A 144,179-nucleotide genomic window follows, 5' to 3' on the forward strand; every position below is an offset into this window, starting at 1 on the left:
CGTTCAGCCACATTTTCAGCCATGAGGTCAGCGGCGCTAGGTTTAATAGATCCGAGAGGTAGGGTAAGCCCACCTCCTGATGTATTGAGTAAGTTGGGGCTGACTGTGGTAGGGAGAGGAGAGATCTAATAAATTTATTCTCCGCTCTCTGAATAGGCTCTAGGTTAACATAACCCCATAACGGAGATCCATAAAGAGCTATCGCCACAGACTTGCACCTATAGATCTTTAAAAGGGCTTCCATTGGCCTTGCCCCCAGCTTACCCGCAAAACCAAGGATCGCTAAGGAAGACCTGTTTACCGCCAATCTTTTAGCTGTTACCTGCGGCCCCCATGTTCCCTTATTATCAAACAAGACTCCCAAGTAGGGGAACATAGTGACTTTTGAGACGGGGACCCCATTACAAAAGAATGATTTATGACGTTTTTTTGTACACTCCCTCCCCATGACCATCGTGTGAGATTTAGACACATTCACTTTCAAGTCCAAATTGTCCATAAAGGAGCCGAAGGCGTCCAATAGGTGCTGCAATCCGACGCCAGTACGAGCGATCAGCACCGCGTCGTCCGCATACAGGAGTGCCGGTATTTGCACATCTCCTGCGCGCGGAACGTCCGCGTCCTGACCACGCAAATGTTCTCCTAGGCCATTAATGTACAGGGTGAAAAGTGTTGGGGCCAGGATGCACCCTTGCCTTACCCCCTTTAAAGATTTGAACATGGGGGTGCACCTGCCGTTGGTTGAGACACGCACTGCGGCAAATAGTTCCCGGTGCAATGCGGCCATGAATGAAACCAAAGCTTTATCAATACCCAACTCCAATAAAATTGCCCACAGTTTTGATCTATTTACAAGATCAAACGCCGACGAGAGATCCATGAAGGCGAGGAATACGGGGCCCTCCTTGGCGACTGTGTACTTGGAGATGAGTAGGTGCAGGTTGCAACATTGCTCAATAGTCCCTTTCCTCTCCCTGAAACCGTATTGTAATTCAGACAGCCCCCCGCAGGCCTCAACATTCTCCCTCAATCTTGCTAGAAGTACTCGGCCCAAGATTTTTACAGTTGAATCCAGGAGGGATATTGGCCTGTAAAATGCTGGGTCGTCCCGCCGTCCTTTGTTTTTAAAAATGGGGACGATGATGGATTGAGCCCATGAGGTGGGGGCTAAATTTCCGTTCACCGCGTTAAATACGTTTGTCAGGACCTCAGCCCAGAGTTTAGGTGAGAACAAGAAGAAATCTGCAGGTACCCCGTCTGGCCCAGGAGCCTTATTTTTTGTGGTTGCCAGCAGCGCTTTTTCCACTTCTTGGGGGTTGAAGGTGATATGGTGACCATCGCTGTACGACAGTGTGTCTTTCTTTGTTCCTTCGTCCTCACCCCCATATACTTTTTCAAAGAAGGACAACCAAGACTCATCAGTGATCACGCAGTCCATGGGGTCGTTGGTATCGTCAAGGAATAAAGGCTGTTTGATTATTTCCCAAAATCTCCTACTGTCTTTCAAAACAGCTGCCGATAGGAGATTCTCCCATGTTTCGTGTTTGATATTATCTTTGCGGTACTTTATGGCCGCTTTGTAGGCTTTCCTTAAGCACACAATGTCCTCTTTGACCCTAGGCACAGATTTAAGGGCCGCCAATAATTCCCTGTGAGCTTTGGAACATGCATGGTCGAACCAGCGCTTGTGTCCATCAATACCCTGGATTGGTTTAACAAGTAAGTCCTTCGAGACCTGATCACAAATTGCCTCGTAAGCTGCAATGATTTTGTGCCTTTGGGGACCCGGATCTCTGCACTGCTCCACGTGTGCTTTTATTTTAGGATAACACTTTTCATAAAAGTTTTCCGGGATGACTTTAGCCCACTTGATGCGTCTGGCTTGGTCAGTAGACCTCAGGGGATGGGTAGGTTTGTGCTTTGCTGGTGATGGTCCCAAATGAGCTCCCCATGCCACTTCGAGCAGGACTGGATTGTGATCACTATGAATTGAAGGGACTGTGTGATAGGCCATAAACCGCTGCAAGATGCCTGGTGAAACAAAAATGTAATCAATCACTGTTCCCTGATGAGCTCCGTTAAAGGTTGGATTTCTCTGCCCACAGTCCGGTTCGTGTAAATCGAAAAAGGCCAAGAGCTCCTCGAGCTCCTGCCCCTCGGCGGAATGTTCGAAATGGGGTCCACGTGTGGCTGCCTCATCGGCCTCGTCAACTTCTCTACCCTTACAGGCAGAACCACATGGATGAATGTTAAAATCGCCTAAGAGAATTAACTCAAAAGAAAAATCGATATCTTGTGAGACTGAATTTAAAATATTTTCCAAAGTAGCAATGTTGCGGCCGCTGTAGTCACTATTCCCGGAATTGTAAAAATTAACAAACAGTGTCCTGCATTCTTTGTTTATCACCCTCTCGACTATCAGGATGTTGTCAGATTCAGAATTAATCTGCCTGTAGGTACCTTTTAAGGCTAATGAAAATAGAAGCGCCAATCCGCCTTTGGCTCTACCCGCTCTGCTGGGACTTGCAGGTTTAACGAAACTAGAGAACCCATCCAGCCAAAAGCTGTTTGAAGTGTCCCACGTTTCTTGAAAGGCGATGATATGATGTTCTGAGACAAAGCTCAACCAGGCTTTGTCCTGACGTTTTGCATTTGTCCCTGCTACGTTCCAGCTTATGATCTTGCATGTAGTGGGCGATGATGGTTTTTGAATAATTGGGACTGCCGGGACTATTCCGACTGGGTGTTGTAAAGCCAAAGCATCACTTACTGGTGGTGACTTATTTGGTGCCTCCCTGGTTTGCCTAAAATCGGTATCAAGTCAATCACATATGTTAAGATCCGATAAAGGGGCAAACCTATTACCTGTGCTGACACCCCAGTCAAACGGAGTAGCTGCCTGGCCCTGGCCATGTTGTAGTGGGTTCCATGTAAGTAGAGGAGTGTTGGGGTAATGTGGTAACTGAGCGTTTCTCTGCCACTGATGAGCTTGCCTAAAGCCCCATGTGTTGCGAACCTCGCCCGGCAAGCCCCCATCCCAAACACTACCTCTTGGGTCACGCCCCAGGGCAGACCTGGTGTTCAGGTCTGTTGGGCGTAAAAAATTTCCAAAGTCCTGATAAGCTGTGGGCTGGAGCCAATCGTTCGGGAGTCGGGGTCTAGCGGCGTCTCTCCAATTATTCCTAGTGGTGTATCTATTGTAGCCATTAGGGTTAGGTAAGGTACGAAATTTTGTCTTATCATAAAAGAATTTGAGGGTGAGAGGCACTATGGATCCTCTGCGTCGTTGGGGCGGGAAGACATTATTCAGAACATCTGGAAGGACCTCCGCGTTAGCGAAGTTTAGAATGACACAATCCCCTGTGAACTTTTTGGGCTTACTTCCTATCCAGGATACCCTCCTGGACATAACGATATCTCCTGCCAACTTTTCGTAACCTTGGGCTGACATATGCATATTATTAGTGAGCCAATACAGCGCCTTGTCTTTTAAATCCAGATTGGACTCTGTTTTGCCATCAGCTAACGGAGGGACATTTGCCAAAACCAGGACGACCGGTGAGGCTTCCAGGAAAAATTCGGCAGAAATATCCTCCTGCTGGATCCCCCTGGGGGCTGGGGATGTACTGGTGCCGGGGTCTACTGCAACTGCGGCTTGCCCAATAGCGGGCAGTGAGGTTGGGAATGAGGAGGGTGGGAGCAAAGAGCCCTGATGAGTAGATAATGGGTTGCTTGCATTAGAGATGTTCTCCTCGTTAATAGGTATCAAGTTTGAGACGAGAGAAGACAAGTTTTCCATCTCTTCCGCCAATTTGCTATGGGCAGTACCCAGTTTTTTGACCTCAGATGTTAATTTATCCAGCTTCCCTATCAGGGGTTTAATTATGGTCTTGATTTTAATGTCCATCATTTCCTGGATTCTATTAAAGAGATCATCATCATTGTTGCTTCCAGAGTCAATCGCGATGTCAAAGTCGGCCTGTTTCCCTAGCCGCTTTGGAGGTGGGGTGGAGGCCTTTTTCCTGCCAGGATGTTTCCCCCCCCGTTTAGATGTGGATTTGCGGCAGGCTCTGACCGCCCGTGTTGCTGGCCGCGGTGATTGAGGTTCTACTTCCGTGCTAGATGATTGGTGATTTGGATCGTTAATGATGTTTAATGATAGATCTACTGGGTCTTCTCTGACAGTTTGAAGATTATCATCGGCGTTATTAATGTCCTCACAACCATTAGAGTGAATGGTCAGGTCTGTGAGTTGTATTGCGGGGTTCACTTGCAGTATGTCAGATGCCCCAGCGCTAAGTACACTTGTGGATGGGCTTTCAGGAGGCATAATGGGTGACTGACTAAGTCCAAGGGATTGCCTTCGCTTATTGTTGATGTCATTTACCACTTGTACCATGTATGAGTCTATAGTGTTCACTGTCACCGCCTGTGCTGGTAACCGTTTTTTCCCCATTGGCTTTTCGGGATGTATAACAACTTACCAACGACTCGTCTTCAACCGAAATTAGCCTAAACAAGAGCCGAGGTGACTAAACGACGATATCTGTATTGATACAGGCCTTGTGTGTCACAGCATGAAATGGCACAAAAATGTTACAAAGGATTAGCACAGTACCTTGATGCAGATGAAAGGGAGAGGCCTCGCCTGGCCCCCTCGTGCCTCTGAGGGCCTCAGAGGGCCCGCCCTTTGCCCGGGCTTCGCCTGGGCGTCCCGCTCGCGTCCCGCGACGCGGATGGCTTGCTTCCTTTGAAGCCCCTCCTGTCGCGTTGAGCGCGTCAGGGAACGCGCCGCCGCAAAGGCTCACGGGAACTGTAGTCCCGGAGCGGCGGCGCGACTGGCGGCAGAGAAGTGCTGCTGGCGCTGGACCAAGGATGTTGGGCTGGGACTGGTCTCCTCGTGGCTCTCTCTCCTGTGTCCCCACAAAAGGTAATCCTCTCACTGCTCCGATACTCGTCTGGTCAGGTCAGGACCCCCTGCTCCGCCGAGGGCTTGCTTCCTTTGAAGCCCCTCCTGTCGCGTTGAGCGCGTCAGGGAACGCGCCGCCGCAAAGGCTCACGGGAACTGTAGTCCCGGAGCGGCGGCGCGACTGGCGGCAGAGAAGTGCTGCTGGCGCTGGACCAAGGATGTTGGGCTGGGACTGGTCTCCTCGTGGCTCTCTCTCCTGTGTCCCCACAAAAGGTAATCCTCTCACTGCTCCGATACTCGTCTGGTCAGGTCAGGACCCCCTGCTCCGCCGAGGGCTTGCTTCCTTTGAAGCCCCTCCTGTCGCGTTGAGCGCGTCAGGGAACGCGCCGCCGCAAAGGCTCACGGGAACTGTAGTCCCGGAGCGGCGGCGCGACTGGCGGCAGAGAAGTGCTGCTGGCGCTGGACCAAGGATGTTGGGCTGGGACTGGTCTCCTCGTGGCTCTCTCTCCTGTGTCCCCACAAAAGGTAATCCTCTCACTGCTCCGATACTCGTCTGGTCAGGTCAGGACCCCCTGCTCCGCCGAGGGCTTGCTTCCTTTGAAGCCCCTCCTGTCGCGTTGAGCGCGTCAGGGAACGCGCCGCCGCAAAGGCTCACGGGAACTGTAGTCCCGGAGCGGCGGCGCGACTGGCGGCAGAGAAGTGCTGCTGGCGCTGGACCAAGGATGTTGGGCTGGGACTGGTCTCCTCGTGGCTCTCTCTCCTGTGTCCCCACAAAAGGTAATCCTCTCACTGCTCCGATACTCGTCTGGTCAGGTCAGGACCCCCTGCTCCGCCGAGGGCTTGCTTCCTTTGAAGCCCCTCCTGTCGCGTTGAGCGCGTCAGGGAACGCGCCGCCGCAAAGGCTCACGGGAACTGTAGTCCCGGAGCGGCGGCGCGACTGGCGGCAGAGAAGTGCTGCTGGCGCTGGACCAAGGATGTTGGGCTGGGACTGGTCTCCTCGTGGCTCTCTCTCCTGTGTCCCCACAAAAGGTAATCCTCTCACTGCTCCGATACTCGTCTGGTCAGGTCAGGACCCCCTGCTCCGCCGAGGGCTTGCTTCCTTTGAAGCCCCTCCTGTCGCGTTGAGCGCGTCAGGGAACGCGCCGCCGCAAAGGCTCACGGGAACTGTAGTCCCGGAGCGGCGGCGCGACTGGCGGCAGAGAAGTGCTGCTGGCGCTGGACCAAGGATGTTGGGCTGGGACTGGTCTCCTCGTGGCTCTCTCTCCTGTGTCCCCACAAAAGGTAATCCTCTCACTGCTCCGATACTCGTCTGGTCAGGTCAGGACCCCCTGCTCCGCCGAGGGCTTGCTTCCTTTGAAGCCCCTCCTGTCGCGTTGAGCGCGTCAGGGAACGCGCCGCCGCAAAGGCTCACGGGAACTGTAGTCCCGGAGCGGCGGCGCGACTGGCGGCAGAGAAGTGCTGCTGGCGCTGGACCAAGGATGTTGGGCTGGGACTGGTCTCCTCGTGGCTCTCTCTCCTGTGTCCCCACAAAAGGTAATCCTCTCACTGCTCCGATACTCGTCTGGTCAGGTCAGGACTTGTGTCATTCGTCGTAGTCCGTTTCCGTCCCTGCTGTAGTTTTGTCGAATTACAATATGGTTTGCCACAGTCAACTCTTATGCTTGGGATACTTCTTCATTTGTTGTCTGCTTAGGATACTCTCCCATGCAAAGTATAAACATACAACATTTTTTGTGTATCCTTAGTGTCTACCTTATCAGCAGGCACTAGTATAGAGAACCCTGTTTAAAGATCAGTTTCTTGACGATCTAACATATACATTTAGTGATTATGCTGGTTGTTTATAATCTGTTCCAGCTATCTGGTGCTATAGCTCTATGACAAAAGAGCTTGTGTCGAGTGTCTTTTTAATTCTTACTCAGGAGATCATGACCCTGCACTCGAAATATAGGCATGTAGTATTGTTTATTCGTGCCTCGAAGTTTGATCGTTCTTGCAGTCACGAGCAATCATTACTAATAAAGTTATTCATAGTTTGCCTGCACGGTGTGTTTACACATTACAGCAGGCTCACTGGCAAACATGATGTTCTGATGGGATATTGATCTTACTTTTTCGACCAATCAAGAGGTAGCTCACATCGCGGTCATGTTGAATCGTCATGTGAGCCTTGTAGACCAATCAGATTGGGCAATATAACCGGTCCCATACCTTCCGTCGGTACCTCCCCGATCGGCTTGGATGCCGATGCTGTAGTACCGACGGATAGGTAAGAAAGATTTATTGGGGCTCAGCATGTTTTGTAGAATGCCTTTTCTTGGTTAGTGTAAAGGACGTGCCTAATGGGGAAACAATACGTGTGTGTGTGGCATTTACTAACTATGTACCACGAACCCAATGGGCTTTAACAAAGCTATTGTTCGAAATGGTTTACGGGGTTATGTTACGGCCTCGCATGCTTCTCTCCTGCTCGAATAGGCATGACCCGCAGGAGTGGGGAGATATTATGTGGGCCATTGATAGTACACGGACTTCGTGCCATACGAGACTCGGACAAATTGATTGACTACGGTTTTTTCTAACTACGAAGCATAAACCTGTGTCTTGATAAAACAGAAATTTAGATCGAGTGTGTGGTTCATTGACTCTAATCTCTTCGAGATTGGGAAATAACAATATGAATAGAGCTTTTTCCACTTAAGCAGCATTTTCTTATGTGGTGTCACACTTTGAATCGTCTATACATATATATGTTGCCATGTACAATTTTGAGAGTGAGCTATCTCCTGGTCTAACCTGCGCTGCTTTGACCGTTGGAGTACACTGGTAGCCTGAATGTATTAATGTGTGCATGTTTACATCTTTTTCTACTTCAGAGCGGTGCTTCTCCTCTTTCCTGAGCCGTAGCCAGGTGGGGTGAGGTCTATACCTCTTACAGACATGGTAAGATGGGGTTATATTTCTTCATTGGCAGCTAACATATCAGGCCCAATGATTATATGCGCTTCATTACTTAGAGGCATCCAGCAAACTATGTTGTTACTCATTACTAAACATAACTATGTATGTAATGCCAAACTGTTTCTCTAACAGAACACCCTTAACTACAGTCTTCAAACCTTTTCTGTTTTCTCTTTCTCCAGAAATCATGTTAAGAGGGAACAGAACACCTAGTGATATCAGGTGATCTCTGTATCTTATTTTGATTTTGAGCACTTACCGTATTCACTATCACTTATCTTGCAGTAGCTATTATTAATATGGTCCTGAAGAAAGCAATGACAAACACGTCTATTATTTGCTGAAACATGTCGACCACGCTTTACATCTAGACGGTCTTTATATTTTTTCTGACTGTCACTTAACTACTACTTTTTAACACTTGAAGGTAGGGTAACACCAGAATAAAGTTATAAGTACCCCCCTATCCTATTTTACATTCACTAGTTTTTTTCATTTTTTCACACCTTTTGAGCACTGCAACATCAGTCCCCAGGGTTTGATATTTTCATCCTCATAACTTGAGAAGCAAGACCCTAGTTAGACCCTACTGCCCGGCGGTGGAGCTCCTCTCAACATCAGGACCCCCGACCGTGATAGTTGATGGGCTATCCCAGCAATGGCCTTGGTGGAATCCCAAATGATGAAGGGCGGTTCCGTGTGGTGACTGATGGGCATCCCTCCTTGATCATTGTGGGGATGACTCTTTTGTCTCTGATACAATTGGTTTGAAGTTGTTTTTGGGTACACTGTGAGAATACATTGTGTGCTAGACCCTCCGATATATTTGTAGTGATATGTGTAGAGGGAACATGTTGGAGCACGGTCTTTGAAATTCCCCTTGGTCCTAATTAACTGTGTTTTGTTTGTAATCATATACTACGCCATAACCAGGTAGCTGAATGCTCCTACTACTTCTGGATCCAGCATCACCATCGCAAACAGATTTTCCTGCCTATCTGAGACTTCATCTCACAGGGCTAGTTCAGACACTGCAGAGTTCTGGACAACAATGGCATCTAAAGCACCATTACCTTCGACTACCTTTAAGAGGCTAAAGCAAGATCCTCCATCACTACCTAAGTCTGTTTTGCCGGTTTCCTTAAACATGGTTCTGGAAGACATTCGTGCTCTCCAACCTTTTATTGAGGAAACTAAAGGCCATCTACAAGCAATGGACAATAAATGGGCCTCCATGGAATCCTGCATAGCTGTGGTGGAACAACAGCTCAGCGTTGTACAGGATTCATCTTCTAAAATCTCTCTTATGGAGAAGAAAGTCTCGCAGCTTAGACAAGCGACTGAGGATTTCAAAAATAGAAATCGTCGTAAAAACATGCACATTTATGATCTCCCTGAGGGCCTTGAAGGTGACAGTCCTGTCACTTCTGTCACCTCTTTTTTGCCACAGTTTCTGGGTTTCCCTTCTACTACTAAGCTCAATCTACAAATGGCGCATAGACTGGGTCCTCGTCTTACGTCCTCATCTGCGCCAACTAATCCTCGTGGAATGTTTATTTTATTTTTACAATTCAATGACCTTCTCCTAGTACTGAATGACGCTAAATCCAAAAAGACTCTATGTTGGCATGGCACCAAAGTTTTTGTTTCACAGGATGTGTCTTCAACAACTGCTAAATGAGGTAAAGATTTTCTGGATCTCTGTCCGCCTCTCTGCTCCTTGGGTGCCAGATATGGCTTGTTTCATCCCTGCATCTTTAAAGTCACTTTCCCCAACAAGACCTCCACCTTTGAAGATCCAGCTGACTTCAGAAGATTTATTCACGCTCATTCTGCTACTTCGATGGAGACTGCTCCTCCCTCTGGATCCTGACTCTTGTGCTCCCTCTCTGCCATTATTGCATTGAAGTTATTGTGATAGTTTATATTTGTTGATCTATGTTGTTTTTCTTTTCTTTTTTCTAGCCATATTTTGCATAACTCTTGTTTCCTTTTACAGGCTCCTTGCGGTTATATTCCTCCTCTTCATGTTCCTGTTTCTGCTGCTGTTATTACTTGATGTTCTGTTGTGGTACATTCCCCCTTGTCAGGTGTGCTGTTTTTGTTGTTTAGTGCCACCTCATCCTTTCCTTTGTTCCCCGTAAGGTACGTATTATAGTTGTGATTTGACGTGTACTGTCTCCTCTTGTCTCTACTCTCTCTCCTCTCCTTCTCTTCCCCTTTTCCGCAATTTTTTCCTCTATTCTTCTAATTGACTTCCCTTTTTCCTTCCCTTGTTTTCTTTCCCTTATTCACATTTGTTTCTTGTTTCACTCTTTTACTACTGCATATTTTGTTATTTATGTATCTTTAATGGTTTTACATTCAAAGTTATCTACTGAAATGTGAAAGGTTTTGTTAACCCAATTAAAAGACAGAGAATACTTTCCCATCTTGCCTCTCATAACCATGATTTGGTTCTCTTACAAGAGACCCACCTTACAGAAATTGAGGCCTTAAAATTAAAAAGAGGCTGGGTGGTTTCAGTTTTATTCTCGCCTTCTACCAATAAGAAAAATGGTGTTATAATCTTATGCCACAAGAAATCGAACTGTAAAGTTATATCACAAGAAATTGACACAGAAGGTAGATGGTTGTTAGCTAAGTTGTTCATTAATAATGTTTCTTTAACTGTTTTTAATATTTATGGACCTACACATCCTGATTGTTCCCTTTGGCCTCTGATTACGCAGAAATGTATTCAATTTAGGAATGATCTCTTTATATTAGGAGGCGATTGCAATCAAGTTGTAGGCCCATTTCTCGACCGACAATCTCAACTTCGCTTCATTTCTCACAAGACTTAGAAACATTTTCTCAACACTATCTCTCAAACACACCTTGTAGACTCTTGGAGACTTTCCCACCTCAATGCTCTTGACTTATCTTTCTTCTCTCCTCCACACGCCTCCCTATCCCGCCTAGATAATACCCTTCTCTCTCAGTTTTTATCTCAAAATCTACTATCCTCCTCTATTGAGCCTATCTTCATCCATGACCATGTCCCAATTGTAACAAATCTTGATTTGCTCCCTCCGCATCCCAGGTCCTCCCGCTGGCGTCTTGATAATTCTCTTCATCTGGACCCTCTTTTGTTTTTTTCTTTTTGCACTTTTGCTAAGGAATTTTTTTACCTTAACAGTGACCCCAATTTCTCTACCCATATCTTATGGGATTCCTTTAGAGCTACTGCGAGAGGCTTTATTATAGACTTTGTCTCCAAAAAAAAAAGAAACGTTCCCTTCAACAAAGGAAAGCTGCTTGGCACATATTAAGACTTTTAGAACATAAATGTTATACTTCTTCGATGGACTCGGTCTCACCAGAATTGATACGTATTAAATTAGCATTTAATAAAACTGCTACTGATAATGCATCCTCAATACTCCTCTGTAGTAGCGCTCGATACTATGGTGGTTGTAATGAAGCAGGTAAGGTGTTAGCGAATTATGTCAAAACACGTAAAGACCGTACTCTAATTGATTCTATTTATTCTCCAAATGTCTCTCTCTTGCACAAAGATCAAGATATTCTCAATGAATGTAAACTGTTTTATAAGGATCTTTATACCCCAGAATCTCCTCTTTCCTCTTCTCTTATCTAAATGTATCTCAATAAACTTCCAACTCCTTTCAATTCTCATCTTAATCTTTCTGATCTTGAAACAGATCTATCCCTTAACGAATTATCCACTGCCTTAAATACCTTAATGAAAGGAAAAACTCCCGGCCCGGATGGTTTTTCTGTTGAATTTTATCTGCATTTTTCTAATTTACTACTCCCTAAACTCTTAAATCTTTCCATTCATTTTTTCTAGCAGGTAAGACAGAAGGTACCTTTCAGGAAGCCACAATTTGCCTCATACATAAAGAAGGTTGAGACCCCATATTTTGTAAGAATTATCGCCCGATCTCTCTGGTCAATGTTGATTACAGACTATTTGCTAAAACACTTGCTTTATGCCTAGACCCTCCTATGCCTCACTTGATTGGTAAGGAGCAATGTGGTTTTATCAAGAGTAGGCTTACTTCAGATAATTCTCGTCTTTTTCTTAATGTTTTAAACAAAATCCCCTCCCTTTTTCACATCATTAGCGGCCATTTCCGTTGATGCTGAAAAAGCTTTCGACAGAGTTCATTGGTCCTTCTTATTTGCTTAGTTGGAATGACACAGTTTGGGTCCCAAATAATTTCACTTATCTCTTTATTGTACTCTGCCCCCGGAGCCTCGGTATTAGTTAATGGCTGCACCTCACCTTATTTTCTTCTTCAATGCAGAGTTTGCCAAGGCTGGCCTCTTTCCCCTCTTCTCTTTATATTAGCTCTTGAACCCTTCCTATCCTCTATTCACATTGATGACTCCATTTCTGGGTTTTCTTATCGTGATCATCATTTAAAACTTTCCGCTTATGTGGATGATATCCTACACTTTATTTCTGCGCCCAAAACTTCTATTCCCCCTTTATTACATACATTTGCTTCCTTCTCCTTTGTTTCTGGTTATAAAATCAATTCAGACAAAACAGAAATTCTTCCCCTCACTACATTTTGTTTTCCCCATTCTTTTTCTTCTACTGGCTTTGCCTGGAATAGTTAAAAAATCAGATATTTAGGTATGTGGTTTTCCAAATCCATCGCTTCCTCTATTAAATTAAATATGCCTGTAGCCTTATCCCAAATTTAAAAACTATTTTCCTCTTGGAATCCCATTTTTCTTTCTTGATGGGGCTGGTTAGACTCAATCAAAAAGATGATTACCCCTATTTTCATTTATATATTTTCATTGCTCCCCTTTCATTTTCTTGCCTATTATTTTAAGGGTATTTACTCTTGCCTCTCTAAGTTTCTTTGAAAGATTAAGAAAGCCAGGATCCCCTTACCTTCTCTTTGCAAGAAAAAGTCTAATGAAGGTGTGAACTTTCCTGACTTTCGTCTCTATCATAAGTCATTTTCCCTTTGCCAGGCCTCAAAATGGCTCCTTTCCGAACCTTCCCCCTACACTCCCTTTTGGCTATCCATTGAACAAACTTTATTATCGACCTTCTCTTTTAAGGAAGTTATGGGTTTCTCTGCCAAAACCCCTTATTCCTCTCTTTCCTTATTTAAGCACACTTGTTCTCTTTTGAAACCTTTGTTGCAACCTACTCCCATTTCTAGAGAATCCTTTTGAGAATCTCCAATTTGGCGTAATTCCCTTATTCTCATTAATAACAGAACCATCTTTTGGAAAGCTTGCAGGTTAAAGAGCATCATTTGGGTCAAAAATATTTTTGATGGATTTTCTCCATGTTCCTTTCCCCAATTTCAAGCCTTATTCCACTATCCCCGGTCCTTTTTGCAGAAATTCACTACTCTTATGGCGGTTATCCTCGATACTTACTACTCTCGTCCCACTTCGCCTCTTCCTGTTGTCCAAAATTCTCTGCTTAGGTACTTCTTTCTCTAACCAAAGATTCTCTCATCTATAAATACTTCTCAGCTCCTCATCCAGAACATGCAAAATCCAAATTGGAACTCTATTGGGAATCTGACCCGGGATGTGAATGGACTATCATCTTCTGGGATAAACTTTGGTCCTGTTCTCTAAAAATTTCTCGCTCTGCTTCTCTTACCCAATCTATGTTTTTCCTTTACCATAAACTTTATCTCACCCCTGCTTCTATAGCTCGATTTTCCCACTCTACTGACTCTAATTGTTGGACCTGTGGTTCTTTAATGCTAATCTTATACATCTTCTCTTCCTTTGCCCTTTGGTTTCTAACTTTTGGGGGAAAGTCTGGTCCTATATTTCTCGCCTGTTTAATATTTCTATTTCTTATTCCATTCCTCTTCTTTTCTCTGGAAGTCTTTCTGATTCTTTAGATCTGTCCTCCCATAGGCATGTTCTCTTTGACCTTATGCTTGCTTTAGCTTTCCAACATTCTCTCTCAATTAGAAAACTCTCACAAAACTCTCCATACAACACTGGTGGAATAGTCTCTGCAATTTTCATCGACTTGACATTGCTTACGCCTCCTCCTATATCCAATGGTTAATAGAGATCTATTTTGGTTACCCCTTACTACTTATTAAGATCAGCTAGTCTTAACAGATAAATCTCGTTTAAATTCTGAAATCTTTAAACCTCCTTGAATGTTTGCTTTCTCTGTGCTTCGCTTTTTCATCTCGATTGGATTATTGTGAATATTTATTAATTAAGAGTTCATTCACATTACTCTGAAATATGCATTATTCAATTATACCAATGTGTAAGAAATGTTTCCTTCCCACCTCCCCTTCTCTCCCCCCTCCCTATCTTTCTTCCTTATTCGCTATAACATTTAAAATAGCTTCCATTTTTCTCAATAGTACTAGCCAATTCTTCCGTTATACTTCTATTTTAATATACTGTATTTTGTATTGCTGGTCTTTTGTATATCTTGTAATTTTTCAAATAAAGCTTTTCAAACTGAAAAAATAGGAGCTCAGTTACCCTTCTTTGCTTTGCACCCAGAAACCAATCCCCACACCCTAATAATGATGCAAGTGAAACTCAGGCTGGGAGGAAGGTATGGAAATTTTGCCCAAACTGTGAAAGGAGAGAGTGAGAGTCAAGTCAGGCCACGTGGTTAGTGGTGGTAATGTTCAAACTGACCTAAGCTGTGCGGAGGGTGTGGCCAAGGCTAGAGTGGAATTAAGGCTCAGGCTGTGATGGTAAGATACACAGAAGCTGTGAGAGAGAGTTATGCTCAGTTAGGGCCATGAGGTGAGTGTTAACCAAGCTCGGAGAAGGAGTCAGTCTGTGAAGGAAGGTGAGCTCAGATTGTAAGGAGGCCATACACAGCTAGTCAGAGGAATTAGGGCAAGCTTGCATAAGGAATCAAGGTCCGCTGTCACACCAAGGCCGTGAGCAGAAGTGCCAGGGACTTAGGACTAGCCAGTCAAGGGAGGCAGGCCCAGGGTGAGAGGAAGGTTAGGCCTTTACTATAAAGGATGTGAGTCCCAGGCTGTAAGAGGGAGTCAGAGTGTGAGTGAGTGTTGGGTCGAGGCTGTGAATGACATTCAGGTGTCAGCCCTGTTCTATCAGCAACAACTTTAACCAACATCAGCAGAAGCACTTGCTTATGTGACCTGGTAGTACATTTGGCAACAAAAAAGAAATATGTGGTAAAAACAATAGGAACTGTGTTAAATTGTTGCTTGTACAAATTCCAAACACTCCATAGGTCTTCTCAAGGTGCTTTAATTAGAGAATAAAATATAGACCACCAGCCTGTTTAAGCAGCAAGGTTCAACTGACAATATTTCAACCTTAATACTGATGATGGTGCACACAGCATTATGTGGTCATCCCTCACCTAGATAAGGTTCTGCTTGCCTAGGTTAAGAGTGACCTAATACAATTCTAAATTGCCAGGCATAGCATCACTAAGCCACAACAAACTGTTTGCCCATTTCCTTACAATGCATTGACATACATTTTACGAATCACAGTATACAAATGTACCACATTTATGTGAAAAATATTAGTCTAACCTCTTAAAAGGAAGAGTTGGCTTAAGCTGCAAGTGACCGAGGCAAGAGAGGTACATAGTATGAGGTTAGGTAGGCCTCAGGGGTCTAATATGCTGGTCTGTTTGCCATATGAACGAGCAAACTCTTGGCAAGGTGCACTTGTGGCTGTAGCAGCTTTGCCTACCTCTTAGTTCCACCTCAAAACCCCAGTGTACCTGTATTGAAAACCAACATTTTAAGTGATATTGGTTTACATGCTATTGCTTCTCTGCTTTTTCTTGCACCACCCTCACCTGCTGTGACCCTCCTGACAGTATCTACTGCAGCCCTTCCTTCCATCCCTACTTTTGGTCCTGCCCGGCTCTCCCTGGAAGCATGTGTTTGCCATTTTCTTCACATTCAACTTACTCTCTTGCTTTGTTCCTAGAGCCGGCTTCCAGGCCCTACTTAAACCCTGCTCACAGGGCACATGCACCACAATTAAGGGTGACTGTCTTTGTGAACTTTCCTGTTTCCATTTGTTATGGCCTTGTTATAGTCCCCTATTTCTTCTCCTCTCAACCTGACCTACCCTTACTGGAACTCAACCTCTTCTGTTTGGCAAAAGAGGGCTATATTCCAGGGATTGCACCTTCTAGGTTGAGCTCTTCAACTCCGTTAACCTCTGTTGATCCTTAGGAAGCTGTGTCTCATGAACCATAAATACTCTCTTATCGCTCTGGTAGTTTTTAGGAAACAACGTCTTCCCGAGTTTGTACCCACATCAATTGCAAATGGACATCATAGACTGTGTTCATATTGTACTGGATTTTAAGAAGCTGCATCTCTGACAGGTTGCAGCTGTTTTGTGACCCAACGACTCTCAGTACCAATGATGGTCTTAAGGAAGATATGTATTCCTTGCTTTGCAACTCTTTCACTCCTTGTTTAAGCCCATATATTCTGTTTAGACTCTTTTGGCTTTTGCAAAACTGCATCCTCCATGGGTTAGACCTCTAGCATGGGCCCCATTCACCTCTTGGCTCTAACTTTAGGGAACTGCAATCTTCATAGGTTGCACCTCCTGGGAAGCATCTGGTGATAAAGTCCTATTGAACCTCCAAGGTGAACCACACTGACTTTGCTAAACCTATGTAGATTTTACGAACTGCCTCTTCCATGGATTCACCTTAGGGATGAAGCTTATACTCTGCTAAGTTCTAATAGTTAGTAGTAACATCTTCAACAGGTTTCCAACACCACAATATGTCAATGAGAACTTGGAAGCTCTGCATACCTTCACAAAGACCATTAAATGTGATTACATTTCACCAAAATATCTGATCCCTTTGATTAATTCTCTCACTATCTCTACGGCTTTAAGGTTCCTCTTCAAAACTTCCAACCAGAGTCCTCTCCTCTCATCCCAAACTGGGCAACTGTTTTATTACAGAGGTATAATACTGAAGAAATCGCTGGTATTGACTTTTGTGTATTTCTTTTAGTCTAATGCGTATGCTTTTTGCATGATGTTCATTTAGGAGGGACTTGATTAGAGCAGAAAAAGCAAGTGTGGAAATTATGAAACTGGATCATGTGCTGCAGCTACAAGTGCTCCACTGGAACCATTTATGTTTAGAACCTGGCATGCTTAGAAACTGTATGGACAACACAATCAGTTGGCATCTCAAGAGCCTTTTGCATGCAAGATCAGATCCTTTGTACCATTACTTATGTAAATGATTGCCTAAGCAACATTTATGTAATAACTGAACTTCACCAGGAGAATTATACATATTATGCATTGATAAATCTTCACAATTTTTCCCACCTTCCTCTAATCCCTCTGCTTCCTTAACTACCCTGTCAGATCTCTTCTCAGCCTCCTTGAGCTTGACAGTTACCACTCCTCATCCAACACAAGGTCAACTCCCTCAGGGTAGAAGCCTAAGACCACCATTAACCAGGCACACACTTCTTAGCTTGATATGTTATTTCAGGGGACAAACTACAGCATTTAGTAGTTTTATAACAGTTTGCCCAAAGGACATGATCGGAAAAGCCCCCAGCCACCTCTGTAAAGGAAAAGAGGGGAAACTAGCCAACTAGCCAAAACTTTCTTATAAATTGTTTAGTTCCATTGGACAAAACTTGATAGATTGTAGACTGGTGTTATTTGAGTTAATCTAACTTTTAACAATCCATATCTGTTCTACCACAAGCAGTAATGTTGCAGCCAGTGCTTTAAATGGAAATATAAAAGTGCAGGTGCTCACTGTTAAGAGTACCTGTTTGCCAGTGAGAATTGATGACAATTGCCATTAAATATATTGTAGCAGAGAAGTGCAGGTACTCTCCTTTTTAAATTAGAGAAGTGCAGGCACTCAGTACCAGACAGTACCTGCCCATTTAAAGCACTGGTTGTAGCGTATATAATAGCAAGTCCCGTATCATGATTACACAGCTTTTTATATAGAGCATAAAGCAGTGTCCTTGACCTGTGGTCCAGGGACCTCAGGGGTCCTGTGACGCCTACTTAGGGGGTCCATGCCTGATCAGGAAATTAAATAACACAAACAGATTAATAAGGTGTATATAAATAAAGAAGCAAAATGGAAAATTGATTATTTTAAAATGTTCGGTAAATGTAAAAAAAGTTGAAATTGGAGGCAAAAAAATTAAGTTGGTATGCTCAGATTAATTAATGGAAGCATGGCAAGTGCATCAAACTGAATATAATATGGCTGATGGGTGACCTCAATTGAATTTAGAATGTTCAAATCTTTCCATTAAAATAACAATTTAGATTTGTTTTATGTTTCTTCGTGAATTAAATAAAATGCTTCATCATTTGTATATTTGTTTGTTGAATATGTGTTTTTGTATTTTTCAGTATTATTATGTGGTTCACATCATTGAAATTGCTTAGGCTGTGGTCCCCAGCTTCCAGTAATGACTCAGTCGGGTTTCACAGAAGTCAAAAGGTTAGGAACCACCGATATAAGGCATACCTATTGAGCACCATAGCTCAAATAAAATTGTGTTAAGATGGGTCTAATCACTTTTTATTTTCATATTGCTCAATCTAGTAGATTAAACCAGCACTGGCAAAGCCAACAGGTCTGTCTTTAAGGTGCTAACATACCGTGAGCATAATTTGTGCAGGCCTGAATTTTCATATTTTAGCTCATTTACGCCAGACATATTGCCTTTTGCAGACCTTCTTATGTGAAAATAACATGGGTAAAAACAATAGATAAGATACAGATTGACAAAGGAAGAAGGACATTCATACTGACAAAAAAACAACGGGAAATAAACATACATAGAATGCAAAGACACAGAGGGGAAACAATAACGGGAAAGACACACAAGAAAAAGCACTCACAGTACACTAACTAAAACGTTATAAAATATGTCCTCTGCGGTAAAAAAACAAAAAAACAAAAAGGACTTTTGTCTGTATACAATGCAAACAAAACAAAAGAGATTGCTTTCTGTATTCTATGTTTGTGTGAATAAAAAAAATTAATGTATGATGATTCAGGGTACTTTGATATGCAAAACAATGATCCAAACATGTTCTCCATGCAGTATGCATTATAGCCTGCGTGGCTAACAGGTCCACCACTCCAGTCCCTGGCTTAGCACCATATCACAGCACTCAGACCAATAGAATGCTGCATTGCAGCATTGTGATTGACTGCAGGGAGTCTGGAAATCCTAAGATCACTTAGAGGTGACTCAAGAGGTTGATGGTGGGGGTTAAGGTTTGGCTTCATCAAAATCAAAATAAACTCCACCTCCATTCCCTGTAGGATACGGGGCTCAGGAATGGGGAAATGTTGTTAGAGTTGGATGGAGGAGCCTGACCCACTCGTGCACCCAACCCATCTGGGAAATGCCAATGGAAGCGAAAGGGAGAGTGCAAGGAAGGGATTCAGGCAGCATGATTCCTGCTACGATTGTGCTGCGAAATGTTGCGTTTTCAAAGTCAGACACAGAGTGAACACTGAATTATTTTGCCAACTCACCTGACTGCCTCAAAGTATTTCCAGATTATTAACAGTGCTTATGCCTAACAGAAATCAACAATAAGGCAACAACACCTATGGACTTTCAGTTCATGCACAAAGGACTATCTGCAATGCACTGTGGGACATGAAGTATGGTAATTTTAGGCACGTGATTCACTTCTTTTTAAAGCACGCCCGAGCACACCTGAGCTTTTGCACTTCCTTCTGTGAGCATGGCGAACATGCCAAAAATTTAGATATGGAAGCAGACGCTGCTGAAACTTTGAAAATGAAACCTCTATATCTCGTGAACAAGGTCAAAGTAATTGACCGAAACATGTAGGGCATGGCAAAAGGAAAATAACCTTGCCTGGAAAATCTTCCTGAAAACAAGTGAGTGCGTCTTTACTGCACCACGAGGTGCGTTGTTGGAACATATATATATATATATATATGTATATATATATATATATTAACTGAAGAAAACAAAGGTTTCAGACATGTTATAGTTATGAATTATCATTTAAAAAACCTTGCCTGGAAAATCTTCCTGAAAACGAGTGAGTGCGTCTTTATTGCGCCGCGAGGTGCGTTGTTGGAACACACACATATATATATATATATATATATTCCAAAAAGTCGCAGTTTACCATCTGCTTCCCGCAGAACAACGAAAAGAGCGAGACCACCACACAAGTGCAGTTTCTTCAGTGATTTATTCGTGCCAAAATTCTAGCCTGCAATCCACCATGACGCGTTTCGCCTCCAACAGTGAGGCTTGATCACATAGCGTGTCATGGACACAAACAAAGGTATTTAAAGTGCAAATGCTCAAATGGATTCAGCTGTGTCAGTAACCAACATAAACAGTGAGAAAATACTACACGGTTCCGACAAAATATAAAGGGCATAGTGCCCTTGAGGTTCAATTGATTAATATACATCAAACAAATCATGGGTTGTACTAAATTATAAAATGCATATGATTAAATTCATATATTTACACTTCAGTTAAAATTTCCAACCCAATTAGAAAATTCATGTATGTACATTATTTTACATATAGGTATCTACACTATATACAAAAGAAGTTACAATAATATATGGTATACGAACCCAAAAGTAACATTTTCATTCATTTGAGGAACCAGTCATAGATCTCACTGTTATAAGTATTTAACCCATGTGGGTATAAAGAAAGTAATCACATCCAACACAGACTCAAAGATCCAATTCATTGGTGCGCCTATAATATACCCTCTTTAGGATACTGCAGATCAATCAAATTAATTAAGTGAAAGTGCGAGTGATAACATTAAAAACATACTACAGATCATAACAAGCTGCATGTTCTGGTTTATATATATATATATATATATATATATATATATATATATATATATATATATATATATATATATTTATATATATATTTTTATATATCTATATATATCTATATCTATATATATATATATATATATATATATATATATATATATATATATATATATATATATATTTTCAAAGTTCGCAGCAAGCGTTCCCTGTTACTGGAGCTCATGACCCTACAGGGCGGCCTCATGAAGGAGCACAGGGTGGCCCCTTAGATACCATCACGGCAGAAACAACGAAGTGAGGCCCAATGCAGGAAACGTTCTTTATTTCAATTCTGATTGCAAAGCGCCTGCTCCCATGAGTCAACGTTTCGGCGTCATGCCTTTTTCCCAGACTGGAATACAAGCGCCCAGGTGTGTGTAAGCAGAATTAAATAGGTCCATCACGTGACTGCATATCACGAACTACTGGTCCCAGTGTGCATTGTGCAAGGTTGTAATCCATGGCAAAGTTCCGTTTTTTTGCACAAGCACGTTGGAAATGGGGGTTTTCATTTCAGGGCAGTCAGGTGAGTGAAAATACCACTGCTCTCTGTAGGCTGTTGTATACCCTCAGAATGCCGTTTCAATCTGCAAGATCGTGCCAGGAAATAATCCTGGCCGAATCCCTTCCCTGCGCCAATGTCTTTAGCTCAAGTGGCATTCCTCAGTAGGATGAACGGCGCAGGTGGGCCAGTCTCCTCAATAACAATTTCAAAGTTTGCAGCAAGCGTTCCCTGTTACTGGAGCTCATGACCCTACAGGGCGGCCTCATGAAGGAGCACAGGGTGGCCCCTTAGATACCATCACGGCAGAAACAACGAAGTGAGGCCCAATGCAGGAAACGTTCTTTATTTCAATTCTGATTGCAAAGCGCCTGCTCCCATATATATATATATATATATATATATATATATATATATATATATATATATATATATATATATATATATATATATATATATATATATATATATATATATATATATTCAATGAAAAAACCATAGGTTTCACACCAGTTATAGTTGGAATTAGCATTTAAAAAACCTATTAAATTCACTGAAAAAACCATAGGTTTCACACCAGTTATAGTTACCTGGAAATTTTACTGACATAAAACCATTGAAATTCCCACGTTATAGTTAGTTGGACTCACTATAACTTGCGCGCCTGCAATGCACTGCAGGCGCCGCGGCTAGGGTGACTGATTCCGGAATCTGGGGATCACGGTTCGATCCCCGGTGCCGGCGTCAGATTAGCCCAGCACCATGTGACTCTGGGCAATAGCTTGCTTAATCTTCCCCCAGCGCCTAGAGACCCTTACGGGTGAATGTGGATTATTATTATTATTATTATGATGTCACATATTACATCACTCATGACATGGTCAGTGACATCACTCATGACATGGTCAGTGACATCACTCATGACATCACTGATGACACCATCCAGTGAATGTGTGTCTTTCTGAAAAATAAATATGTTTTATATTTGTATATGTAAAGGTCGATGGAAGAATAAATGTTTAAATAAGTGTTTCAATGGATGTTTTTAAAAAAATGATTGATTAACTGGCTTATTAAGTGTATCTTAGTGAATACATATATTAGCGAGTAATGTTTAAATATTTAAAGGTTTGTATCAGTGTTTCACTTTGTGTATAAGTGGCTGCATGGGTTAGTGAGTAGCTACATGTGTGTGTATATGAGTTATTAGATGTTTTTTTAGTATCAGTAAGAGTGTCTGTATGGTTTGGTGGAGGTATTACTTAGCACATAGATGCATCAATGACTGACTCACTGTTTGTATGTGTTTTGAAGACAGCTTATGTGCAGGACTGTATGGGTGGATGAGTGTGTATATGTGTGTGTTAGTGAGTGAATGACTGTCTCACTAGTGTCTTTATCAGTAACTACATATGTTTTAATCTAGTATATGGAGTATTGATGTATATAAGTGAGTAAATGTGAGAGTGAGAGATTGTAAGAGTTCCTGTTTAAATAAGTATGTGTTTCTATAAGTGATTGTTTAAGAGAGTAAGTATGTGTAAGTTTCCTTAGAAGTAAGGTGGTAGTGGGTGTATAGCTGTATATGCAAATAAATGAATGTTCAATAGTTTATTTGCATGTGTGAGTATGTGTGTGAGTAACGTGTGGATGACTGTCGGTGTGTAACAGGATGTATAGGTGTATCACTACATACGATGAGTGAGTAAATGTATGAGTGACTATATAGAACTGTTGGTGAATGAGTGGATGTGTATATAGATGGCGGAATTACTGAATTGGTTGTTGTAACTGGTAGGGAAATCTCTATGTTTTTGAAAATGTTAGTTTCTATTTTTGAATATGTGTTTCAAGGGTTACATTACACTGAAAGGAGGTCTGTCACTCTGTCACAAGGATGGTGTCATCAGTGATGTCACGAGTGATGTCACTGACCATGTCATGAGTGAAGTAATATGTGACATCATCAGCAGTGCATTGCAGGCGCACAAGTTATAGTGAGTCCAACTAACTATAACGTGGGAATTTCAATGGTTTTATGTCAGTAAAATTTCCAGGTAACTATAACTGGTGTGAAACCTATGGTTTTTTCAGTGAATTTAATAGGTTTTTTAAATGCTAATTCCTAACTATAACTGATGTGAAACCTATGGTTTTTTCAGTGAATTTCATAGGTTTTTTAAATACTAATTCCTTTCTATATCGAGTTTGTAACCTACGATTTTTTTTAATTTGCTGTTTTGTGTGACTATTAATTAGTATTATTTTTTTATAATAATATTTAATTTTTTTTTTATTTTTTACTAGTTTTTCTTGGGGCGCTCTGGATCCGAGCACCGGTAAGCTCTCCGGAGAGCGCACCCAGAGCACTACTTGCGTTCATGTAAAAAACATATGAATGAAAAGTAAATAATAACGCAAGACATTTAGTACCATACATAAAAAAGCGGTTTTTTTGAATAAGGAAATGAAAATAATTTTGCATTTCCGTGAAACTATCAAAACGTCACTTCGGCACGCCGCGTAAGCGCCCCCGGAAGCGCCTACGTTCGCGCCGCGTATGCGCCCCCGGTAGCGCTCCGGTGCACGCAGCGTTCAGCGCCTCAAGTCATGTGACCTTAAAATAACACTTTTCATTGGTTGGTAACAGTTTTTTTTACAAAGAATGAAATCCCCACCCATTTCCTTCACTTCTTCTTTCACGTTTGTGACTGAAAGACCTGCCTTTTTTCTCTTCGATCTTGCTTGGTTAATCATGGCTGCAGGACCATCCAGCAGTGAAGATGAGCCTGAATTCATTGATGAAGAGCCTCCTCAGCCAAAGGTGAAAGAGCATTTCATCTGGAATTTTTTTTCCATACCAGATGACCAGAAAAAGGTGAATGCTCCAAAAGGGAGTGCAGGATCTGCCATACAGTCCTTTCACGGGGTGACCCCACTAAGAAATATTCATTTGGGAACTCCACAATGCTTCGCCATGTGGAGAGGAGGCACCCCCAGAATTTTGCCCGGGAAAGTGTCAGGGCTCTGGCACAAGAGGTTCCCAGTGATGGGGCCTCTACATCCACCGGAGGAGCAACTACTTCTGTGAGGGGGCGATCGCAGGAGCTGGTTCCGAACATTCAGCCTGCATTCAACAAAGGTGTCCTGAAATGCAGATACTGCGATCAACTACTTACCTTTGGGGAGCAAAGTATCCTGCTCATGGTTCGAGCATTGGAGAACCATCGCTGCCGTTCCCAGCCCTAATTTTTTTTTTTTGCTCCTGTTGAGCAGTTTCCATTCCCTGTTTTGTTTCTGTTCTAAAAAAAGAAAAAATAAGAAAAAAAAATAAGTTCTTTTCAGAACTACCTCCAATTCTCATCAAAGAGCTATAGTCTTAAAAAAATGAAAAAGAGTAAGTGAAGTGGAGTGCATTGATAATGGAAAGAAATTGAGTAAGAAAGAACAGAAAGGTATGAGAGAAGAAAGGAAGTGAAGTAGGGGGACTGAAAGAAGGTGAGTGTTGGGAAGGAAAGTAAGGAGAAGGAGAGTGAACATGGGGAATGTGGATATTCAAAGAAAATGTTGAAAAGGAACGGGGGTGTGGGAGGGTAAGAAAAGATGCATTGCTGGAGTTGCATCATTTTTGTGACACACTCCAGCGATGCATCACTTTTGCGCTTACAGATACGTCTGAAATACTGACGTATCTGTAAGTACGTTCGACATAATATGTCATACATTTAATATGACGCATGACTAGAAGACTGAAGGCCTCATTTATGAGGCCATGCGTCACTTTAACGCCACCGGTGCGTCACTTTTTGTGACGCACCAGTGCTGTAAATAATGCACCTTATTCAGTCATATTTACAAAGTGACGCATCTAGGTAGATGTATCACTTTGTAAGCCCCTGCGCCACATTAAACCTACGTCAAGTGTAATGTATGCAAAAGGGACGTATTGACGCAAGAAAGGGTCGTAGAGGTGACGCAGTGAAATCTATGAGATATCACTGCGTCACTTTTATGACGCTGTTGCGTCCAAATCTTACGCCTGTTTCACAGCAGGCGTGCAGGCCCTTTCACATGGGGCCTGGCCCCATGTGAAAGGATGCATTGCTGGAGTTGCATCATTTTTGTGACACACTCCAGCAATGCATCACTTTTGCGCTTACAGATACATCTGAAATACTGACGTATCTGTAAGTACTTCCGACATAATACGTCATATATTTAATATGACGCATGACTAGAAGACTGAAGGCCTCATTTTTGAGGCCATGCGTCACTTTAACGCCACCGGTGCGTCACTTTTGTGACGCACCAGTGCTGTAAAAAATGCACCTAATTCAGTCATATTTACAAAGTGATGCATCTAGGTAGATGCGTCACTTTGTAAGCCCCTGCGCCACATTATACCTCAGGTGTAATGTATGCAAAAGGGATGTATTGACGCAAGAAAGGGTCGTAGAGGTGACGCAGTGAAATCTATGAGATATCACTGCGTCACTTTTATGAAGCTATTGCGTCCAAATCTTGTGCCTGTATCACAACAGGCGTAAGACTGATGCAAGCCCTTTCACATGGGGCCTGGCCCCATGTGAAAGGATGCATTGCTGGAGTTGCATCATTTTTGTGACACACTCCAGCAATGCATCACCTTTGCGCTTACAGATATGTCTGAAATACTGACGTATCTGTAAGTACTTCCGACATAATATGTCATATATTTAATATGACGCATGACTAGAAGACTGAAGGCCTCATTTATGAGGACATGCGTCACTTTAACGCCACCGGTGCGTCACTTTTTGTGACGCACCAGTGCTGTAAATAGTGCACCTTATTCAGTCATATTTACAAAGTGACACATCTAGGTAGATGTGTCACTTTGTAAGCCCCTGCGCCACATTATACCTACGTCAGGTGTAATGTATGCAAAAGGGACGTATTGACGCAAGAAAGGGTCGTAGAGGTGACGCAGTGAAATCTATGAGATATCACTGCGTCACTTTTATGACGCTGTTGCGTCCAAATCTTACGCCTGTTTCACAGCAGGCGTGCAGGCCCTTTCACATGGGGCCTGGCCCCATGTGAAAGGATGCATTGCTGGAGTTGCATCATTTTTGTGACACACTCCAGCAATACATCACTTTTGCGCTTACAGATACGTCTGAAATACTGACGTATCTGTAAGTACTTCCGACATAATACGTCATATATTTAATATGACGCATGACTAGAAGACTGAAGGCCTCATTTTTGAGGCCATGCTTCACTTTAACGCCACCGGTGCGTCACTTTTGTGACGCACCAGTGCTGTAAAAAATGCACCTAATTCAGTCATATTTACAAAGTGATGCATCTAGGTAGATGCGTCACTTTGTAAGCCCCTGCGCCACATTATACCTACGTCAGGTGTAATGTATGCAAAAGGGACGTATTGACGCAAGAAAGGGTCGTAGAGGTGACGCAGTGAAATCTATGAGATATCACTGCATCACTTTTATGACACTCTTGCGTCCAAATCTTGTGCCTGTATCACAACAGGCGTAAGACTGATGCAAGCCCTTTCACATGGGGCCTGGCCCCATGTGAAAGGATGCATTGCTGGAGTTGCATCATTTTTGTGACTCACTCCAGCAATGCATCACTTTTGCGCTTACAGATACGTCTGAAATACTGACGAATCTGTAAGTACTTCCGACATAATATGTCATATATTTAATATGATGCATGACTAGAAGACTGAAGGCCTCATTTATGAGGCCTTGCGCCATTTTAACGCCACCGGTGCGTCACTTTTTGTGACGCACCAGTGCTGTAAAAAATGCACCTTATTCAGTCATATTTACAAAGTGACGCATCTAGGTAGATGCGTCACTTTGTAAGCCCCTGCACCACATTATACCTACGTCAGGTGTAATGTATGCAAAAGTGACGTATTGACGCAAGAAAGGGTCGTAGAGGTGACGCAGTGATATCTATGAGATATCACTGCATCACTTTTATGACACTGTTGCGTCCAAATCTTGTGCCTGTATCACAACAGGCGTAAGACTGATGCGTCCAAATCTTACGCCTGTTTCACAGCAGGCGTGCAGGCCCTTTCACATGGGGCCTGGCCCCATGTGAAAGGATGCATTGCTGGAGTTGCATCATTTTTGTGACACACTCCAGCAATGCATCACTTTTGCCCTTACAGATACGTCTGAAATACTGACGTATCTGTAAGTACTTCCGACATAATACGTCATATATTTAATATGACGCAGGACTAGAAGACTGAAGGCCTCATTTATGAGGCCATGCGTCACTTTAACGCCACCGGTGCGTCACTTTATGTGACGCACCAGTACTGTAAAAAATGCACCTTATTCAGTCATATTTACAAAGTGACGCATCTAGGTAGATGTGTCACTTTGTAAGCCCCTGCGCCACATTATACCTCCAATATGGCGACATAATACGCCATATATTTAATATGACGCATGACTACAAGACTGAAGGCCTCATTTATGAGGCCATGCGTCTCTTTAACACCACCGGTGCGTCACTTTTTGTGACGCACCAGTGCTGTAAAAAATGCACCTTATTCAGTCATATTTACAAAGTGACGCATCTAGGTAGATGCGTCACTTTGTAAGCCCCTGCACCACATTATACCTACGTCAGGTGTAATGTATGCAAAAGGGACGTATTGACGCAAGAAAGGGTCGTAGAGGTGACACAGTGAATAAACTGGGTTTTCCCCATGCTACGCTCCCCTGTCCGCTCCCCGGAGCGCGTACCGGGCGCCCCCCCGCGCAAATCGAAAAATTTGTTGTTTGTTTTGCCCCGCAGGACCCTATTATAGCCCCCACATCAAACCTAGGGGGTCAGGGGGGGTCTACCCTGCCCCCTTATTGTCATTTCCCCCTTTTTTTTGCCACCTCTTGTGTCTCGATCCTACCGAGACACAAAATGGCAGCCGCTCCGGACTGTTTCGAATGTTTACAGACACCCGTGAGCCAATCAGCTTTCCGTGCGCAAGTCGCGTTACACGCCTGTTGCGCTCTCCGGTGCGCGTACCGGGGCGCGCCTATAGATATATATATTTTTTTTAACTTAAATTACTCAAAATCCACTGGAGCACATATCTTAAGACATAGCAAAGGCACATCGGGCTACCAGTCCCTACAATTTTGCCAAGTTTGGTGGAACTCCATTCAGCCGTTCGGACTAAAAGTGAGTTCGATCGCCCTATGGAAATTAACATGGGGAAAACACGTTTTGGCACCCCCCTTTTATCTCGGCCCCCGCTTGACGAATCCCCCCCAAACTTTCAGGGAAGGACCGGAGCTCCACGAGGCAAATTTGAGGAAATTTTCAGGCAGATTCGTCAACCGGCGTCATAGTTATTCACAATAGAATTTTGAGATTTTGCATTAAAAAAATCCTAACTATAACTACCTACTGGCGACCGCCAGTAGGTAATATATATATATATATATATATATATATATATATATATATATATATATATATATATATATATATATATATGTATGTATGTATATATATATATATATATATATATATATATATATATATATATATATATATATATATATATATATATATATATATATATATATATATTCACTGAAGAAAACAAAGGTTTCAGACATGTTATAGTTAGTGATTATCATTTGAAAAACCTTTGAAATTCACAGAAAAAATCTTAGGTTTTAAGGGTGTTACAGTTAGCTGGACATTTCACTCGTACAGAACCATTAAAATTCCTCCGTTATAGTTAGTTGTACTAACTATAACTCACGCGCCCTCAATCCACTGCTGATGATGTCACATATTACATCATTCATGACATGGTCAATGACATCACTGATGACATCACTGATGACATCTCAAATGACATCACTGATGACATCACTGATGACATCATCCAGTGAATGTTGTTTGGTTCGATATTTAAATAAGTATTATATATATAACAATGTGCATTGAAGAATGAGGGAATGTATAAGGGTTTCAATGGTACATTTAGTAGCACGGTTATTGACTGTCTGAGTGAGTAATTTAAAGTGTCTCACTAAATATATGGGATAGTGATTCAATTGTGTGGATCTCTGTTTCACTTTATCTGTTGTTGAGTAAACTACTACATAAGTTGATTACTAGGTGTGTGAAAGTTTATATTAGTATTCATTAGTTCAGTAAGTATTTGTATGGGATAGTGAATGTGAGTATGTGGTTGAGTGGGAGGCGTGTGATTGTCCCAAGATGTGTAATTAGTTGATTTAGTAGGTATATGAGGTTAAGCCTGCACGTAAAAACACTTATTTGGGTTACTGAATCTCTTTATGGTTGTGGTGATGAGTAAATATATTTCTCAATAACTATCTAACAAAGTAGAAATATAAAAGGTACTGTATGTGACAGTTGTTGTTTATAAATAAGTATACATAAGACTCAGTGATTGTATCAGTGACTGTAATGAAAAGGGTATACATGTAATAGTGATTTTATAACACACTAAGTATGAGTTACTATTTATGTCAATAAATAAAGTGGTGTTTGGATAAGTGTGTAGCTGAGTAAAAGTAAGTATTTTCAATTGTTTGTATAAGTGAGTAGGATGACTGCATAAGAGAATAGGATGTGTGCTGGTGTGTAATGTCGATGTAGGTGTATAAGTATATTTAATAGTTTTATATTGCTCTATGTCAGCATGTATGATTGAATCTACAGGTAAGTGTTTAGATGTGTGAGTAGATGTAGGAATCACTCAGTACATTTTTAGAGACTTGTATTGGTGTGTCAATGATTTGAAATATGGTATTCCATATTTTATAACTAGTGTTGACAGGTTATACTAGTGTATGATGAGTTGTATCAGATTGTCACGTGGATGATGTCATCAGTGATGTCACTTGAGATGTCATCAGTGATGCCATTGGTGATGTCACTGACCATGTCATGAATGATGTAATATGTGACATCATCAGCAGTGGATTGCGGGCGCACAAGTTATAGTTAGTACAACTAACTATAACGGAGGAATTTCAATGGTTTTGTACGAGTGAAATGTCCAGCTAACTATAACACCACTAAAACTTATGGTTTTTTCAGTGAATTTCAAAGGTTTTTTTAAATGATAAATCCTAACTATAACATGTGTGAAACCTTTGGTATTTTCAGTGAATTCACGGTTTTTTAAATGATAATTTCTGACTATGAACTGTCTGAAACCTATGTTTTTTCAATGAATTTCAAAGGTTTTTTCAATGAAAATTTTTAAATTTATTAATTGTTAATTTTTTTCATATTTTTTACCACATCTTTTGAAATCTATTTCTTCTTAGATATCTTATTTTTTAAAATACATTAGACATATTTAATAAAAAAAAATATTTGTAACAATTTAAATAGTTAAAAAAAATTATTTTATGTTCTTTTAAATATATTTATATTATTTTTTTCTATTTTTTTTTTGGAGCCCCGCACCCAAAGCGCACCCTTCTCGTTCAGTGCACGGAACGCATCCGCCATTTGTGGGATTCACGTACGGTGTGCGACGAGTATGATTTCCCCAACATGGACGCTATTTGACTAGTACGCGACTTATAGCGCATACACAACATGTACTTAGTACGCGTAGTGACGGTCGTGCGGTTGCGCGTAACATCATACACACATCGGACGCGGTGTGTGCGCGACCCCCGTGAAATGTTTTAATGTTCAAAAACGTATATATATATATTTAATATAAATATTAAGACAAGACATTATCTGAACTAATCATAAAAATAATATTCTTTAACTTTCAAAAAAGTTACATTACTTTTAAATGCAATTTCGCGAAGTCTCGCTGGGTGCGAGTTGGGTGCAAGCTGCGTACGCGCACCCTACGCGTACCCCATGTGACCAGAAAAAAAGAGATTTGATTGGTTCATTACACTACCTATTGTAAGTATTGAAGGAACTCAATCACTCTTCTTGGACCTTCCTTAGGAGAAGACTTCTGCTTAGAAGAACTGCTGTTTTTCGTGATTGCAGACCTGGTTGTCCTGATAATTTTGAAAATGGCTACAAACCAACCTTCTTCTCCACATTCAGAACATTCTACCACTGAGGAATTTGTTACAGAACCTCCCCCTCCAGAGAGATATACTTCTATTGTCTAGAAGATTTTTACTTTCCCACCTGGGCAAAAAAAGGTGAATGCAGCAAAGGTCACATGTAAAATCGGCAAGGTGTTCCTCTCCAGAGGAGACCCAAATAAAAAATACTCATGTGGAACAGGTAGCATGAGGAAGCACTTGCACGCCATCCTGTCAACTTTCCACGAGAGAAGATGAGAAGGTTAAAAGAAAATGCTCCTGCACCACCAGCTGTTCCAAGCACATCTGGGACAACACCGTCTACTTCAACTTCACCACCAGATATACATCCCCAAATTGGGACAGTGAGGATGAATTGCGTACAATGCAATTGTCTAATTGCTTATGGAGAACAATCAGTGGACCTTGTTTGTGGTGCTATCGACAACCACCGTTGCTAGTTTCTTTTTTTTTTCTCCTCATAGTTTTTGGTTCTGTTTGTACTGTTTACATTTTTTCCCTGTTTAAACCCCCCCAAAAATCATTCAAAAAAACAAACAAAAAAATACAAAAACTACAAAACAAAAAAAAGAGTTCTTTTTAGAACTACCTACTCTGATTAAAAAAAGAGCGAAACTTGTATGCTAGTGTGTGAAAGTTTAGATGAATGTATGCGTAGTGCATAATTGACTGAAAGAATGCATTTGTGATGTGTGGTGAAGGCATAAGTGCAGAACTATAAGGAAGTGCTGCAGCATGACACTGTAAACTGTTTAGCTACATGATGCTGTGGTAGCACAGGGGTGCAACATATGTACATACATTTGTAGAAAGTCTGTGCTTCCCTCTGCACAGCTGCTTAAACTGCAGGCATGTGGTGACACAGGCACCCTTGCACCATGGTGCAAGGATATCCGTGTCATGCGGAGATTGTTTTTGTGCAGGAAGGGGCACCTTTCTGCCCAAAAACAATCAGTAAAGGCATTTTTCTCCTTCAATATATGCTGTGCATTTTAGCATATATTGAAAGAGATAAAATGAGGAGAAATCAAAACAATTCTCCTTGTTGTGCTTTGCTACACCAATTGGAGGATGGTGCAGCATTCACAAACATGACCAGATTTATGACTTTTGATAACGCTGGACATATGCCTTGTTCTATGAGTGTTCTGTGCAAACACGCACAGCAAAACCTATAGAACACCTTTTCAAAGCAAAGTGGTGTGTATGATGAGATTATATTTACATGGAAAACAAAAGGTCTACAGAATGCCTTTTCATCACCTTGTAAATAAGAAAGAGAGTTAATGGGTAGGCACATTCTTATTATAGGTGTAAATTTCTGTACTGCTAACAAAGAACAAGCTACATTTATAAGTACTTATGTTTTAGGAAACTTATAGCACATATTTATATATGACTGAAGAGAAGGGATGGGGCCTACTGTGACATGTTCAAAAACACTCAGTGATTTGCTCTAAGTTAAATAGTTTTATTTCTTAGAATTCTAAAATTACCAGGACCTAGAAGACCACTATATGACTCTATTGTGTACTATACCATGTATCTTACAGACTGGTGCTCTGAAGCTGTCTCCTATTTGATACCTGTCTGCAATGGAATTCTCTGGCACAAATCTAATCCATCTATCTTTCTTTTTTCAACTCTGTGCAAACATAGTCCATTGTGCATTTTACAACTTACCTTAGCAGTAATACATCTAAAGAATGCTACACATTTTATTCAGCAGTTTGTTTGTAAAGTAATATATAGTAAATGCCATACTTTAAAATTAGGATCTGTAAAAGAAAATAAAAATTAGTTATAACATTTAATAATACATTTTTAACAGCACAGCACAATTTTAACATTTTACAAAGTAATTTATTTGCCTTTTTTGCTGTTCTCAGAATATATTGAATTGCACTAGAAACAGTGATTTCAATCGTACTAAAAAAAACAATCAATTAAATTGTTTAAAAAAACAACAATCCATCCTCAGTAAAATACTGGATAATACAAATCACACATATATAAAATGGTTACTGCTAAGAAAATGTTATAACTTAAATTGTTAAACACTGTAAATGTTGTCAGTTAAAAGTATACACCGAGACAAAGTGCAATAAAAAGTCCATAATTCAAACATATACCTTTCCTTGAGGCCAAATTGTATTTTTGCACTCCTTTTTATGTAAATTGTCCAATGGTAATCCTATGAAATCATAATAATAAATTCCTCAGAGGTTCCATTATCTTCCTAAAACTTTGGCTTTAAAAATATTAAGTAGGAATTTGGTAATTCGCTAGGCAAACGTTGTTTAAAAACCAACTGAGCAACATCACATGGTGTCCAGCCTTTGTCACATTTTAGATAGGCAGTGTAATGTCCTGATGTTGTGGAAGGACTATCATGAAAAATTATTGCTACTGCTACAAAAGTCCTTCCTGATATTGATAGTTGATTAGCTACAATTTTTTTTATTAAAGTGTCCAATTTTCGTCCGTCAGCTGTACAATGTTGCATTATTAAAATTATATATTGTCCATATCTTTGTAAAAATAATGTTGATAACATTTCTGATTTGCATTGGCTACACTCCATGTTTTGATTTGCAGCTTTAACTAACTTATTGGCAGACACTGATTTACAGTCCGGTAATGCCAAATATAGAAATCTTTCAGTGTCTACATTAGTGCTACATGTATACATACAATGTTCACAATAATGTTCCCATTTATAACAAAGGCCAATAATATTTTCTATTTCTACATCTTCATTTTCCAATACAGTAAGCATATACATTAGAAATTCCTGAGCATCTTGTTGGATATTTTGCAGAAAATTGTGTAGAACCAGAACATACATCCAAAACATTACGAACATCAGAAACGGTTTGTATTTTACTTGTATCAGTTTTCAATTTTTCACAAACAGAATGTAACAAGGAACAAACAGCCTGATTCATGAAAGACCCGTTTTGCGAGTCTCTAATAGCGATTCATAAGGAATCGCTATTACAGGCTCGCAAAATGGGATTCATGTAGGAATAGCCAAAAAAAAGCGATTCCTACTTATTCCTTATTTGCGATTAGCAAATTGCTAATCGCAAATAAGGAATAACTCCCCATTCATTCCTATGGGCCAAAAGGCCCATAGGAATGAATGGGGAGTATTCCTTATTTGCGATTAGCAATTAGCTGATCGCAAATAAGATAGCCATTTAAAGGGTGCCAGGGGTGTCCAGAGGACACCCTGTAGCACCCCTTAAATGCTAATATAAATAGGGGTTGCACACACACATGTCCAAAGGACATGTGTGTGTGCAACATGCAACTCAGAAAAATGCTTTTAAAAGCATTTTTCTGAGTTTTCGCTATTTACCAGGAGGTTTGACCTCGCGGTAAATAGCGGCCCGAAATTGCGATTTCGCAATTTGAAAATGGATGATGAATTGCATTTAAGGAATCTCAAATAGAGATTCATTAAATGTAATTCATCGCAAATTTGCGATATCGCTATTACCGATTTTTGCATTTGGGATGATAAATCCCAAATGCAAAAATCGCACTCGCAAAGGGCCAGATTCTCAGAATCTGGCCCTTTGCGAGCGCTATTCAGCTTGATGAATCAGGCTGAACATCTTTTTTCCTAATTCTCCATAATTTGCTCTTGCAAACCTTCAAGAAAAAAAACAACATTGACCACTACATTAGCATAGAACAGTTGACACCTGAACTATTTTCAAACTGATAACCAACAATCTCTTCAAACAGTGTATTTTTTCTTTTTGCTTTCAATCACAATATTATCTTGTTTTTTTCCCTTTTCTACACTTTCAGTACAGATATTCTCATACCTTCTTTTTCGACCAACCACACGCTTTTCAAATCTATACTACTATTATAAAGAGAGAACTGTGTCCTTTGAGCCAGGTAAACTCGAAAAGTACACCACCAATCCAAACACCCAAGACATCTTTGAAAACCTCATGGCAAGCAGAAGGACATAGGCTATTAAAAATAAAAAATATACGTTGTTTAAAAAATTTAGAAATAAAAATAAAGTAGTCCCTTGCAAGTAGCGCCGGCCGCGACGTCTGCGTGATGACATCATTTGCGCTCCCTGGCAACACTTCCTGAAATGGCGGCGAATCGTGCTGCCCGGGGTGTCCGAGGCTGTGCATCTCTGCGGATTATGCCCATTGACGGACGATCGCGACCTGCTGGGAGGACCGCCGCGGCCCTGCTTGCTGCTGGGCAAAGTGGCGGCCTGTGCCGGTGGCGCGCCTGGAGCGGGACCGGACAATCCCTTAGAGCGCGGACGGTAGTGAGTCCTGGAGTGACTGGCGCTGCTTCATGTGCGGGGAGCGGGAGGTAGCAAACGGTGAATTACAGGAGGAAAAGCGCCTGGAGCGGGACCGGCGGCTGAGGTAAGGCTCAGGCTCTCCGGGACATGGGCGGGAGGGGGCCGGGGCCGGGGCGGGAGGTTGGCCCTGAACAACGGTGGCTGAGGTAAGGCTCAGGCTCCGGGACACAGACAATGTCGTGGTGGGCGGGGGCCGGGGCGGGAGTGCAGGCAAGCCTGAAATGCTGCCCCCAGCCCCCTTCTGCCCCAGGCAACGCTGGGGCGGGCTGCTAGTATAGGATATTTACCTAAATTGAGAGCATATGTTCTTCTTAACCTATTATACTCTTTGACACAGTTTGCATCTGCAGTAACCTTTGTGTCATCAAAATGAATCAAAAACAAACCAGATAATGTTCTGACTCGCGACAAAGCAACATATGCGATGCCCTCTTTAAACATAGTATTTCCAATGTTCACCAAACCACTGTCAACACTTAAATCTTGAGATTTATGAATAGTCACTGTATATGCCAGAGAAACTGGAAACGGTTTTCTACGGACATATACATCTTTAACAAGCAAAAAATGAACGGAACAACAACAAATTTGTTTAACTTCTTCAATCTGATCAAATTTAATTTTTAAGAATTCAATACCATCTTTATTTTGATAATTAACAAAATCCACAACTTTGCCTATTGCTCCATTAACTAAACCTTTTTCTACATCCAAATTACGCCTTAAAATGACTTGACAGTTTCTACATGCATATAGATTCTTTTCTAAACCAGCAGTTTTAGATATTGATTTTTCTAAAGAATCCAATGTTGTCTTCTATTTTTCTGTCAAAATAATAGTGATTCCTTCATGCTCTATTTTATCGATGGCTTCCATTTTTATTATTTCTTTCTTCATTTTCCAGTTTCAAAAGTTGTTAATTGAATATAGAACACTCACGCAGTGTTGGCATTAAGCAGATTACAGATTTGTTTTCTGCAATTTTCACGTATATTTTCTCAGGAACTACATTCTCATTTGGAAATAAATTGGAAAGTAACCGACCCTGCAAAGCTTGTTTGCCATATTCAGTCAGTAGTCCAATTCTTATATCTTGGAGAATAGTTCCATAATCAACATCATTTGCCTGTCGCATATTTGTAATTAGTTCTTTGTATTCAAAATATGACCAAATGTTCACGTTTCCAACACTACCCAGATACTTTCTGGTGTCTTCATGCGCTCATGTTTTAAATACTGGTTGTCCTTTTTCATGAGTCAGCTGCAGTGTTATCCTCCAAATAACACGTCGTACTCTGTTTTAAGAATTCGCTGCGTTCTTTAATGCACAAAGGCTAGCATTAAGTTTGATACCATGCTTACCTTATCAAGAATGAGATGTTTCATTTTCTTCAAGACTCTTGAAACTTCACAACAAGCTTCTCCAGATAGCTTGTGGTATTCCAATTTGTTTTCATGCTCTACTGGTAGCATTAGTAAACGATGTAAAGTAATTCCTTTAATGTTGTGTGCTGCCAACCCAGTTGGAGCAGTGACAACACAAGACAAATGTGACTCAGTTGTTTTCTGTAGATAACTTATAATTACTTTAATTAAAAAACGTTTTCCTGTTCCAGCTTGTCCACTCACGTACAATTGGATAGGTTGAAATGACGTGCTTGAGCACTCTTTCTTTTCTTGAAGTAATCCATGGTCAATCTGTTGTCTCACTTGCTGATATATTTGTTTCTGTTCAACATTTAGTTGTTCTCCCAAGTTTGCTAAGATTGTTACATCTTCTTGAGCTTTATGCATTGCTGTTTCCACCTCATTCTTGGCGATTGCTGCTTCATTTTCAACAATTGGTTGTCCTAGTGGATCTTGACTCAGCGCAGCAGAACTTTGACTGTCTTGAGAAATGTCTCTAGCAATCTCAGCTGCAATTGTAGCTTCTTGATCAATTTCATCGTTCAACATTTTCACATAATTTGCAAAAGCACTGTATTGTATGCTATCTTTACAAGCATGAAAGGAATCTTCATAGCTCTGGAAATCTCCAAGTAATTCCAGTTCTGAACGCCATGGTTTGAACAGTTGTAAAAGGGCTAAATAGTAAAATTCAAATTATCAGCAGGGTCGCAGCTCAGCTTTCTGTGAATAATCAAATTTCCTTTTGTTTGTTTCACCAAACATCCTTCGGAACCAATGACTCCATATTTTCCATCATTGATGTTCTCTATAGTATTCAGTTTAAAAGTGTACTTTTGCAGCCCTTCATAAAGACACATGTTCTCAAGATGATGACTTCTGTTTGGGTAATATGTGTCCAACATATTCGTTTTCAAAATATCTGTACTTTCTGGATCTTTTTCTGCTAAATATTCAATTTCTTGCACAGATTTTAGTACTCGATTCCGCATTGCTGCAAGACCTTGACTCACCCAAATGATTCTTCTAGATTTGGAGTATAGACTTGCAGATGATAACTGATCTGAGCATTCACATGCTCCGATATCTCGATGGGATAACATATTCAAACTGAAACTGTATAATTTCTTTCTTAAAGTATTCTTGTGAGAAATCTCTTCCCACATTTCTTTCAATTCTGTCTTTTCTGATTTTGTAATATAGGACATTACATATCGAGCAACAGCAATGGAATTGTCAAACATACTGCAACATACTGAATATCCATGTTAAAATTCCACATGGACAAAATAACTGGGTTGTAGTCATTTATGTATTTTGACTCTTCAATTCTTCTTATAAGTTATAGGTATTTTTTGGAGACTTTCTTGTGATGGTATGTCGCAAAGATGATATAAAACTGTTCACTCTTCCTTTGGATATTACAGGACGTGGAAATGCAAAACGACATTTGGTGTAGAACTTATCCTTAGATTTGTACTTTTGACGACAGTATTTTCTACATCGGTGGCTTTGGAATCGTAAGACTTGTGCTCTTGAGTTGTTTTCTTCTTTGCTTTTGGGTACAGCACATGTTGCATATTGTTCAATAAAAGTCAAGACAGTATCATCCGCATATGTTCCAAATTTGGGGGCGTCTATAATCCATAACAGCATATGGATATGAGGAGCACCTCTTGCTTGATACTCATTTCTCTAAAAGAAATCCACAACTTCTCCAAGAGGAGGATTTTTTTTATTGCAGATAAAAGACATCATAGCTTCAAATCTATGATTGAAATACCTGCATACATTAACAGGATCCAAAGCACAATTCCCCTGGTGTCTTGTATTCAATATTTTTTTAAATTGCAATTTGCCTCTCTAAGACATTCAAGTAAATCATCCCAAGCATACTCAGCACAGCTTAGTGTAAGGAACCATGTAGGAGTCCTACGTTCCATAGCATACATTTCAGTTCTCCATGACGACTGTACCAATATTCATTAGTTCCACGCTGACATGCCATCAGATTAATGAGCTCAGATTCTAAATGATCATCTCTATGGTGCACTTTATCCATAAAATCTTTTGCAGCTACATTTTGCAGTTGTATTCCAGTTTTTACATTTTGATTGACTGCATCTGAAAGTCCAGACAACTCACTCTCAAACAAAAGATGAAATATATGTGGGATACATTGTCGAAATCTTGGATCTTCTGCATATAATCTTGTTTACCAATATTCAGATGCTGGAATCTGCACAGGACGTTCATCATATCGTCCTCCTTTTCCAGTTGGGAATAACTGCGGAAAACAACGAGCTTCCAAGCTCCCTTCCCATACACTTATAGGACTTCCTTTTGCTTTTTTCATTTGGAACAACTCAATAGTGTCCCCCATCACTTCTTTTGAATGAAGTGGATGCACACTCTAATGTTCATAGATTTCTTCACATCTTAACATGTCCACTTTTTCAATTTGTCCACTTGACGTTTAAGTATCTTCTGCTAAAACTATTTCTTCTTCTCCCACATTTCTATAGTACTCATTGGGCCTTATTTATGAAGGACTTGCGCCGCCGGTGCGTCACTTTTTCCCATGTTAAAAGTGACACACCGGCGGCGCAAGTCCTTCATAAATAAGGCCCATTGTTTTTTATCAGATACAATGTAGCTTTTTACACTTTCCTAACATCCACTAACTCCTGCCAGATTTTCTTATTCTTAGTTGGCACACTATTAACAAGAATAACTAGTGGTTCACTTTCTACACTGTCTAGACCAATAGTTTCAATATTTTTCTTGAAATCTAACGGTAAATACACAACTCTTCCTTTTAATCCGCTTTGTAAATCTGAAGGAGGCAATTTACCTGTTTTAGGCTCCATACGAACAATAGCCTGAAACGGGTGCGCACATTGTATGAGAATAGACTCATAGGTGCTTAAATCTATCAATTCTGGAGGAATAGCAACTAACTCTAAATTATTATGCACAGCTCTAGCGTGCATTTTATTCTCATCTAATTTGTTATAACAATATTTACAAATACGCTGATCAGGACCCAAATCAAAACAATTCTCTACCAACAAATAAGTAGCAAATTCCTTCCACTTATCATTATTTTTTTTTTCACTTTTTAAATACATATCAACACTCGTAGTCTGATTTTTATAGTGAGCTCACCGACAACAAATACAAGAAAAATTTGGCCTTTCACCTGAAATCACCTCAAACTTTGTAAATTCACTTTCAACATTTTTTGTACAACTATGTTAAACATTCTCTACAACATTTTTTTCTATTAATGTCTGAATTTCTTCACTCTTTTGTTCAGGACCAAAGTCACAAAACTCAATATCATAACTAACCTTTTTCACATCTGATAGTGACCCACGCAAAAGAGCACTGTCCAACTCATTTAACTTTAGTGCTGGACTTTTTGCATAATGCAATCTTCAAATATTTTGGATAAAACTTTGAATCTGTAAATACTTAAAGAAGTCACGTGAAGATAACTGAAATTTATCCCTTATTTCACTATATGATAGAACAACACCATCCTCGGCAATATCACCAAACCCATAGATACCTTTGTTTTGCCATCTGTACATAACGTAATCCTGGAAGATGCTGGGAAATATTCGGGTAGCTTTAAAAGGCGTATATAAATTCATATTTGGGATAGTTAATTTCCTCCTAATCTTTTGCCAGATGGTATATGCTGCTAACAACACCTTAAAACGGGTTCTCTTATAGTAGCTAGGTTCAAGGACTTCAAGTAGAATACCTTTTGCAGCTGAACCAAGCCCAATCTCATAAATAGTGGAAGTGTTACATATTGGTATGCTCACTTTATCCCCACATAACAACACTCCCATTCCCTGCAGCATTGCAGCCCAATAATACATAACAAGATTTGGAACCGCCCAGCCCCCTCGATCTCTGGGAAGGCACATCCATTTAGCTGCCCTACCTGAGCGTCTATACGCCCACAAAAAAATATAACAAACTCTATCTGCCTTTACCAAGCTTGTTTCAGAAAACAAAAGAGGAATGGTCCTAAACAGATATAAAAGCTTAGGTAATATTAGCATTTTAATGACACTGCATCATCCATATAAGGAAAGATGCAGGCTATCTAGTCTTTCCAGTTTTTTATTGGCTTCATCTATAACCGGTAGGATGTTTAAATCAGGTATACTATCTATTGCAGAGGTTATACGCACCCCTAAATACATGGCATCGGGAACCACTGGGGCATCTGAAATGGGCATACCAGGTGTCTGAACCACCTGCGTCTTTGAGACATTGAGCTTGTAGCCCGACACTGCCCCAAAATGTCCTGCCAATTGCTTAAGTTCACTAAAAGCAGACAAGACTTCAGAAGTTATAACCACTATATCATCTGCATACGCTAGCAAACTGTAAGACATATTGCTAACTCTTATAGGTTTTATACGCTGATTAGCCATAATCTTAGAGAGGAAGGGGTCTATATAAAGAGCAAACAACAGGGGAGAACAAGGACACCACTGTTGCGTGCCCCTAGTGATAGGAAAAGGACGAGTCTGCTGGCCGGAAATACGGAGTTGCACCCTTGGAGAGATATACATGGCACAGATTGCCTCTATAAATTCTTTTGGAAATCTCTTCCACTTCAGGACATCCCACATGAACCCCCAGGAGACCCTGTCGAACGCCTTCTCGGCGTCCAACAGGATCAACCCGAGAGGCGAATTAGTGACCTGAGTCCAATCTAATAATGCTATGGAGCGTCTAACATGGTCGGCAGTATCTCGGCCAGGTATAAATCCATGCTGAAACACCGAAACCAGAGGGGTAATCACCTGTGCAAGTCGACCGGCCATTATTTTTGAATATATTTTAGAATCCCTATTGATTAGAGAAATAGGCCGAAATGATGATGGTAATAGCTCAGGTTTGCCTTTTTTTTAAAACAAAACTATGGTTGTATTTTGCCATGATTCTGGTACTATACCCCTTATAGAACTCCAATGGCACTGCATCTGGTCCACAGGCCTTGCCATTAGCCAACAATTTTACTGCAGTCTCGACCTCCTCCCATTGAATGGGGGTGGCCAGATGCTCAGCCTGTTCAGGAGAAATAATGACAGTCTCAAGATCTGCTAGGAAAGCTTCGGCAGCTCTCTCAGTGTTAAGCCGAGTGGTATCTTCACTATATAAAGAGGAATAAAATCTTAAGAAGACATCGGTAACCTTTTCCTGTGATTCATGTACCACTCCATGTTCATCTTGAATTTTCACCACCTGGCTCTGAATGCTCCGCTGGCGGGAGTCTCTTAGCCAGAACCCTGCCAGAGTTCTCCCCAAACTCAAACATTTCTGTGCGATATTGTAAAAATTTTAACGCGAGATCCTGCCCAAGAGGCTCCAACAGAGCAGCCCTGAGAATCGCTACCTTTTGTAAACAAGGGGCTATATCGTTGCCGCCTTTAATATTTAAAGTCATTGCTATTTCTGCATCCCGAAGCTCTCTAACGCCATTACGCATCCGTTCTTGCTCTAATTTCCACCTGTAAGAAGAGAAACTTTTAGTCTCACCACGTAACCCAGCTTTCATTGTGTCCCAGACCACTTGGACGTACCCATGGACCCTTCACCTGCCACTCCTGCAAGTTCGCCTGCATCAAGACCCACACCAAATCCATTAACTCCAAACACAGCTCCGACCCTAACCTCCTGAAGTGCATCCTGCTGAACACCCGCTCGGTCCACAGACACGCCATCGAACTCTGGGACCTACTCGTCACTGCCTCACCGGACATCGCCTTCCTTACAGAAACCTGGATGAACGCATCACCAGCGCCCGACATCGCCATAGCCATCCCGGATGCTTACAAGATCATATGAAAAGACTGCACCAACCAAACAGGAGGAGGCATCGCCATCATCCATAAGAACACCATCAAAATCACGACCAGCTTCGACAACAACCTTGCAACCGCCGAACACCTCCACTGCCAGATCCACACCGACCCAGGACCACACTTAGAGGCACCCTCATCTATAGACCACGAGGAACCCATAAACAATTCTGCGAAGACATCACTGACTTCATCAGCCCACATGCCCTCACCTCCGAGAACTACATTCTACTGGGAGACCTCAACTTCCACCTGGAAAAGAAAACCAACAACAATACCACAACCCTTCTAGACAACCTGACCAACCTCGGACTCAAACAACTTGTTAACACCCCCACCCATGTAGCCGGACATACGCTCGACCCAATCTTCACCTCCAGCAAGCGCATCTCCTTCGATCACACAACAGCTCTCCTTTGGACGGACCACAGCTGTGTCCACTTCAGCTACAAAACTACCTCGACCCACAACCCCCCACAACCGATTCCGCGAAGAAACTGGAACAAAATCACCACCGACCAACTCTTAACATCGCTCAAACAAAACCCTCCCGCCCTCTCATCGGACCCAAACCAAGCTGCCACCAAACTCAAACAATGGATCACTCACACTGTTGAAGAACTAGCTCCCTTGAAAAACCACCAAACCAAATAGGGCAGCAAAAAGGCCTCCTGGTTCAACGATGACCTTAAGAAATCCAAGAAACTATGCCGCACTCTCGAGAAAACATGGAGAAAAAACCCAACCACTGACAACCTGATCACACCACAGCTCTCCATTGGACGGACCACAGCTGTGTCCACTTCAGCTACAAAACTACCTCGACCCACAACCCCCCACAACCGATTCCGCGAAGACACTGGAACAAAATCACCACCGACCAACTCTTAACATCGCTCAAACAAAACCCTCCCGCCCTCTCATCGGACCCAAACCAAGCTGCCACCAAACTCAAACAATGGATCACTCACACTGTTGAAGAACTAGCTCCCTTGAAAAACCACCAAACCAAACAGGGCAGCAAAAAGGCCTCCTGGTTCAACGATGACCTTAAGAAATCCAAGAAACTATGCCGCACTCTCGAGAAAACATGGAGAAAAAACCCAACCACTGACAACCTGACCACCTTCAAGATCGCCACCCGCAAACACCACCAATTGATCCGATCCACCAAGAAATCAGCACTCAAGGATCGACTCGACAACAATGCCCAAAACAGCAAGGAACTATTCAACATCGTCAAAGAATTTACCAACCCCACCGCAGCCTCATACGATATTACTCCCTCCCAAGATCTCTGCCACTTGCTATCCTCTTTCTTCTACAACAAAATCGCCGACATACATAACAGCTTTGAGAACACTTCCAAAGTACACTCCACTCCACCCACCTCCGAGCCTAAAACGCCCTCTAACAACCTTAGCACCTGGAACCCAATCACCACTGAAGACACCATCCGCCTAATGAACTCCATCCATTCAGGTTCGCCAACCGACCCCTGTCCCCACCACATCTTCAACAAAGCAGACTCCATCATCGCACCCCATCTCCGTGATGTCATCAACTGCTCCTTCAATTCCGCTTCCTTCCCAGAAAGCTGGAAACACGCCGAACTCAACGCCCTCCTGAAGAAACCGACAGCGGACCCCTCTGAACTTAAAAAATACTGCCCCATCTCCCTCCTCCCATTCCCTGCCAAAGTCATTGAGAAAGCCGTCAATAGCCAGCTTGCCGCCTTCCTCGAATCCAACAATTCCCTCGACCCCTCACAATCCCGATTTTCGAGCCAAACACAGCACCGAAACCGCCCTCATTGCAGCAACAGACGACATCCGAGTACTACTGGACAACGGAGAAACAGTTGCCCTCATCCTGCTCGACCTCTCTGCCGCCTTTCACACAGTATGTCATAGCACCCTCATACAACGCCTCAGCAACATCGGCATGCAAGGAAAAGCCTTGGACTGGATCATCTCGTTCCTCGCCGGGAGAACCCAGAGAGTCCGACTCCCCCCATTCAAATCAGAGGCCACCAAAGTCATCTGTGGAGTTCCACAAGGATCATCACTCAGTCCCACCCTCTTCAACATCTACATGAGTCCCCTCGCATCCATCGCGCGACAACACAACCTTAACATCATCTCTTACGCTGACGACACCCAGTTGAACCTTTCCCTCACCAAAGACCCTAACACCGCCAAAACCAATCTCCACGAAGGCATGAAAGAAGTAGCCGAATGGATGAAAAACAGCCGCCTAAAACTTAATTCAGACAAAACGGAAGTCCTCATCTTAGGATCATCCCCCTCTGCCTGGGACGACTCTTGGTGGCCATTGGCCCTGGGCACGGCACCCATACCCACAGACCACGCACGTAACCTAGGCTCCTCCCTCTCGATGACCAGACAAGTCAACGCCGTATCTTCCTCTTGCTTCAACGTACTTCGTATGCTCAAAAAAATCTTTCGCTGGATCCCCACCGAAACAAGAAAGACTGTCACCCACGCACTGGTCACTAGCCGACTGGACTATGGAAACACCCTCTTCGCCGGAACCACAGCCAAACTACAGAAAAAACTCCAATGTATTCAAAACGCCTCAGCCAGACTCATATTAGACATCCCACGCCAAGCTCACATCACCAGCCACCTAAAAGACCTCCACTGGCTTCCCGTCAACAAGAGAATAACGTTCCGTCTCCTCACCCACGCACACAAAGCCCTCTACAAAATAGGACCCGAATGTCTCAACACACGACTGTCCTTCTACACACCCACCCAACAACTAAGATCCTCCAATCAAGCCCTCGTTCCGTGCATCCACAGATCCACCATGGGAGGAAGATCCTTCTCCTACTTGGCAGCCATGACCTGGAATTCTCTCCCCACTCACCTCCGCCTTACACAGAACCACATTTCCTTCAGAAAGGAACTTAAAACCTGGCTATTCGATAAATAATGCGCCCCCTCCCAAAGCTCCTTGAGACCCTCTGGGTGAGTAGTGCACTATACAAATTCCTGAACTTGAACTTGAACTTGATCTGTGGTAGATCCTCTTTTAATATTCAGAAATTGGACTACCCATTTTTTAATATGTGAGCGATACCCCTCATCAAATAAGAGTTTCTTATCAAAGGTCCAATCTCTAGGTGGTTTTCTAGCTCGAGGCCAAGGACATTCAGCAATCAGTGGATTATGATCTGAGAGAAGTCGTGGTAAACAAAAAATATTGCTAACAGCTGCTAGCTGTTTAGACAGAAAAACAAAATCTAACCTGACGTTTTTCTTATGAGGTATGGAGTGAAACGTAAAACCATCTTCTGTTCTCTTATGCAGATACCATAAGTCTGTAAGTCCATGCTCCTGAAGAAGAGCCTGAAGGGCTTTAAAAACTTTTGGGGGCATATTATCAAGGGGGTTTATCTCCGCTTTTTTGGCTTTAAAAGCCAAGAAAGCGGAGATAAAATTATCTCCCTATTACCAAGCTGTCGCTAACACCAGTTAGTGACAGCTAATAGGAGATAGCGACCATCTTGGGCCTTGCTTTGCATGTCAGTGATATTTATCACTAATGACATGCAAAGTGGGCGTGCCAAGATGTTAGCGACTGGAAACAGTCCCTAACATCGCTATCTCCTATTACCAACTTTTGGAGATATTCGCGCTAAGCGCGAATATCTCCAAAAGCTAACACCTGCCCTGAGCAGTTCTTAGCCATGTTATCCAATGGGAGGTGGATAACATGGCTAAGAGCATTTGCTCGATAATGCATGGATATCGCTGACTTCTCAGCGATATTCATGCATTTCGGCCGTTTTTTATCGCATTTGCGATAAACCTTGTTAATAGCAAGGTTTATCTGCGATAAAAATCGCCGATGTGCGGCGATAATTTCTGTCTCTAAACAAGTTAGAGACAAAAATTATCGCTAGTTGTTGGTAATATGCCCCTTGGTTTCCTCCCCACATAATTACTAATATTCGTAAAGTCCACATCGCTTGGCATATTAATGTTCATATCTCCACAAATGAGTAGTGGATTAGGCCATGCTGCCAACTCAACATCTAGATATTCAAACACTTCAGGATCATCTAAATTCGATCCATACACGTTGCAGATTGTTAACAATTTCCCACCAATGCACAATTCCACTATAGCCCACCTACCCATTTTATCGGCCAATGTCCTTTTACATTTACACAAGCCGCCCCTTGCATATATAGCGACCCCTCTGATCATGAATGTCTGTTTAGAACAGACTACCAACTGAAACCCAGGAAACTTCAAACAGTCCCGCTGCCCCCATGGAATATGTGTCTCCTGTATACAAAGTATATCTACATGCATGAAATCAACAATTTTACGAAAAAGAGCCCGCTTTTTAGCGTCATTGAGGCCACAGATATTCCAAGTGCCGATAACAATTTTATCCTGCCCCATCTAAACACTGAGAAAAAAAAAGAGGAAAACCCAGATGAGATTCCCTCAGCCATTATATAGGTAATTTGTACCACCAATTCTGCAAGATAAGTCTCAATTTTTTTTTGCAACCCCACCATCCCCCGCCACCCCGCGCCACCCCTTTCAACTCCCTCCCCCCTCCTCACCCCACCACCCAAAAAAGAGGCTTAAGGACATTGCATTTTGGAGAAAGTGCCTGTTATTGAGCTGATAAAAAAGGGAAGTAGAATAGGCATTCTGTATCATTATGTTTTATCAACATTTCCGGATGACTTGACTGTTCAAAATGCCAAGTGGGAAGTGAAATTGGGTATAGCAGGTATTGATTTAACTTCAGTGATAGAACTTGCAAATCAGGTTATAATATTTGGCTCGCTAAAAACTCAAAGCTATATGTCTATGCTGGACTTATGTTATACGCCTACTAAGATTGCAAAATGGGGGGCCACAAAAGGTAATACATGTCCACGATGTGGGCTGCTGGCAGCCGATGCAACACATATGTTCTATTCCTGCTTATCGCTCCATGCCTTTCTAGATGATATCGAGCACTTTAATAATGTTACACTTAAGATCCGATGTACAATAACACCGGCACTTGTGATATTTGGGGTCGATGCAGGTAATATATTAGTTGGTGGCAACACCTTTAATGAATCAGCTCTTATATTTATTGCTATGTCACAGGTTCGCCTATGCATTACTTCTCAGTGGCTCTCGCCGGAAGCCCCCACTTTTGTACAGTGGCGGGCAAGATTGTTAGCCATACATTGTTTAGAATTTTCTGCATTTTCTTGTAAAGGGGGAGACAGCGGCAACTTGCGAACCGAGTCTGGGCGCCTGTGGACGAATGGATTGGATAAGCAAATAGCGTTGTTCGGACTGTATTTTAGCACTAGTATCCTTTTCATATGTTTCCGATGTGTTTTCCTCAGCCTTAATTTATCGGAATGTATTTGTGTTATCTTTTGTCAAATTTGGCAATTTAATGTTTGTTTCATTTTGTATGAATTTTGTATAACCAATTCGGTAGCTTAATTGTAAATTGGAACTGTCTAAATGTTCGGTCTCAATAAAAATAATAATAAAAAAAAAAGCAATCTTCTCACTAACTTCCGCATTTGAGTACGATGTACTGCCAACATCCTGAAATGGTGAAAAACACTTTGACATACTTTCCTAGAAAGACATGCTGGAGAATAACCATGCAAACCAGTATTTTTTCTCACTCTGCAAGGGTCTAGGCCTTGCAACACCTTAATCTTTTGTTTAACTTTTTTACTATATGCTTGTAAGAAAGTGCGTAATTTATCAATAGATTCTTGTCGTACACTACAAATACTACTGCATTCCCAAGTGTACACTGGGGCTTTAGTACGTCTGCCTAGAACTTCATCAGCTATCACTTCTTCTGAATTTCTAGGAACCATTTTATCTTTCCCAATTGGACAACCATTTCTAACCTCATAATCTCGACCACTGGTGTCAACTGCATGCAACGGTATGCAACCGTTACCACGCAACTTTTACCAACCATACTGTTACAACGCACACCATTACAACACAGGATCCTTTACAACGCATACCTTTACAACGCATGACATTACATCGCAGATACTATTACAACGCATGCCATTACAACGTAAGTATAGGTAAGTATATCATTTTATTTAACCTTTTTTTAAATTACCAAAATATTAAAAATAAATTGAATACATTAATTAAAGTAATTTTAAAGTAATTGGGTTTTGGGGTACAGGGGTATTTTTAGGGTTCAGGGCTGGGTTTGGGTTTTGGGGTACAGGGGTATTTTTAGGGTTAGGTTTGGGTTTTGGGGTACAGGGGTATTTTTAGGGTTCAGGGCTGAGTTTGGGTTTTGGGGTACAGGGGTATTTTTAGGGTTCAGGGTTGGGTTTGGGTTTTGGGGTACAGGGGTATTTTTAGGGTTTACGGTTTGGTTTGGGTTTTGGGGTACAGGGGTATTTTTAGGGTTCAGGGCTGGGTTTGGGTTTTGGGGTACAGGGGTATTTTTAGGGTTTAGGGTTGGGTTTGGGTTTTGGGGTACAGGGGTATTTTTAGGGTTCAGGGCTGGGTTTGGGTTTTGGAGTACAGGGGTATTTTTAGGGTTCAGGGCTGGGTTTGGGTTTTGGGGTACAGGGGTATTTTTAGGGTTCAGGGTTGGGTTTGGGTTTTGGGGTACAGGGGTATTTTTAGGGTTCAGGGCTGGGTTTGGGTTTTGGGGTACAGGGGTATTTTTAGGGTTCAGGGCTAGGTTTGGGTTATGGGGTACAGGGGTATTTTAAGGGTTCAGTTTTATAAAAATACTTAAATTAAATTAAATAAATTTATTTAAGTAATTTTAATATTTATTAAAAAAAGTATATATATATATAATTTTAAAATTACAATGACATTAATAACAAATGTATTTAATAAATAAAATCAATTAAATATTTATTAATTACATTTTTTATAAAAATAATATAATAATATAATAATATAAAAAAATAATATACTTACCTATACTTACGTTGTAATGGCATGCATTGTAATAGTATCTGCGATGTAATGTCATGCGTTGTAAAGGTATTCGTTGTAAAAGATCCTGCGTTGTAAATATTGCGTTGCAATGGTATGCGTGGTAAAAGTATGCATTTTAACGTCATACATCCGCATGCAACAAATCATTGATCTGAAAATAACTCTCTTCACTTAACCCCTTCCATGCTGATGACAGAACGGTTCCATCATCAGCATCGGTTGAGCTGTGCTGATGACGGAACCGTTCCGTCATGACTCCGCCCGCGCAAGGCGGAGTCAGCACAGGCGGAAAATACGCCCCGCACGGAAGGGGTTAAAAAAGGCTCAGAACTTGAACTGTTTTTCCAATCCCCTAAAAAAGAAATCACAAAAATTACTTCTGTTAATTACTCTTTTCTTCTTACTTTTGGGCTTCATTAAATGGATTGGTTTATCTAGTGATCGAATTCTGTTCAATACTAAAATGAATAGTTTCCTTTTTACTTCAAAGGCCTTTTTAACAATGGATTCGATATGCTTCTTTTTATAAAATAGTGATCTCTTTTTATATTTCTTTGTATCTTTCATCAAATTATGTTCTACTCTATTATAAAATATTTTTTTTACGGATTTATTTCTATTGATTTTCTCTTCTTTTGCTATAAGTTGTATCCTTTGTATGCATATTGCCTTTTATTCCTTTCCTTTCCTATTCTTTTTTTTTTTAAATTATTTTTATTTGCATTTTGTGTAAAACTCAACAATACAGTCATGCAATTAGCAACATTCGTCCCTCTATCCCCAGTCCCGCCTCCCCACAATCGCAGGCTGTTGGTACGCGTCACAGCACACAGTTGAGAAAGAAATCTGATCAATGAATAGGCATCACTTAACTCCCCTTCCCAGTCCCTCCCACCGCCACCCGTGTGAACTAGTAGAGTAATAAGAGGCTCAACAGTCCCCCAACCCTCCGTCGAGTCCATGATAGTGTCTCCACCTAGACAAAATCTTTCGGAATTTCCTAGGGCACCCTCTAGATTTCTAGGTCACCCTCTCAGCCACCATGTATAGGTTCAGTCCATTTCTCCACTCTTCCAAGTCCGGGGGAGTCGGAGACCCCCATCACCTCGCTATGTCCCTTTTTGCCACCACCAAGGCCAGAACCAGGAAGATTATGAGAGGGCGTGGCAGGTCCACATCATTAGATATCCCCAATAAAGCTAGCTTGGGCTCCTGCGCAAGCGGTACCTCTAGTATCTCTTGTAGTTCCAGAAAGATGCGAGACCAGTAGGTTTGAATTACTCCACATGACCACAGTATATGATAAAAATCCCCGTCAGCAATGTGGCATCGAAGACATCTGCCATTCTCTATTTTCCCCATCTTATAGAGTCGTAACCTGTCATAATAGGTTCTGTGCAACACGTTGTATTGAATGAGGCGGAGTCTGGACTTAATCGCCACCTCTCGGGGATGCATTAACACCATGTCCCAATCTAAGTCATCAAGTTCTCCCACTTCACTCTCCAAAGTACTTCAAAGCTTCGCCAGGTCTCCTAGCATATTGTTGGTTAGTGTTTTGCAAGTGAGTGAGACTGCTATCCCCTGAATCTTCTCTTGTAAAAGCCTCCCCTCCAATGGTGCATATTCTGGTAACCCTGACAGGTGTATATTTTGCGCCTTCCAAGCATGGCGAAGCTGGGTATACTTAAAAATCTGTGAACGTTGAAGTCCAAATTCGGCTCTCAGAGCCTGAAAGGATTTCAACTCCCCCTTAGCAATCACATCGCCTACAGTGGAGATTCCGATGTCGTCCCATCGTTTAAAACCCTTTAGTCTGTGTAGTTCCTGTAGCCACACGCAGTGCCAGAGTGGCGTCTGTCGGGTGGGGGTCTTGTCCCAGCCTGTGCGTTTTGTGGCCTTATTCCAGGCACGCAATGTAATAGGAGTCGCCGGGAGCAGTGATCGGTGTGCGGGGCCACCATAGAGGTAGTGCAGTAGGTTGTGTGGGGACAATTTATGTCGTTCCAATGCATATGTGGGATGGTATGCCGGTACGTGTAACCATTCATTAATTGGGGTCATGTGCTCCGCCCAGTAGTAAGCTTCCAGGTTTGGGAATGAGATTCCGCCGCTATATTGGGTCTTTGAAGCGTGGTCAATGTGATTCTAGGTTGTTTTCCCAGCCAGAGAAAGGTCCGAAGATCCGAGTGGATCTTACGCAGTAGGGTCTCCGGGAGGGAATAATATTCATTTTGTAGGGCGTACAAGTACTTGGGAAGAACAATCATTTTATACATGGCCGCTCGACCTAAGAGTGTAAGTGGCAGGCGTTTCCATCTCTCCATGTCCGTGGCGGAGTTCAGCGAGACCCTTTCTATATTTTTCTGAAGCGAGAGTTTCTTATCACTGGTGATGTAAATCCCCAGGTATTGAAAACCCTCTGTAGTGGTGAATAATTGTTGTGGTAGCGTCGTCCAGTGGTTACCGCCCCCAGGATCATATAGGATTGATTTATGCCAGTTAATTGTATAACCAGAGTGTTTGCCATAGGATTCCTGCTCCAGAAAGAGCTCCGGGATAGTGGTTGTCGGGTTAGTAATGTACAGGAGGACATCGTCCGCATAGAGGGACAACTTCTCCTGGGCCATTTTCGTGTTCGTTATTCTAAATCCGCTGATTGTCGGGTTCTGTCGAACCCGGGCAGCCAGGATCTCGATGGTGAGAGTGAATAGGAGGGGTGATAGAGGGCAGCCCTGTCGAGTCCCCCTCTGGATCTGGAATTCCCGAGAGAGACTTCCATTAACCCGTACTCTGGCTCGCGGCGCCGTGTATATGAGTCGAACCAAGGCCTGAAATTTGGGGCCAAAACCAAATTTTTCCAGTACTCCCTCCAAAAATGGCCAATGAACAGCATCAAAGGCTTTCTCTGCATCAAGGGAGAGAAACCAGTGTGGTGACTCTCTGTCCCCCACTTCTTGCAGCCAGTTGTGTGTGCGTCTAAGGTTGAATTTAGTGACCCCTGCCAGGTAGGAAGCCGGTCTGATCCAAGTGTATCAGGTCAGGTATCACCGACCTCAATCGCAGTGCCAAGACTGTCGCAAGGAGTTTCACCTCGGTGTTTAGGAGGGATATGGGTCGGTAGGACGCGCAGTCCTCTCGTGGTTTGCCTTCTTTGTAAATTGGGACGATGGTCGCCGTGGAAAGGTCAGTGGGGAGCCTCCCATCCTGATACACTCCTAAGAAAAGGTTTTTCAAGTGTGGAGCCAAGATGTCCGCCGTGCACTTAAAAAATTCTGCCGGGAAACCATTTGGTCCCGGAGTCTTCCCAGAGCGCAGTGTAGCAATAGCCAAAGAGACATCCTCAACCGTGATGTCGGCCTCAAGTGTCTTAACGGCCTCAGGGTCTAACGAGGGAATCTCAGTCTGGCTCATATATTGAAGAGCCTCGTAGCAGGAACCTAAGTCTCTAGCGGTATAGAAGCGCTCATAGTGAGTAGCGAAAGCCTCAGCGATGAGTGTATCTGTGCAGGCGAGCCCGCCGTCCGCATCTCTCACGTGTTCTATCCATCGCGCTGCCCGTTCCTTCTTACTGAGCCACGCCAGGAGCCTGCCTGACTTGTCCCCCACGTCGTACAAGCGGTGGAGGGTGGCCAAGTTTGGAGTCTTAGCCTCGTCAGTCACTATCTCTCGGTAGTGGCGCTGTGCGTCCATCAATTTCCGCGAGGTAGTGGGGGATTTTGTAATCAGGTGCTCTCTCTCTAGGTCTAATATGGCGGGTTCAGCTACAGCCACCGCGCCCTGGAGCTTTTTTCTTTCCTCTCCTAGTCTATTCATTATCCTGTCTCTCATGACCGGTTTCAAGGCCTCCCAGAGGATTACCCCTGAGTCAACCGATCCCTCATTTCCGGCCATGTACACACGCACATCAGCCCGTATACCCTTCAGGACAGCCGGGTTGTTAAGGTCCCAAGCATCCAGTCCCCAGGTAGCCCCTGTCGTACCACGTTTCTGACACAAATTTACCAGCAGCGGCGAGTGGTCAGAGATTCCTCTTGCCCTATATTCTGCAGCAGTGTCTACGGTGAAGTCCTGTCTGGACATAAAAATGTAGTCCAGTCGTGAGAATACCTTATGTGAGGCTGAGTAAAAGGAGTATCAGTTGACCTGGGTGCAACCACCTCCAGACGTCAGTAAGGCATATAGTGGCAATCATCTGGGCGAATGGGGTCTGGGTATCTTTAGTGGGAGGCGCCCCTGATCGGTCCATCTTCCTATCCATAACGTCATTGAAATCTCCGCCTACCAATTATATGGTGTCAGCCGATTCGAGAAGTATGTTGGCCATTGCATTGGGTGTATTGGCCTGTAGTTCGGGGGGTGCATGTACCGATATCAGCGTGTATGTGCTTCTACGCCATGTTCCCTGGACCCCTATGTAGATCCTCTGTGGATCCACCCATGTGCGCGTGATACAAAATGGGGGAGTGTTCTTTAGAATAATGGCTACTCCCCTGGAGTCAGTAGTATATCCCGCATGTGCCAGAACTTTATAGCATTCCCTGGCTATGAAGGAGCAATTAGATCCCTTAAGGTGTGTTTCTTGTAAGAAGGTTACATCTGGTCCTATTCTTTTAAGGTAGGCATTTATTAGTCCCCTCTTAATCTTGCTACCAAGACCATTCACATTCCAGGTCAGGACATTGAGTCTGTAGTGGTCAGCAGGGTGTGTTTCTAATGCACTTGCCATTCTGAGGTGTCAACAAGATAATGCAGGTGATACCTGGTGTGTGAGTGTAAAATGTCGCACCCATGTACATGACTGTAATCAACCAACTGTTTCCCTCCCACCCCCTCCCAACAACCCCACCACCAAACTTTTTGAACTTCCCAAATCCCCACCACCCCCTCCCCACCTCCCGTCCCGTCCATCCCATATTTGTAACCAAGAAAGCACAGGACTTCCAGGTGGCAAAGGTCTGTCACCCACCCACTTACCACCCCAACTAGGTTGACACTAGGGCTACAGCCGTTGCTGCCACCGGCTTAATTGTCCAGACAACGACAAGATGGGGTTCCCTTACCCTCTGGGCCACCAAAGGTGGCAACTAAGCAATCAAACAACAATAGTGTCAGACAATACTCAAAGAGTAGTGGTTGTAACTTGCGTTTCTTCAGCAGCGGTGCACTGCTGTTACGGATATCAGTTCCACACTTCCTCACGAATGGGAATCTTGCATTTCCAGGTCGTGGTCGTCCGTTCCCCCAGTCGCTCCCTGTTCCATCTCTCGGATCGCTGCGACTAGAGGGTGCATTAAGTGGTCTGTCGAACCTTCTATGTCCGACAAATGTTAATTTTCCACGATGTCCATCTCTTTGGCAGTATGGTGGGCCAGGCTACTGAACCTGGACCCCGACCTCCGTAGACACATTTCGACTCCTTTCACCCCTGACTGGCGTGGGGCGTTCCGAATATGGCGGTGAGTGTGTGTGGCGTTTCATTCTCGGAATATGGGACCTTTGTGGTTTTGGCGGGCTCCTCCGGGTGTTGGCTGCCGCCATTTCGGAGCGGATCCTGTGGCCCTCTTCCTCTGCTCCACGGAGCAGAGGTCGTTCCTCTAACCACTGCCAGGCCTCCTCAGGGCGATTGAAGAAGTGGGATATGCCTTTGTATAGCACCTTCAGTTTCGCCGGAAAGAGCAACATGTAGTATATGTGCAGGTCTCGTAGTTTTGCTTTAACGGAGTCATAAGACCGGCGTTGTTTCTGCACATCCTGGCTATAATCCGGGAAGATCATGATATTTGTATTTTCCAATCTGAGTTCCCCTTTTTTCCTTGCCTCCCTCAAGATGAGGTCCCTGTCCGCAAAGTTAAGGAAGCGGGCAATGATCGGTCGCGGTCGTGCCCTCTCCGGAGGTTTCATGAGCAGGGCCCTGTGAGCTCTTTCTATGACAAAACAGTTTGAGAATTGGGCCTGCGGAAATGTTGATGTCAACCAGTCACGGAGGAAGGCCGCTGCGTCAGTCTTCTCAATGCCCTCTCTAAAGCCCACGAAGCGGAGGTTGTTGCGCCTCGCCCTATTTTCGGCATTGTCCACCCTCCACAGCAGCTGTTTGTGTGATGCCTGCAGCTCCGCCATATCCTTCCGGAGCGTGGTAAGAGAATCCTCTGCCTCACCAATTCTGGTCTCAGTGGCAGTCACCCTCTCCGTTAGATTTCGGAAATCCTGGCGCAGCAAGAGGACTTCTGAGCCCACATCACCTATTTTCGTCTCAATTGCCATTCTAGAGTTTTGAATGTCTGCCCTTGAGGCCTGGATCGCCTCCATAATTATGGCTATGTCCGTGCGTGTGCCGAGTGTCGCCGGGGCCGCCTCCTTCTGCGACCTCGTTGTGGCATAGCTATCTATGGTTTCCTGTCTGGCCGGCCTCGGCGCCGGGTCTCGTTTCCCCATGGCGAATCTTGTCCTGGGTAGGAGGCTCCCGGAGTGGCCAGAAAGTCAATGGAGGTGCTGGGGAGAGAGACACGCCAGTCCTGTCACCCTCCGATCAGTGGGTCCTGCTGGCGAGGCACAACCCGGGAGGCGAAGGTATGGGCGGCGGGGGGGGGGGGGAGAGGTACTCAAGATCTTGTCCACGAGTCTCAGTTTGACCAGGTGCGGGCCCCTCCTCCTCCTGGTCCCATCACCCGCGGCGGGGCTCCGTTCGTGAAGGTGGAGGCGGTTGGTGTCCCCCACGCCGCACTCCCAGGGTGGCTGGCAAGCCCCACGGCGATCCCCGTTGCCCTGAGCCGTATCCCCTGGCTCCCGTCCCTCAAAAATGGGAATGGTCAATTTAGGCCATGCCCGAGGCAGTAGGTCCAGATCCTCTCACTGTGTATTCCAGGGGCCCCCCGGATGGTCGAGGCCGTCTCCCCCCCATCGGTGACCCAGGCCGCGGGCCCTATGGGTCTCAATTCACCCTGCGCTGTAATGGTGGTGGCGTGTGGGGGGGCGGGGGGAGAGCGGGGACTCCATTCCACCCACCAGTCAGCAAGGACAACACAGCACTCGATCGTGGTCCGCTGTCAGAGCCGCCCAACGAGGATGGTCAGCTAGTTAGGCGGGGGCTCGGCCAACCATTGGCAGGGGCTCCAGCAATTTAAGTCTCAGTCCCAGGAGGGGGGGGGGCGTCCACAGCCGCAGCCCCCAGACAGAGCTGGGTCCTCTCCTCACCCGGACCGCCGGTCCCGCTGACTCCTCCGCAGCTGTTGCTCCCCAGGCTCGGTATGTCTCGCTCTCCGGCCCCGGCCGGGCGGCAGGTCCCCGTCTGGGCCTTCGACGGTCCTCGCAGGAGTCCCGGCTCTCCACCCAGCGGCCACCGGGTGGGAGAGGAGGGGGAAGGATCACTTCTCTGCCGGGTGGGCTTCGGAGGAGGTCTCGTGGGTGTAGAGGACCGGAGGGCCTCGGGTGTTGGGCCCGGGTAGAGTCTCTTTCAGGCCGAGGGAACAGGCCCGGTCACCATCTTGCTGCAGGTCCGCCGCGCCGGCCAAAGTTCCCTTCTCTGCACCGATTTCAGCCTATCTCTGGCAGGATTTCAGGCGGGTCAGGCTGGAAAGGTGTCGGAGTCTTTCAGGCTCAAGATTTTTTGATTTTTGGAAGTATGTGGTGCAGTTAGGACGTCGGATTCATGCAGGACACCGGAAGCCGAGCAGAAACACGTCCTACTCCGCCATGCCGCTGGCCACGCCCCCCTTTCCTTTCCTATTCTTTGCACTTTTTTTGTGCTTGGAACATTGTCAGTGCTTTCAACATTTCAGTTTTAGGAATATTTTTAATAAAGTTCTTTGTAGTCTTACCAGAATTTTTTCTCTTTTTAGACACATTATGTTGGTCATCTAATACTTGTGGTTGAGTTTTTTCTAAGTAAGTATCCTTTTTCTGACCTTTTCTTTTTCTTTCTTTCTCCGTCATGATAACTTTAATTTAATGATGATAAACAGCATCTGTAAAAAATAATCATAAATAAGTGTATATCAATAACTTTATAAATTATACTTTTCTATTACTATACAAACACATTTCATATGCATTCTGACTAAGAAATTGTAGGTCTGAAGCACAAGTGTGAAGGTGGTTAGGCCACTACATGCACGGTGCATAGCAGTTTGAGGCACTCCATAACCCTAAAGCGTGGCTCACTGCATGAGTACATGCATATTAACTAAATGATTACAATACTATAAGGAGAGACACCGAGTGAATTCATAATTGGTTCACTTTTACTTTAGTGAATAGATTAGTACATAGTACATAAACAGTCATTATGGTTTTGCAACAGCAGTCACAGTGTGTTTGCTGGAGTGTATGGATAGTGACTGGAGAATTGTAGGCCTGAAGAACAAGTGTGAAGGTTGTTAGACTACTATATGCATAGTGCATATCACTTTGAAGCACACCAGGCCCTAAAACCTGGCTCAGTGCCTGAGTACATGCTTACTAACCGAATGATTACAGTACTATAAGGAGAGACACTGGGTGAATTCTTAATAAGCATGGGCGGAAAATCCGTTTCGCTCGCGGATTTTGCGGATTTTCGGTAAATTCGCAATCCGCGAGATTCGCGAATCTCCCGCAAAATCCGCAAATCCGCGAGCAGCGGATTTTGCTCGCACTGCTCGCACTGTTCGCGTGAGTTCGCGGCTTCCCAGTACAACTTCGCGCCCCGCGAATAAGTGCAAAATTGCAGAAATACGATCTTAGCAAAACTGAAACTACTTACCAGGTTCAAAAGTTCAGGCTCATCATTAGTAGCCATTTCCTGTAGTGCTTCCTGAGGGGCCCCTCCAGAGTTCAGTTGCCAGTTGCAACTATTACGTGACCCTGCTCTGAACCTCAGAATAGTTACACATATGCCACAAAGGTCCTGAATTACAGCTAAGGGAGACAAGCAGGAGCCAGGCTGGAAGTTCAAATCCATTAATCAGCCCCTAATTCATTATTGTCAGTTGGGGCAGGGCAGGTGTTGTAACTAATTTTGCAACAATGAAAGCACTTAGCAAGTGCAAAAGATCACTAATCAGGAAGCACTAAGGAAGCAGGTGCCAGCTAAAAAAATATTCTGTGACACATTAATCAGCCCCAAATTAATTCAGGTCACTTGAGGCAGGGAAGGTGTGCTTGCGTTGCCACAATAATGTACACTGACTGGACAACCAGAGGGTGCTGTGATGAAACAGAGGGTGGCATGGGTGGGCCAGAGGGTGGCATGAGTAGTCAGAGAGTGGCAGTGGTGACAGAGAGTGGCAGTGATGAAGAAGAGTGTCCCAAACAGGCTGGACACGTAGAAACAACAAGTTCGCGAAACTTGCGACCCGACAGGTAAGCTCGCAATTTGCGAAATTGTACAAAACCCTCGCGAACTGGCAGAAACCCGCGCAAACACACAAAAAAAAAATCCGCAAATTCGCGAGAATTCGCGGATTTTGCGGATTGCGAGTTCGCAAATCCGCAAAATTCGCGAACGCGAGATTCGCAAAATTCGCCCATGCTTAATTCTTAATTGGTTGAACTTTACTTTAGTGAATGGATTACTACATGGTACTGAAAGTGTCCCTATGACATTGCAACAGCAGTCCCACTGTGTTTGCTGGAGTGTATCAATAGTGAGTGGGGAATTGTGGTCCTGAAACACAAGTGTGAAGGTGGTTAGACTACTACATGCAAAGTGCATAGGAGTTTCAAGAACTTCGTGCTCTAAAGCCTGGCTCACTACAACAGTACATGTACTTATATGTCTGCAAACACATCAACCAGCCAAATCATTCTCTCTCAATTTTCCCAAATGGACACTGATTCACAGTGTGATTCTAGACAAATAACAGTATTTCTTATAAATGGAGTGTATAGATACTGACTGGGGAAATGTTGGCCTGAAACACAAGTGTGAAGGTGGTTAGACCAGTACATACATAGAACATAGGACTTTGAAGCACTGTGTGCCCTAAAGCCTGGCTCACTGCATGAGTACATGTACCTATGTGTCTGCAAACACATCAAGCATCCATTCCACATATTTCATTACTGCATTTTACTATTAAAGCTAAACTCATTTTGCAAACACATAACCAATGACTTTTTTCTAATTCTACCAAAATGTGAGAACACAATAGGTTTTTATTCAATTAAATGTCAGCAAACACATGAAGTACCAAAGTGCTTCTCTCAGAGTGATTCCTAAATGCACAAAGACTCACTGTGTGATTCTAGACAAGCAGCACTTTCCCTTGCATTTTACCAAAACACATTTACTAGTCTACAAGACACAAGGTGACTGGACACATTCATAAAATGTTCTACTACACATTAGTGTAGAGTGCTTCTGTCAAAATGATTCCTAAATGCACCCAGGACTCACTGTGTGATTCTAGACAAACAACACTAGCCCTTGCATTTTTTCCACATGCGGAGATGCTAACATGCAGCTCCCCGTATGGAAAAGCAATATGGTTTCGATTTTGAAAGAGAGAGCAGGTTTCCAGAGCAGTGGATATTCTGGCCCCAGCCAAACAGCACTACTCTGCCAGAAAGAGACCTTCGGCACCCTGGTTTTCCGACTCGCTCAGGCTGCTAAGGCAGGGCTGTAGAAAACAGGAGAGGCTCTGGTGGTCCCATCTCGATCCCAAGGAGAAAGAAATACATAAACGTCTCCTTAAAGAATACAAATTGGCAATAATTGAGGAAAAGAAGGCTCATTTTGTTAACCTGACAGCCTCCCTCAATTCTCCCAGGGACTTGTTTAAGATCGTAGACTCCCTCTCTATCCCTCAGTCGCTGGACCCCATAGTGGGATCTCAGGAGCTGTGCGACAAGATCTCTACTTTCTTTCACACTAAAATAGTAGATATTTATAATGCTCTTGAATCACTCAACCTTGATTTGGGCATTCCTTCTTTCTCTGCTCCTCCCACACCTGAACTCCACCCAAGCTTCCTTAACTTTCCTTTTCTTACCTCTGAAAGGATCAACCTGCTCCTGGATAAAACTAAATCTGGATCCCCTCTGGATCCCTGCCCTCTTAAGATACTCAAGGATTGTAGGGAGGTGGTTATGCCTCCCCTTTTAGAGGTGATGAACCTAGCAATTACTGAAGGAACTTTCCCTCTTTCCTGGAAAATGGATTCTGTTAAACCTCTCCTGAAAAAGGCCACATTGGACCCTAGGGTCTTGAAGAACTTCTGCCCAATATCTTTATTACCTGCACCTGCAAAAGTACTTGAGGCACATCTTAAACATCACTTAAGCGCCTTCTTGGATGACTCTAGCCTGCTGGACTCATCTCAACACGGCTTTCGAAGAGCTCACAGTACCGAGTCCGCCCTTACGGTGGTCATCAACAACATTCACTCGAAGGTCGACATGGGCCAGACCACGCTTCTGGTCCTGCTCGACCTTACGGCAGCCTTCGATACCCTGTCTCCCTCTGTCTTGGTCATGCGCCTCAGGGAGATGGGATTTGGAGGCCCAGCCTTAAACCTCCTGACCTCTTTTCTTAATCAAAGAGAACAGAGGATGAAGCTGGGCGAATTCCTCTCCCCCTCCAAACCTGTGCAGTGTGGGGTCCCCCAGGGATCGCCTCTAAGCCCCACACTTTTTAACATCTATGTGGCCCCACTTGCCAGGTTAGTAAGATCTTTTGGGTTAGAGGTGTTGTCATATGCTGACGACACCCAAATCATGGTCTCCCTCTCTCAATCGGTGAGTATCTCCGCTCTTAATTTCAGGAACTGCATGGATGCAGTTTCTCAATGGATGATTCAGAACTCCCTGAAGTTAAACGCAGAGAAGACTGAGGTTTTGATCTTCGAGGGCAACCAGGACATCTGGTCGAGTGACTGGTGGCCTCCGTCCCTGGGGGTGTGTCCCCTTCCCTCTCAATCTGCCAGGAATCTGGGTGTGCTGATAGATACCACGTTCTCCTTCGACCGTCAGGTCAGTAGGACTGTTTTCACCTGCTGTGGTATCATCAGGATCCTGAGAAGGATCACACACTACCTCTCTCCTGAAGCCCGGAAGCAGGTCACTGTGGCACTTGTCTCTTCTAGACTAGATTACTGTAATGCGCTTTACTCAGGCATCAATAAGAATCTTATTCAGCGCTTACAGATAGTGCAAAATGCGGCAGCCAGGTTGGTTCTTAACCTTCACAGACTCTCTTCAGCCTCCTTGGCCAGGAAGAACCTGCATTGACTGCCCATCCAGTCTAGTATCTCGTTTAAGATCCTTTGTCTTGCCCATGGGGCCCTGTATGGCTCAGGTTCAGAGGGCATCAGGTCCCTCTTACACCCTTAGTCTCCCAGTAGAGCCCGCCGCTCTTCTAATAAAATCTTCTGTCGGTCCCTCGGTTCCTCAAAGTTAGGTGGGGAGGGAGGGCCTTCTCCTCCCTGGCCCCTAGGCTGTGGAACACTCTTCCCCCTGAATTGACAGGACAATCCTCTATCATGCTCTTTCGTAAACCATTAAAAACGTGGCTCTTTGTAGAGGCCTGTCCATAGTCTTGCATTTGAAGAATTACAAGCTGTACGATCTTTAGGCGCCTTGATGCCCTTGGGCTAAGTCGCGCGTTACAAGACTCCATTCATTCATTCATTCATTCATTCATTCATACTCAAAGCTTTCAAGATGGGGTGAAAATAAAGTGGGGTGTAGAGACAAAATGCACTTGCTCCTACCCTACAATATTTATAATGCCTTCCCTTACACCATCCCTAAGAGTGAACAAATCCTAATAAAAGCCCTAAAGTCAGCCTTATTTAACTCTAATGTTTATCCTTCTCCCAGCAACAATTTTTTTCTACTATTGGTAAGAAAATAAATTAGCGCGGTTTGGTTTATAGTGGGTAGAGTATGTGCAGGACTACTGTTATTTTGCAGCAATGGACGAACTAATTATCTGACAGGGTGGACTTAAATGACAGGAAAGGCAAATTACACACCATAATGCAGCACATTCTATGGCAGTACAGTGTCACAGTTTTCCAATGTATTAATTTCATGCTGTCTGGGCAAATGCTTCAACGCAGACAACACTTTACCTTTTGCAAAGTGCCTACTGCTGTGCAGCATCACATGTGGTGATTTATTTGATTAACTTTTGACATAGAAGGATTAAAAAAACAAATTGTGGATGGTGGTGGATTAGGTCAAGTGTGGTAATTATATAATTATTCGGTAAACACCATGTACCTAAAGTTACTTAATCTCAGTGGCACTGGGTTGAATTTTCAATGTGGGTGACTTTGCTTTCTACAGAGAGCAATACAAATCAAATCCTTTTGTGTTCTCTCCTTAGGACCCCGCAGCTGCCAAAGGCCAGTAGCATGTATCCACCGGACAGTGCTAGGCCGAGCTGGCGATAGCCACACAGTAGTGGTTTGAAAAGATGGCCCAAGAAGTGCTGCTGGACAACATTTTAGAAATACTAGAAAACCACAGCTGCTCACCTGATGAGCATTAAACAAAGACTTTCAGTTTTTGAAACTATTTATTTTAGTTTGAAATGACAAACTACTTTTTTTTTACTTATTCTTGAGGGAGGGTCTGTGGGAGGGTTGGTGTCTTGTGAATAGTGTGGCTGGGATGTGTTGGACAAGGGTGTTATAAGTGTGCGCTTTGTTGGGTTTAGGAGGGAGTTAGTATGCTGTGGAAGAGATATTTTGTGGAACTTATTTTAAATAAATATATTGTTTTGTATATATAATTTTCTATATTTGTGTTAGTTATTTGCTTAAAGATACTGTTTGTTAAGCAGTGGCATCCAGGGAGGACTAGGAAAAGTCCACCTAGGGACAACATCCTTTCACAAAAGTGGTTTCAACATCTTCAACTCTCTACAAGAGCTCTTATCCCTAGCTACCTCCACCCTACTTCCAACCAGTAAAGGAATACAAGTATTCCAATGTCCCAAACTCCCATTCCCCTATTAACCCCTAACATCTAACTCACTGCTATGTATGTGAAAGCATGATCACTATTATCTGTCTACTGGTAGCAATCTCATCCCCTCTCAAGTACCCTTAATTACCCATAGACAAGATAACACATTTTCTTACACTGCTGACTCCAAATCCCACCTACTCCTCACCTGAGGTTCCACCGCAGTTTACTCTGCTATTACCTGTATCTGTTTGTATCTGCATGCTTTGATCTCAGAAAGTACATGTGTGGTCAAGTTAAAAGTAGACCTGGACTGGTGTAGAGAAACATTGAGGAGAATTTGATGTAGCATAGAACAGCTAATAGATTAGTTAAGAGATTAGTCCACATCTGATTGGTGTGGAATGGACTTTAACATTTTAGTCTCAAAAGAGTTGAACCTGGTGAATAAGAAGATACAGATTTGCCAGTCTTGATAAAAGGGTCTGAGAAGAAACAAAGAAATGTAAGACTAAGGAGCATTCACTGTCTTATAGTGCACTTAAGGCCAAGCAGGTACCACTCTTAGACGAGTAGAAGAATGTTCCCTAAATGATCGCCCTAAGCTGTATGTCACTCTTTTTTCACGATCACAACACACCTAAACAGTGCATTGCTCTGAATCATTGATGATAGCAAGTGTGCAAATTCAAGGGTAGGAAAGGGTGGTACCTCAAGCATCTAGTTCTAAAAGAAAATGGCAGCAACGATTCCAGTGGCCATTATTCACAGCAAATTCTGTGGTTGACCTGAATGTTGAGTTAGTTGTGTTTTTTGTATTGCATGCCAAACGAGTGCTTGATCATCATTTGTCTGTGCCTTCAACACTGAGCTTACAGGTCCAATTCTATTAACATATTTGCACATCCTTTAACACAATACGTTCTGCTTAGTTTAAGTATTATTTTTTCTCTTCAGATCATTGTAATTTTCTATGTTTGAGGAGCCAGATAGGACATTCAGATGGGGATTTTTAGGTCTCGGCTAAAAGACGCGCGTAAGCGCGTCTCCGCCGAGATCTTATGTCAGCGAGTAGCAGTCCCAGGAGAAAGTCCTGGCCACGCGCAACCTTCCAGGCGATTTGTAACTGGAACGCGCGCTGTGGCCAGGCGCTGTCTCCTGGGAAGCGCAAGCACCACACACGCATGCGCATACACACACACAAGCGCGCATACACACACACAAGCGCCCATGCACGCACGCACATACATACATACAGAGACACCACCCCTGACTCATACACACACGCGCGCACACACACAAGTGCACCGAGGCCCCCCTCCCCCTCCCCCGCCGTCACCGTCGCACACATACATACACACACGCACACACGAGCATACACACACACAAGTGCACCAATCGCGCTCCAGAACTTACCTTACCTCAGCACGCGGCGCCCAACCTCCTGCTGGCGCGGCCCCGGGGCTCTACACCGCTCACAGGAGCCCCGGGCCGCGAGACGCTACGACTCCGCCTGCCTCCTCTTCCGGTGTGAACGTGGCCCCGCCCCCATCACAGGCGACCGTGCCTGACTTCCGGGGCGGCCGCGAAATGAGTAGGCTTGTTTTATATTAAGACCGCGCATGAGCCGGGGTTTCCTCTGCGCAGCAGCCGTGGGCAGAGCGCACATTGGTTTCTGTTCTGGTGTGATCAGAGCAAAGACACATTATCAGCTGCCTGGCGCGAACACATCATAACTTCTGTTTTTAACCCAATATTTTTCTGCAGCTGCTTTGATACTTAGTTCGAACCTGACTCTGTTTCACGCTGCGGGTGATAATACATTGTCCTGCAGTGGGTGGACGAGGCATGTTGTGACCTAAAGGGGAGGATGGGCAGAGTGTGATAGGGCAAGCCTGGAGAAAAATGAACACGGTCAATGAGGTAGCACAGGAATTAGGATAACTATTATTGTCATAGTTACACAATTACTAATGATCAATAATCACCTCGAAGCCAATCGAGCTGCTATTATATTCCTACTTTAACCACCAGGACGTGGCCTGCTTCTTTACAACTTACTCTCATTCAGCTATCTATAGCTTCATTCTGTGCAAATATATTTTTGGGTTAAAACTAAGCTATTAAGCACCTCCCAACCGCCCCACCGCTCGGTAGAACTCACATCAATACATATATCTCTTTACTGGAAAGTATTTGACAATCTCGGCTCTAAGACACCCCACTTAACTCGCTCATGTTTTGAAACCAAGATCTACACCCACTTTGTCGTACTTTGTATTGTACGCCACTTACATAGGATGCTATTTCATCTTGAAGGCTTTTTTGTTTATTAGGAGATAATGTGACTATTTTGGCGTCAATTATAGTGCATGCTTAACACGATGGTGAGTGCAGAGTGGTGAGTGCAGAGTGCAGAGTGGTGAGTGCAGAGTGGTGAGTGCAGAGTGGTAAGTGCAGAGTGGTGAGTGCAGAGTGGTGAGTGCAGAGTGGTGAGTGCAGAGTGGTGAGTGCAGAGTGCAGAGTTAGTGCAGAGTGGTGAGTGCAAAGTGGTGAGTGCAGAGTGGTGAGTGGTGAGTGCAGAGTGGTGAGTGCAGAGTGGTGAGTGCAGAGTGGTGAGTGCAGAGTGGTGAGTGCAGAGTGGTGAGTGGTGAGTGCAGAGTGGTGAGTGCAGAGTGCAGAGTGGTGAGTGCAGAGTGGTGAGTGCAGAGTGGTGAGTGCAGAGTGGTGAGTGCAGAGTGGTGAGTGCAGAGTGGTGAGTGCAGAGTGCAGAGTGGTGAGTGCAGAGTGATGAGTGCAGAGTGGTGAGTGCAGAGTGGTGAGTGCAGAGTGGTGAGTGCAGAGTGGTGAGTGCAGAGTGCAGAGTGGTGAGTGCAGAGTGCAGAGTGGTGAGTGCAGAGTGGTGAGTGCAGAGTGGTGAGTGCAGAGTGGTGAGTGCAGAGTGGTGAGTGCAGAGTGGTGAGTGCAGAGTGCAGAGTGGTGAGTGCAGAGTGGTGAGTGCAGAGTGCAGAGTGGTGAGTGCAGAGTGCAGAGTGGTGAGTGCAGAGTGGTGAGTGCAGAGTGGTGAGTGCAGAGTGGTGAGTGCAGAGTGCAGGGTGGTGAGTGCAGAGTGGTGAGTGCAGAGTGGTGAGTGCAGAGTGCAGAGTTAGTGCAGAGTGGTGAGTGCAGAGTGGTGAGTGCAGAGTGGTGAGTGCAGAGTGGTGAGTGCAGAGTGGTGAGTGCAGAGTGGTGGTGAGTGCAGAGTGGTGAGTGCAGAGTGGTGAGGGCAGAGTTTTATTTTTGATTTAAAGAAAAAAAATGTCATGAGCAATGCCAATAGCTCTACCTTTAATGATGCCGAGACCATTGCATTGCAAATGCTTGTTTTTTTCAGCTGCAGTAAAGCGCACTCAGTGGATACACTGGCTGCAATGGTTGATAGATCTTTTGTTGTTGGTCTGTTGAGTTCTGACAACTGTTCTATTGTCCCTTTGGCTATATATCAATGGTTCAGGATCTACTGAGAATCCTTTTTTATTCATCCACCTACTCCTCCGACATCTTCTTTATTGTAATACCTAAAAATTGTTGCTTGACTTTCAGGCATCTTTGTGCTTGCTATAAGTCCAACCCAACACAGAAGATATTTCTACTGATCCTATTGCTGTTTATTTCTTTTTCAGAGTGTGGGAACTTTTAAAGGGGATGTTGCCATAGGTAAGCACTGTTGCAGCATTCTGGAGCCCCCACAGTGCTCTGCAGACGCTGGTGAAGATAGTATTTTAGTTCTTCTTTGCCCTAAGTCTTGTCATGTTACTTATTCAAGTTAAGATATTTTCTTCATAATTCAGCTCTTAAAAATAAAAACATTAACCACTCAATAGGAAATACAAGTAGATAACCCATTTTTGTACCACAGTTCCAGTATAATGGCACAGCTGTACTCTTCGAAGGATCATAAGCATGTTATTCGTCTCTTGACGAAGTGTAAACTGTTACTTACAGCTTCCTCATTATCAGGCTTAAGTGTTTGTTTTATCTCACACAAGTAGGTTCACAGCAAATGCAACAACGTGATGGCTTAGCCCATGGCAGAGTCTTCAAAACATTATAGGGTCCAAGCCCTCAATTGTCAGCATCCAATGACACAACGTTGGCAGCTGATTTTTCTTTCATTTGCACTACATAGCTATTTATATACCGCAGGATTTGCAGCATGGCAGTGTTACAACGGATCAGAGCCTTCTGTAAGACGGCTTTTACAGGCACATTATTTGCTTACTGAATGAACGCCTAGTTTTCCAAACTGTTAAAGAATGGCTAACTGTGCAACTCCTGCAAGCGATAATTTATGTTATCCTTTTTGAGGAAATACTGCACAATCAGGTTGATGCTGTAATATAAAGTATTCAAAAGCATCCACCACCCGCAATGGCTTTAACAATGCTACTGCTATTTTCAGGGGCAGTAAATCTAATCCTAAAACACCTGATTTCAAGCCATTTGTATGCCTTACAATTGATTTTTTTTAGAATCTTGACATCTGTGTGTGCTTCCTCCTCTGAGAACTTAGAAACAGTTGCATGCAGATGAATATCATTAAAAGCAATGTTGGTGACACTGGCAGACAGCTGTAATTGTTCCCCTTGAAGGCTACCCAATGTTCTCTGACATACATAGAGTTTATAGTTCAAATATTGCTCCATTTGTCTTTTGTGTGATGGATAGTTTGTATAATGCACTTGTTCAGTTCTTCAGCAACCATTTCCCCCACTTCTCAGTTGTTTGAACCTTCCATTTTGCAGAAAAGGCTCTTTGCAACTCAAAAACTGACCTATTTGCACTGAGACTCTGCCAACCGCGATGACGCCAGCATGAAACTCCGGTGAACCTGACTCCTTGTGACGATGGCCAACATGAGATCTGCACTTCACGTTACAGCAACGACATGCTGTGATGACCGCCAACATGAAGCTCCATCAACAAATGCCTAAAATGGCCAACCGGATCTGTCAACGATGAGGTCTATGACATCAGGCCTGATCTTTGTGCTAAAGCGATGGCCCTCTAAAATGTTCTCCCTCCTCCTCATGGACTCTTCCATCGGAAACAGAACTCTTCCCGCTGGACTTTGAGAAGGTAACTTTTTCAGTGGGACTAATCTGGTCTCTATAGCTGGCCCATGCTCCATCGCGGTCAGCCTGAATTTGTAACTTTCCCTGGGTCTAGCATGACCAGATGACTGATTGGTGCTTTGTGCTTTTACACACTATAACTACCCGAAACTTTTAAATTGCATAGCTGTGGTTCTACTGTTCAGAGTTTTGTCTTTCTTGTATCATTTGGTTTATGAAATGTTACTCCATTTTCCTAAATTGGTTTGAGATCTTTCTTGTGCCATGTTTTCACTTCATTACTGTTTGAGTGCCACAACAATTATTTACATATTGCCTCTATGTTTAACCTGACTGCCTTTCCGCCTGGCTACCAGAGGTTTAAGCACAGGTTTATTTGGTGACATTTGTGGTTCACCCTGACATGGCTTGTATTTGTTTTTTGAGTAGGATTTTCACCCCCTCAACCAATACCCCACTGTCTTACAAAATGCATTGAAATAATCATGTGAGGAGAAAGCCCTGTGCCTAAAAAGCATTTGAACTTTCTTGTATTTACTTCAGTTGGATATTTATTTGAGAGTGGCACTATTTTACCTTATTATGCTGAATTCTACCTATACAATGTTGAGTTGTTTTGTATGGGCAGCATGGATGTAAAACTTCTATCTCCTTTTTCAGTGCTTATTTGGGCTTGCCTTTAGCCTAGCTTCAAGTCCACTTGGCCGTACTCCTACTGAATATTTCAGTTTCCTCCAGGTGGCCTCTTCAGGGTAAGCATAATCCAAAGACAAATAGAGAAGATGGTAGAAGACTTTGTCTTGGAGGTTGGATCACCTGTTTGATACAAACATTAGCTTGTGTTGTTCCCGTGATGCCTTGTCTAAGACGACTTAGACTTCCACCTACTGCAATCATTATACTTGGATTTTCCTCCAATGTATTTCTCAGTCTCTTATGGGGTACCTGCAGAAAAAGCAGCATTCAGTGTTTGGAGGAATAACTGCTGGCAATTCTAGAGGAAGTATTTTATCATTAATGTGTTTCCTCTCGAGCATTGAATTGCATAAAAGTGCCACAGGTGACAGATTTATAATGGGCTATTATACTTAACAAATTCAACCACGTAGATGAAAAATAGTGCTAGCATGAACCATGAAGTCGCGTCCAAATAATTATTTGGAAGTCAGAGAACATTCATTTGGTAGAGATGGAGTCACAAGCAGAGCTTAAATATCTCAAAATGTTGGGAAAAGCTTTGGTTCTCTTAGCCTCTGGTAGAACTGAATAATGCGAAGGTGTACATACCACTTTTTAGCATGGTAAGCACATTGTGGAGCTATTTCCTTCCTGTCTATCTATACTATTTACAAAAATGATAAGTTCCCTCATTATGTTTGATAGACTTTTTTCTGTTGCGGATGAAGATGACCCTTCTACCAAGGGATCTCATAAAGACATTGATGCAAGGTGGCTCACAATCAACATGGGTAGGATGTGAATGGTTCAGGTATAGTAGAGGTCCCTCTTTCCATAATTAGTGGCCCACAATATGTAACACTCTAGATATGCAGGCCGATGATTTTGAAAGCATCATTCTCATTATCTTAAGAAACAATGCCATATACCAGAGTGTTGTTTTGCAGAAACAATCCCTATCATACGGTTTGAAGGACAGGAAAAATGTTCTCGTTGTCACAAATGAAAGATATGCGATCTTAGCAGGCTTTTGAGATGGCATACTGCTATATTGTAAATGCCTAATCGACTGACTTGAATTTTCTTTAATTTCTGGTCCTTTGGATTTTTTAATTTTGTCACATTCATAAGAGATACTTGAATGGGCTATGCCTAAAGTTATGCAGGGAAACACCTCATTTCAGAACCATACAACTCGTTACTATAACCGAGCTTTGACCTGTATTCTAGTGAACAAGGGCTCACTTCTTTGGAAAATGTGATATTGGTCCATCACACTTAGACTGTTACTGCAAAATGAAAAGGAAAAACTCTACTTCCTCAGCAAGGCCAGCATTTCTGGAAAAGAAGGCAGTCTACCACCAGAGCCATCAGTGTCAGAGCATAACATCCTTCTCACAGTGCTATGAAATAATATGCTGGTGGTTCACCTGAATTCTATAGACTACAGAGGTCAACACTGAAATGCATTACCACAATAAAATAAGGATTTGTCTTTACTGGTACACGCCATCAAGAAATTGGGCCCCTCTAATGGTGAGGTTCAAAGAGGTCAGTCATGTGAAAAACTCTAAAATCTAGATCTAAACTAGAGACTTCTTGTATGAAGGAATCCTTGGGATGTGTTTAAAACCCAGATCCTGGCCTCTCAACTGTTTTGGTCATATATCTAAAACATACTCCTCACGTACTAACTCCTAGATACTATATACTCCCTAAATCCAGTTAGCACAAGGCCAATTTTTGATGACGCCACAGAATGCTTCAGTGCTGGCTGGTACAAGAACATTCTCTGCATTATAGCACTCACACACTCAACTCTCATACAGAAGGCAGATGGAAACCTTAATTAAATGTACTTCTGAAAATTATAGTGAAATGTTGTTCTGACATAATACTGAAACTAAGTAAAGTCATAATGACACTGTACCCAATGTTACCATCAAGCAGTTCACATATGCAGACACTTGGAACACACACCTCAAAAGGATCCCAATATATCATGCGATGTTATGCTGTGCCATGCTGTGTCCTGTTATGTTATGTGTCATGACAAGTGACAGCTCGGCAAGCATTGTTTGCTTCGAGCTACTCTCGTAATTTTGAGGGGGGCTCACACGCTGCCTCCAACATGTGCCATTAGCTGCTGTTCTCCGCCATTAGCATGGTTGAGCATGGAACTGGAGGACTAATGCTGGTCAGCATTGAGAATGGTTGTTTTCCTGGCGTTCTCCCTGAGGTTGACTCTTCAGAAATAAACGTACCTATTTCTAGCCTGCTGCATTGTGTGGACCTTCTACTCACAGCATTTTGGCAATGATTATGTCAACCTCTGGCCTGGAACCCACTCAGATTGTCTCCTGTATGGCTCTGCCTTTTCATCTGTAAGAAACACTTCCTCTGTCGTTCTTCTGGTGAGTCACACCAAAACACAACAGGACAGGTACAGCCTACAAAGGTTTGTGCTTTACTGTACAAGGTACTGTAATTACACTTTATTTTGCAAAGATTGGAGCAAAAGGGTGATGTGCACACCTGCATCTATTTAATCCATCGTTTTCCGAATATTTCATTATTTCTCACCTATTACAACATTTGCACATTGAATTTGTCTTTGTGCATTCATTTACAGTGTTGTTCCTGAGACTTTCCCTGAGCCGTGGGTCTAGTAGTAATATCACTATTCTCTTCGGATTGTTATTTCTTTTTCTTTTCATGTATTGCCCATCATGTAAGAAGTGCATCATCTTCCTCCTTTTTGAAGTTGCTAGGTGAACCTGCTATTGTATGGAAACATTGGTACAGGTTGTTTAATATCTAATAAGTTTTTTAGCGGAAAGGAAAAAATGAATTGAGGAGCACAGAGAGGGAAGTCCACAGATTTTTCAATGTTTAGCTGCATGTGCTCCACCTCCAGGAGAAGACCATGATACATTTCAAAAAGCTGTCCAAGGATTAGAGAAGATATTTGATACTCAGAAGAGTATTGTTGTCAGAAGTTTCAAGTTCTTTTCAAGAGAATGCAGCCATTATGAGTCAGTGCAATCTTATGTTACAGCATTAAGAATTTTAGCAGCGAACTGTAAATTTGAAAACTTTGCTGAACACCTCATACAAGACCAGTTGGTGGTCAGATGTCATAACAAAGCCTTCCAGGATACGTTCCAGTCTTCTAAAAGATTATCTATTTATGAAGCAATTGATGCTGCTTCTATGATAGAGTCTTCACAGGCAGAAGTGATGAATGAGTTCTGATTGCTAAATGTTAACTGCAAGAGGTCAAATCTTTGACTTTCAGGGCAAATTCAAATGAAGTCAATGCATCTAACACCACATTTCATGCATATTTTCATCCTGCAGTTAAGAAGATGTGCAATCTATGCTGCTCCATTGGTTATTTTGCAAAAGTGTGCATGAAAAAGAAACTTAAGTGAATTAAGTAGAAGACTCATCGGAGGAGAATGAATTACAGACTAGTTTGAAAGATTTATGGCTGAATGTAAGCTTGATGGATTTAGGATCTTGTGAGAACCCCACTGCTGACACAGTCATTGGGGATAGATTTGCTGAATTGTTAATGGATTCAGGAGCCAGGGTGACTATCATCGCCCATGATACCTTTGAGCAGTTTTGGAAAGTTTAACTGATTGAAGATCCTGACATTAGAAAATAATCTTTTCAAGTGTCAAACATTGATCCAGTTGGATATTTTGTATTTACAATTAGTTATCAAAATGCATGTTTCATTGGTAAAGTCTACGTTACTTTCAGAGGAAAGAGCATATTAGGGTGGGTTCATCAAGCTATGTTAGATAGTGTAGTCCTACTTGGCAAAAGCAAGAAAAGTAAATGTCTTTTTCTGAACTCTGAAAATTTACAGCAGCACAAAATGAGTTGAATATCCGAATCCACAACCTGCATTAATCCCATGCATGATATCGCTAATTGTTGATTTTATTTTACAGATTTTACAATTAGCTAACAAATTTAACATGTTGTTTGAAAATCAGTTAGCTTTGTTAAAAAAATTGAATTGTATGTCAAACTTAAGGAAGATGCCATACATGAAAAACACAAATTGTAGAGTGTTCCTATAAGTGTAAGAGATCCAAAGCTTTCAAAGAGGTACAAAAACAAGCTATTATTGAACCAGTTGATACCTCACTGTGGCTTTCATCCACTGCTATAGCTAGGAAGAACATTTAGGTCGTTAAAAATACATATGGGTTGATGCTCACCCTCCTACCTAAGAATAAAGAATTGTTGGAAAAGCTTAATGGTGCAAACAAATTCACCAAACCAGATTTAAAGTCTGTTTATCATCTAATTGCTCTTTCTGAGTCTTCCAAGTATTTCACAGCTTTTTCCTCACCAGATGGAGTATTCCTGTTCAGAAGTATGCCATTTGATTTGGTGTCTGCTGCTTCATTTATTCATGGATGAGATGTTGGGTGATATGGAAAGTGTAGTCTTTTTTTAGATGATGTGCTAGTAATATTGATCATGCAGTTGGTTTTGCTCCTACAGTTTTGGAGGATGCAGAAAAATGTTATTCTGTGATCGGAAAAGAAATGCTACCCTGTGCTAGGGCTGAACAAAAATTAAGACATCTGTTATGGGGAACACATTTCAAACTAAGAACTGAGCATAAGCCTTTGGTATACATATTGCACATTAAGCTCATCATTTTGAAAAATTAACTGGAGTGCTTACTAGGCTTTCAAAAAAACTGCTAGAATACAACTTTTCAGTAGTTCATATGCCAGGTTTCTGTAACAAAAGAGCCGATTTTCTTTCTCGTTTTCCCATCTTGGATGAAGATTTGAATGGTGGAAATTATATTAAACAGTGTATTATTGCTCCCGATGAGTTTGAATATCAGTCATGCATTTCCAAAACTGATTGGATTTCAGCACTGTTATCTGACTCTAAGTTGCGTAAGGTTTCCACATTTATCATTTATAGTTGGCCTAAAGAAAGAAATCTTACAGGTGAATTGAAGACTTTTTCTAAAATTTCTCCAGAACTTTCACTTAATGATGCTATTGTTTACAGAGGAGAAAAATTAGATTCCCTGTTGTTCTATAAGAAGCACGTTATTTGATTAAATTCAAGTAGGGCATTTAGGAATGACTTTGAACAAAAAATGGCTACTTGAAACTTACTGGTGGCCAAAAATGGATTTTGATATTAAGCAAAAAGTAAAGATTTGTGAAACATGTTACAGAACAGATAAGCATTTATCTAGTAGAACTTCACCCATGGTAGCTGTAGATTTGCCAGAGAATGCCTGGGACAATGTGCCACTGGATTTTCAAGGTCTGTTTTCATGTTGCAGAGATACATATTGCCCTGGTTCTCATTGATTATAGGTCTAAATGGATTGAAGTTGAGTTTGTAAGAGCACCTAACACACTCGCTGTGATCAGTTTTCTCAAAAAGATATTTTCACGTGAATGTATTCTGAAAGTTTTAGGTACAAATAATTGAGTACAATTTACATCTTAAACCATGGTTAAGTTTCTTAAAGAAACAGCAATGAGCATTAACAAACTAGTCTGTATTCTCCTCAAGGTAATGAATGGCCTTGTATGGTATGAAAATAGACTTATTGGTAACACCATTAGATACGTCTTATTCAGCAATCTACACCCTACAGTGGTTGGTCAAGACATGTAAAATTCCTATAATGCAACACCTCATTTCACAACAGGGATTTCACCTTTTTAAGCACTAACTGGACCTACACCTTTCACTTTGGTGGAACTGCATTGGGTCAAGAAAAATAGTATTTCTTACACTTGTCAATCATGTAAGGCACACTTTAATGATCTGATAAAGTGGAAACAACTGTAAATGTGTTCAAGGTACAACTATTTAAAAAGGGCTAATTTTAATGATTATCAAATAGTTGATCCTGTAAGAATTAAGATACCAAGGTTAATCAGGAATGGTCATTTGAAATTCAGCAATCCTAAGAGGTTCATTGCTGATTCCAAATCTGAAATTTGTGCATAAGGGGGGGTGGGGGTTAGTGGAACAAATCTTCAGTTCCTCCAGTTAACAGTAATGGTGTTGGTGATTCTGGAAAGAAAAGAGACATCAATAATAAAACATCTGAAGGGTTTTGGTAATAACCTTATTACTTAAACATTTTAATCTGATTTTTTCTTTCAATAATCTTGTGGTCTCTCTTGGGTCAGTTTGTCTAGTTTCTTTTGTCATAAGCTGGTATTTGATGTTTGCAATGTACATTTTTTGGTTGCAAAGTATAATTTTATTCCATATTGCATTTTAAAATGTGGTACAAGGTTTGTTATGCATTTATTTCTTTTGTTAAAAAAGAGGAAGATGTGTCATGAAGTGTGGCAACTTGGCAGGTGTTGCTTGTCTCAAGCTGCTTGCGTGATTGTGCTGGTGGATTGCGCACTACCCAAAGCTTGTGCCGTTGGATGGTATTCTTGGCTGTTAGCAATGAGCTGGAGGATGGACCCTGGGCTGTGGTTGTTTTCCTGCTTCTCTAACCGAGGTTGTATCTTCAGGAATAAACTTACCTGTTCCAAGCTTGCTTCATTGTGTGAACCTTCTATTCTTTGCATTATGCTATCTTATCTTATCCTATTGCCATTTGTTTAGCACATATTCTGCCATTAACATGGTCCTAGTTGCTAAATCCAAGTAACACTGTCAGTGCAGAACTTGTGCTGTTCAATTTTGCATTTGAAAAGAAATGTTCATGCCAGGGGCAGTTCTCAAGGGACACAGCAAGAGAAGTACAGTGCTACATCTGGTAAATGGGAGTATAACAAATGTCATTTTACATAGAGGTGCAAGAAATATCACTTCAAGTCACTTTCGTAGAAGTTCAAATGAACACCTACTTTGCAAAATTCAAGCAGTGCCTCTTTGTTGGGCTGTTGAACATGTTGTGACATTTGAGATGAGATTAAAAATTCCATCAGCATCAAACAGCTTTCTATACAATAATCTTTAGAGGAGGAGACACCCTCACATTTAGGATTATCTTCTACAAAGTTCTTACGCCGTCAGTACCAAGACCTTCTTACCATTTAAAAAAACACGAGGATTGTCTTCATACAACATTTCCAAGTGGGACATTTTATAGTTGATTTTGGAATTCTAGTGGAATTTCTGATATCTAAAGGAGGAGAGACATGCAGTAAAATTGCACAATAGTTTTCACCAGATCGTTTACTATTGCCTCTATCTTGGATAATACATGAAAAAATATGTTTTAGGAAAACAGTCAGAAGTATGCTTTTTGAGGATACAACTTATTTGTACTGTGGCTTTGTAGGTGTGAAATGCATTTAAATGCATTTAAAATATTAGGTTTTTGATATTTGCTGTAGTGCTTGAAATGTGTGGTGTTGGTGATGGGTGTGGTGTGTTTACGGTGTGAGTGATATTTGTGTATAATAATTGGCATGCATGGTGTATGCATGAGAATTTGTGCTTGCTCTGTGTTTGACTTTTGTGATTTACTCTTAGAGGTATTGTCTTTGTGTTATATTTAGTGTGTTAGTCTAGATGTATTTGCACATTTGGAGCATTTGTCTAAGCCAGTAAATATTTATATTGCTGGTTGTTAATTCTCTGGAGAGGGAAGTTCAAGCCTGCCCCCTCAATACGGTTGAATCCTTAGCACACCAAAGCATGGTGCTTTTCACAGTACAGAAACACCACCCTCAAGAGCTATCCTTCTCTAGCGAAGTAAAAATCCTTTTCCCACAGTTCCAGTCAGAAGCTATTGAACCAGAGCCATAGTCTACAGTGACTGACATGAATTACTATGTTATGTTACCTGTTCATTTTTGGTAGTTGTTAGACCTGTCATCCTTGGTGTGGTCTGTCCCAAACGTTTTTTCCTTCACCTCTCCTGTTTTCTGAATTTTGTTTGTGATGGCATTTGGACTGCACACTTTACCACTGCTAACCAGTGCTTAAGTGTTTGTGCTCTCTCCTAAAACATGGAATAATTGACAAATACTACATGTACCCAGGGGCTGTACATTACATGCTACTAGCGGGCCAGCAGCACTCATTGTGCCACCCACTTAAGTAGCCCTTTAAAACATGCATTGGGCCAGTCATTGCAGCCTATGGTGCAATTTCAAAACTGCCAATTTGATCTGGCAAAATAAATATTTTGTCAGGCCTGAAACTTATTTTTTAATACATATACATCACCCCTAAGGTAGTCCCTAAAATGCCCATAGGGCAGGGTGTATAGTATTTAAAAAGTAGGACATGTATTTTTAGGTTTTACATTGCCTAGTAGTGAAAAACACCTACATTTGTTTTTCACTACTGCAAGACCTATCCCTCTCATTGGATAACATTGGATTACCCTATTGCATTTTATAGGTACTAACGTTTGATCTGGGACAGATATAGATACCAAGTTTGCACTCAAGTGAATTGTAATTTAAAATACTCTTTAATGCTAAAGTTGGATTTTAAGTCATAATTCTGAAAATGGCGCTTCAGAAAGTTGGCATTTTCTTGTTCTAAACATTTGGTGGCTCTGCCTTGGATCATATGACTGTGAATAGCTTAGCTATTGATCTTTGTGTATTCCTCCCAGACACTGAGACAAAGGGGGACTAGGTGCTGGTACGATGGGCAATCCTGGCAGGATGGGGAGTTGGGAAGGAGCTGTTCCCTGTCCACTTAAAATTAAAGGGGCTCCCGCCAGCATACTCATAAAGGAACCTGACAGCAGTCTTTTGTCACACACCCTACTTGGAGCTTTGGCAAGGGAAGGGACTAACTTTCCATAACCAGATGTGGGGGTAGACTGGATGTCACCCCCAATTCAAACGTTGGCACTAGGTTTAAATATTGAACCTCTTGAACCACTTCTTCAGTACATTCCTGGACCTGTGAAATCAATCAATCAATCAGAGTACTTGTAAAGCACACTACTTACCCGTGAGGGTCCCAAGGCACTGAGGGGTGGGGGGTGGGGGGTGCTGCTACTGCTCGAAGAGCCAGGTCTTGAGGAGTCTTCTGAAGGCGAGTAGGTCTTGGGTCTGCCGTATGTGGGTAGGGAGGGTGTTCCAGGTCTTGGCAGTGAGGTAGGAGAAGGATCTGCCGATGGAGGTTGTTCGTTGTTTGCGGGGGACAGCGGCGAGGGCGAGGCTGGAGGAGCGGAGCTGGCGGGTGGGGGTGTGGAAGCTGAGTCTGCTGTTCAGGTAGGCTGGTCCGGCGTTGTGGAGTGCTTTGTGTGCATGGGTGAGGAGCTTGAAGTTGATCCTCTTGTCGACGGGGAGCCAGTGTAGAACTCTCAGGTGGGGGTGATGTGGCTGTGGCTGGGGATGTTGACGATCAGTCGGGCGGAGGCATTTTGGATGCGTTGTAGTACTTCAGCAGGACTGCCTTGCACTCCACAGGTCTCCCCTGCGGCTTGAGGCCGGCATTGTTCTTCAGAGGACTGCCCTGCTGATTGAGAGCTGCCTTCCTGCTCAAAAGAGAGAGGACCATCTCTGATTGGTACATTTGTCACCAAAAAGTGCCCTGAGAATCAACAAAATACTGGGACCTAGCTGCCAGCCAATATGCTTAAGGTGATTCGCTGGTCGAGCTACACGCCTTTGCAGGTGGCTTTAACTTGGTTGGTGCTTGATCTTTTAGTTGCTATTTTTCATTAAAAACTTTAAAATATCATAAGGCCAGACGTACTGGTTAGATGTAATTCATTTTGTTGTCATTGTATTTATTACAATGTTCTCCATTTTTCTAAGTTGGTATGGAATTTCTTTCTTGTAGTGTTTTCACTTTATCACTGTTTGAGCGATGCATAAATACTTAACACAGTGCCTCTAACTTAAGCCTGATTGCTTTTGTGCCAAGCTATCATATGGTTAAACACAGGTTTATTTAGTGGCTTTTGGGGTTCACTCTGATAAGGATTGCGGTTGTTGATTTAGTAGGGTTTACAACACCCTCAACCAACAACCCAATTTCTTACAGAAGTGCACTTCTGCCATTATCTTAGCTTTGCAATGCCAAAGGTGGTCGTAGACGTTCATGAAGGGGGTCATGGATGTTCCTGCCAGCCGTGGCGGCTCCTCCGCTATTTTAGCGGAGCAGTGTAAAAAAAATGAAATGATAATAACAGAAATTATTTCTGTTATTATCCTATTTTGTTCGGACAGGTTTGGTGGCGCTGGGACTCCCGTGACATCCGGAAGGAAGAGTAGTTGCTTCACACAAAAGTGCCCATGACTGCTTGGCCGGCCTTCTGGGGCCGGTCAAGCAGTCATGTGCACTTTGCAGTTGCGCTCAGACCAATGATTGGGTTAGGGGAAGGAGCCTGTGATCTTCCTGGGTCCGGCGGACAGGAGACGGCGGAGTAGAGACAGCTTAGGACTCGAGACTCAGTGAGGAAGTAAGTGTTTTATTATTTATTTTGTAATTCCTCCCCCTCACGAGTCCACCCGCCCTCCACTCCCGTTTCCTGCTAGCCGCTACTACCCGCCAGTACCAGGAATACTGACTGACAGTTGCCTCATTCAGTGTTATACAGAGTGGCTGTTTAGACGGTGCTGGAGGTGGCTGGAACATCTCTGCACGCTTTTGTCTCCGTCGAGAGACGTGGCATTTATGTAGGGTCCTGGCCATTGAGAGGCTGTGGCAGGACAATTTGGACCCGGGTATTCACTACTGTTTGGATTGGGCCCTCCAACACGGGGTGCGGTGTATTCTATAGTGGTTCGCCATCTTGAACGTGGGCTGCCCACGCCGTCTCATCTAGCGGTATCATCAGCAAACATCACCGCTTTTGTCAATTTACGCTACTCAAGGATGAATGCTATCCGGGGAAAACAGTGTGTGACATACCTCTAGAACTTCTTTACACCCTTCGGATTTTCGTAGGGAGATCTAGCAGTCTTCTATCTATTTACAATATACAGAAGGGGTTACCCCATCACGGTTCCGTACATGTCGCAATTAAAGATATCAAAAATACATGGCTACCTGATGAAGGCCTCAGCCGAAACGCGCGTAGACAGTATATATTTCTTTTTTAGACGTGAAATTTTGTGATGATATATAATGTTTGATGTAAATATATTGCAACAGATATGTTTTAAGGTTTTGTTTCTACAATAGAAGGATTTTTCGGAAGTGTGTAAGTGCACCATTGTATTTTTGGCGATCTATGAAGTCAATGAATTAAGACGCCCAATAGAAACTGACTAAATGTGTATAATGTTGAGTGTAGTCTATTGATTTTACAGACACATATGTTCATATGTTGCCATTGTGTCACATTTTTGTATTTATATCTATATATTTATAAAATACAAAAAGGAAAAGAAAATAATAATAAAAATATTTTGAATTAAAACATTATGTATTTATGTTTCCATGTCCATTTGGGTCAGTACTTTTTTGTCTAATAGAGAATGGGTCCACCTGTTGAAATGTTTCCTATAAGTTTATGTACATGTTTTGTATTTTCCCTGATATAGAACATGGTATTAGGGGCACCCCTTTTCTTTGGTACAAATTGGAACATCTCTGCATGCATACTTGGGCAACATATATTACATCATAATGTTTATTATCGCAGATGTTTATATTCTCATAATCATTAATTCATGCTTCCGAAATCACCAACATTGTTTGAATATGTAAAATAAACATGGCAAAATATAGTTTTAAAAATCTAGAATAAAACCAGTAGGCATGGCAGCTGATACATTTGGCACTTTAGTAGTGTCCTGGTCTGCTGCTCATAAGCTGACTCGCGTGCAAACCAGGCAACATGCGCAGAATGCGTGAAAACTGGTCCGTAGATAAATAAAAGAGGAAAAGCACTAGTACATTACAGTCGAAAGTGCACAGTGTATTCTGAACCTAGAACCCAAGAAAACAGCACCAGTGCCTTTAAAGATCAATTTCTGACTCAGCTTTAGAGATGCCATCATATTACATCGGTGTTAGTAATCATCATTTCACAGTACAAAAACATTCGTAGTAAAGGAGCACGCCTCGTGTCTAGGTGTAATCATATTTTCCAATAGCCATGCAGATTCCTGTTTCTCCCCACCCGGCCAGCACGAAATTAAATTAGTGGTCCGAATGAAATATAGGGGACAGTTCAAAGAGCTGTCATTTCTTAACTCTCCCCCTGGGAGTCGCAATGTTCCCAAGCCAGTTAGCCAGCGACAATGAATGGGGGGCCGAGGTTAATTTAATTTTCTCCCTCCCTGACTGAATAAAGCTACATTGTAAAGTGGAGATTTACTCCCGCCGATTGGATCTTCTTGTTTTGCCATTTGCACCATAAAGGCCCCTGAAAGAGACACCGCATTGTGGCCAACAGGCATGCATAATGCAGGGACACAGACGGGCCTGGCTGTTCACAAGGCGGAAGATGCTGCACGGAGACACCTGATTTTGCTGCACGGAGACACCTGATTTTTAACCGGCCCAAGAGCCTGCTAAGGGAATGTCATTGTCATTTCTGCGAAATGGGGACATTCGCAGAAAAGTCAGGCTAGAATGATAAAATAAACCCTTCACTAATTGTGAGTTCAAGTCTGAATCACGGGAGCACCTCTTCCATTCGCACATAGTTGTATCATATGTTAGTTGTATTTATAAAGAATATTTTCTTTTTTTTCTTTTATTTCAAAATGCTTTATTGATTTTCCAAGAACAATCAAAGAGTCAGTAACAGGGTTACATGAGGTATGTGAGGCAAGTTAATACGATTCCGCTCCTACATTGGCTGGATGGTGCCTAGTTGTGTGTGCTATAAATGTGAAAAACTTTGAAAACGAGTAAATTCTATATTCCCTGAGAAACGATAACGTGTACATGTTTTGTGTTATAGAAGACCAAAGAACAGTTGACAGCTAAAGGTAAATATGTTCATTAATAGAGGAGAAAAATAAAAAAATAAAGTGTGACATGGACTGTAGTAAAACACATCAACCTAAGAGTATTTAAAGCAGGAAACTTCTCTACAATGAGCAAGGACTCCATGCTTTTTACAATTGATGTCAGAGTGTTTGCTGTAATTTGTGTGCACTGAACTAGATATCACTAGATCATAGTTAACAGTTAACTGGATATCACCTAGATGCTCTCACCCTTTCCTAAAGAACAATTCGTGGAAATTGTAGTCTACTGGCAATTCAACAAATGCTGTTTACTGTTCATTGTTCCCAGTGATTACCTTCAGAATAAATGATATCCAGTTAGCTACCACTGCCAGGTACGTTAATTCCACTATGATTTTTAAACAACCAACCACTAATTATATATACTCGTAAATAACTAGATCCCAAGGACAGAAATAGTTCTACATTGTAGCATTAGCAAGTGTTTGCGAAGCAAATAGTTCTGCGTGGTTAGGCCAGTGTAACAATTGCATTTTTCTTTATTTTTTACTAGAAACGTGCCACAGAACAAGATGGCAAAGACAACATGCTGCTGCCTAAACGGGGCAGCCACATGCTTGCAATAGAAAAAAAAGTACACATAATTTTAATGGAACATTATGAATGCGTCCTAGTACGTTGGTGTACTTAGAACACATTTGGAAATCCTTTTTGGTTTTAAACAGAGGAAATATAATTTTTTGTGACGGAAGAAAGGGATTTGAATTACCGTAAATTGGAGACATAGTTTAATTCACACAAAGATTACTAAAAAATATACACACAGTTGCAAATCCAATAGGTCTTGCCTGTAAAAGGCTAAGCTATTGGCTTTGCCAAAACTTGTTTGCATTGTCATTAGTTATGGAAGTGTCTATCTACTCGGCTGTCCCCCAGATAGCACATAATCTTTGCTATGAGCGCAGTGGCCGGCAAAATAGTACATCATCTCTGCTGTATGGCAGGGCATAGGCACAGAAAAGATGATGTACATTTTGACTCGCAGCCGGGATTCGGTCCGAGTAATTACCAGTGGCTGAGATTAATCCAAGCATCCCATCCATCACTTTTTGTATACTTTAACAGGTCTTCCTAAGTGGGACTAGTATGCCCAGATTTGGGTCCCGTGCACACTTTGTCACTGTAACCAAGTTATACCTGGCTGATGAGCTGATATCAAGGGAAAAAATGGTTCTGGGCTGCTTGTGTTCTGGTTTTGGAAGGACTTGGTGTGGCAGCTCGGGCTGGACTGTTCCCCTTGGAGCAGGGTCGAGACTAATTTTCATATAAATGAGTCCAAAGTGAGGTAGCATGGTGTGCAAACTAACAATGGACTTGGACGCGGCACTGAGTAATTACTAGTGAGATTAATTCAAGCATTCCATCCATCACTTTTTGTATACTTTAGTATGTCATACTAAGTGGGATGGGTATGCTTAGACATGGGTCCCATGCACAATGTGTCACTGGAACCAAGCTACACCCGGATGATGCTTGTGTTCTGGGTCAGGGAGAGCCTGGCGTGGCAGTTCAGGCTAGACTGTTCCGATTGGTGCAGGTTCAAGACTGACTTGCATATAGCTGGGTCCAAACTGACGTGGCATGGTGTGCAAAATAACCATGGGCTGGGATGTGGCATGGAGCAATTGCCAGTGGCTGAGAATAATACAAGTATTCTATCCATCACTTTTTGTGTATTAATGTTTCTAAGCAGGGCTGCACTTTTATCTGTGCCCGATGACTCCTCAGGAAGACTGATGACAGCCAGGTGCTGAGATCTCATATTTCATTGTGCCCTTCTTCTGGATACTTATGCTTGGAGCCAGCACTATCGTTACTGCTGTGCAAGCCATCATCTAGCACAAAGGCTGTGTCTGAGCTAAGACGGCAAAATTATAATTGAAATAGAATCACCACAAATCAGTTTTGAAACCTCAATAGAGGATTCACATCCACTGTCATGAAAATGTGTATTAAAGTAGAACTGTGAAATGATCAATCCATAGGTCACAAAAATGGAGATAGCAAAATGTCTCACCAGGATACCCTCGCATGTGATAGTGCACTTTACAAATACACATAACATAACATTCAGTGTCTTGTTTCCTGCAATATTTGTAATAAAGGCAATGAATACAAATCTCTGTGAGTATCTTTTCTTTTGTTTCTTTTATTTCTACATGTAAATCTTATCTACTGGAAAATGTATTTATATTACAAACTCATTCAGTTCAATTAATTATTGTCCCATTCCTTTGCTTGTGGTTAATCGACTGAATACTTCCTTTGATGGCCCGACAGAGTAGAGATCATCGAAGGAAAGACTTAATACTGTCTACCCTATTTAAACTAAAACCTGGCTGTTAAGGAAAGTAAAAAAAACAATTCCGTCACCCATGGCAAAAACTCCTAGAATGTGGGACCATTAGCATTTTTGTTTTTCATAAACATACTCCCACTTTTGGAGTTTATATTTGAAAAACAAAACTTTTTTGAAAAGTTGGCTGGCTGGCCATTATGTTTGACAGTACTGTCCTTCACACGTTTCATGCCTAGACAGTACCTTCCTTGAGAACAGTTATCCACCAGGCCAGTGGACAACTCTAAACAGCTGTAGAGACCAATGGATGAAGTGGGCTCATGCAAAGCCTCTCTGTGCACATACAATTATACATTTTTATTTATGATTCTAACAGTACCCAGACCATATGATGACCATTATCTCCTGCTGGGCCGTTTGCACCCAACAATAATTGTGCCTTTACCTTTAAAGGCAAAATCTTCTCCCCCACAGGCAAGTGCCAATGTACTGAATACAGCAATGGCTGTAAATATTTACTTTCTGATGTCCTTCGTGTTTTATGATGTTTGGGGTGCTGATTATTTTAAATTTAGAGACTCCTACTACCACATCCTTACGATATCCAGAATTCTCGGGACATCATCCACCTCTTCCTCACTGTTGGGGATTCCATCCCACCCTACACTGTACTTAGGACGCACGGGGAGACCTTTAGAGTTATAACATGGAACGTCAGGGTGCTGTGGGCGGGTATCATATGTTAGAAAATCCACCCCCAACTTAGACTGACTGGGGTACATGTTGCCCTCCTGCAGAGCCATGAGACCTCACGGTGAGCTGCGCGCTATATAAGAACATTTGACATTTGAGGGTGACTGACTACACTGTCACTGGGGTGGTCAACTCTTCCACACCTCTTGCTCTTCCTTTTCTATGGGGAACAGTGATTTGGGTATGTCTAGGGTCCACTTCTTTGCAGCTGAGTTCCTTATTGACAAGGAAAGGGAATGCGTTTTTATACAGGGTGACTGGCTGGCCAACCAATAGTGATAGTAAGTTTATATGCCTCAAACCCAGACAAACACTTGATTATTTCCCCCCTTTCTTGTCTTATCGTCCAATCGGCAGGAATCCCTTGGATACTGGGGGTGACTTTAACTGCTTCTTTGCCCCAACATTGGGCAGGTCACATCCCCACTTCCCTGACACCTCAGTAACATGTAATCGGAAGGCCTTCAGAGACTGGTTACAGCACTGGTCTCTGGTGAACCTATGGAAAGCTCAACACTGTTCTGACAGAGAATACTCCTTTTTCTCCCTGCCTATTGACTCACCTGTTCGCCTCTACTGCGTAGTTAGCTCCACGACCCTCATCACACAGACTACGTGCACAACATGAGTGGGCAAGAAATTCTCTGACCACAACCGTTATATAGGATATTCATTGGGGACCACTTCCAGTGCCAATTTCCACCTGGAAATTCCATCCCTTGTGACGGGAAGATGTAGCCTTTTAGTCTGCATTAGCGGAGGTGACTACATCATACTTTACTGAAAAAATTAGATCCACATTCTCCTCTCTGGTGGAGTGAAAATCCTTCAACATGGTTTGAAGGACTTGCATCGCCACCATGGTGGAAACCCATCAGGCCAATCACAAGCAACTTTGTGATGCCGAAAATCTTTTACGGAGCTGAGAGGCTAGGTCTATGATGAATTCCACCCTCACACAGGACTTGGAGAGAGAAAGGGAGTCACATGCGACCATAATTGACCACCTTAGATGCTTAGACTGGATGTCGCACTAGGGGTGTACACACCATGAAGCAGTTAAACTGGGCAGACTCCTAGTCAAGTTGGCTTTGACATGCAACCTGGAGGCTTCAATCTTCATCATATTTATTAGAGATACAGACAGGGAACTACACAACACTCAAGGGAAAATAGATACCACTTTCCATACATAGTATGCTAGACTGTACTGAGAGGGATCCCATGACCGAGCTGACTCCAGATAAAGATCTCGGGAGGTGGTGAATTTACTCAAGATACAGCGGGATTCCAAACAGGCTCTAGAAGTCCCTAACATGAAACACAACATTAGAATGCTTCAGAGGTGCTGCTCTCACAGTTCGGATGGGCTAACCCTCAAATTCTATGCTGCATATGACACCACCCTGGTACCATGCCTGCTGACGCATAAGAATGTGGATCTCTCCTGCCCATTCTATGTGAGGCCCTTGAGTTACCCATTCTAAAACCTGGCTGGGACCTGGAACTTACATCTTCCAACTGTCCTATCTCTCCTTTATTCAGTAATTACAAAAGCCTCAGTAAGATTTTTGCAGTCCGAACCAGGCTATTTTACTGACACCAATCCATACAGACCAAAATGGGTTTATCCTGCAGAGTAATACTTCACTGAACATCCCCTGTCTTAATGAGGTCAAGGAGCTAGAGTCCAGAGGCTGGCCCAGTGCGGCCTGCCTCTCCCTAGACCTGGAACAGGTCTTTGATTCCTTAAATTGGGACTACATGTTCTGGGCGCTTCGCCAGTTTGAATTTGGGCACCAACTGATCGGGTGGATTTGGTTGTTCTATACAAAGCCCACCGCCAGGGTCTGGGCGGGCGTCACGTCTTGGAAAAATACTCAGTGACCAGAAGAACCAGACAGGGTTGCCCCCACTCCCCTCTGCTCTTGTGCTGGCCTTGGAACCAGTGGCTGCTCTCCTATGCACTAGTGAACAAGACTGAGGTATACCTATTGGACTCCAGTTGCATGTATTTTGCTATAAGTGGAAGATATGATGCTTTATCTCTGTGATCTCTACATGGACCTGGATCAATTACAATAATTTATTTATCTCTCCATTCAGCAAGAATCTCCCTGAAAAGAGTGTTCAGCAGGGGTTCGAGGCTCTGATATGGGCACCTCAGTCATTCAAATACTTGGGGATACAGGTCTACCATATGGAAGAGGGTCTCCTTCAGGGTAATCTTGGTAAGGTAATTTATTCCATGAGAACTCCCCTGGCCACATTTTGGACCACCTTGCCATTGTACGTGACGGGATGCATCTCTTTATCCAAAATTATGACCCTGCCTCCATTACTGTACTTCTTCTCCAACCTCCTGATTTTGATCCCCTTGCCTACCTTTCAGGACTTAGATCCACTATTGCTCACACTTATCTGGGGCACTGGACAACATAGGGTATTGCTGTGCACTTTGCAGCTCCCCTGGAACATGGTGGCTCCAAGCTTATACAATATTATCTTGCAGCCTAATTTCAATGGGTGGTACTCTCTTTAGCTGAACATCACACTGACGAGGTTGGGCTCCCCCAGGTGGGTATCCGACTGGCCCATCTTAACTATGTTACTCCCTTGCCACCGTCCCAGTTACTTTTGTGGAAGGCATGAGACTGAGGTAGGGGTTCCACCAGTCACCAACTATCTGACCCTGCTCCCCGCTTGTGCCACTGAGGTGGTTCCCAAGGGACGATCGAGTTCTTCCTAGCTGCACACTCGAGGTCTGGAAGACGGCTGGCATTCACACTATAGATGACCTTTTCCCTAGTGAAGCATTGTTGTCCTTTCAGGACCTCCAAGATCTTTCTGACCACCCCAATGGTGCCTTCCTGACCTATGGGGCACTCAAGGTGATACTGCACAATACTGGGGGATCTTGGGTCCAGAGCCAGCCCAAGATCCATGATTACACGCTCTGCACTCAGTGGGTCAGGGCAGAGAGCTGGTGATATGGCTCCATCAGACCTTTGCGAGAGTCGTGATGAAGACATTGGCAAACTTACGATCTGCCAGGGAAGATTAAATGGGACAAGCATTACATGATCCAGAATGGTTTAAAACCTGGGAATATGCCTTTAATTAAAAGTTGTATTCTGCACAGGGCCTATTTGACCCCCACTGTTGACACCGGATCTATCCTCTAGTCCTAGATAAATGTCCTGCTGTACAACAAGGTCAGCAAATGCGATGCACACATTTTGGATGTGTAGAGTACTGGGGAATTATTGGAATGTAGTACTGTCAGATATATCCCAGAAAACAGGAAGGGATTGACTGGACAACGTGCATCAATGCCTCCTCGGTTTGTTCTCATGGCCCACAACTAAGAAGACAACAATTTGCTTTATGAACCTCACCCTATCCCTAGCAAAATGAACAGTGGTGATGAGGTGAAAGTCAAAATAACTCCATCGATACCACTATGGATGGCAGAGGCAACTAAACAGGTACAAACGTAGAGCACTGCTCTCCGTAGAGAGGAGAGGCGTACATCTATGGAAATACCCCCTTGCCTCCCAATGGGATGTGATCCTCCACGATTTCAAACCCCACCCTGACAATGACATCAGACCACCCTAAACACCCTCAGACAATACCAACGTCTGCCCACAGTGATCTGGGCAGACTCATTATGTCAAAATATCTGACACAACCCTGACGATCCTTCATCATTCAGGACTATGCATGCCTGATAAAGTAAGCAACCCTCTCTGCATGATGACCTTCTGAGGGACATCCCCTTTTTCTCAGTGGTCAGTTTATTGGGGGGAAGGGGAAGGTTATAGATCAGTTAAGCAACAGTTTCTCTTTTTTGGCACAACCATAGACAAGACGATCTTGGAGAACATCTCAAAACACGAACTCAGCTCATCAAGCTCTGAGATGGTTTGGAAGAACCTTCTGTAGATTTCCTATACATAGTATTGTTGAATTATTAGATACTAAATGTGTCGCTCTATATCTTTCTCCATTTGTTTTAAAGCCTTGAGAAAATGTCAAGACATGTTTTTTTTAAAACTTAGAGACAATGTGCAAAGTATTTATGCAGCACACAAACAGTAATTAAGTAAAGTACGACACACAAAATACCATACCAATTTAGAAAAATAGAGTATACTTATTAAATAAAATGGCACAAAAACAAATGAAATCCAGTAAGTAGAACCGTAGTTATGAACTTTTAAAGCTTTTAGGGAAAAATAGCACCTCAAAGATAAAAGTGCCAATGACTCTTGGCTTACCTTCGGACTTAGATGAATTTCATAAACATGTCTGGAGAAGGTAGGGTATCATAGGGGAAAGACGCCAGCCTGTATCCAGAAATGAATCATCAACGATGGGTGGCCACTGTACAAGTTCTCAGTAAAGTCATCAATGAGGGCGGAAAAAGCTCTAAGCGGGAGGAGCTGAATTCTCAGGTCGAGGAGTTTGACATCGTCTAAGAGGTGCTGGTCTTTGTCGAGGCCGGTGAAGATTTCTACTTTCAGACTTAGAAGTTTTTCTTGAGCTTGGATTCACCCAGCTGGATGAGGCTGCAGGCTCTAGCCAAAGAGGGCTCCCTGAGGACGGATACCCTTTCCTGGAAGTCCTGATGAAGAGGATTTGCTACTGTGGAGAACAATGTAGCAGGAGCTGTGGTGAAGTCAATCCCAAGGGCAATGCACCTTTGTCTGATTGGCTTGCAGGTAGGTTGCGGTCTACTGTGGGGTCACAGAGCAGTTTTTGCTGAAAATGTTTTTAAGTCCCATGTTTTGGATTTTGGTAGGAGGAGTTCACATTACACCACACCAGGGTTCCAGGATCTGGGGGGCACCACTTGGGAGCTAAGTCTCACTCCAGCAGGAACTTGCAGCAGCAGGCATGTAAGTTGCATGGTCTCTGGAGCTTGTTGTGTTCCTGTAGTTTACATAGGAGGCCAGCCACCTAGCCATTGGAGTCATTCTGCTGGTCATGGTTTCAAGAAGCAGGCCCATTCTTCCTTCCTCAAGCTCAAGTAGCAGGACAGTCCTTCCAGCAGCAGTGCTGCACAGCAGTTCTTCTTCTGAATCTTCTACAGGTCCAGAAATTATATGAACATTGGGTCTGAAGGGCCAATATTTATACCTGGGGCCAGTTTGCTTGTGTGTTGGGCACTCCCTGCCCACCTCTGGTTCGGTTTTCCCTGCTCCTGTCAAGGCTGCGAAAGACAAAAGGCTGGCGTCAGGTTCCTTTGTGTGTGCTAGAGGCAAAGCCCTTTGAAGTGCGAGTGCGGCAGGCTACAGCTCTGTCCCCAGCCATCCTGACAGAATGCTCCATCCTGCCTACATCTAGTACCCTTTGTGTCACTGTCGGGGAGGAATACGTAAACCCCAACATTAGAACCCACTCACAGTCATGTGACCCAGGAAACTGTCAGAAGGCACAAATTGTTGGGACATGAAAATGGCAACTTTCTAAAAGTGGTATCTTCAGATTGGTGACGTAAAATCTGACTTTACCGGTCAAGAGGATTTTGAATTACAATTAATTTCAACTCAAATAGCATATCCCTATCTGCTCCCAACCCAAAGGTAATACTTATTAAATGTAATAAGGTAACTCAGTGTTAGTCAATGAGAGAGCCTTACTAGAGTGAAAAGTAGCTGTAGGGGGTTTTCACTGACAGTTGAACCTAAGTACATGTGTCCTTATTTTTAAATAACATGCACCCTGACCTAAGAGCCGTTCGGGCCCACATTAAGAGTACTTATACATTTTAAAATGGAAGGTTTAGGCCTGGCAAAAGGCTTATTAAACTAAAATGTATTTTGCCAGGTTGAAATGGCAGTTTAAAACTACACTACAGGATTCAGTGGCAGGCCTGAGAGATAATTTAAAGTTCTACTTCAGTCAGTGGCAGAATGAGTCCTGCAGGCCCACTAGTATCATTTAGTTTACACGACCTGGGTACATATAGTACAATTTGCCACGGACGAACACGTAAATTAAATTTGCCAATTAGGTCTAGGCCAATTGTACAATTTTTTAAAGAGAGGGCATTAGTACTTTAGCAGTGGTAAAGTGCACTGGATCCTCAGCCCAACAAAAAAGAATTCAGCAATATAGGAGAAAGAAGACTATAGGGTGTTCATGGCCAAATTGTGGAAATCAGTATTTGATGATGACTGGGAATGATGGCTATTTCAATATATTCTCAGGTCTCACAGTTATTTGAGAATAATGAATGGATATATGGTTCTAGATCAGGCTAGACAAATAAAACAGTATTGTGGGATTTTGGGAGCGCTGTTTCCAGTTCACCTTTTTTATATAGAAGCAAATACCTGTACACATGTCTCCAGCCAAACCAATTTAATTAAAGTGTGGCATAAATCTTTAGAGGGCACCCTGGTGTGAGATTAACAAGAGAAACTTCTCTGTGGGTAGCAACATTCCTTGCAAAGCTTTTTTTTTGCTTAATTGCACACTACTGTAATGTCAATACTTAAAGATGGGATATGTCAGGCAACGTTGCGGTTTATGAAGGATCTGAAACAAAAATCTAAGTAGAAGCCAGTTTTCTCTATCAGCAACCTTTCAAAATGCAATAAATAGAACTCTTAAAACATGTAGAAACAGAACTTTCCAATCCATCCGCAAATACTCTTCCCCTTCCATTATCTTCCGCCTTTTATTGCTGCTCCTCAACAGCTAAGTACTTTTCACTTTGCTGCTGTTACAAGATTTGAAAAATTGAAGAGTAGTTTGAGAAGTGGTTTGTGTCACTATCTGTAATGAGATTGGTCTACCTGTTGATATGGAAGGGAATCTATTGGATGAGTTGGACAAAGTATATATGATGAATGCAAAAAAGTTTAGATTAAATATTTTTTAAGTTTTCTGTTCGGTAAAAGGAAAAAAAATAAACAAACTTTACTGGTTGGTGAGCGGACGTAGGTGTTGCATGATCCATAGTTTAGTATGGATCTTTTATGGAATTCTGCGGATTTCATACATGAATGTAAGTTCAGTGGCTCCAATAGACTTTAACTTTCTCCCTGATGATGACCCTGGAAAATTAAAGTGGGGTTGAATCGCCATCAGTACTTTGGGTTAATAAGGACTAAAAACCTTGACAAACAATGTATGCTACTGGATTACGACAATTTCTCTACTTGCCATTTTCTTCCATCAGTCCATCAACCTCTTTGTATATACACACACCTTTAATGCACTTTATGTAACATTGAGGTAATTTGAGCACTGGGCATCTTTATCACATTCATAAATGTTAGGGTTGTAGGGTTTATTTATCATGTTAATTGATATCTAGCTTCATCATGTGTATTAATGTATGTATTTATTTTTACATTTAGCAGTGGAATATTTATTTTTCTAGATTGGTTTTACTTCCTGACAAGGCAAACAGGCCTTATACTTTAAATCTGATTTGATTGAATGGATTGTCTGCTTTTGTTATTTTTATAGATAGAGTTCAAGGATCACTTGATAAAGGGAACTATTGCTAGTAAAGTCTATTATTTGATGGATGGTTGGAAGAAATTTGAAAGCAGCAGATTGGTCAAAACATGGGAATATTTGCAAAGATGCCTTCTTGCAATTCCATTGCTTCAAAATATTAGATTCAGTTGACAGATATATATTGTAATTAATGACCCTACTTTTGAATCCATTCTGCCATCCTGGAAAAGCCTGAAACTGGAATCCAGCTTCTATACATGTCAAATGGCAAATATATTGTTGTTTGTGTGATGATGTACAGTAGCGCCGTTCCTTACATGCCTCTAAGATTTCATCCAACGAGCTGAAACTGTATGTACACTTTCATATGTAACATTATGCACCATCCCACTGGGATCATTCATTTGAGGGCAATAAAGTGGTATTCATCTGTGAACAGTTCCCCTTTACCACAACAATCTCTGCATGTTATGTGATGTGAAATGCACACCATTGTCAATTGCTATGAACAATGGTCAATCATATCTTAATAGGATATTGCATACAAAATTGTCAGTGGTCGGAGTGTTTAAAATGTACTCCTGACTAAGTTAGAGAACCTTTCAATCAAATCAATAAACATTACTAAGGTGGTGATGAACATTTGTAAAGCAAAAACAAAAACCCCAGGCCTGAAGTGAAGAGCAGTTAGTATGCGGAGCAGGACACGCTTTCCTCTGTGAACTGGTCCTGAATGATGTGCTGCTCTAAATCTCCTAAACCTATCTGTCTTCAGAACAAGAAGAGGATGGTGAGTTGACCCCATTGTGGGCTCCACCTGGACAGAGCCTAACATCTCATAGGGAGGTGCTATGCTAAACACCTGAATAAAGCTGAGAAGGACTAAATGTCCTATGGAGTTACATGAGTCTCACAGATGGTGTGAGGCATTTTAAACACTTAGATTTTAAATTCCTCATGGATCATAGGCAATCATTATACGGAATTGCTTTAGCCAAACATTGTTGTTTAGATTTTTGAATCCTCGTAACCAATTACTTTGAGAACTTGAAGAACTACAAATTGCAATTAGTAAAGTATTCTGGCACCATACTCGTATAAGGATATAGACTTACACTTGTTATATTTCTAAGAGTTGTCCATTACAATTATGAGCTTGTATTGGAACTTATTAGGTTCTCACTAAAAGTCTCCCACCAGGATTTTAAGCTCATATTTTGTGCTTTGCTAGATTTTATAAGTATTCTTTCATCAGAATTATTAGCTTGTACTTTGAACTTTGCTAGTCTTCAAAAGGAGTATATAAGTCATTTTTGAATGTTACTAGTTTTCATAACATGCCATCCATCAGGATTAGTAACTCTATTTCACACTTGTTTATTCCACAAGTAGACATCCATCAGAGTTGAAAATTCAGTTTTAATTTACATTGCTTTTACAGGAGAAGAAGCCAGTGAGATCACATCTGACATAAACTATTTATTGCTCTTAAAACAAGTATAATATTATGGTATTGATTTCAATAAGCATATTATTGTGGAGTTTGTAAAGGTGAGCCACATGATACTACCACACGATACTAACAAATGATTTGCTTATTACAGTTCTCAACCATTACATTGGATATACTCAGGAACCACAGGAGGCTAATGCATACTGTTGAAGTTAGCTCTTTGAGCAAATAATATATATTATCATAATAGAATTTTTTTTATTCACCAGATCCAGTTTAAATATATTATAGGTCAGGAGAAGTATTAAGTTTCACTTCAGAACAGAAAGTAGGAAATAGTGCCAGAATATATATCTGATATATTATCAGAAGGTAGTTTTCAATTTAAATACAACAGTCACACTAAAAGTCTTCTCTCGTCTTTAGATTTTAACACTCCTGCAGTAATAATCAAGCCTGTGCAACCAGGCAGTGTGACTTTATCAGTGTCACTATTTGTCTCTCTTGTCCCAATCCACTTTCCCCTGATCTACTCCTAATGTGCAAACTGTTAGCATAATGTTAACTGTGGACTTGAAAAAGTTTGAAAGCTCACATAGCCCCCACTGAATCCGGATTACCTGATTACTGCCGTTAGACAGGACCGATTCTAGAGATTTTTAAAATAATATTTTTGGACTATTAACATTTTAGAGACAATGGTTCCACAGTTCAGAAGTAGCATAGGAAAAGGGGCAATTTTTGGATACAGTTACTGCCAGGAAATTAACAAAAGAAGAACATACCAACATACAAAGCAAACAGGTGGCAATTGAGTTATAAGTGTTCCAGGGTTGAGGAAAAGAAATGAGACATGGAAGCAGGTGCTAGAACTGAACCTCCCCTCCTGCACTTAACTGCACTGGTCCTCCGACCGGTGTTGGGGCCCCAGGTAAATCTGATTCTCACAAAGCTCCTGCCTCTAAACTGTGCCAGCTTGCTCCGCTCTGATCACTTCTGCTGTTGCACTTTTTCTTCACCTATACCTGTACTTTTCTGTTTTATGCTTATGTGTTTATCTTTTCTGCTCTTCTGTTTTTGTGTTTTTCTGCTTTTCTATTTTTGTGCCTTCTGCTCTTCTGTTCTTGTTCTCTATTTTTTCTGTTCTCTTTCTCTCAAACTATGCCTTCCACTCTCACTCTCCCGTGCTCTCTATTTTTCTCTGGGTACTCTCTCAACCCGTCTGCTCTCACCAGGGCCCTGTCACACTTTCACTTTCCTCCTTCTCTGAAATCTCCCCTTGCACCCCTTGCTCCAGCTTTTATCACCCTCTTAACTAGTCGCCACCTGCTCCCACTTGTTGCTTCCTGCCTTTTTCCTGATGCATTTCCTGAACCCTCACCCTGTGCTCCTCCCCCTCCCCACCTCCCAGGACCTATTTAATGCTGGCCACAAAGGCAAGTCCGTCAGTGCCCGTTCTGAACCCAGTGCCAGAACACTGGTCCTACCCTGTCAGGCAGCTACACTGCCTCACTCCTTACGAACTCAACCCTGACTACCGCTCATCATACTGCCACCACACCACAGCAAACTACACAGAAGGAGCAGTCACCTGCTCTGCATGCAATCACACTTGCACCACCGCACCAAACACAGAAACACCAACCACCCCTCTCAAGTCTAGCCAACTCTCACACCCACCGGACACATCTATCTCATGCTTCCTACACAACACTCGCCCACTCAGCAGACATGCTACAGCCATCTGGGACCTGCTTGAGAACTCCTCACCTGGCCTACTATTCCTGAAGGAAACATTTATAACTGCAGCTTTAGCCTTGGATATCGTTGCAGCCATCCCCAATAACTTCAGGATTATCATCATAAACCTATAGGAGAGATTGCCTTCATCTACAAAGACTCCTTCACTTGCACAGCCTCCTCTGAGGCCGAGATGAGCTATATGGAACATCTCACCTTCTAGCTACAGATCACGGCCAACTTCACAATCCATGGCACCCTGATCTTTCGGTCGCCACAACCTCAGTCCAGCTTTTCCAACAACCTCCTGGATTTTATTGCACCAGTCCTGGTCAAATCAAACAACTTCATCCTCCTAGGGGATCTAAACAACCACCTGGACAACCTCAACCTCAGTTTGTGTGTTAAATGACCAATGGACACCACCGTTCACACACTGGACCGCATTTTCACAAACTACGCCGACTACACAGTGGACACATCCACTGTGAACGCACTTGGCTGGGCCACGCCTTTGTGAACTTTAATATCAGAGCACCGCGTCCCAAGAATAATGGCACATCATGCACATCAGGCGTCAATGGAGGAATGTCAGAGAGGAAAACTGGGAGACTGCCCATTCAGAAAACACACCAGCTTAGATAGGCTCCCGACTGAAAGACATCACAAATTTTAATAATTGGATCACCACCTGTGCAGACACACTGGCACCCATCAGACAGAAGCAATCAACAAGTTCACAAACCGAAGCTTGCTGGTACACAGAAGAACTCAGGATGTCTAAAGTTTATCTGCAAGCAGCTGGAAATAAAATGGACGATCAACGAAACACTATGAAAAGAAAATACCACAAGCAAATCAGGAAGAAGTACCTGGCAGATCATATACACTCTAACACCTACAAATGCTAGGAAATCCTCACTCTGGTAAGAGAACTTACAGCGCCAACAGCCATCACCAACAACATCACTCACTCTCACTGTCATGTGCTTCTTATATGGCCCATTGTTGTTTTCCCGATGTTAGCCTAATCACCATGTTGTAGGCTGCTTTGGTTGTGCACATGTTACTGAATATCACACTTGCCTTTGTGCATACTTATATTTTGACACAGAACCAGCACATATTTTTGAATTTTATTCTTTTCCTGGGATTTATTTTGAACAGCCTTGGCAAGGTCAAACAACATTGCCCCTTTGTATTCTCTCTGGTTGGACACTAGCACCTAGACATAAGAAAGGAATGAAGCTGCTGTTTTTGAATGCACATATTTTGTCATATAACTGAGGAAAGGAATTCTGAAAAAACACACTCAGATCAAAGGTCCTGAGACGAGTGTGCAGAGTCAGCTGGGATGTAGAACATCTTACTAAGCAAGCTAAGTTACGGGGTCCGCCACTAAACCCAGAGATCCATTATATATAATCAACTTGCATCAAAAGTACGCGAGGGGCTCGACAGATCTGTTAGATAACATGACAGGGCTTTTCATGGTATACAGTTTATTAACCATGCTGATGATATTATAGACATGTGTTTGTTTTCTAATTGTGGCGCAATTACTGCATCTTTAAGCACGATTGTTTAAATAAATATTGTACACTTCCATCGTGTCACATTATCTTATTGTGGACAAGTACAAGCGACAGAGCAAAAGGATGTGTCCTGTTACCTGGATCTCTGAGAGGGTCGAGAGGGTTGTGTTCTGATGTGCCAAATCACTTCTCTCTCTGGAAAGTCTAGGAGGGCAAGTGAGGCACTCTAGCTAGTCGAACTCGGGCACATATGTACTGATGTGCTATGGTGACTCAGTCCCTTACATACTGATGTTTTATGGTCCTAAGCATAGCTCTGTTCCTAAGCAGGATCCCTGCAACACCCCAATCTATCTATCAGCTCTCCAGATACTTTGACAGCAAATGCAAGGACATTTACTGGAGCTTAAATGACTATCCTGAAACCAGCAACAGAAAGTGAGCATGCCTTAACCACATGGAACTTCATCACCATTGCAGAAACAGCAGAACTCATGATGACCACCCACCCAGGGGCCCCGTCTGATGCCAGCTCCCACAACATCTGCAACAAAAGACTTGACCTCATCAGCAAAACACTCTCCTACATACTCAATACCTCCACCAGCACTGTTACCTTTCCAACAACATGGAAACATGCAGCTACCAACACGCTGCTGAAGAAACCTACCACAGACTCCATCAAGCTCACAAACTACCATCCCAAATCATTTGTGTTGTACCCTGCCAAAGTCATGGAGAAGTGCATTACCAGATGCCTCTCAGCTTACATCACTTATCAGCAAATCCACAACATCTCAAAATCAGGATTCTGACTCAATCAGAGCACCAAAATTGCCCTACCGCAACATCAGGCTGATCCTGGACAGGGGAGGCATGACAGCTCTCATTTTCCTTCTCCTGTATCTCTTGGTTGCTTTTAACACTGTCCTCATCCAACATCTGCATGAGTCAGGTATCAAGGACATGCCCTTAAGAGGCTCTCTAAAGGATATAAAGGATATCTGGAAAGGAAATTAAGTTAATCTGGGATGGCACTTAAAGAACCCTAATGCTAAAAATGATAGAGGTGTTGTGGAAGAACTTTCTCCAAGGAAAAATATTTAGTCCATTGAGAATACATAATGATATTGCACCAATATAATGATTAAAAAATAGTGCTATTGCCCCCAAATGATATGATATACAGATATACAATTGTGCAAGTGGGCCTGCTTTTATAAAGTGACTAATAAGATTTCACAATAGCTTTGCACTAGTATGCATTGAAACCCAAAACCGTTGAAGGTTCACAGACAAAGTTTTAAAAACCTTTGTGAATACCCTAAACTCATAAATCTGCACCATTGTAAGAGTTTAACACTTTGGGTAGAGATTTGCTATTTTCTTTTGTGTGTTGTGCAGTGTTTTCCTACCAATCTGCCTAAATGTACTATACAGTTAATTAAAGAAGACTACACTCACAGAGAGGAGTCATGAGGAGGATTGAGGTTAAGGAGATGGTCTTGCGACAGACAGAAAGGAAAGGAAAACATTTGATAGTCTTAGGTCAAGGACAATTTAGATTTTTCACAGCCTGCTGGGCAGAAAATCTGGATTTTATTAAGGACACGGAGGCTAATATTATGCAAATCTCCTTTATTACCACAGCTCAGCAGCAACAATTGAAGAACATGGAACTTCAATGAACATTCTAAAGTAGTATAAAGTCCCATGTAGACTATCTCTCATCCTTCTTTGTCCAAAAACTGCGAAGAAAGATCATCATGAAGAACATATGCGTAGAGTTTAAAACAACTGGAGAACCAAGAATTCCAATATCAACTTGCAGAAGAGAAGAAACAATTTATTCTGAAAGAAAAGAACAATATTATAACAATTGTATAAAGAGTAGGGTGGGATATCAAAGCAAGAGGAGGGATAATATTAGCCTCCGTGTCCTTAATAAAATCCAGATTTTCTGCCCAGCAGGCTGTGAAAAATCTAAATTTTATGGCACGACACGGAGGCCATATTATGCAAGTTTAAAGTGCATTAAGAACATTGTCAATCACATTGTTGATTGGTCTGAAATAACAAGCTTTAAACATAGCATCATTAGACCAATCTGCAGCTCTAAGGATATCTTGTAATCTACCACCAAGACAGAAAGCTTTAGATGCAGAGGCACCTCTAATAGAATGAGCCCCAAAAATTGAGATATCCACACCACTTTCATACATAACATTTTTAACCCATCTGGCTAAAGTTGGAGCAGAGACTCCCTTATGAGGAGATCTATAAGAGATTAGTAATTGAGGTTCGTTTGATCTTAAAACTTTGGTTCTTTTTTCATATTCTTTTAAACACTTAACTACACAAAGTCTATTATTCCCATGAAAATAGGGGTAGAAAATAGAAGAGGAAAGTGTTTTAGTTCTTCTTTTCAGGAAAAAACAAACTCCTTCAGGTTGAAAGGCTCTGGATGAGATGTCTAAGGCTTTAACATCTGAGGTTCTTCTAAAAGAAACTAAGCATAGAAGAACGGTAAGTTTAAAAGAGATACGTTTAAGGGAAAGAGAAGAATTATCTCCCCACGAAGATAAGGTTCTAAGAACTAGGTTAACGTCCCATAGGGTAGAGTATCTTCGACCAGGTGGTTTAATAACCCTCATACTTCTCATTATTTTCTTAGTCAGAAGATTCTGTCCAACAGAAATCCCATTAATTAAGGAATGACCAGCAGAGATTGCAGATCTGTAGACATTCACGGTTCTATAAGATAGACCGGAGGTAAAGAGGTCTGAAAGATAATTAACAACATTAACTAAATCAGTTGAAATGGGATCGTAACATCGTTGAATGCACCAACGTACCCATTTATTCCATGCCAATCTATATGCTTTCCTTGTTCCTGATGCCCAGGATTCAGAAATGAGTCTGAAAGCATTAGACGAAAGGCCAGGGATTCGCCATTGTCACCGGAAATCTTCCATGCCGTCAGAGGAAGAAGTCCCTGTTCTACTAGTGGATGGATATGACCCTCTGGATCCAGTAGGATTTCTTTGAAAGAGGGAATTAGGATGGGAAAATCTATGCTCATTTCCAGGATAATGGGAAACCAAGCTTGAGATCTCCAAAGAGGAGTTATTACTACCATACTTTGTTTGTAACGTCGAGCATGGAGAAGAACTCGAGGAAGCATTGCAAAAGGAGGGAAAGCATAAGGAGCTAGTCCCCTCCAATCTTGCAGGAATGCATCTACATTCAGGGCTTGAGGGTCTGGTCTCCAACTGAAGAAATTCTTCAGGTGGGTATTCATACGGTCCGCAAACAGGTCTGTTTTGAAGGGACCCCACTTGGATTGAATTGTCAGGAATATTTGTCTGTTTAGTCTCCAATTGCTGGAGTCTCGGAAATTTCTGGAGTACCAGTCTGCTACTTCGTTGTTCAGTCCAGGAATGTGTTCTGTCACAACAGAAATACCTTTGTTCAAGCAAAAGTCCCACAGACTCTTGGCTAGGTCTGTTAAGTCTTTCGAGTGAGGACCCCCCAGTTTCGAGACGTATCGAACCGCTGACACATTGTCCATGCGAAGGGTTACACAACATTTCATTGAGTTCTGAGTAAAAGAACGAATTGCAAAGGAACCTGCTAGTAGTTCTAAGCAATTGATGTGTAACAATTTCTCTTGAGGAGTCCAACGACCCCCGGTAGTTAAGTTTCCACATCTGGCACCCCAACCTTTCAAACTCGCATCTGATTCTATTATAAGATCTGGTTCTTCCCCAAAAATGGCTTTCCCATTCCATGCCTCTAGATTCTTTAGCCACCAGATGAGTTCTGTTTTGGATTCCTGATCTAGAGAGATTAGTTGAGAATATGATTGGTTCAATCTCAGGAAATGTGTTTTGAGTCTTTGTAGAGCTCGGTAATGAAGTGGGCCTGGGAATATGGCTTGTATTGTTGAGGAAAGAAGTCCTAATAATTTGGCTAGAAGTCTCAGGGGAAATCTCTTTAGTTTCAGGACTTTTCTGATTTCCTTCCTTACTTTTCTTACTTTGTCGCTTGGTAAGCGAAGTTCTGCCTTTACGGTGTCTACTAGAAAACCCAAGAATTGAGTTTGTTGGGATGGAATTGTGCATGACTTTTTTAAGTTTATCACAAAGCCTAGATGTTGTAAGAGGTTGATTGTAAGGTCTGTGTGAAGGGTAACGGTGTTTGACGACTGGGCCATTATGAGTATGTCGTCCAGATATATTATCAGTCTCACTCCCTTTTGTCTTAGCCACGAGGCGACGGGGCGGAGGACCTTGGTGAAGCACCATGGGGAGGAAGACAGACCGAAGGGAAGGCTTGAAAATTGGTATAGATGGCCTTGCCAAGTGAATTGGAGATACTTTTGGTGGTGTATCCAAATTGGTATTGTTAGATAGGCGTCTTTCAGATCTAGTCTTGTCAGCCAGTCCCCTTTTCTTAGGATGTCTCGTAGGAGGTGAATTCCCTCCATTTTGAAATGTTGATAAACTACCCATTGGTTTAATTCTTTCAGATTTATGACAGGTCTTTGTTCCTTGTTTTTCTTTTCTACAAGGAATATATTGCTCAAGAAGCCGGTTTGAGTAGCCTCTATAATTGCACCTTTTTTTAAAAGTTCCTGAACTTCTTGAGACACCAAAGCCTTGTCTTTCCCTGAGAAAACTATTTCTCGTGGGGGTTTGGATTGATAAGGGGTAGCTATGAAGTCTATTTTGTAGCCCCTGACAGTGTTGAGAACCCAGGGGTCTTTTGTTATTAGATTCCAATTCCCAGCAAATTGGCGTAGTCTCCCCCCTACTTTTGGAAAGGTATCTAAAGGGTCTGGTAAGGTTCTTACCTGAAGAAAATGAACGTTGTCTTCGTTCTCCTCTAAAGTTGCGCCCGCGGTTTCTTTGCCTCTGCGGGTAGAATTGACTGAAGTTTGAATTGCTAGTGTATCTTCCTCCTCCACGGGAAATGAAGGGTCTTGTGTTTGAATTTCCACGGCCGGGGAAACGACCCCGTATTCTCCCGGCCCGAGTAAAAACACGATCTTGAAAGACTTTTTTGATGTCTTTTTGTGACTTTTGAATAGAGCTGAAGGCTCCGACATATCTGGCCATGTCTTTAATGAATTCGTCTCCAAAAAGGAAACCTTGTGTATTTTCCCCTGTATTGGTTTTCGCTAATTCAATTAATTTTGGATCAATTTTAAAAAGGATCCCCTTTTTTCTCTCAATAGACAATGCAGTGTTGGCATTACCAATTAAACAAATGGCCCTTTGAACCCATTCTCTAAGTTCTTTAGGGTCTACTTGGCGCTCTTCCAGATAGGCAGATTCCGCCATCTCAAAATTTTTTGTGATAGGACCCACTGTATCAAGTAGGCGATCTTGGCAAGATCTCAAGCCTTTGTCGATGCCTTTTCTTGGATCCCTAGAGTTTTTTGAAATAAAGGCAATAACCTTTGGGTCAAGTTCTGGGGTAGCCATAATTTTGTTTGGTAGTGAAGGTCTAGGGCATTCGGAGCGCAATCGGGCTCTTACATCTTGTGGGATTTCTTTTTTAAGCCAGAATGTAAGGTAATCTCCCACATGTTGGGAAGGGGTCCAGTCTGGTGATAACGGGTGTTTGATTAAGAGGGGATCAAACATCGGATTACCCAGAGGGTCCAGGAGACCCATGTTATTGTCTTGGGCCTTTAGTGCCAATTGTGAGCTCCCTGTTCCCCTTTCTTGCGCCTCTTCCTCGTCAGAATTAAATTCAGAAGAACAAGAGAGATCTATCTCAGCTTCTGAGTTGTCACTAGTTTCAATAATAGTGGGGGGCTCCGGGCCTTCACTTTGCCCAAATGGGGTGCCCAAGGCACCATTAGTGTCACCACCCCGAGGGTGTGAGGGGAGGGAGGATACTTTAGGTCTTTTGGGGTCTTTACCCTTACCTCCTCCAAATCTCCGCTTTTGTGGAGCCTTTGATGCTCCTTCTTGTTGGCTACTAGTGGAAGGGCGTTGGGGTATTAAAGACTCAAGTTTTGTATCGATGGTCTCATCAATTGATCCAATTACCTTCTCAAAGGCTATATTGATGAGTCTTTCTAGATGTCCCTCGATGTTTGACAGGGGTTCAGACATCTTGTATAAATAATTTTAAATAATTAATTAGTTGTATTAAATATCAATCAGAATATTAAATCTTGAAACACTGTCAAGAACTGGGTTGAAACGCTGTATTTTCGCCGGTGAATTGTGTACAATAGACCTATAAATGTCGTTATAACTGTCACTAGTACGTTTTTATCCCAATTTAGTAAAATGCCCGTCTAATGTTATTGTTTTAGGCATTCCCAATGTTTCAAAATGGCCGGCACGCACGTTAGGACGTGCGTCGCCGGCGCTAGGGTGCATTCCTCTAATCCGCCCCTTCGTTGTTATTATCGGAGGGGGCGGACGAGTGCAGGCACGGAGACAGAGCGAAGATCAGTAAAGCGGGGGAAGTACGAACGACTCGTAGTTTGGAGGCATGAGCGGGCACTAGCGAGGTTAGTCCGGTGTTGCGCCTTGCGCGTTGGGAAGTCAAAGGTAAACACGCGGGGAGAGTCAGTCTCGCGCCGCAAGCATTTCAAAGGTAAACACACGCGCCGTAGGCCTAAATAAAGTCAAACTAAGTCTAATCCGGTCTGAAATAAGACCGGAGGGGGAAAAAAGGTTGTGTTAGGGAGAGTGACTCTATTAATCAATCGATTAGGGTAAAAGTAACGCGTTTTATAAAACGATTATATAAAAGTAGGTAACAGCATTACAGAAAACGTATGAAAACGATGAAATACAGTTTACATCCATAAGGTATAATATAACAATCATAATAGATGTTAATAAGAACAAGATATATAAGGTTAGAAATGGATGTTAAAGAGAGATACTTATCTTTCTGAGCAGCAGCAACAAAGAAGGATGAGAGATAGTCTACATGGGACTTTATACTACTTTAGAATGTTCATTGAAGTTCCATGTTCTTCAATTGTTGCTGCTGAGCTGTGGTAATAAAGGAGATTTGCATAATATGGCCTCCGTGTCGTGCCATAAAATTTTCATGTAGGGTATTAGGAACATAGTTGTGAGAAGTGTTGTGAGACCGCATTCAATCTAAGGATGTAAAACCACTGAAAGAAACAACATCATCGAGAGATTGTGTATTGTATTGTAGCATTTGTATAGAACTTAGTACCCCTATGTGGGGCGCTGAAGTGCTTAGCTACAGGAATAGGATGCTCCAACATGTAGATGTGTGATTGGAAGTGTGTTTTCTTTGCTTTGAGTCTATGTGGTAGGGTTTTTCCTGTCATTCCATGTTGGGTTTTATGACCACGGAGGTGTGGCTATTGTGTTATGGGAGGGAGGAGCTGGACACAGCCTCACACTTACACCTGAATAGGCTGTGTCCTGTCCACACACAAAGGGCTGCACAGTAGTAGTCTGGAGTCTGTAGTGATTCTAGAGTCTGTAGTGTGTTTGGAGCCAGGCCAGGAAGGGAGGACCACTGTGCACTTCAAGGCTTTCTTTAAAGTCTCCTCCACTTCAAAGGCACAACTGGGTATAAGTACTGGACATCTGACACCCTGACTTTAGTATACTTCTGAACCTGTAAAGACTCTGTTGGGAAGAAGTACTGCTGTGCTTCTGAAAGGGCTGCAACTCTGCTGGACTGCTGCTTTGCTGGACTCTTGCCTAGCAGAACTGCCTTGATGCCAGCTGTTCTTCTGCCTGGGTGAGAAGGAATGGACCTGCATCACTTGAACCCAGAGTGACTCCAAGGGCTTGCTGGCTTGCCTCCTGTTCTAAGTCTCAGGGAAATGAAAGACTTCAACTCATCCTGCTAAAGCACCTAGACTTTGCTTGCTGCAAGTCTTGCCTTGTCAAGAGGTGCCAACCCAGTCCTCGGCCCATGGAAGTGGGTATAAAGTGCTGCCTCAACCAGAATCCATGCATCCTCATCAGAACCATTGCATCTTCACCTTTGCGTTAATTGAAACCAAAACACATCCTCATCATTACATGGAGCGCACCCGGTGCATCACCTTCGGAACCAGTGCATGGCCTTCAGAATCGACACATCACACTTCGAAACAAAACATTGCCACAGTTGCATGGACAAAATCGACTCATCTTGTCTACTGCATGGCTGGATACCAATGCATCGCTTCAGCTGCACCTTGCATCTTCAGCGATGACGAAGCATACTGGATAAAGGTAGTTTGGATCAGAGGGCCCAAGTGCACCCTTGTATGCTGCCCGCGCTCCAGTCAGCCTGAACTTTTGACTTTGCCCCGGTCCACCACAGCCAGATAACCTATTTAAACGCATTTGGCTTCTAAAAGCTACTTAACATTTATTCTTTAGAAATTCATATCTAAATTACTAGTTGTTGGATTTTTGTTGTTTTGCCTGCATTTTATTTATAAAAGTATTCTGTATATTTCTAACCTAGTATGGAGTCTTTTTGTGGTGGTTTCACTGTGTTACTGTTTGAAGTGTTGCACAAATGATTTACACATTGCCACTTAAGTTAAGCCTGACTGCTCTGTGCCAAGCTACCAGAGGGTGAGCACAGAATAATTTAGGTTGTGCTGTAAGTTACCCTGACAAGGATGGTGGTTCCTGTTTGGACAGGCTGCATACCTCTGCCAACCAGGAACCCAATTGTTAACATTGGTGATCAGCTGTGAGGATTGGACTTGTGTTTTTGCAGTGCCATACAGTAGCTAGGTGTAAACCACCCATTCACATCCAGGCCCATTTCGGATTTTTCCAATTTTTCTTTGTTTTGCAATTGTTTGTTTTTCCTCTACATCATGTCTATGCCTACGGGTCCTACACTGGAGCCATAGAATTTGAGCTTGCCAACTTGAAACATACACAATGGCCCAGCTTAAGGACATTTGTAAAGAGATGGGAGTTCCTGCTAAGGGTGCCACCAAGAAGGTGAAATTTCAAAAGATGCTGAGGGCCCGGTATAAGCTTGCTCCAAGGAGAGTAATGGCATTGGGGGCCCTGAGAATGGCTCTTCTGAGGAACCACCCGCAACAATTGATAGAGACACCACTGCACTTGAACTCTCTGTGAGAGCAGGAAGCAGTGTCTCTTCCTGTGGCCTATCTCCAAAGGAGCTGAGGGAAAGGAGGGATTAGAGAGAATTCAAGCTACAGATGACCAAATTAAGAGATTTAGATTAAAGAGAAAAATGCTGACAGAGAGTCACAACAGGGTGAGAGGGCTTGGGAGGAAACAAAGGCTGAAAAGGGCCTTGGAGGAGGAAAGGTTGTTGTTAGCTCATGAAAGGAGCTTAAAAGATCTGGATATCCAAGCCAGACAGATGGAGTCCAGCAGTAATGGTGGCAGCATACATGCAGTACCTGATGGAGAAAAGAGGGTTCGCATACCCATTGGTTTGGTGCCCAGTTATATGGTGGGAGATTACATTGATAAGTGGTTTTATGCTTACGAGGTTGACATGAAGGTTCACATGGTCCCTGAGGAGCACGGGTGTGGTCTGTGGAAACACATGCCAACACTTGGGAGGGACACACTGTAGCAGGAATTCCGTTCTCTTACAGAACTGTGCATAGAGACCTGGAACCTTGGTGAATTAGGATGGCCCAAAACTCACCTCAGTACCCAAAATCCCCTTACCGAGCTAGCTACAGTGTCTCATTGGTCATAACAAACTCCCAATGCTTAGACAGACCAGAATATGAACTTAGATTACCTCAGGTATCGTGGAACACAGGAACACTCTTTCGCTAAATAATCATTTCAAACCAGAACGTGGAGTAAATGAGGACACGTGCATATTTGAAATATTTATTTACTAATGCAGGGTTCTCAAACGCAGTATCTTATATAATACAAGCAAACATATTATAAGCAACAACGTTATCAGCATAGTTACTAGTCCATAAAAGGCGAATGGTGACAGCATACTAAGATGCTGAAATGAATAGGAATTAACAATACCTAATTCTCCCCCTCCCTATTTAGCATAGTATTTTATAGCTATGAAGGTCTCATTTGGGTTTTAGCAGGGCGGACCCATACCTCAAAATCTCAGTGGCAGAGGATCACATCATCTTCCACCAGCTCTCTGCATGCGAAGCACCATCAAGTGTGTTACGTGTGTGTTCAGCACAACAATATAAAACCCGCCTAGAGCCAGATTTTGGCAGCAGCATGTGTGTTATGTCTATGGAGGTGCGAAGATCAGACCTCACAACAACACTGTGTCAGTTATCCTTGGAGCCTTCAGCACTCACTGTGCAGACAGTGTACCGAGCAAAACTGATATCAGAGCAATAACATATTATTTCTCAAGTAAATCACGAAGCTCTTCTGGGTTGAAAGCTAAAACTAAAATTATGTGTTGTGTGCAAAATGAAGCAAAAACGAAAAAATGCCGTTTAACCATTTAATAAGCTCATGCTAACTTAACACAGCATATAGAAAGGAATTAGCTATATGACAACACTTCTGGCATTGGTGGTTGGGGACCAAACAAAGTATACCCCTATGATGCCATTTTCATTGCCAAATGTTGCCTAACTTCCAAAAAGCATCTTCAAAGGTTCTGGGACAGTCAGAAGTTCCCCCAAAACCCTGGGAAGATTATGTTGATTACTTCAGTAAGGCACTGAATGGCTGGGTGAGGGGCAGCAAAGTTAGTCATTTTAAAGGCTTGTACCATTTGGTCATGAGAGAGCACATGCTCAGGGCTGTTTAACTGAGATGCACCAGCACCCAGTTGACAGTAAGCTGACTGACTCCAGGAAGTTTGCTGAGGAGGTATTCCTCAGGGCTAGCACCAGAGTGTCCAAAAAGGTACCTGAGGGGGACACCCACAAAGGTGGCCTGGGTTTCTAACAGACGAAAGAGGGGCAAATAACTTAAAAACTATTAATTCCCAACAGCCCCCCTAAAATAATTCCCAAGGGAGTAGTGGTAACCAGCCCCGGTCTGGTCCTAAGAAGAAAGGGTTCTTTGATCATAAGACAGGGAGGTTTGTACTCCAATGTGGATAGTGATAAAGATATGGGTACAACAAGGGTGACTACAAATCTCCCAAGAGGGCACAGCCCCCTCCAGTGGGCAGACACCAGGGTAGGCATTTGCAGCGCTCGGGGAGGCGGTAGTCCCAGTTAGTTTTGGGGAACAGATAGGTGACCCTATTTTTTCTGTGGGATTCAGAAATGGTGCAAAAAGCCCACATGCCTTCAAATACTTCAAACTAAATGGCAGTGGATCGACATTGATGGGCAATGGGTGGAGGCTCTGAGAGACACAGGAACTAGCATGACAAATATCAAGTGTCAGCTAGTGCCTGCAGAGCAGGTCCTACTGAAGACATTCCACCAAGTCATATTTGCCGACTATTGCGATAACCATCTACCGATGGCTCTGCTTCCCTTTGAGCGGGAGGGGGGAATCTCAGGTTCTCTGCAAGTTGCTGTGCACCCTGCAGTGGCTGTTGATTGCTTGCTAGGCAACAACTTGGAGCACACTACCCAGTGAGAGGTAGAGCTCCAGTCTCACTTAGAGATGTTGGGTTTGCCTGAGTGGGTCTATATGACCACACAAGCCTTGTCTTCCTGGAAAAAGAGTCCAGGATGTCTGGAACCTGGAACAATGGCCCAGACTGCTGTCAAGGAGAGGGCCACAGGGCATGGAAAACTGGTCCTTGAAGTTCCTGCAGTGGAGGTTGAAGGTGTCTTTGAGGAGGAGGCCCCCAAACCAACAGAGGAAGATATTGCCACCCTAGATGACCTACTGGACAAATGGATCACCTTCAAGCTCCTCACCCACACGCACAAAGCACTACACAACACCGGACCAGCCTACCTGAACAGCAGACTCAGCTTCCACACCCCCACCCGCCAGCTCCGCTCTGCCAGCCTCGCCCTCGCCACAGTCCCCCGCATCCAACGTGTGACATACAGCAGCAGATCCTTCTCCTACCTCGCAGCCAAGACCTGGAACACCCTCCCCATCCACCTACAGCAGACCCAAGACCCACTCGCCTTCAGAAGACTCCTCAAGACCTGACTCTTCGAACAATAGCAGCACCCCCCCTCCCCTCAGTGCCTTGAGACCCTCACGGGTAAGGAACGCGCTTTACAAATACCATGATTGATTGATTGATTGACTGAGCTTGCGAGCTGGCAGTTTGAGGGTGGCCTACTATGTAGCAATTCTGCCAAGAGCAGAAAGAGTTTTCCACTTGTGAGAACTTGAGGTGCCAGGCCTCAACCCATGCAGCAAGCGAAGCCTCTGGGGATCACCTAATCTACTGGGAAAACAATCTCCTTTATAGTGAGCCTAAGGTTCCTGGGACAGCCTGTGTGCTGCTGGTTCCCCAGTGATCTTCCTACTGGGTCCGGCTCACAATATACCCCTGGCAGTGCATTTGGGGCAAGAAAAAAAACCATCACCTGACTTGTCTTCCCCTGCTATTGGTGCCAAATAAAGACAGCCTCATATGCATTCTGCAGGTCCTGTCCTACCTGCCAGGCCATTGGTCAAAATCAGGGAAAGAACACAAAGCTCCCCTGATCCCATTACCAGTCATTGGCACCTTTGTAAGGTTGGGCATCAACATCATTGGACCCGTGGATCCCAGACAGCCCTAGGCAACAGGTTTGTCCTGGTCTTGGAGGACCATGCCACCTGCTACCACCCAGGGGCCATCCCTCTGAGGTCAGTAGCTGCACCTATGGTGGCTAGAGCTCTGATGGGGATCTTTACCCATGTTGGGTTCCACAAGGAGTTAGTGTCTGACAGAGGAACTAACTTCATATCTGCGTAAATGAAGTCCATGTGGGATGAGTCTGGTGTATCTTACAAGTTCATCACACCCTATCCCCCTAAACCAATGGTCTTGTGGAGAGATTCAGCAAGACTTTGAAGGGCATGATTTTATGCCTGCCTGAACCCATGTGGCGGGGGGCATCCTCTTGCCATGCCTTTTCTTCACCAACAGGGAGGTTCCACAGAACGGAGTAGAGTTCAACCCCTTCAAACGCCTCTATGGACAACCTGCTAGGGGGCATCTAAGCCTTCTCATGGAGGGGTCGGTGTAAGCTCCCAGAACTCCCCCCCACCAAGGATGTGGTCAGCTACATGCTGGGCTTCCACAACCAAATGCATCGCTTCTGGAAAAAGGCAAAAAGTAATCTAGAATCCAGCCAAGAATTCATGAAACTATGGTACGATCAGAAGACCACAGTGGTGGAGTTTCATCCTGGCCAGAAAGTATGGGTCATGGAATCAGTAGAGCCAACGTTGTCCAGGACCACTGGACTGATCCTGATCCATAGGAGATCAAGGAGTGGAAGGCAAGGTACAGAAGGGTAAGGCCACCTACCTGTTGGACCTCCAGACCCCTAGGACGCCCTAAGGGTGCTCCATGAAAACCAACTCCAGCCTCACTTTAAGAGGTCCCAAGTGAGCATGCTCCTTGTGGCAGATGAGGAAATTGAAGAGGAGAGTGAACCACTCCCTGACCTCCTCTCTACACATTACCACGATGGGTCAGTGGAGGGTGTCAACCTCTCTACCACACTGACCCCAGAACAGCAATTTGACTGTTACCAGTTGCTGGGACAGATTGCCTCCCTGTTCTCACTCACCCCTGGACTCACACATCTGTGCATCCATAATGTTGACATGGGAGACATTCCCCTTGTAAAGAACACAATTTGCAAGTTGTCAGGCAGGATGAGAGCCAGGATCAAGGAGGAAGTTTCCAAGATGTTAGCCTTAGGGGTGATTGAGCCCTATAATAGTCCCTGGTTCAGCCCAGTGGTGTTGGTACCAAAAATCTGCCCCACCGGGAGCCACACCAGAACTCTGGTTATGCGTGGACTACCAAGGACTCAATTTCATCACCAGGACTGATACACCACATCCTTAAAGCTGCTGAGGTCTTTGATAGGTTAGTTGCTGCCACATTCCTTAGTGCCTTTGACTTCACATCAGGGTACAGGCAGATCACTCTGATTGAGGGGGCCAAAGAGAGGTCAGCATTTTCAACCCCGGTGGGTCATTACCAATTCCGGGTGATGCCCTTTGGATTGAAAAGTACCCCCGCTACATTCCAACGGTTGGTTAACAGGGTACTGGCTGGTAATGAGGCTTTCTCTGCCACCTACTGAGACAACATTGCTGTCAACAAGCCCAGCTGGGATGAACACCGGCATCAGCTCCACAAGGTGTTTCAGGCCCTGCAACAGGCAGGCCTGACCATCAAGGCCATTAAGTGCCATATTGGGCAGGGTTCTGTAGTGTATTTAGGACACCTGGTAGGTGGAGGCAAAGTGCAGCCCCAACAGGAAAAGTTTGAAACCATCAAGGCCTGGCAACCACCTAAAACGCAAACAGAAGTGAGAGTCTTTCTAGTCCTCACTGGCTATTACAGAAGATTTGTTAAGGGCTATGCTTCATTACTGCCCCCTTAACCAAGCTGACTTCTAAGAAGTAGCTCAAATGATCTGGACAGAGGCGTGTCAGAAAGCCTTTGACTCTCTCACGGAAGCCATGTGCACAACACCTGAACTCAGGGCCCCTGACTTCTCTGAGGAATTAATTGTGCGAACGGTCACTTCAGAGAATGGCATAGGGGCAGTCTTAGCTTTGCAGAATGAGGAGTTCCTAGACCAACCAGTAGCCTTCATTAGTAGGAGGATAATTCCATGGCATCAGAAGTAGAGTGCCATTGAAAGAGACGCTTTTGCTGTGGTCTGGGCACTGAAGAAGTTGAGACCCTACCTATTTGAGTCTTCCTTCCTGGTTCAGACAGACCACAGGCCCCTCAAATGGCTCATGCAGATGAGGGGTGGAAATCCCAAACAGTTGAGGTGATCCAGCTCCCTACAGGGAATTATAAAATGTAGAGTCTTCCACAAGAATAAAGGATGAAAGTTGAAGGTATCTTTCAGGAGCAATTTATTCGCCTCATCCACAAACAGCCAACGTGTACAACTGCTGAGAATTCACATTACATTCTCCATTCTAAGAATAGTCACAAGGAAGAGATCTAAATTCTATAAGGAAGCAAGCGCTTGTATGCAAAGTAAGACATTACAGGAATTAACTTTATGGTAGAGTATCACCCGGGGACAGACCATGCCAGTGCTGATGTTTTTTCCAGATTTTTCTGCCTCAGTTATGAGAACTCCCAAGGTTTGGGTAGCTCTCCCCACTTACATCTGGGGGGGATACATGTTAGACCTGACAGCATTAGGGTGGTCTGCCCCAATGTTTTGTCTGCCTTCCTCCAATTTTCTGTCCTCATTTTGCTGATTTTTTGACTGTGTGCACTTTACCACTGCTAAGGAATGCTAAAGTGCTTGCACTCTCTCCCCTGAACATGGTAATATTGGCTTAACCCCAATTGGCATATTTACTTTACTTATAAGACCCTAGTAAAGTGCACTACATGTGCCCAAGGCATGTAAATTAAATGCTACTAGTAGGTATGCAGCACTTATTGTGCACCCACTTAAGTATCTCTCGGTCCATAGCACAGGCCTACCATTGCAGAGCCTGCATGTGTAGTTTTACACTGCCACTTCTATGTGGCAATGTAAACCTCTTGCCAGGCCTACACCGTCTGTTTTTTATACTTATAAGTCATCCCTTAGGTAGGCTCTGTACGACCCACAGGTCAGGGTGCAATGTATTTGAAAGGCAACTCCAACACAGTCGGTCCAAATGTTTGACTTTGCCCCAGTCCAGCGCGACTAGAATACCCATTTAATTGCTTATTGCTTCTATGCACTATTTTACATTTATTCCTTAAAAATTCATATCTTGACAACTACTTGGTGGATTTTTGTCATTTTGGTTGTATTTTATTTATTTATCTTCATTTTGATAGAATGGTGTGTAGTCTCTTTGTAGTGTTTTCACTGTGTTACTGTTTGAAGTGTTGCACAAATACTTTACACATTGCCTCTTAAGTTAAGCCTGTCTGCTTTGTGCCAAGCTACCAGAGGGTGGACACAGGATCATTTAGGGTGTGTTGTGACATGCCCTGACTGGGATTGTGGTTCCTGCTTGGACAGGGTGCATGCCCCTGTCAATCAGAAACCCAATTTCTAACACCCAATTTGTTTTGAGAAATTATTCCTCATTTTCCCACCACTCCCCTTGGCTGCTTCCATGTTTACTACTAAACGTATACTTAAGTATGCAGTGTATTCCAACCATATGGCAGAGATCTCTGCACAGTAAATTTGAATAATTAGAAGCATAGATCTCCATCCCATAAGTTTGTGAACTGCTATGTGGGAAGTATTACTGCAGTGCTACTTTACATACTACAAAATGCAGTTTGCCAATCAGGCTCCAAGTATAGCTCAATTAGAACAACAAACATAGTAGAAACACTACAACCTGTAGTGACTACATAGCAGAGGGTAGTTAATAACTTGTATATATTTGTCATACTTCTGTATTGGCATAGAAGAAAAGAGTACCTTTTGCTATGTGTATATTATCGACATGCTTGGAAACTATGAACGTTCTAAAATGCCTGTTTTTCTCAGGGAGTTTTGTAGTGTGGATAATTTCAAACATGAAAGAATCTAAAGGGGGATGGCAGCACAGTGCCTCACCTCCCAGCACAGTACACCCCTTAGCATTATGGTAAAGGCAGTTCACAGTAAATGCTTACTTGAATAATAGCTGTAGTGTTTCACCAAAGTTGGTGCAGGTTAGTGCTGTAAATCTCTAGACACGTGTTTTTGGATATTATCCTTCATCAGTAGAGATAAAAAACAAATTCCATCAGGGGTTGGTGAGAAAGCAGCCACAATCCTCTGGGGTCTCAGTACCTCTCACTGGCACACGGTGCATCTCCAAAAGCTCATCAGCTCAATGGCTCAAGGGAGCCTTTTCAAAGAGAAGGGGGATGGGAGCACACTGCCTCACTTCCCACCACAGTTCGCCCTTTAGCATTATGATAAATACAGTTCACAGTAAATGCTTACTTGAATATTGGCTGTAGTGTTTCACCAAAGTTGGTGCAGGTTAGTGCTGTAAATCTCTAAACACATATGTTTCTGAATATTTTCTTTCATCAATAGCGATAAAAAAACAAATTTCATCAGGGGTTGCTGAAAAAGCAGCCACAATCCTCGCAGATCTCAGTACCTCTCACTGGTGCACAGGTGAATGAATCTGAGCTTGGGAAAGTGTAAAGAAATGCCATACTGTTCAACCTAAACAATGACCTGAATTTCTCCAGCATTCAAGTCAAATGAATAATATTAACCTGTAAATTCATGTGATTGAGATTCGTTCTGAAGGCCTTTCCTATTACAAATGTTTCCACAATGGGAGTGCAACTCCTGATCTTTTTGATGTAGCAGTGCCAATATGCATCCTGTTCTTCACTTGGCTGAATTATCAGTAATTAATCCTACTTGACAATATAGTATTAGGCATATTTGCTAAGACCCTGTGACCTTGGAGCTTTGTTATTACTTTAGCCTCCATATTTATTCAGATGAGTGACTAGTGCGAGGCATACTTTTGCCAATAAGCTTCTCAGAACAACATACATTTTTTAGATGATGCCTGCTTTTGGATTATGCAACACCTTCCTAGATTTTTGCTCTCCATCAATTCTTCCTTTATCTTTTGTGGAGCTGGACAACAAAGCTCTTCACATTAAAGCTCACTGCTCAAATACAGCTTTCAGCCACAGCCTTGCGCCTTTGGAGAATCTAGGAAACCAAAAAACAGATCAAGTCAAAAGGTCAAACCTTGTGCTGAGATAAAGCAACAAATCCATCCCTTGATGATCCAAAGGTGGTGCCTATGAATCCAGCTTTGTCCTGCTCAGACGTTTTGCTGCAACAACCAATAGATTCAGTGTGAGCTTGCCGATGACATATCTGACTTTGAGTGACCTTTGCCAGCCTCAAAATTGAATATTACCCTGTTGAAGGATTTAGACTACCATTTCAGAGACTAAATCCAAAGAATAAAACTTTGACCACAAGGACCCACTTGGTGTATTTAACTTTCACTCCATTGTGGTAGCCTTGCATTGTATCTAAGTCCAGGCCAAAGCACTTTTTACCTTTAAAACTTCACAACCCCCTCGTTCTCCTTATCCGATTTCCATGATTTGGTGTCTTTTTGCTCGTTAAATGTTTCACTTTATTTCTAATGTAGTTTGATTTTTGGCTTTAAGATTTATGGTACTAAGTACCACACAAACACAAGCATTTATAACAGGCTGCTTCTTACACCCGCACATTTACATAGGATACATACTGCTACTCCCAGTACATGCTGGACTTGTTCTCATGACACTGCTGACTTAAAACATATGTTATTCACATGCCCATATGTATTCAAGTTTTGGGAACAAGTTTGGTCTCAAATTAACATCAAACTCAACACTACAGCTCCCCTTTCCTTCATTATTATTATCTTAGGCAGTTTATCCACTGGTTGGAAGAAAAGACATTCTCACACGCAAATCATAGATCTGCTATTAGCAGTCGCTTTTCAACAGATACCAAAGAATTGGAAGGACACCTCTAAATTATAATTTCTTGCCTGGTGGTATGCTATAAGTCATAATCATAGATTGGACACGACTCTTGTACATCGACTATTGCTCGCCACAAAACCATGGCAGCTATGGTCTCCTATCACACAATTTCTAGATGATAGTGCAAACAACTCCTCTACACCCCAACCTTCACTACAAGAAGTTACTAAGCCTCTTTGACTTCCTCTATATTCTATTGACACTGCTCACTATCTCATTTCAGCAATATCTATATGATAATACATTGAAATAATATCATATCCTCTTTTTGTATTGTGTTAAATTTAATATGAACCATACTTTCTTTACCGTTCAGGTATACATGTTTTTTAATGTATTCTTTTTCTCACTTCTAATGTAACTATGCATCATCTATATCCCTTATTTCTTTCCCCTCACCTATGAAGTCTTTATTGATCGTTTGAACAAAGTTTTGTTGTTTGATTGCTATTCTTAAATAAACGTTCTCTTGAAACGATTGTTGACTGACAGCCCTCACACAAGCGGATAGCCAGGAAGTAGTGTTTGGGATTTCTACATAAATGGCCCATCTTCTACCAGTGTGGTGACTTTGGATCTCGGCCCCACTGAAGAATGATAATTCTCCGCCACCCCCCACTCCCTCCCCACCCCCAGGTCGGAGTTAGCTGTCGATGGCCTCAATGGTAGTTACACCTGAGTCTGGAACTCTCCTTTGCACATCCTACTCGATGTTTGCTTAACACAAAGTGCTTCCTCTTCCTCTCTGTCCATCCCATCCAGTTCTTCTCGTCATTGGTGTCTGCTTGCTACTGGGCTGAGACAAGAGCTTTGTGGGTTTGAGCTGCAGCCATTAGTCGCCTCACAACCTCACAATAGTATCTGCTAGGAATATGGCTGTCTCAAGGCCACAGAATCAGGTGGATGAGAGCTGAGGGAAAACGCAAGCCACACACCCAGAATCTTAGACCATGGGCTCATGACCAGCAGGCACGTGGCTCATTCTTGCTGAATTGATCCTTTATTGACATTCTATTTTCACAGTACAATAAATGCTTACTTTTTATAATGTAAAGCACCCACATACTTCACAGTTCATGAGTGATATTTAAAACTGATAAGTAAATAGATTTAAAAAAAATGATTTTATTAATAGTTTACCACCTATATAGTTTTATACAATTAAATTGTTCTGGCAATATTCCTGGAAGGGTGCACCAAAACAAAATGTGATTGAGAAATAACATTTGACAATCTAATACGTAAAAAATAAAACGTTTGCCTTATCAATGACATCACTGTAAGTGTTTTTTCGGTGAATCATTTTCTTCTGTAATTCAAAGCGGCAATCATACAGCAGCAGTTGTTCATGGCTCCTGACTTTTATCACTGTTTGCCCTGCTCGGAGGAAAATATAAAGCTGCAGCAAAAAACACTTCTATGTTTGAGATTTTAATTAGTTTCGGTCTTCCTCGGAAGCAAGTTATTGACACGGTTGTTTTACTACCTATCTTCTCCACCTGACATCATTTGGAAAAAGTTACTCGTTACAGTGGAAAACCGATACGTGAGCAACAGCACAGATTTCAGATGTTTCCATTTCAGCTTTATTTGACCAGTGCTTGCTGTACCACCGCATGCCGGCCCGACTGATGGCAGATAGCGGCAAGCATTGGTGAAAGCCCTTCTTGTTGGCATGGCGCAAACACAGAACAATGAACACACTTCCTGAATTATATGAGAAGACATTTTCAACGAAGGTGAATAAAGACACATTACTAGGAAAAATAATTACTATTTTCAAACCAAACTTTATTGATTGAGTGCCTCAAAGCGAAATGCAATAGAAAAAACGTTGCCGCATGAATAACACCTACATGGCAAACCCACCTCTTGGCCAATACACATGTACATAATTTGGTCGATAATCGGCCCCAATATTAACATCACTCACAGGTGAGTTAGAGTACTTCAATCTACGGACTCTACGGGGCAGATTTACAATAAGTGGCGCATCCCTGCAGATCATAAGGGATGCGCCACTTATTGTGCGCCATGCCTCCGCCACCATTGATGGGCAAAAACGGCACAGATGCGTGACGCATCTGTGCGGTAAAAGCGGCGCATTGCTGGAGTTGAGTTGCAAGCACGACGCAGCTCCAACAAAGCTCTGGGGGACCTATCTTGTTAATGCTGCGTCAATCCTTACGCCTTCTTCAAGCAGGCGCAGGGTTTTGACACAGCATGGGCCCCAAAGTGACTGAGTGAAATCTTGTAGATTTCACTCAGCCACTTTTAGGAGGCGTTCCTGCGCCTGAACACCCCCCCTGCGCAGGAACGCCTCCTTCTGGTGCAGGGCTTTACAACGTGACGCATCTGGGAGATGAGTCACGTTGTAAGTACCCCGCACAAAAGTGACGCAACGGCGGCGTAAAAGGGGCGCCAGGGGCTTGTAAATCTGCCCCCTACGAACTCCATATCAGACCATGTTTGCCTGGGCAGTCCCTTGCCTTATACATTACCTAGGAACCACTCTCTTTGGGTCAGTTCTGATTCAGAGCCCAATCTATGAGCTATAACTCTCTTGGCTAAATAGCCGATTTCCACCAACGAGTGTGTCGTACACCCTCTTCTTCCAGGTAGCCAAGAAGTGCCATCTTAAGGGTGAGTCTGATTGGTTTGTCAAGTGTTGTAGCTAACACTGTTTATATCTGGGACCACTATCTCTGGACTACCGGACATGTCCAAATTACATGGAAGGTGCCACCTCAGCTGAACAACTGGGGCATGTGGGGTCTGCTCTACGACTCATCTTCCAGAGTTTCTTGGGAGCGTAGTAAGGTATATGGAAATATTTCAATTGAATGAGGCAAAGGTAAACCGAAATAACTGAGACTCTTAGAGTCATCCCAGGTTCACTTTAATCATCATCATCCAATGTACCCAGGTCTACCTTCCATCTGTGTGTTAGGGCAACAAGCGGGTCAGGCGTGTTCATCCCTATTGGGTGATATAATCGTGATTTGCCCCCCATCCCCGCCATAGGTTCTAAAATGAGCTTAGCCTCTAGTCGATTATGTTATGAGATGGACTCAGTGGACAATCCCCCCAAAAATATAAGAAGCTCTTAAATTGCAGAAGCAGAGAAAACTGTAACTTGTGTAGGTTAAAGTAATTACTGAGGGGCATATTATCAAGGGGGTTTATCTCCGCTTTTTTTGGCTTTAAAAGCCAAGAAAGCGGAGATAAAATTATCTCCCTATTACCTAGCTGTCGCTAACACCAGTTAGCGACAGCTAGTAGGAGATAGCGACCATCTTGGGCCCCGCTTTGCATGTCAGTGAAATTTATCACTAATGACATGCAAAGTGGTCGTGCCAAGATGTTAGCGACTGGAAACAGTCGCTAACATCGCTATCTCCTATTACCAACTTTTGGAGATATTCGCGCTAAGCGGGAATATCTCCAAAAGCTAACACCTGCCCCTGAGCAGTTCTTAGCCATATTATCCAATGGTAGGTGGATAACATGGCTAAGAGCATTAGCTCGGTAATGCATGAATATCGCTGACTTTTCAGCGATATTCATGCATTTCGGCCGATTTTTATTGCTTAGGAGATAAACCTTAAAAATAGCAAGGTTCCTAAGCGATAAAAATCTCCACAGCTCGGCGATAAAAATATTGCCGCTAAGCCAACATAGCGATAATTATCGCTAGTTGTTGGTAATATGCGCCTGAGTTCTTTGTATGACTTCATGGGCCTTCTCATCCCACCATAACCCAATTGTGAAATGTTTATGAACTAAAAACTGTGTAAGAGCTTCAAGTTTATGTTGGGGTCCAGTGATATCCCAAAGACTGAAGTTTTTTCCTACCTGTGTTTGGTCTTTGTCCCAAATGAGTTGGTGCCCATTGATGAACAGGAAGAAGGAAGATTTTTTAGGGCAAATTCGACAGCGCTTAGTTTTGCCTCTAGACTTGGCAGAATACCGATTCAGGACCTTATACAAGTTTATCGGGCAAAGAGTATTTCTAAAGTAGTGTGCAGTATGGGGTTTTGTCGGTCAAGATGGCCTCCAGATTGTGGGAAACTCATTTTACGACGTCTCCAATGCATCCCGCATAGTGCACCGATTTTTATTTTGCATGAAGAACTAGGAGTGGGCTACGTTACAGATTTGACAACATTTCACCCTCTTTCGTTGTGGTTAGACATTTGGTCAAGACCTACGGCAAAGCTAAACAAGGAGATTTTTAAAGATTGTATATCCCTAGATAGGTCTTTGCAAATTCCCTGGCTCGGATGTATGGAGGATCTTTCCCAGAGTCTAGGAAGGTGTGAGCAATATAGCTCACTGGAAGGAATCATGTGGTCTGATCGAAGGTAGGCCAAAAACACATTTTTTATCATCTTAGGTGCTCAGGAAAAGAAGAGGGTGATCTTTTTAAACCTCACATATGTGCCCATCTTTTTTTGAAGTCCATCCCATTTATAGAGCCTTATCTTGTTACGGTTAAAAATACTCATGAGCGATTTCTGCTGACCAGATTTAGGTTTGGTCTTTTACATTTTAATTTGGCTCATCCATGGGTGAAGAACATGGGTTATCCTTTGGAGTCCTGTGACTTAGACAGACTGTCTACGCAGGACACTTTGCATTTTTAAGTGGTCCCAAGGAAGGCACTTATTATTAAGGGTGGACTGGAGCTCGCAGAGTTGCACTAGGTGGAATTCAGCAGAGTTGCATACAAATTCTGTGGAATTCCGCATAGTTGCGCGAGTGGGGGAGTTGCCCTACTCGCCTACCTCTGCATATATTACTTTTCCCAGAGGACTCCATGCAGCTCTCTTTCAATGGTTTCCTACATGCAAAATGAGATTAAAGCTTAGCTAAAGCAGAATTTGCATGGTCTTTGTAGAGAGCTCATTAAGTACTGCGATGAGGAAGCAGCCTGCAGAAGGATCTTGGAGAGAGGCAAGGGTGCTCAGCTGTTCATGCAGAGCTCCTCTGCTTGTGCAGCGTTGCAGTGAGAGTTACCCCCTGCGGACGCATATAGGCATAGAACACTCAAGTGCTTCGATATCTTTCCAGCTGTAGGTTTCTGCTATGGTGGCAAATGGTACATTTATGCAGCCAGCAGCAGAGTACAGTGTTCTTTTTCAGTCACCTTCTGTCAGCAGTACTTTGAATTGAACTGCAGTGTATGAGTTTGGGTCGTATGCATGCTGGGATCCTGTGTGTCATGAGCAGTGTTTGTTAGGATCCCATGTGCTGTGTGCTGGTTCATCAAGTGTCCAATGCACCTCACGTTCCAGAATCCCAAGTTTCCGTCTCTTCCTCCCCGCCCCCACCAGTACACCTTTGCCCCCTCTTTCATCCCCTCTGAACACTTCAAATGTATTTCTGTCGCTTCCTACCTATCTGTCAGGTCGATCCAGCTGGTCTGCTTCGTGTTGTGATCAGTGTAGGAAAGTAAACTTTGCCGTCAAAGTCCTTAGATCCAGGGGCGGCTGGTGACATTTGAAAGTGGTGAGGCGTAAATTAATTTGCATATTGCACCGCAGCGATCGAGCGCCGCGAGCGAGCCCGAACCACCTTGCATCCATCCATACATCATTCATGCATCCACCCATCTATCCACCCACCCACCCTGCATCCATACATCATTCATTCATGCATCCACCCATCATGCAAGCATCCATCCATACATCATTCATGCATCCATCCATCCATCCACCCATCCATCCATCATTCATGCACCCACTCATCCACCCATCATACATCCATCCATACATCCATACATCATTCATGCATCCACCCATCCATCCACCCACCCACCCTGCATCCATACATCATTCATTCATGCATCCACCCATCCATCTATCCACCCATCCATCCATCATGCATCCACCTATCATGCATGCATCCATCCATACATCATTGATGCATCCACCCATCCATCCACCCACCCATCCTGCATCCATACATCATTCATTCATGCACCCACCTATCCATCCATCCACCCATCCATCCATCATGCATCCACCCATCATGCATGCATTCATGCATTCATCCATACATCATTCATGCATCCATCCATCCATCCACCCATCCATCCATCCATCATGCATCCACCCATCATGCATGCATCGATGCATCCATCCATACATCCATACATCATTCATGCATGCATCCACCCATCCATCCACCCATCCTGCATCCATACATCATACATTCATGCATCCACCCATCCACCCACCCATCCATCCTGCATCCATCATTCATGCATCCATCCACCCATCATGCATGCATCCATCCATGCACCCATCCACCCACCCATCCACCGAACAATCATTAATGCACCCACCCTGCATCCATCCATCATTCATGTATTTTTATGACCATATAAAAATAAATTATGGACTCTAACAAGCCTTTAGGATCGATGTTGAAGGATGTGCCAGTTTACATATTACATCACCCCTACCTTTTTATGCTGGAAACCTTCTACCGCCCATGTATTTGCCATCCTGTAAACCCTAGGTATGTACTATACAAATTCACATACAAACATACACCAACATGCATGCAATAATAAATGCATATATAATTCTATTCCGCCTCTACCGTTTGTTAACATTTTGAAATTTTATAACCTTAGTTCAAAGAGTACATTATATTTGTGGTGACAGTTGTTAACTCATTTTCTGGAAAATGTTTATAAAATGAAATCTGTTGAAGGCTGTTGTTGCAACTATTAAAAAAGAAATTCTGAGAATTTTTACATTTCCAAAACCCCATGCCGTGAAATAAACGGGTGACCTGGAATAGACACACACATTTCTGCAGCAGATGCTTTAACACACTGAACTATCTCAAGTCATTTGTGCAAGCTAGTTTACTGGAACACCGAAAAACCCACACTCTTACCTTGCTGCCGGTCCCGCACACGTCACAGGCTCACAGCGCCCCTGGCCAATCCTGGCGCCAGGGGCACAGGTACCCTCTCGCCCGCAGCACGCCCATTAGGGCTCCTGATGGGCATGCGCAACGCCGCCAAAACACAAGTGCGCATGCGTGGGCACGGGTAAAAATTCACCCTCCGTTCCCATGCATGCGTACTTGTGTTGCTGTCTGTACAATCATGTCAATGAATCAACATGACGCCCGCCCGGCGGTCTGACGTCATGTTGATTCATTGACATGATTGCCATGAGGGAGCTGCGGGCGGCGTCGGGCAGGGGGGGGTACGCCCCCACGCCCCAATGGACGAACCGCGCCTGCTTAGATCCCTCCCAGCCATCAGGTAATGTCAGTTGACCATTCCCTTTCCTAGGCCTGATCAAGCTCTGCATTCTCCTCCATAAGTACGGAAAGGAAGTGGTGTGGGGGCCGCTGAGTGAAGTGGATGAAAAAAAAACGCAGAGAAAAGTACCACTTGAAGTATGTATATCCTTTTGGGGCAAGAAACTAAAAATCCACTCAAGCTCAGTCCACCATGTCTGCCTTCGTCCTTCCTCCTGGACTTGGTTAACCCTGAACTGAGAAAGTCGTCTGCAATAGAGCCAATAACCATGACTTGCTCCCAAGCAGCCCAGCCAAGTGCTCATCAACAGTTTTAGCATGAGATTAGCATGGGGCTCATCGCTTGGGCATTCCTGAGTCTCAACCCTGCCCACGATGTCTCCTGCTAGCGCTTCTGCCGGTGACAGGCACAGACCAGGAGAACGAGGGGGAAGGGCGGCCCGGGGACTACGCCTACAGCAGGCTTCTTGCTTAAAAAAAAGGCGTACACCCCTAACGTATCTGGATGTTCTGTTCCTGTTACTAGTAATGAGTTCTTGAAAACTAAAAGTCAGCCATTCCTACAAGCTACAAACTTAAAGTTAGTTAGCGCGTGTTTTGCATAGTGGTGGGTCATGGCTCATGCCGGGAAACTCCACTACGTGGCGTAGGTGGAATTTTTGCCAAACTCCACCCTCCAATCGGAGTGACAAAAACTCTGTGAACTCCACTGGCGAAGCAGAGTTTACAGCTCACCCTTATTTATCATACCCATTAAAAAATGAACTTTCTTCAAGTGAGTCCTGCTCGTTTGTACCTGCAACTGCTACTTGCAGAAGTCATATTTTTTATGTGGTGTGTTTTCTTAAAGCTGCCATGGGATTGAGGAAAACCTGTGATTGATTTTATTATTGTTGGGTTGTAATAGTCTGGATATTTATTCATTTTAATAAAAAATATGTATTTTATGTGTATAGTCTACAGCCTTTGCTTGTACATTTTTATGGAATTGCTGCTGTATTGTGCTTTTATGGATTTTATGCGGAGAACCAAATAAAGCTTGTTTTGAAATTTGAAACTACGTGACATTAGGGGACTAGCCAACCAATTGCCCTGGCATAATGATGCTCATTGTGTGGGTTCTCGGAATCACGCGATATGTTTTAGCACCTTCTGCCAAACTCGTGCTCTTAGATCTGTATAGAAAGTCTGTATGTGGGATCACCATTGTTACTGAACAACTAGCCGTTAGTGATTGTCAAATAAGTGGCGAAAAACTATGGTAGGAGGGGACCTAGGGGAAGTTTAAAGACCAAGCTCTGGATACTCTCCCCAACGAAACATATAAACAACAATGGTACCAGAGGGTCTCAAGAAATGTGCCCAGAGGAAAAGAAAAGCCAACCTATCCCTGACCTCTAGAGAGATGCGTCACAGAAGGCTCTCAACAGGATGAGGAAAATACCCATCAGTCACCAAACGGATCCGCCCTTCATCATTTGGGATTTTATCCGTACCACCCGTCTGAGAAGATCGGTGCCACATTCAGAGGTCAACCAGGTGGAAAGGGGGTTCCTCAACAGATATAGGCAATGACAGTGTGGTGTGCCTCTCGATGTTATGAGTGGCCAACAATGGGACTGGGGTGTGCAGTGTTAGAAAGTGTGTGGAAGTGAAGAAACCAAGAAAGGGGTGTATTAAAATTGGTTCAGAAAGAGCACTAAACAAACTTTATTCTCTGTGTGCCTAACATACCAATATTAAAAATAAGTGTAACCCAGGGCTGTCTGATTATGTAGACCACCTGAGGTAGACGTGGTCAACTAGTTTCTGCAATTAAGGGACTATTGCGTCCTTGCATTCATCAGGACCAAAATGTAAATAAAACTACTGCACCTTGTGGATTAAGTGAAGTGAAGGATGACACCAGGAAGGCAAATGACAAGTGCATATGGTCACCTGAATGCTCCGGGTGCCCTTACAGTCTGTGTTGATCACTAGGAGTGAGGGATAGGTTGGCTTTTCTTTTCCTCTGGGCACATTTCTTGAGACCCTCTGGTACCATTGTTGTTTATATGTCAAATAAGTGGCCCAGTAATAATATTGAGTATCCGTTGCTCCTAAGCCTCCATCAGCTATCGTAGAACTTTAGTTCAGGCAATGGTAATCAGTCGTTTGGACTACGGAAATGCTCTCCTGGCTGAAGTAGGAGAGACCTTGCTAGCTAAATTACAAGTAATTCAGAATACGGCAGCCAGAATGATTTTAAACCGTCCTGCAGGTTCTCCCTCAACTCCTTTGCTAAGGGAACTGCACTGGCTTTCAGTAAAAAAATAATATTTTTTTAAAATCTGTTGCTTAACTTTTAACGCTCTGAAAGGCGGAAATCCACTCTACTTGCAAATTAAACTCATGCAATACTCACCTTGTAGAAACCTAAGATCCAGCACACTTGTCCTTCTCAAGGTTCCCCGATTTCGCCTAACTTGCCCAAGAGGCTTTCTTATCTTGCTCCAAGATATTGGAATAAGCTCCCGGTATCCCTGCGCAAAATTTCTAGCTACTGTATATTTAGGAAACAGTTCAATGCCTTTTTGTTCTAAGTGTCTCCTCTGATTTGCACTGGTCCTTCCAATCCTTCAGGTTACTATTTTCTGGGCAGCGCCGAGATGCCCCAGTGGTGAGTCGAACGCTTTAGAAATAAATATAACATAACATAAAACAACATCATATGTGTCCAAGGTACACTTCCCTAGTGAAATCCTTTAGTATTTCCCTTATCAAATGAAAGACAAGAATAAGGTCCTAATTTTAAGAAATGCTCCAGTTGGGACCTCCACTGGGAAGTTTCATAGGATGCACAGCATTCGGGGCATTGCGATCATTTTATTTAGAGCTATCTTGCCCAGAATGGATTAGGGGAGTGACTTCTATCGTCTAAGAACCTGGTTTGCCCTTTCAAAAAAAGAGGTTGTTTTACATATCCAATTATCACATGATTGTTTGTGTATTTGGATTCTATAGTATTTAAAGGAGTCTGATGGTACAGTCATCTGCGATAGTCTTCCCTACTCTCTCATATTCCCTCTAAGTGGTACCAAAACAGATTTGACCACGTTGACCTCCAGGTTAGACACCGAACCAAAGACATTCACAATTTGTATAAGTCTATCCCCAGTTTGGAGGGGGGTCTTGTATTGCAATAAGAGCAGGTGATCATCAGCATGTAGTGCAATATGGTCCTCCTTCCTCCCACTCCATCTCAAGCCGCTTTTCAAGGCATCCCTTTGCACCCACTGTGCTATGGGTTTGATTACTAAAGTGAAGAACATTGGGGAGAGGATGGTAACCCTGCCGAGTCCCGCTGGATAGGAAAGGGATGGAAAAGCACCCCAATGACCTTCACTTGTGCCCAGAGTGAAGAGAATAGGACCTTGACCCGCGTAATACATTTATGGCCCAACTTCATTTGGTGTAGCTCTTATATTAGAAATTCCTAGTTATTTGAATTTAAAGATTTATCAAAGTTGAGTAAAAGTAAAGCCAGGGGCCCACCTAAGTGCCAGGAATTATTTAATGCAATCCGGAGACATGAAATACAGTGCCTACGGCTACAGCCCAGCATTAGGGCATTTTGGTGTTTATGCTCACGAGTTTGAATATGCGGTAGAAGTCTATTTACCAACACTGTCACTAATATTTTAGTCTCATTATTGACTAGGGATATGAGCTGATATGATCCACACAAGTCTGGTGGTCTCCGAAGTTTATGAATTGCAATTATTGTGGATGTGTCAAAGGTGTGTGGCTGATGTCCTTTTTCTACACCTCACAGTAAAGAGCTAGCAAGTGAGGGGCCACGTTTGAAGCAAACATCTAAATAATTTCACCAGAAAACTATTAGGACCAGATATCTTCCATGAGTGGATATCCCCAATGGCTGTCCTTGTTTCATTCCCATTATGGTTGTTTAAGTGATGTTCCTCACCAGGTTGCGGGCGCTACACGGCTAAAGACTGGGTGTATGTGCTCTATGTTGCAAAGTGTCTGTGATATCGCATGACACTGTTACCCGGTGCCCTCACATATACTGTATAGCAGCGGTAATCATGGAGACATAATTTCTCGTAACCAGCCTGTATAATAATTTGACTGTCTTGTTGCCAGCTTCATATAGGAAAGGCCAGCCAAAGTTTTTTTGGCCGTATTTAACGCAAGATCATGAAATTCTGTGTGCTTCAACTGCACCTTGTCTAATAAATACATGGCCCATAAATCATGTATCTGATTCTCCAGCTGAATAATTCAGATTCAACCTCTTTCACTCTATATTACACCTCCTATCATTGACACATCATATCTTAAGGCCCTGCCCCTAATCACAGTCCTAAGCACCTCATATGTATAGCCAAGGGCTGAACCGAGGTTAAGTTCAACTCAAAATGTCACTTGCATCCTCTCTCAAGGCAGCGGAGAAGTCACCATCAACCAATCACCACACATTTAAGAGCCACATAATCTATGGTCTCTCAGCCTGGCTATAAAAAAGTTAGCAAGGTTGGTAAATGATCAGAAATCTCTCTGGGTAGGATTGCAACTTCTGCCACATTTTGAGCCTCCGTGGTGGGAAAGAAGAATAACATGTGAAAAACAGTCATAAGTAGCGGATCTCAATCAATCAATCAATCAGGGGTTTGTATAGCATGCCTACTAATCTGTGAGAGTTTCAAGGCGCTGAGGGTGGAGGGGGTTGCTGATCTGTCTGGGCTGGGGTTCAGTTGAAGGGCCAGGTCTTGAGGTCCTACCTGAATTAGGTCAGCAACAGGGATTGCCTGAGGTGGAGATTCCGGGTGTTCCAGGTCTTGGAAGCGAGGTAGGAGAAGGATCTTCCTCTGGATCTAGTCTTGTGAGCCTGTGGGACGGTGGCCAGGGCCAGTTCAGCAGATTGGAGCTGTTTGGTGGGTACGTGGAATGAGAGGCGGTGGTTCAGATATGCTGGTCCTGCAGTGTGGATGGCTTTGTAAGCATGTGTGAGGAGCTTGAAAGTGATTCTTTTGTTGACTGGGAGCTATTTGAGTTCTTGAAGGTGTTCGATGATATGGCTGTGGCGGAGGATCCTGATATGGCTGCGGCATTTTGAACATTTTGAACGTTCTGTAGTTTCCTGAGACGTTTCTGGGTGACACCAGTGTAGAGTGCATTGCTATAGTCGAGTCCACTACTGATGAGTGCGTCGGCGACAATCTTTCTGGAATCGGTGGGGATCCATCTGAATGTCTTTCAGAGCAGACGTAGCATGTGGAAGCATGATGAGGATACAGTGCTGATCTGATGGTCCATTGTGAGTGAGGAGTGCAGTATGATGGAGAGGTTTCATGTGTGCTCTATGGGGGTGGGGGTGTCCAATGCGGTGGGCCACCAGGAGTCATTCCAAGCTGAGGGGGTGATTCCCAGGATGAGGACTTCGGTCTTGTCATAGCTGAGTTTGAGGCAACTGTCTTTCATCCAGATGGCAACAGCCTTCATCTCGCTATGGCCATTGGTTCATTGGTGAGGGAGAGGATCAGCTGGGTGTCATCGGTGTAGGACATGATGTTGAGTCCGTGGTTCCTGACAATGGCTGCGAAAGGGGGCCATGTAGATGTTGAAGAGGGTGGGGCTCAGGGAGGAGCCCTGGGGCACTCCAAAGCTGATCTCTGAGGGTTCTGAGAGGAACAGAGGTAGTCTGATTCATTGTGTTCAACCAGTGAGGAAGGAGTGGATCTAGTCCAGGGCATTGCAGCAGATGCTGGCGTTGTGGAGTCTTGTGATTAGGTAGCAGTGGTAATGGTGTCAAAGGCAGCGAGAGGTCCAGAAGGATGAGAGCTGTGGATTTGCCCTGGTTGAGGAGGGAGCGGATATCGTCAGTGGTGGTGAGGAGTGCGGTCTCAGTGCTTTGGTTGCTTCAGAAGCCAGTTTGTGAGATGTCCAGGACATAGGTTGCTTCAATGAACTCAGAGAGTTTGGCATTGATGACCTTCTCAATTATCTAAATGGAAAGGCCTTGTCTTCCCTTTGAAGGTCTCCCCAAATACCTGCAAACCCAAGGGAGGCCACCCCGTCCAACAGTCTGGATGATCATGGAACAGGTCCCTATGTGGGTGCTTAGTTTCTAGTTTTAATTTCATGTCCATGTTGAAGTGCTTTCCTATTATGGGGCATATTCTCAAGGAGCTATCGGCACTTTATCGCAGCCAAAGACAAGATAAATGTACCGCCCCATACACAAGCTGGTGCTAACAGCCCATATCACCAGTTTCCCGGCAATAGCATATTCAAAAATCATCGCCACGGATGACCCCTGCACTATCGCTAATGAGATGCAGAGAAGGCGTTTCCGAGCAAAAAGCTGCGATAACACCACTCCACAACATTCTCAACGACCAGCCAGTTCAGTGATAAGAGCACAAAACAGGCAATAAGGCCTGTTAACAGCAGGAAACTAACACCTTCTCTGACCAGGTGTAAAGGACGACAACCGGCAGCAGCCAAGGGAGCACAGCCCAGAGCCCAACATGAAGAACAACAGATGCACCTGAGCAACTGAACATACAGCCCGGAGCCCCAATAGGTATCAACACCTACCGCCACCTCGATTCCCCCCTGGACCCCACCAACCCCTCCCTTTGGAAAAAGGGAATGCACATCAATTCCACAAAGCCATGAACCAAACTAATTGCCAGAAGTCGCACAATCACAACACCTAACATACAGGTGTGGCCAGAACAATTGAAATTATACATTAATGTCATGTAATCAAAATAAAACGTTTATTACAGATTTAACAAAAAACAACAATCTTGAAGAGGCACAGCGGGTCTTCTCCGGGCATTCTATAAGTCACAGCCTGCAAGACAGAAATACAGATAAGAAGGTGTGTCATGCAGTAGCGGACCCCCCTCCCCCAAGCGCCTTGAGAACCTCCAGGTGAGTAGCGCGCTATACAAATGCCTTGATTGATTGCGCCTATCAAAGTACAGGGAGAGAGAACGGAAGAGAGAGAGGGGGGAGAGAAAGAGAAAGAGAAAGAGAGGAAGAGAGGATGAGAAAAAGATAAAGAGAGGGAGAGAGAGAGAGAGGGAGAGAGAAAGAGAGGGAGAGAGAAAAAGAGGGAGAGAGAGAGATGGAGAGAGAAAGAGAGGGAGAGAGAGAAAGAGGGAGAGAGGAATAGAGAAAGAAAGAAAGAGAGGGAGAGACAGAGGGAGAGAGGGAGAGAGAAAGAGAGGGAGAGAAAGAGGGGGAGAGAGTGCCGACACTGCAGACCCAGGACTCACTGCTCACCTGCAGCCACTGGTGTGTCTCCAACCATGTGCCGGTACAAACTGCAGTCCCCCAGGTCCCTCATCTGAAACAGTTGCCAGAGACATGAATGGCAGAGTCCATACTGTAGCACACGCCATCAGCGTTTGCCCGCCCCTGTAAACACAGGCTAATACACCTCAGACCCTCCCCCAGCCCAGCGGAGATGCCTGCCCCTGCGCACTCAGGCCTCACTGCTCACCTTTTGCCACCGGCGTGTCTCCGAAAGGGCCCACCATGTGCATGTGGGAGCCCCAAGCCCAGGGTCCATGAACATGGCACTGTCCACATCATGCAGCCCCGCACCACGGGCCACCAGGTCACACACTTGATTCTGGGTCTTGATTTTGCTATGGCAGAGAACATATCAGTGCACCCGGCTGGCTCAGGCCTACACTGCGGTCCAGCAGGGCTCACAATACTGCCACCATTCCGGACCTACTGGACGGCGCATTATCACAGGCTGCACACACGTTCAGCACTTAAGGTGCCCCTACCTCAGTGCACCGAAAGACACAGTCCCATGGGGCGGTGTGCCTGTGCATGCCGCAGTGTATCTGGTGCCACCAAGTCTGTGCCCCGCAAGACATGGACCCTTTAATATTGAGTCCTGCGGTGCGGACGCCATCATGTCACCCCTTGCATCGGGCAATGTGCTGTGTCCGGCCCTAGGCCCTCATGCAGAAATGAAAACCACATGGAGACACCCAGTTGCAGAGTGGAAATGGCGACCAGCACGTGCGCCAGGCCCTTTTTATTGGCAGGGTCACATGTCCTGTGGCACTGTGCTGGATGGGTGTCGTGTGGGTGTAAACCAGCCGTGAGGGAGTGGCTGTGGCATGCTGACAACTAGACCTGTGAGCAGCAGGTCCCTACAGGGTAGACCTGAGACATGTAGCGTTGTCCCCCCCCTGTGAGCATAAGCGGAGTGGGCTGGCCTGGCCTGGCGTATGCCAGTCCAGCGTAAGGGTGTGAACAATGACCCCTGGGCTCTGAGCGTGGTTCCATTCTGATGTGGACAGGGAAGTAACTAGTGCGTGTGTCTCCGTTCTAGAGTCAGGGCCACCCGGCACACATTCAGCTATGTGTCACCCTGTTACCCAAGTCCCACAACATGAGCAACATAGTCGTAAGGGGAAATCATTGATCCTACATGCATCCATATACCTCCAGACTTGCAAGATCATAGACATGACACATCGGTGTGAAAATGCCTGTTTAATGCACATTCAGTTGAGTGTTGCAGCTGGAGCAGTACAGGGCCCTGCAAACCCCACTTAACATTGTGAGCCCGTGGAGGGCCAGCCAGAGTCATTCAGGGAATGACATATGCATTGGAAGAGGAAGAGTTCAGTCCGCAGTCTGATTGCTGTGTCATTGGCGATCAAACAGAATATGAAAGTCCATGTCGAAGTCCAAGGTGAGTGTCGCAGAGTGTATCGGGGGACAGTGGAAGGTGATGATGCAGAGGGCCAAGCAGAAACTGGCCACATTGCGGTGTGAGAGGGTTATCGCTTCCTTCTGACTACGAGGACAGATTCATCTGCATATTCGTCCTCTGCTGTTTCAGGTGCTTCACATGTGGGTGGTGGTGTTCTGACTCCAGCAATGTGTGGCACTGAGATGGGGATGTGGGTGGAGTGGTAGCAGCAGCATGCATCAGCGCTAGGCCTTGTGGCACCAATGCCATGAGGAGGGTCTTTATGGCATTGAGTGACACAGCTACCTCTTGCTCATGAGCAGCCATGGCAGCCAATCTTTCTGCCCACGTCCGATTCATGTTCTCCATGAGCCTCCCCATGAGTCCCAACTCCTGGGCGAGCTCGCTGGAGCCACTCTGACTAGACCGTTGTTCTTGTCGCAGAGTCAGCACTCTGGTGATGTCAGCCATGGTATGTTGGAGGGCATGGGGCAGAATGTCGTTGTCCGTTAGGGACTGTGAGTTGTCCCTGATGGGACTTAGACACCCACGTATGGCATCTAGTTTGTCTGCAATGCGGTCAAACTCCACCTGCACCGGTTCAGCCAACTTTTCCGGGCACCCCAACACACGGTGTTGGAAGGCCATGTTTCTGTTGTGGGGGTCCTGGAAGGCAGCCGTGGTGGTGGGTGCTGCCTGCTGTGTATTCTGTGCAGGGGGTGGCTTCTGCTGGTAGCAGCTGGGCTGCCCAGGCCCTGGAAGTGGACTGGGGAGGCTGTCCAAGAGCTGTTGGAGGGAGTCAGAGTCAAAGGTGTTGTGGTCCTCTTCGTCATCAGAGAAGAGAGTTTGGGACTGCTTGCAGGAAATGTTGGATTTCCCGCTGCAATGTGAAGGGGAGATGCAGTTTAACATTGTGTTCACTTGTATGTTTTCAAATTGTACATTTTTACATTCAGACTGCATGACAGTGTACATTGTGACTGTGGAGAGCTGCCTATTTGATGTGGGACAGTGCACATTCTGACAACATCAAGTATGTGTGTTTGTACTTGTACATTGTTAACTCACATTTCCCTGCTATGCCACATGTGATTGGCCAGTTTCTGTACACAAGCGGTACCAGTTGTGTCCTCTGTTCTGTTGTGGACGTGTTGCGCATTGTGCCACATCATTGTCAATGTTGATGTGCTTTGCAAGTGATGTGTGTGTGCCGCATTTTGGGGGGGTCGCCCCTGTAGCTCTGATTTGGCTGCCCCTTATCCCTTACATGCAATGTGCCTCTGACTTCTGTGCTTATACAGTGAGGAGATGTTGCATACTTGGATGCATTGGTCTCTTGGTGGGCGTTGGGGGTCTGTGGCATGATTTATCCGCAGACGTGCTGTGCTTACTTGTGCATGTGTGCTATTGTGCTCATCTTCCCCCATCCCCCCAGTCCCCACTCCGACTGCATTCACCTTGTCCATGATGGTCTGCCCTATTCCAGTTTTAGTTTCCAATGTCACAGAGGAGGTGACAAACAGTAGTTGGTGGTGTTCTATCCCCAACGTTATCAGGATCCTGTTTTCCTCCGGACTGAACCTTTTCTTCCAACTCTTCTTCTCCTTGCCCTTCCCTGACTCCGAGGACCCAGGCTAGTCCTCCGGGGGGCACTTGCTCCGGCTGCCTCCATTATGCTTGGCTGTTGTTTGGCTTTTGTATGTGGTTTTTTCCGAACTTCTATAGTGCATTTTCCCGCATGTCGCGTGGGGATTGCAGGCCTGTGGCTGGTTTTCTCTGATTTCTGTATCGCGATTTGCCCATCAATGCTTTTTTCGTGTTGGTGTTTCGCATTTTTGCGGCGTCGCATTGATTTTAACGTGTTAATTTGAGGCGTTGTGGTGGCGCTGTGGCCGCCATGTTGTGAATACCTCGTTAACATGGTGTTATTTTTCCGCGATAGACTGCGATGTGAAGAGTTGCGTTAAGCTACTTTTGCCATAGTTATCACACGTTCTTGAGAATATCCCAGTTTTCCAATGTGTGCATGAGTGATAAGAAGAGTCGATAATTGCTATTTTTAATTTAAAAGTGCAATAGAATGGATTTAGAACATCATGTTATTGAAAGCTCCTTTGAAAGCTATGGGGTGGCAGAGGGCCAATGATTGCTCTTATAGACCTTCTGGTACAAAGTTCCAATGTTTATACCTCATTTTAACAATCCAGCCTAAGTGGGTAGAATGTTCTAATAGCGTTATAACAGTTCTGCCTCAGCTACACCGGTCACAAAACATCCTCTCCATCAATATAGGCTGCCATAACTGTAACTCAAATAGATAGCCTTTAACGTCCAGTATACCATTTGGCATCAGGCTTTCATAATTTATTAACAGAACACAAATTGGAACATGTCTGACAATGAATACAACTTTTATCATTGTGATAAGGACTTATTACCACTATTATGACTTTATCAATAATAATAATACCATCTATTATTATCACTAATAATATTTTATAAATAATAGTAATAAAATATGTCAATGTGCGTAATAACAACCATGGGACCACTGTCTGCTCTTAAAAAAACCTTTTTTCAACCATTTCCAAAGGGAAAGGGGTCTCTTGGGGACCCCTTCCCATTTGCAAATGGGTTACCACCAATTTGAAGTTGGTGGCAAATTGCGAATGTTTTGAAACTGCATTCACAGTCGTAAAACATTTTCGCATACCACTGTGATTCACTATTTGGAAGGGATGCCCTAAATGCGCTCCTTCCAAATACTGAATCACAAACCCATTTTGTGATTCGGTAACATGTTACCGAATTGCAAAAGAGGGTTTGATACATGTAAAAAGCCTTTTTTTGCATAAGCAAAGGTACCGAATCTGTGAATCGGCCCATTTGCAAATGCAAAATTGGTTGATACATCTGGCCCATAACTCCTTTGGGCAAGAGAAAGCGGCATCATCTCTAAAGAGAGCAGGAAAGGCATGTCTTAGCTCTCGGAAACAAAAATAATAACTGTGGGTCTTAGACGATGGGAAGGCTATGTGTGTGTAGAAATGACTATGTGTATGCTTCCAAGTTTGAGCAGACTACTGGACATTTACCCTTTGTGAAAAAATGTCCATCAGTTACTCTTCCTGTACCGCGGAGGAGTCGATGTGATGGCAATGATGGCAGTTCCTCTGAAGGCACAGAGATCACCACTGGGCTGGCACTCATCTCAAAATGTAACAGTCATCTGTTCATCAGGGTGGTGGAAGTAATGTCGTCCTCCATCCTGATGGACAGAGGCAAAGCTGCCAAACCATAAATCAGGCTCAAATCGTTCCAAATGTAAATGTAAATGTCATGTTACTTAAAGAGCGCACTGTCACCAGACATCACCTTGCGGTGTCGCCTATTCGGCTTCCTGGCGCTGATACTTATACCGCTGTGGAACCCCTCCTGGCTTTCTCTGTGAAGTGTCCACTCCTGGGCACCCCCAGGGTGAAGCCAGGCATCCTTAGCGCTGTTGGGGCCGGTGTGGAGGCTAAGCAAGCTATTGCCCAGAGTTGCAGCGTGGGGCCCGTGATTAGAATAGGCACTGAGGCGAGAATTAACAGGTCCGAGGAAATTGAGCACAAGACCCTGCCGAGGCGGGAAATGAACCCTGGTCCCTGGCCAGAACTCTGCATCAGGGTCTGCCGCTCTAACCATTGAGCCACACTCCTCCACCAGAGAACATTTTAAAATTCGAAACCCGCCATTTTTCTGATATATGTTTCCCATAATCAAAGACTGTTCTGAATGGGTAAGCACATCTATCGCAAACATTCAAGCCCTTAGTTACATAGTGGTAGATTTGAAGACCAAGCATCTCTGAAGAGTAGCCCATGAGATGTTCTAAAATATGACACATGGAAATTCTGGAAGTAGGAAGGACACCTTGTTGGTGTTCCTTGAAAGTGTCAGCACTTTTTCTTCCCTGGAGTGTTTGTGGAACTTAGCTAAACTATTGTGTTGTCTTAAAGTGTGTTGAGGGTAGGTATGCAAAAAATTATTCTGGACGTCGCCCAAGATGGTGGAGTGAGGGCGTTGTAGAGCAGCAGCCTACTAGGAGCTCCCACCGTCTCACCTCACTTTATGACTCTAAGAAGGGGGAGAAAATAACCGGAGGATTGAATATGCTACATTCTGTTTGGCGATCTTAAAGGTGAAAAAACTTAAGCTGGACACACCTGCCTGAATCGGGATCGGTATTCCGTCTGTCCTTGCGGCTGCAGTGGTACAGCGCGCTGCGGCTTCAGGGGCACTCCTGACCTCTGGCCCCGATAGTCCTGGTGGAGTTATTACAACTTGGAGCGGGTCCGGATGTAGCGGCTTTGCCTGGCGTGCACTTCCTCACTGCTTGTGAGGCATACTATCTTGGTACTGAATCGTGGATCGGTGCTCGGCATGTCGGGGCTGCTGGTGCGGCGCAGACGGGTGTCTCTGGTTTCTGCCACCGACAGTGGTGTGTCTGTGTCCGCAGGAACTACGGGTCGGAGCACACTAGAGAATATGGCCCCGAAAATTGTGCCCAGAGCCACTCGCACCACTAAAGTTGCTATTGTTGAATCTGCAGCAGCCCCCCCCCGGCTTTACCGGCACCCATCTCAATGACGACCATCCCAGCTTGACGACCATCCCAGCTTCCCTGGCTGTTCTGGTGGTTCCTTCATCCAGTGCCATACAGATTACAACGAGCCTACCCGTGACTCCACCTGGAACCGGTAAGCCACTCTTGCGCCCTCCCGTTCTGGGTATTTCTGATGTTATGCCATTAAATGGGGAAAGCAAGAGAGGGCTCTCTGGCTCTCATGCGGGCAGTTCAGGAAGCACTTGTACTGCGGCGGATAATGACTGTAATAGCGGGAAGAGCGCCGGCTCTAGCTTAGGCAATGACGGCAATAAACAACCTTTTTCTCACGCCGGCATTAACAATGTTGCCTCAGCCGGGGCTATTTTAGATACAACACTTCTTTCTACTACAACTATTACAACTACTTTAATTTCCAGCCCTCCCAGTACTCAGATGCTAGAAGAAGCGGAGATTAATGCATCTGGGGGCTTACGAGAGATCAATCCTGGTGAGTTCGAGAGGGACACTAATATTAAAGCTGACAGGATCTTGGAAGAAGAAACGGGGTGGTCAATAGACACAGGAGACACGCGGGTCGGTACAGACATATCAGTTTCCCTCCCTGAGGGGGTAGAGGAGGGGGGCGGAGAAGGCTCAAATGAAGACTATGAGGAGGTGGAAGACGATGAGGGAACTGTCAATTTCACCGCCGGTTCTCCCTCAGATACCGCCAAGTTTTTGGCCGCTCGAAGGGAGAAAGCAAAATCTAAAGCCAAGCTGAAGAGTAAAAAAGGGAGAACTGGCACTACTGAGGGGCTTTCAAGTATAATCTCAGCTTCTACACCGAAGAAGGCTCACCTCACAGAAAAAAAGCCCTCTCAGGAAGTGGATACAGGCTAAAGGGCTAGTAAAAAATATGACCCTTCGGCTGTCAGGTACAAGTCCACCTATATCTGATTCTCCGAAAAATGATTCTACGGCATCCATGGATCCTCTTCCCACGGACCGTGGGATTGACAGTACTAATCTTCGGCATCCCACAAATATTATTCTTTCGCCCCGATGGTTAATTCGCCTCTTCCTCCTGTAGTTCTGGAACTTGACTCCAGCCACCCATCATCAGCTGCTGTAGAATCTACTTCAGACTCTACCTCAGGACTTAATACCTCTTCAGCTCTTTCAATCCACCCGGGCTCATCCCCCTTACTCTCTCTAACATCAAGCGCGGGCTCTGACGCAGCTACTATAACCTCACTGCGGGCTATCTCTGGAGAATCTGACTCTACTTCTGTCTCCTCTCCTCTCGATATTATATGCTGCAAACCTTAACCAATCAGCGTCTGGAAGCTCAAGATCACTTTTTGCAGTTGCGGGAGGTTAATAACAAACTGCAGAACTCTCTAGCAGAGATGAATTCCAAATTAGGGGTATATCACAGGATATCGATGAGCTCCAACAGAGGGTAGTACACGTAGAGGAGGACTCGGCCTGTACAGAATACACCCTGAGTCAACATGATGCCCAGATTACAGCCTTACAGCTGAAAGTGGAAGATTTAGAAAATCGCCAACGGCGTTCGAACTTGAGACTTTTCGGTATTCCAAAAGGAGTCAAAGGACCCACGGGCTTACCTCGTGAATCTATTGCCCAAAGCCTTTCCGGACTTAGTGGACTGGGACTGGGACTGGCAGATCCAGAGGGCTCATCGCCTTCCTCTAGTATCAATGAATAGGGAAAGTAAATTCCCCAGGCCTATCCTTATCAATTTTGGCAACTTCCTCTTAAGGCAGGCAGTTTCCCTGAAAGCACGCCCAAACTCCCCAGTAACCGTTGATAATCTGTCCTTCTTTGTACAATCAGACCTGAGCAAAGCGACCATGGATAGGAGGTGGAAGTTAAAGAAACTTATTGATCCTTTCAAATCCATAGGGGGGCAAGTGTTTTTACAAGAGCCGGCTCGCCTCAAGGTTATCAAAGGAAATCACACTTATTTTTTCACAGATGAGAAGGAGGCAGAGATTGCACACTCTCAGAGACGGGTGTCTCTGGTTTCTGTCACCGACAGTGGTGTGTCTGTGTCCGCAGGAACTATGGGTCGGAGCACACTAGAGAATATGGCCCCGAAAATTGTGCCCAGAGCCACTCGCACCACTAAAGTTGCTATTGTTGAATCTGCAGCAGCCCCTCCGGCTTTACTGGCACCCATCTCAACGACGACCATCCCAGCTTCCCTGGCTGTTCTGGTGGTTCCTTCATCCAGTGTCATAAAGATTACAACGAGCCTACCCGTGACTCCACCTGGAACCGGTAAGCCACTCTTGCGCCCTCCCGTTCTGGTTATTTCTGATGTTATGCCATTGAATGGGGAAAGCAAGAGAGGGCTCTCTGGCTCTCATGCGGGCAGTTCAGGAAGCACTTGTACTGCGGCGGATAATGACTGTAATAGCGGGAAGAGCGCCGGCTCCAGCTTAGGCAATGACGGCAATAAACAACCTTTTGCTCACGCCGGCATTAACAATGTTGCCTCAGCCGGGGCTATTTTAGATACAACACTTCTTTCTACTACAACTATTACAACTACTTTAATTTCCAGCCCTCCCAGTACTCAGATGCTAGAAGAAGCTGAGATTAATGCATCTGGGGGCTTACGAGAGATCAATCCTGGTGAGTTCGAGAGGGACACTAATATTAAAGCTGCCAGGATCTTGGAAGAAGAAATGGGGGGGTCAATAGACACAGGAGACACAAGGGTCGGTACAGACATATCAGTTTCCCTCCCTGAGGGGGTAGAGGAGGGGGGCGGAGAAGGCTCAAATGAAGACTATGAGGAGGTGGAAGACGATGTGGGAACTGTCAATTTCACCGCCGGTTCTCCCTCAGATACCGCCAAGTTTTTGGCCGCTCGAAGGGAGAAAGCAAAATCTAAAGCCAAGCTGAAGAGTAAAAAAGGGAGAACTGGCACTACTGAGGGGCTTTCAAGTATAATCTCAGCGTCTACACCGAAGAAGGCTCACCTAACAGAAAAAAAGCCCTCTCAGGAAGTGGATACAGGCTAAAGGGCTAGTAAAAAATATGACCCTTCGGCTGTCAGGTACAAGTCCACCTATATCTGATTCTCCGAAAAATGATTCTACGGCATCCATGGATCCTCTTCCCAGGGACCGTGGGATTGACAGTACTAATCTTCGGCATCCCACAAATATTATTCCTTCGCCCGATGGTTAATTCGCCTCTTCCTCCTGTAGTTCTGGAACTTGACTCCAGCCACCCATCATCAGCTGCTGTAGAATCTACTTCAGACTCTACCTCAGGACTTAATACCTCTTCAGCTCTTTCAATCCACCCGGGCTCATCCCCCTTACTCTCTCTAACATCAAGCGCGGGCTCTGACACAGCTACTATAACCTCACTGCGGGCTATCTCTGGAGAATCTGACTCTACTTCTGTCTCCTCTCCTCTCGATATTATATGCTGCAAACCTTATCCAATCAGGGTCTGGAAGCTCAAGATCACTTTTTGCAGTTGCGGGAGGTTAATAACAAACTGCAGAACTCTCTAGCAGAGATGAATTCCAAATTAGGGGGGATATCACAGGATATCTATGAGCTCCAACAGAGGGTAGTACACATAGAGGAGGACTCGGCCTGTACGGAATACTACCTGAGTCAACATGATGCCCAGATTACAGCCTTACAGCTGAAAGTGGAAGATTTAGAAAATCGCCAACGGCGTTCGAACTTGAGACTTTTCGGTATTCCAAAAGGAGTCAAAGGATCAGACCCACGGGCTTACCTCGTGAATCTATTGTCCAAAGCCTTTCCGGACTTAGTGGACTGCGACTGGGACTGGCAGATCCAGAGGGCTCATCGCCTTCCTCTAGTATCAAGGAATAGGGAAAGTAAATTCCCCAGGCCTATCCTTATCCATTTTGGCAACTTCCTCTTAAGGCAGGCAGTTTCCCTGAAAGCACGCCCAAACTCCCCAGTAACCATTGATAATCTGTCCTTCTTTGTACAATCAGACCTGAGCAAAGCGACCATGGATAGGAGGTGGAAGTTAAAGAAACTTATTGATCCTTTCAAATCCATAGGGGGCAAGTGTTTTTACAAGAGCCGGCTCGCCTCAAGGTTATCAAAGGAAATCACACTTATTTTTTCACAGATGAGAAGGAGGCAGAGATTGCACTATCTAAATATAGCTGATCTCCTACGTTAACTTTCTTCTCTTACTCCCTTAACGAGTGAGGGCTTATGCATAGACTGAGATACTAGGCTCTGGGGAGTTAGGGAGTTCGGGCTAGAATCTTACTTTATTTACCTTTTTTTTTGTCTGCTTCCTTCTCTCTTCTCCGTTATTTCTTCATTTTTTTTTCCTTCCTATTTTTGGAAAAATCGAGGGACGGTGGGTTGCTCTCGGCTGCTTCTCTCTGCAGCTGCCTTTACAGCGGCAGCAGGTTTCAGGGGGGTTTCTTCTCCTAGTGGGGAGATGGAAAGGGGGGAGGGGGTGGGGTCGGGGCTCTCCGGGGGGGATGGTCCTAGGGGGAAAACCTTAAAAATAACAACACGACATGGTATAGTTTGGAATATGACGGGAAGAGGCAATTTTTGTTTTTGGTGTGAGCAGAATGGTAGAATTGGTACACTTTATGTTTTGAAATGTATAAGTTAAAATGTTTGGCCTGGAACGTCGCAGGTCTGAACAATAAGAATAAAAGACGACTTGTCTCTGAAGAGCTCAGACTGTATGATCCACATCCTTTTTTTCTTTCAGAGACACATATTGCCTTTAAGGATAGGAAGTTACTCAATCAACTTGGTTATGACGTCATAATTAGCTCTACATTACAGGCATCAATTAGAGGCTCAGCTGGTCATGAGGCACGGTTGAGCTGTGCTGATGACGAGCTGAGCTCGTCATGAACAATGGGGATCTTCCTCCCATGGTGGCATTTCGGATGCGTGGCACGGCGGCGAGAGCGTGGCTGGTCGATCGTAGTTGGCGGGTGGGAGTGTAGAAGGTCAGGCGGTCGTTGAGGTACCTGGGGCCTAGGTCGTGGAGGGCTTTGTGGGTGAGGAGGCGGAACGTGATTCTTTTGCTGATGGGGAGCCAGTGCAGGTCTTTCAGGTGTACGGAGATGTGGCTGTGGCGGGGGATGTCCAGGATGAGTCGTGCGGAGGCGTTCTGGATGCGTTGGAGTCTTTTCTGCAGTTTGGCGGTGGTTCTGGTGTAGAGGGTGTTTCCGTAGTCCAGCCGGCTGGTGACAAGTGCCTGGGTGACCGTCTTCCTGGTTTTGGTGGGGATCCAACGGAAGATCTTTCGGAGCATGTGTAGGATGTTGAAACACGAGGATGAGACGGCGTTGACTTGTCTGGTCATCGACAGGGAGGAGTCCAGGATGAAGCCCAGGTTGCGTGCGTGGTCCGTTGGTTTGGGTGCGCTGCCTAGGGCCGGGGGCCACCAGGAGTTGTCCCAGGCAGATGGTGATGGTCCAAGGATGAGGACTTCCGTCTTGTCTGAGTTCAGTTTCAGACGGCTGTTCTTCATCCACTCTGCTACTTCTTTCATCCCTTCGTGCAGGTTGGTTCTGGCGGTGGCGGGGTCGTTGGTGAGGGAGAGGGTCAGCTGGGTGTCGTCGGTGTAGGAGATAATGTTGAGGCTGTGTTGGCGTGCGATGGCTGCGAGCGGGCTCATGTACACATTGAAAAGGGTGGGGCTGAGTGATGATCCTTGTGGTACGCCGCAGATGACTTCGGTGGCCTCTGATCTGAATGGGGGGAGGCGTACTCTCTGGGTTCTTCCGGTGAGGAACGAAATGATCCACTCCAGTGCCTTCTCTTGGATTCTGACGTTGCTGAGGCGTTGTACTAAGGTGCGGTGGCAGACAGTATCGAACGCTGCGGAGAGGTTCAGGAGGATGAGGGCCGAGGTTTCCCCGTTGTCGAGCAGGGTTCGGATGTCGTCGGTGGCTGCGATGAGGGAGGTCTCCGTGCTGTGATTTGCTCGGAAGCCGGACTGTGAGTGGTCGAGGGATCCGTTTGTCTCGAGGAAGGCGGCCAACTGTTTGTTGACGGTCTTCTCGATGAATTTGACAGGAAACGGGAGGAGCGAGATGGGGTGGTAGTTCTTGAGGTCGGTGGGGTCTGCTGATGGTTTCTTCAGAAGGGCACTGAGTTCGGCGTGTTTCCAGCTCTCCGGGAAGGTGGCGGTGTTGAAGGAGCAGTTGATGATGTCCCGGAGTTGGGGTGCGATGACGGAGTCGGCCTTGTTGAAGACGTGGTGGGGGCATGGGACGGTTGGTGATCCGGAGTGGATGGTGTTCATCGTGCGGGTGGTGTGTTCAGTGCTGACCGGGGTCCAGTCACGGAGGGTGGTGGTGGGGGGCGTCGGTTCTGTGGTGGGGTGCGTGGTCTGTTCGCCGAAGCTGTTGTGTATGTCTGCGATCTTGCTGTGGAAGAACATGGCGAGTGAGTCGCAGAGGTCTTGTGAGGGAGTGATGTCGTTGTTTCCGGCATCTATGGGCCTAATACTGATGAAGATCTGGTATTTGACCAAGTAAACACACAATTGGTGGGATGGGAGGGGGAACTAATTCTTATGGGTGATTTTAATTGTATCATGGACTATCAGCTATACACCACTAGATAGGGCGCCTTCCAGCGAATGCGCAAAGTCCGGGCTGCTATTTTGGAAATTGGTAGGCTACATAACATTAAGGATATTTGGCGCTCCATCTACCCGAAAGTCCCCGGTTATACTTATTACTCAGCGCCACACAAACTATGCTCCCGTATCGATATGGCTTGGGCTTCTGATAACATATTATCTACCAGCTCTATGGAGATCTGCCCTCGGGTTACTTCAGATCATAATCCAATCGTACTTATGTTTAATAATTTACAAGCTCAAGTAACACCCAGAATGTTTTCCTTCCAACGTCACTTATTATTGGATGAAGATTACATAACACAGCTTAAATTACACCTTTGTGAATTTATCAATTTTAATCTCAATTCAACTTCTTGTATACTAATATGG

The 144,179-nt window shown here is 43.6% G+C and overlaps 1 long non-coding RNA gene across 1 annotated transcript; it reads left to right on the forward strand.

The window, feature by feature from the left end:
* Positions 1-9,698: 9,698 nt before the first annotated feature.
* On the forward strand, positions 9,699-63,403 carry LOC147708910 (uncharacterized). Its single transcript, XR_015296525.1, has 3 exons — positions 9,699-10,015; positions 18,275-18,365; positions 63,342-63,403. It is a non-coding gene; the product is annotated as an uncharacterized LOC147708910 (long non-coding RNA).
* The last annotated feature ends 80,776 nt before the right edge of the window (positions 63,404-144,179 follow it).

Source organism: Lissotriton vulgaris, chromosome 6, assembly GCF_964263255.1.
Source record: "Lissotriton vulgaris chromosome 6, aLisVul1.2, whole genome shotgun sequence".
NCBI lineage: Eukaryota > Metazoa > Chordata > Amphibia > Caudata > Salamandridae > Lissotriton > Lissotriton vulgaris.